At 38.7% G+C, this 124963-nt stretch overlaps 3 protein-coding genes and 1 non-coding gene across 6 annotated transcripts in view; 1 reads left to right on the forward strand and 3 right to left on the reverse strand.

The window, feature by feature from the left end:
- Window positions 1-638: 638 nt before the first annotated feature.
- On the reverse strand, window positions 639-42066 carry LOC134533117 (protein stoned-B). The gene is made up of 14 exons (XM_063370384.1): window positions 40575-42066; window positions 39851-40046; window positions 38769-38938; window positions 35881-36058; window positions 31177-31310; window positions 29084-29310; window positions 27623-27857; window positions 25224-25392; window positions 21789-21903; window positions 17333-17499; window positions 15791-15942; window positions 14746-14956; window positions 14122-14272; window positions 639-12812 (listed from the first exon to the last, which is right to left on the reverse strand). Exons 1-13 carry the CDS (start codon window positions 42064-42066, stop codon window positions 14122-14124), a joined length of 3597 nt encoding a protein of 1198 aa, XP_063226454.1. The 3' UTR covers window positions 639-12812.
- A 33-nt stretch (window positions 42067-42099) lies between these two features.
- On the reverse strand, window positions 42100-74929 carry LOC134533118 (protein stoned-A). Of its 2 annotated transcripts, none has more exons than XM_063370386.1 (2): window positions 74812-74929; window positions 42100-45159 (listed from the first exon to the last, which is right to left on the reverse strand). In XM_063370386.1, exon 2 carries the CDS (start codon window positions 45142-45144, stop codon window positions 42100-42102), a length of 3045 nt encoding a protein of 1014 aa, XP_063226456.1. In that variant the 5' UTR covers window positions 45145-45159; window positions 74812-74929. The 2 variants fall into 2 exon arrangements, with proteins under 2 accessions (XP_063226456.1, XP_063226455.1); XM_063370385.1 differs by lacking the exon at window positions 74812-74929 and adding an exon at window positions 55621-55735.
- A 33932-nt stretch (window positions 74930-108861) lies between these two features.
- The window catches only part of LOC134533543 (uncharacterized), a 20033-nt gene continuing 3931 nt past the window's right edge, over window positions 108862-124963 (forward strand). Inside the window, exons 1-6 of one of the 2 annotated variants that reach the window (XM_063371076.1) lie at window positions 108901-109002; window positions 112955-113053; window positions 113214-113486; window positions 116172-116261; window positions 119024-119319; window positions 124519-124596. In XM_063371076.1, coding sequence (XP_063227146.1) covers window positions 119090-119319; window positions 124519-124596 — 308 coding nt within the window. In that variant the 5' untranslated portion in view covers window positions 108901-109002; window positions 112955-113053; window positions 113214-113486; window positions 116172-116261; window positions 119024-119089. Of the gene's footprint in view, window positions 109003-112954; window positions 113054-113213; window positions 113487-116171; window positions 116262-119023; window positions 119320-124518; window positions 124597-124963 lie in introns of both variants that reach the window. The other variant, XM_063371077.1, reaches the window with a different exon arrangement.
- Window positions 109467-109538, reverse strand: Trnae-uuc (transfer RNA glutamic acid (anticodon UUC)). The gene has a single exon. It is a non-coding gene; the product is annotated as a tRNA-Glu (tRNA).

The following is a 124963-nucleotide window of genomic DNA, read 5'->3' on the forward strand; positions in this document are numbered from 1 at the left end:
CTAGCTGAATGCTAGGGGCCCGCGCTGGAGATTTGAAGACACGCGACTACCGCGTCATCGGCAAAGTGCTAGTTATAGGAAATTCTGATTCTTCTAGTATCAGAATAAGGGAGTATCGACACCCTAATAAGTTTACAGCGTCGGTTGCAATCGTTTAGGAGTGCAACAAGATGATTGTGTTGCTGAGCTTGGTTCCTACTAGATGAGCGATGGTGAGACTAAGTCTTAGACTTTTCAGAAGCCCCAGAAGATCACTGATTTCTGACGTTCCAGTTCCAGCATCCATAACAGTTGTTCTTTGCAGCTAGCCGTATGAGTTCTTATCATTGGAGAGACTACCCACAGGTCCGAAGGAAGGAGAGAAACTTCTCTACTGTCGCATAGCAGCTAGTAGTTGTTTGGGATTTGTGTGTGTTCCGTCTTGACTGACATCAATTATATCTAGAGGCTTATCACATCATAAATATCATCTCATAAAATTAATGATTAATTAAGGATTGGCTCACAAATTAAAGTAATAATTAACCTTAAAGTCATATCTAGCTTTGCAGGATTACCTTAAAATTTAATATTTTAACCATTGAATAACTATAACTTACCAGTTGTTCAAGTGTGTGTTTTCATGTTTTGTGGTCAAATATCATTTTGAAGGAATATATGAATTGTTTGGAGCCAAATGTGTTTATTATTACTGATTAAAAAAATCAATTTGAAACCACTCAGAAATATCAGAATTGTATTTGTCAGTAGTCAGCAGTTGCTTTCATTATGTCAGTTTAAAACTAGAAAGAATCTGACACACTTACACCAATGGCAATTTAAAACTTTGTTGTTAGTGTATTTTACTACTAGATACAACGGTGACGTCCTGGTTACACTGCTGGGCAAATTAAAAATTGATCACATTCATTGTACCTCCAGCAAGTATGTGAACTGTGTGTGCAAATCACTACAGGAAACAGTATCTGTCTGTCGTAGTGAGTCTTGCTATGACATCTCAGAACTCAAATTTTTATAATACCTAGTATAAGTTCAATGGTTTCACTGGTATTTTTAATGTTTCGAGGTTTTGACCATATGTATATCCCTATGTTTTCAAACAAATATTTGGTAACATTATTCTTTATTACAGTAGTGCAGGTCTATATTTATATATTAGAATTGGGATTTGTTTGTGTAGAAACAATTCCAATAAGATATTTAGTAACATCCTTCAACATTTTATATTTGAATAAATTATAATTACATTTATTGCACTTGAAAATATTATAGGTCTCTGATTTATATTCTACAGATACATTTCTAAACACATTTTTCATCCAGGAGAAAAAAAACAAAACCGTTTCAGCAATCAATTATTGCAAATTTCTGGGTAACTTATAGTTTACTACAGTGGTTTAGTCCCACTCAAAATAATCTAAAATTTCAACTTATTGATGTAACATCGGGTTCACAACAGTTTAATAATTAATGTTTTTTTAAAACTGTTACATCTACACCCACATATTGATATTTTGTTTCTCACCAACATAGCATATTTTATTGTACATTAATTTACATAAAATTCCTTTCTCATAGTTAATTTACTTCATACATTACAGAAAGTGAGCAACAGTTTCCTCACAAGTACATATGCATGATAGTAGCACATCAGTTCAGAATGACAATTTTAAATGATTAGTTGTAAGTGTTTGGTTCTTTAACAGTCACACAACAGGATCATCATTTTATTTTATAATTATATATAAAGTTTACATTTTAAAGTATAAATATATTTTTGGAGAGTCCTGTAACTACAAATTGAGTTTTCTTACTGTACATTACATAAACAATGTTTTGAATGAATAACAAAAATATAATTTACAGATACTGTACTTTGAAATTATTTTGTGCCATCAAATATACCTAACTTTTCCCTTCATGTTTGTATCTTATATGTAAGCCTGCTTAACCAAAAATGTTATCGCTTTAATGTGTTGACTACATTTTCTGGGCAAGCAAAAAAATTTGATTCCATAAATACTGGTCAGTTTCAGGAGTAAATAATATTTCATTTGTTTTTTCTGTTATCTCTACTGTACATATATAGTTTTCTCTACTCTAGGATATTGGCAAGTTACTTGGCTCCATTTGTGTTCTGTAGTAAGCCAGAATTGAAAACAGTTATTGGATGGTAAAAATTGTACACTTTTTACATTACTTATATTTAATGTTACAATTATGAAGAGAAAACATAAAACTGAGATCATCTGATGATGTTAAAAAGAGAGGTTGTATATACTTAATGTACAACTTACATAGTTATTGGTTTACAGACAAGTTCAGAAGCTAAAGGGAATTTAATTTTTCTAGTGTTTCATGTTTTAATTATATAAAAAAAATACATTTTTACGTATCTGCAATGTGCAGGCAGTACATGCAAAACCTAGAAATTTGGAAAAATTAAATTAAAGTTATAACTCTTGTTTAAGTGGATAGCAGAATGCAGGGAAAATGTAAATAAGGGCGTTTCTGCTATGATGGAAATTAGCTTCTCACAATTTTAAATTAACTCATACAAATAGTGAGAATTGTTAAACACTCGTATTTTCTGTGCATTAGTGCTATTCTGTAAAAAATAATAAAAATTCAGTACCTAATAATAAAATCAATTTTGTGGGTGTGTTAACTCAGATGTTATGAAAATGTAAACCACTGAACACAAATTTCTTTTTTATGGAGGAAATACACTGGTACTATGCAAGTGCCTGCCTGACTCAGCCATCCCGTGTTTTGTTTCATCACAGCTCTCGAGACTCACAAACTTAACCACACATTCTGTTCACATTTCTAGCAAATGCAGTATGTCGTGAATTTCATACTCGATTAGACAAGAAATACTCCACAACAAAAGTTCCGTAGAAAAGATAAAGTGCTGTTAGTAAAAACTACAAATTAGATCAACTCTTCAGAATTTTTTTTTGTTTTAGTAATCTAAACATTTGCTAGAGTATCTGTGCTCAAGCAATCAACAGGCTACGCATATCTTTTCCCCATAGGTACCTAATAAATATGATTACAAGCAGCAAAAGTAAAGTTTATTTTAATACACCTTAAGTTCATTGCTGAGAATTTTTTCTGTACTACTTGCTTTTAGGACACAGAAATGTTGTGGCTGGGTTAGAATTAATTTTTTTATCGAGTAAATTTGCACAAATTTAATATTTATAAATGCTGGGAAGCTTATTTACAAACATTTTTTAAGGAGCTGTGCAACATTTTAAATACAACACAAATTAAGAACTTGAGAAAGGCTTAGTATCATTAAATGGTATGAAAAATATTTATTCATGCTCTGTAGTCCTAACCATTAATTAATACATTAATTTAATGAACTATGACAACTTGCTACAGACAAAGGTCATTTTATGACCTGTTTTACTTTATAATATATTTTTTAAGTTATTGGATATTATAATATAACTATATTTAACCTTTAGAAGAAAATACACTCTTACCTCAGAGGAAAAAAAAAGAGGTACAAGAATGGCCACATTGCTTAACAAAAGTTAAAATATTTTTGGTATGTTTGAAATGTATGTTTATAATGCAAGGAATACCAATCAGTTTTTTTAAAATTAATTTTATATTTAATATCAGGTAGTAATGTGTATGTTTTATGAAAATTTAATACAGGAATATGTAATACAATGTAAAATAAATAAATAAATGTTAGTACAGTGAAACATTTTTAAAAAGTTTCCATTTTAACCCAGTAAGTATTTCTGCATAGTAAATTTACATAGTTTTGAATTTAACCTATAAATGTAATATAATTAAACAGATAAGTTTACCTGGGTTAAGTCAAAACATTTTGTTACTTTTTTTATGCACCAAATTATTACAAATATGTAATATGTGGTGCATAAAAAAAATCTAACACCAGCTTTTTGTAGAAATAAATAAAACTGCTTTGCTTTCCTCTAACCAAAGGAACAGTACGATATGCCCATCAAGTGGTGCTTCCTACATTTCAAGCACCAGGGTCATACACACCTATTTGTGTGATATTTTATAGCAATATCGTAACACAGTTGAAATAATTCACAGCTCCAGTAATTACAACCTGTTTATATGCATCTGCATGTAGGTATTACTGAAATTTTAGCTTTAATGATCAGATTTAATATGGATCAGAGGTTTTCAAAGTTACTTTTTTTTTTTCAGACACATTTTTTGTGTAAAACCTTTGCTCTTTCTAAGAAAATCTGCTAAGACCTCTCAAACATTTAAAAATTTTATAATGAAACTAATATAATACAGTCACTTAATTAGTAAAATGTTTCAATAATAATAAGTATTTACATACATACACATAACTACTCTCTGTACATCTACCTCTAACACAATATCACATGTGACTCGTCTGTGGCTTTAACGTATGTACACTTGCACTATACTTAAGCTTAAAAATACCTATAAATGTAATGACTAGATTCCACCTCTTTGATACCCAATAAATGGGCATTTTAAAAATGTTTCAATAAAATATAAATACAGACACTTATAAAAGTAAAATATCACATTCAAGAGATCACTTGTTATGTGTCACACTGTGGTGACTGATAATAAATACTTTATATACACAATTATATGTTTCTAATAACTACTGACTAGTACATTATGGAATGGTAAGTGCTGACTAGAATAAATTCAAACTAGAATATGTTCCTAATTTTCTACTACTAAGATTTTTACACTTTTCAGAGTTTCACCACCAGGACAAACCTTGTTAAACAACTATTTCAGTACACCCTACTTTAATTCCAGCATGACAAATATTTCATCAGTAACTCTGAACATGGTGGAATTTGACTGTAATAGTCCAATTCCCAGACTATTTTAATCAAATGTAAAATTAAAATAATTCTCTCCCAGCAAAACCTGTCAGATCATTTGTTTACTCCCTCCCTTCCTATCAAATTAAAGAATTCTTTCTACATATTTCATGAATCATTGGGTGTTCGTTAGATCTAGATAGAGTGATGTTTCTGGACTTTTACCAGAGAGACAGTTGGATTTTTCTATCTGGACAACTTGACATGATCATTGGTAATGTTGCTTGATTTAGAAAGTAATTTAACTTGTCATGTGACATACGGAAATTACTTGTTTGTGGATCTAAGTACTGTGTTATGCAGCAGGAATAACCAGCAATTAAAAATGAGAAGCTAATGCAGAATTAAGTAAAACATTTTTTATATTTTTTTTTATCTGCAGGGTAATATAATCTCTTGACTGTTCCATTGTTTATTCAGATTAAGTTTTTTTTAGTAAGAACATGTAACTCGTACTATCTAACAGTTAGATCTTTATATTTTATATAAAATTAAGTTGCAATTATTTTTCAGTATTAGCAAGAATATGTCTAGCTGTAAATAATGTCATCCTTAAATAAAACACAAGTTTTGGAATAGTTATATTGTTTTACTTTCCCAGGATTAATCTACTCTAATAATTTACTGTCTTTTATACTAATTAAACAAAAAGTTAAACATTTACAGAAAATTTTCTTCTATGAACATTGAAACCTTGAATTAGAACCATTCCAAGGCTTTTTGTACATTGAGTGGAATTAGGTAGGTATCCAAAATGTGTGAAGATAGATACAGCTCAAATGGATTTGTGACACATACTGTTCCCATCTACAAAAAAAGGCCACATGAATTAACACGTATGTACTTAACCTTACTATCTTGAGAGAGTGCTGTTCTGTCAAGACTAAACACACTGGATGATTAAATATTTATAAGCAATCATTTAAGAAGTCAATTTTTAGGCTAAAGCAAGGTGGAAAAACTCAAAAAAATGTTTTACATAATATGTAGTGCTCTGTTGTTGAGATTCTAGACCTTAACATTTTTTCTATGATAATTAGTTTCATATTTTATTTCATATATATTAAATATCAATATTGGTAAATAGAATCTGGTAGCCTACAAAAACTATGGTGAACTAGAACTTAATATCTTGTCAACATCAGGGTCATTAGAGACAATAATGAGAGATAATGAGATGAGAATGGAGCATTTACTAAAGGCATGGGAGAGCTCTCAGGGGAAACTCACCAATTAGGTAAAGAAAATAGAAGCTGGTACAACACAAACAATTGTTTTTTGTTTTTAAGTCAGTGTCTTGTCTATTGAGTTACTTCTAAAAAAAAAAGTTTGAAAGAACTATTGAACACATCCACAAATAATTTTTGTTATTGAGAAGTATTCGCAGCAAATGGAGATCACATTTTTTTTTTGCTGCTCATTTTCATACCACACTGTTCCAAACACACAATGCTACACCAATTTTTGATTCTTTACGCCTCTTCTTATCCAACACTGTCAAAGTACTGTACGTCTCTTACCACATCTTTGAATCTCATTCTTCACAATCCTCTTGGTCTTCAGTCTTAGAGCTTGTGTCGTCCTCCATTCTTCGCCAGTGACCACACAATGAGTCTACCAACACTAATTTTATCGTGCCGTCTGCCAACTCGACCCAGGTCTTTTACCTTCTCATCCTAAATTTTGTCCAATTTTTTTTCTCTTTCCAACCATGATTGTGGCAATTCTAATCTCAGATGCCGGAATCCTCTTCGCAGCTTTCGTTCTTATGGACATGGTTCATACCTTGTAATCATGGGTCTAAACTGGTGTGTAAGAAGTTGGATACATAGATGACTTGCTTGCATGTCAGTGTCATTAGTTCTCCGATTTTCTCTATTATATGCTCCGTCAGTTCGAATCTAGCCATCTTCCTATATCTTTTACGGTATTGCATTTTCATTTACCCATCACAAAACTTTCAGGACCAATCTCGACCGAGTTGGATATGGTGTGTGGCTAGCGATGACACACTCGGCAAGTGTCGCAGCGCAAGCCAGTAACACTGGAGACACAGACTTCGCTAGACAGTCAGAAGTCGAGGGGTGGTTCCCGTCACAGGATCACATGCCTGCTGAGCTCAAGAGCCACAAACAGCTAAAAAGCTACGTCAAAGCTGCCAGAAATAGAAACATTGCAGGTAGGAACTATTTCCAAAGCTAGACAAATTTTTTACTTTCCTGCAATGTTTTATAAACTGACCATGCACCCAGTTTGAATGTGATGGAAATATCTTCTCGAAATTTCTGCTTATATTATGATACTTATGTGCTTTTAGAGTTTATAACATAGATAAGAAACAATTCAGTATTTCTGGTGTAGTTAACTGCAACATACCTACTAGCTTATTTTGTTTCTGCGGTGTGAAAAATTTTAGGATTATAGAAAAGTTGTACACGAAAATATGTAGATGAGATTGTAGAGTAGTTAACAGTGAATACAGACTTAATTTTACATTAACTATACCTTTTCCTTGTTTATCATTATACTACAAATTTAAAATAAAGTAATGTACCTTTGTTACATATTCTCACTATACTATTATACACTCACAAATAAATACATTTAGTATATAATATAGTATTCTACACAAATTTTAAATACACAAATATATAAATGTTTTAACTGATTTGCTCACATACTTGCAAATCATCTGTCAACATAGATAAGTTTATCTTCTACAGTATGACTTTGTAGCATAAGTCACTAAGACCAGAGTCAAAATAAAAATGTCTAAATTACGAATTGCAGAAAGTTAGTACGGTACCCTATTTTGAATTTGGAAACAAGTACAGGTTTTATTTGGCAAACTACAGTACATCTGTGTTAAGAAGTTTTTCAAGCTGTTTGGAAATTTAGATGTATTTACAGGGAAAATTTACTAAATAGGTTAGATGTGAAATTTTTAAAAACTTATTATGCAGGTAATTTTCTTAAGTGGAATTTTATTAAGAGGGTTTTGCTGTATTTTGTTATAGAAGTCTCTTTTTTCCACTTTTGTTGAGCATCTGAAAATGTCTGTATTAATGAACGTGTATGGCAGTATCAGTACCAGTGATATAAAATATTTCTTTCAGATTTATACTCTACCACAAAATAACGCGACATGTGACTAGGCTAAGCAATTATGTGAGCAAATACGGCACACTGAACACACACACACAACTGAGGTTAGCAGGTGGATAAGGAGTTGTGCTTGTGACAACTGTCAGAAAACAATTGATTATGTGCTGAGGGAATTCACAAATTGCATGCAAAGCAGCCAAAGCTTCAGCTTATTAAAGTTTTAATGACATTGAAATTTTATATCTAGCGAAGGTTTATGAACATTAGTAATATAGTTTTATTTGCAAGCTATAGTACCACATCAACAGTTGTGAATGCTTTGGCAAAGTAGGTAGATGTGATTTTGATCTGAGGCCCCAGGTAACTACAGGGTTGTAATCTTAATCGCAGGTAGGAAACGCATCGAGAGCATAAGTATCGGAATGCATTATTCTGCACTGGTGGCATGGCATGCACCAGATATTTTTTCTGAGTGCTCATATTTGGACTGCCAATTGAATCTCCCATAGTTCTGTGTCAGCTCTTCATCTAGAGTTGTCAATAGTGCTTCAATTGCCTTCTGTAGTGCAAGGTTTACAGAATATGTGATTTTTAATTCAGTTAGCTTGGTTACAACAGATTTTGGGCTTCAAAAGATTGTGGGCCATATTAATTTTCTGGCTTATTAATTAAAAGAAAATATTCCATATTAAATGATATTCTTTTCCAGTTATAATCAATTAGAAACTACCAATGTATTTAATTCATTTTCATGTTACCTATTATAATTATTTTAAATTATTTCAAATATGCACTCTTTCAATACTTTAAAGAATTGAGAACTTTTATTAGTTTTTTATGTATCGAAGCATGTATTTTAAAACTTGTGTTATTTTTAAAACACATTTCTTGTAGGGTTTAGATGTTTTTATTCCTCGTGCATTGTTGTTTTGTTCTTTGTGGTTTGTATTGCTATTTTATATGTAAATGTTTTTTTTTTTTTGTCATGCACATCCTTGCTAGCTCCATAAACAAGTATGTAAATTTTTTTAATATAAATGCAAAAAAATTAATAATTTGCTTTGGCACAAAAATTATCGAAACCAATATGGTGTCTTTCAGTTCATATCCATCCCCTTTAAATAACAGTGAGGAAGAGCAGACAAATTCTGTGGGTGTGATCTTAAAATATTCATCATTGGTTTTAGTTAATATATGTATACATAAACTTTTAGTAAGCTGAGTGCTTTCATTCTCTCACCTCGTTAATAATTTCTGAGCATAATGCTAAATAAAACTTGGCCACACACCAGTTTCTTTATCCACCTGCCACCCTGGTGGACAGACACAGTACTAAACAACTACTGACATATACTATTTACAGTTACGCTTTGCATCCGAGAGAGCAAGACACTGCAAGGGTGAGCTAAGTGCTGCTTTTTCTCGCTAACGTAATTGGGAACATGCAGGCACTCTGGATTTTACATGCACACACACACATTGTCTTTGGCTTGTAGCTATTTGACCTCATTTCATGAGGTCTTGAAAAGAGTAGGCATATGAAGGTTTCAGTAGCATTTTATTTCTAAAGCTAATGTTCTTGAATTTGTTTTTTGTACACAGTTCACATTTCTTTGCCAACATCCCTGTAATACTATTAGTTAACTTAACTCTGAATATGAATTGTTTGAAACAAAAAAATAAAAAATTACTTTAGTGACAGATTGAAAATTTGCTTCCTGTTTTAATATTTTTTACTGCAATGGATTTAGCATCTAAGGTTAATGACCCATTGTTCTAGTCTTTTTTCTTTATATCATAAATTAATATTTTGTAAATTGAAATGTATTAATTGTATTTTTGGTATGAGAATCACTCAAAAAAGCAGTTAAGTTAACAGGAACAAAGCCATAGAGGAAAATATTGGTATATTTATCCCTCCTCCCCCTACAAAATTCCATGGAATCTACTTTGAATATTTAATTTTTTTAATTTTGTTTTCTGTCTTGATGTGATGTAGCACTTGTTTGACTGCAAGGTTAAATTGGCTTTAAAACATAAGGTTTGATTACAAAATTTTGACAGGCAATGCTAAAAAAAAATGCCCAAGAAATACTCACTGACACATTTCAGCCCAACTGCCCATTTACTTGTACATCCATCAATGATAATAAACAGTAAATCACAAAGTGAAATTGAAACATGCATACATTAATAAAATGCTTCTGCATTCATCTCATGTTTAATATTCTAATTTTTTTTTGTGTAACATGCTACTGCAACCTCATCACAACAGAATGTTAAAAACAGAACCACTTTTTTATTTTATTTATAACCACCAAGTTACAAGTGATCAAGCTATAAAGACAACAGGTTACATTGACATCCAAGTCACTTGCTTGCATAACTAATGCTACAGTTTACGGCCGCTTGACAGGTGTTGCACAGTTTGAAAATGTTTGATCGGCAGCACCGCGAGATCATTGCATCCATGGATGAAATATTTATACAACGTGAGATGTATGCAATAAACTACCATCAATAATTATAATGATTCTAAGACTAACTTCAAAGGTAAATATTTTACATACATATTACATTGGGTACATTGTAGGCCTGTGCAAATGCTAGGTTTTAGATGTGAAGTGAATATCAAATTGTTTAAAATATTCCCGAAGTCAAATGGAACTGTGAATATTGTTCTCAGCTAGGCTGTATCACACTTATTTTTATAAAATACTGGATTGAAGTAAAAAAAAATAGTATTAAACATTTTTTAGTGTTTGAACTGGTTAAGTAATTAACCAATTGGGCCCTATAAAAATTATAATCTAACCGTGCATATTATTGAGCATTCATTAAAGCAAACCCAAGTTTTACATTTGATTTTTTAAGTAACCAAACTTATTCGTGCAAAAATTTAAACACAAAAAAAAACTCATTATTTTCTTGAACAAATCTTAGGCTTCCATGTTTTAAAGCTTCGCAACAAAAGCCTAGCTTCACATAAGACGTGAAGCTTTGTATCACATTCGACGCTTTATATAAAACGAATAGCAAATTTCCTAGTGAAGTCAAATTGAATATTAAAAAGAGCTTTGATTGATTCGCTTAGTAGAAGCTTCGCACAGGCCTAGTTCATTGTTCAACAGTTGAGATAGGTAACTTCACCTTGCATATTAATAAAATATGTACACTATACAATAAGAATTACCTATAAAAGCTAACCTATAACTTATTAAAGTTATTTGAGAGATCTTAACAGATTGCTTAATAAATTAACAAAAAATTTTACACATGCAAAGTTTCTGTGTTATTTTGGATTTGATAGATGATATTTCAGATTTTTAATTAAAGTTATTTTTTGTGCAGAAACTTCACAGCAATGGTGATTCTGTACAAGACATGCATAGAACCTAATTTATGTTAACAGTAACTGAGTAACTGTGAAATGCTTGCCAACTTATGATTTTCTCTGCCAGTTATTTTAATACTGTATCAGTAGTAGCCATGTAAAGAAAATATCTGCTCTTTTTTTTATACTGAATCCACAAGCAATTTTTTATTTGAAGAATGTACATGTTTTTGACATTTGCTTAATTATATCTATAAGAGATCTAACAGTGAATATTATTGGTCCACTACAATAAATTCTAGTGAGGAGAAAAGTTGTTACTTTAGTTCTGTAAAAAAATAATTATATATATATTTTTTTTTTACATTAACAGAGTATCATCCCAAGTAGACATGCTAAACACATACTTAAAAACAGTAACTTACTATGTTGGCATACCTAAAGAATATCTGGACTGAAAATGTATCAACCCAGCCACAAACATTTTCATTTATATATTTGACTTGAATTGTAATTCATTTATTAATTTTTCATGATGTTGAAGCAAGGACTAATGTGGAGCTGAATAGAAGAGCAAAGAAAACTATTAATTGACTGCAATAATTCTGCTATGGGCGTTATGGCACGTGGGAGAATCAAAACATGACTTTCCCTGCAAACATTTATAATATTTTCGCACACTGAAACATTATAGTAATTAATTAGAGACTGTTTACTTTATTGTCTAACCTGATGAACAAACTCCACCTCGCAGGACACAGCATGCTCTGTGTCGGTATTTCGACAGTTCCTTTGTGTCTAATGCAACCCACCTGTGATTGTCTGCATCACAAGTGCGTTGTCGCTCTCCTGCGTTACAAACTACAGATTCCAGCAGCGTCGTACACGCAATGTTCTAGTCATGAGGGAACTCTTAAATTAGGTAACTGTCAATCTTCTGCCAAACATGGGATGCTAACAACTCTTAACACTTTGCTATTCTACACATACTGTGTTCACTTGTACCATTTCTCCAAAAAGCGAAAACAATAAAGGTTACATCTATTCAATTGTACATAAATACCGCTCTATGCTGTCTCACACATAAATAATGTTTTAATATACAAGGGAAGTATTTCTACTTTTGTTTTAGTGTAGTGTCATGTGAAAATAAATAGAGGTATGACAACATTTTAGGCAAACATTTAAGTGAGTTGGACTATCACTTAACTACAGGATGTCATTTGTTTAAATATGGGGGCTGCACTTCCACATAGGTACACAACATTTTTCACATATTCATGAATTTTGTAGAATATTTCACCCATTCATTATGATAGTACGGTAGGTCTGTGTGATCCTGGGTTTTTTATACACATACACACACACTTTTTTTAGTTTACACGTAGAAAATTGCAGGCGTCTGGTCAGTAGATAAAAGTATTGTCCAATCACACCCTGATTATTTACACTGGCTTTCCTCCTTTGCACTAAAAGTTTTCCATGTTGGATTTAACCTGGAAAAAATCAAGAGTAGTGAATTCACATATTTAAAATATTATTTATTTAAAAATATAAAAGACATGGGAATAAATTCAATATTTTGTACCTGTTTGCTGAAACTGTGGTTGTAATGTTTTTGCTATGAAATAATTACAAGAATTAAATTAAAATTTTGCAAGAATGTGTTACTGTGTTTGATTTAAGTTTTATGTAGCAACTGAGTACTGACTTCTTTGTTTCTACTGTCAGCACACCAATCTCAGCCGTCCGGTGAGGAGGTAAAAGCATCCTGAATGCTCGGGCCAAATAGGGCAATGGCTTCTTTTGCAGACAGCCGTAGTTGCAAGGGAACAAATCACTAGCACGTGCATACCATACCGCAGTCTAGTGAGTGATCAGATTATTCCACAAAAAAAATGCACATACCTAATTATTGCTTGAGTAGTGGGTGTGAAGTTCTGTGGGACTCGGAAAATCAGTTTGTCAGCTATTGTTGGCACGAGTTCTGGTTGCCTCTAGTTATGTATATGCACAAAAGTCGAGCTAGCTGGAATCTTTTCGGCCATAGCAGGCAGCTCATGTTCCCTCCCCTGACAGCTCTCTTACTCCACTTTAAACAAATTAGGCACAGGAGTTTTTGTGAGTGATTAGTGGTAGTATCATTAGATACAATATATTTGGGTTCTGGCACAAGTAAAGGTCCATGCACTTCAAGGTGCAACAGGTATGGAGAGCCATCATTCAAACATTTCATTTTAATCACTGGAAGGTTGGCAATAGGAATGCAAGCTCGTAAAACTAGTATCTGTTTATTTTTTTTTTTTCAGAGGCACCACAGACTGACTATCCTACTTTTATAAAACGAAATATTTCAAAAAATTCTTCCATGTCATAAAAGATTGCAGTTGAAAAAAACAAAACATTTTGGACATTCAAGTGGGTTATAAACGATGAGGTGAGGACATGGTCATGCAAAGAGGGTTAGAAATACCTGCTGCATTAGGATATTGTTGCGCGTGTTGACCAACTTTGAATTTGGTAGTAATGAGTGTCAGTCAGTGTAGTCATGTGAGCGAGAGGATGTTGATGTTGTTTGGAGATGATGGTGAAAATAAAAGGCAGTTCTTGCACAAAATCACGACAGATATTCAGGTTTCCCAACTTAAATAATCCTTCTATCAATCTTACCTGTCAATTGTGCAGAAATTCAGTAAAAGTTGAGAGAGTTCACAGCAAATACAAATAACCGCTGTGTTAAGAACGTGTCCCGGGGGACAGAAGTGTGATGAACTGTAGCACGGGTAGTGTGCGAGCGTGCCGTACCTAACTGGAGGAGTCGCTGTCGGAATCGGCTGCCTCCACCTCGTGTTTCTCCTCCTCGACGGTCTCGGGAACGGCAGCGGGGGCAGGCTTGGTGATGGTAGCCGTGATGTAAGCGGACGGCCCCTCCCCTTGCGTGTGCTCGATGCCGACCCTGCAGAGAAGTCACTCAGTTCAGCCTCTGCAGTCCCTCGCAATAACAACTGACAGTACCATGTTTTCCTTTTGGAGCACATTTAAGTACCTAGGGACAACAGTAACAATCTGTTCAGAAATTTATTCTAAGGCTTGAAAATATAAATAACTTACTAACCGAGAAATCTCTGCCTTTGTGTTTGTCCCTTTCATTGCTTTTCTTGCAAATAGTTTTTTAGTTTAAAATTTAATTTTGTAAATTTTTTTAATTGATCACCTGGCAGTTTTCACAGTTTAGAATTTAGCTAAAGCAGCACGAGGGGTTTCACCTTCGCATATCACCAGCAAGGGCGAGGCAGGTAGCGGACGCAGATACCAACTCCCTGAAGCCTCTGAGCACGTGTAGCTCATGGCTGATGTAAGCTTCTTACCAGCGTCAGGGACATCAGCGTGCGAGGCCACATATCCCCCTGAAGGGCGCGGCGAGCTCACCTGTACTCGTGGCGGGCCAGGTAGCGGACGTACTTCTCCGGGGGGTCGTCCTTGGCCCCGTCGACCAGCGACACGGAGCGTACCGTCGTGTGGGAGACCTGGGTCGCGGGCATCGTGAACTCCACATAGCAGTACTCGGCCAGCTGGTCGGGGATCTGGTCATACGAGGTCAGCGCCATGTTGCAGACGAGGGCGTGGGTCGTGTACGCTCCTGCCATGGGAGGGGAACATGGTGTGTTCTTAATTTCTAATTTGTTATACATTTTAATTCAGCTTATTTAAAATTACATTTTTTTTTAATAGAAAATAAAGATTTGTATGTATCTAGCTTCTTCCTCCTACCATAAATTATATTATGTTTGTCCAGATAAAATTACATTGCAGAGCTTCCGAGCACATAACAATAACCATCCAGGCCCAAAAGACGTAACTAATACTTGAAAGGGTAAATGAGTTATGACTTGATAAAGAGCCACATCCCATGCCCAGAACCAAAAGAACGAAATGAACAAATCTTTTGAACGAATCATGTAATTGGAACTGATTCAAATGAATTGGTTCTGCCAAAAGAATTGTTTCCTGCCCATCACTGATTGGGGAGCATGGTAGATATTGCAGTGAGCTGGTGAGTTTTCTCAACATGCTCCAGTTCCTATCACCTGTTCCAATCCATCAGGACTCCGTTCTCAATAGTGATGGATGGGGTATGCCCAAAAAAAAAAGTTTTGAATCATTCTTCCCCTTTGTAAGAATCATTCAAAGAATGAACAAATGCAAGAGAGCTAATAGAATAAGTTCTCAGGAAAGTCTGTTAATAATGGTAATGATAATAAAATAAAATAGATATCTGGGCTTGTGAGACCTAACCTTAATAGATATATGGTGTGCATTTCAAAATTCAATAAAGAGCAGATATATGTGTGTGGGTACTCAAAACCTCGGGATCTGTAACAGCTGACAGTAGTCGCAACTCGAACTAGGAGCAGCTGGGTAAACTCATGCTGGCAGGGAGGGGGGAGTGACAGCAGCAGAGAGAGTGTCGCACCTTGACCCTCCTTGGGCAGACGGCTCATCCTCCACACGATGGCTCGGTGCTGGTGCTCGTACTTGGCCTGCCCCGACGTCACCTCGATGAGCGACTGCTCCAGCGTCTCCACGGCCCCCAGCAGCCGCTCGATCCCCTTCACCTTCCCGGTCCTGGCGGGCACCACACATGTGCTGCCCACATCTTCCACAGCCAGCCGGTTACACAGTTACCTCACAGATCACAGTGAGTCAATGGCGGATCCAGAGGTTCACCTCGGAGGGGGCACTCTAGGATTTCAGAGTAGCCAGAGAAAAAATGTCTTAAAATTACTAAATTTGCATTTAATCTACTCACACTACACATAACATCCAACCACCATATTTTATGATTCTACAAGAAATTCATTATTATATTAAAATATTTTATTGGTCCCAGAAACAATCATTTTTGTCGGCAATATTAATGTAGCAGACAACTGGTTTTTCCGGGGGGGGGGGGGGGGGGGGGGACTTGCCCCTGGTGCCCTACCTTGGATCCGCCACTGCAGTGAGTTCATGATTGGTATTATCACACTGGATCTACTACTGTGTATATTTGCATGTGAGTTTTATTTGTTCAGTACGTATTTCCTATTACAAAACTGTAGTGTGCTTTGGGCGAACTTGTTTGTGCCGTGCTACCAGTAGGATCAGAGTCAACTACAAAATGTAGCAAGGGCGCTGTCCGTAAGTCAGGAATAATCAGAAAGACTTAAAAATTTTAGAAATTGTTGGTAAAAGTTTGAAATTATATCAAATGTATATCTGAAGACATGAATTGGACTTAAAACAAGGATTTAGTCAGGTAAAAAACCATCCCCAGTTTATCTAGGTTAAATTTGAGACAGTTACTGAATTTGAATTTAGTACATTATAATAACCCAAATTAACTGTGGTTTCATTAATTTTTCTACAACTGCCTTGATAAAGATAGAAATGAACCTTTTTATGTCAATATGTATAAGTGGGCAGTAAAATTGTTGAACCATTAAACGTCTTTCCATAAGTTTAAATTGAATATTTATTTTTAATGTTAAAGAACATCTTAAGTTGGCAAGGAGTGTTTTCTGTTCGGGTCAGGAAAGGTCAGGAAAATTAAGGAGTTTAGATAGTCAATATTTGCAATGGAACACCGGGTGAAGTACCAGACATCGCGGAAGCAGCAGAAATTTCACTCTGTGTGGCTAATCCTGCGGATAGGTACACGTGGCTGTGAGAACCTGCATTTTTTTGAATAATCAGATTTAAAAAAAAAAAAAATTTGTATTGAAAGTCAAAGTAATGACCTGAAATAGAGCCTTCTAAGGAACCAACTCCTGAAAGGTTATTGAATCCTCCTGGAATTTTTTTTATGATTTCCGAGGATATTTACTTGTGAAAATAGAAAAAATTATTCCCTCAGAAAAGGAAATTTGAAAGAGTAAAGGGAAAACTAGAGGCATTTCAAGAAATTATGAGTCATTTAGGTTGAAGGTGAAATCCATCCGAGAGGACATCGCAGTCCCGAGATGTCGGTGCGTACCGCCGGTGCGTGGACTTGACGGAGCCGTAGCGGAAGTGCTTCTCGACCCGGAACAGGTATATCCAGCACTCGGGGATGGGGAAGCGCACCATCACGTCCTCGCAGGGGATCTGCCCCAGCTTGCGGCTGGAGAAGCCCGGCACCAGGATGTCCGCCTTGAGCTGGACCTGCGGCAGAACAGCTCGTGAGGCAGTTTGTTGCTTGCTAGGGTTTTACCTCACACGTAGGGGCAGCTATTTTTCCATGAAATGATTTCGAAACTAGCGGAGAGTTAAAACACATTAGCATCATCTGTGTTTCTGATTGGGTGAGTTTACTTCAAGTACATTTCTACTGCTAGAACACCAATCACAGTACTTCAGTGCGGAAACTAACGTGTCCTAAGTAGCTTTCTGCAAAGAGGAAACTGCTGGTGCATGCATACCTTATTGCAGTCTAGTGTTCGTTCAAATTTTTTCATGAAAAATGCCCGCCCCTATCTATACGCTGCACAGATGTACAGAAGCTCAGCAGCCCCGCCCACCTAGAGTCCCAGTTGAGCGCTGGGGTATTCTTAATCACGTTTCAGCCATTTTTCGCAAAGTACCTTTCAAAAGAACAACATTGTGCACTGCAAAGAGAAAAGTTTATGCTGTACAGCCAAAACTTAAAAAAAACCTTTTTTGTAAAAATGTTTCTGAGTTTTTTTTAAAAGATTATAAATCTTTAAAACAAAACTTTAGTCCGCACCTCTACTTAGAAGTCGGTTTAGTTTTTTTTGTTGCAAAAATGTATCATTTTACTTTTTTAGTGCTACTGTATTGTGTTTAATTTTTTTAAACTTTAGTACTTTTAAAAAATCAGATGAAACCGTAGTTTTGGTAACGATTTATCAATGAGTCACAAAAGGTAAATTTATTTGAGAGTTGTAACATACCACACAAAACACTCTGGTCACCCGCCTTCCCCGTACGTTTATTTGCAAAGCGCAGTTCTCTTTTGAAAGTAACATTGTGATAAATGCCTGAATTGCTCCTAGTGATATTTAACACGTACAACCTGTCCCAGGCTATGGCTGTGTGTCCAGGCAGGCAGGCTCATAGGGCGACGGGAACTTCAATGATTTAAGTGAGCTCCAGCGCACCTGGACGCCAACTCAGTGCTCATGAAGCCGGGTGGGACTCCCACCACGGACCCTTGTCCGGCTACGAGCGTGCCACCTGCAGGCGTGGCCTGGCTGCTTGATACTAGGATAATTTTTAATTTTTGATGTGTAACATCTTGGCTCTCGGTACACTGCATTAGGTGGGAGTAATTTTGTGAGTGCGACGGAAGTCAGGGAACGGAAATGTGTAGCAACCACGGTGCTGCCATCTGTGGCGGATGGTGGGAACCAAAGTTCACAAAGCCAAAGCAATTTTTAATAATATTAGCTGTTTCATGAATTTCAACAATATGGGTAGTATTTTAATAAAATTCATTGTCGAAAATCAGGTCCAATGAGAGGCCTTCTTTGCTTTTATTGCGGCCTTTTCGTTATATAGTTTAAATTATTCAATAGCCTACGTAGCTGTTCCAGTAGCAAATTTTGGTGACTGGAGCGGAAAATACATGCGATTTTCGTAGAGGAATGTAGTTGAAAACATAATTTGTGCTCGGCATCATTTTAAAGAATTCTATGTGAAACTTAGTGTCCGCATTACATATTATAAGTGTATTTGCCACATGAAAATACATGAATTTGCTCAGTACCGAGTTTAGATGTTACACATCACTGTGACAGACCTGCCAACTCTCACGATTTTGGTGTGAGGCTCAAGATTTTAAGGTCCATCTCACGCCCTCATGCAAAAATAGTGTTTCCTCACGATTTTTCGGGGCCCCAAGATTTTGTTTGTTAAAGTTACAAAACAAGTTTTACGAAAGCTTACAGTAACGAGTTTCCATCAATACTCGAGTCCTGTAAAGGAAGCAATTTTGCATTTTGTAGCATGTGCCGTGCTGATTTTTCTATCTCGCATAGTGTAAGAGGAGACATTGTGAAACATGTCGCTACAAAAAACACAACTAACACGTGAAGTGTATTATTGCTTCCAATAAAAAAATTAATTTTGCTGTGAACAGTGATAATAGTGTTACACGAGCAGAATGTTATTTTACATATTTTTTAGTTGCGGCCCTGCATGATCACTACACGACAGCGCTAAATTATGTTCAACTAAATTAAATCTGCAACCTATAATTTGTTGAAATACATTTTGAAGCAGAGACCATGTAACATATGTACAGGTATGTCACTTAAATTTAAAGATTCTCATTTGTTGTTTTTTATATCTAACCTGTATTTATGGGCCTGAAAATTTTTATCGAGGACCTCATGATTTTTTAAATTTGAATGTTGGCAGGTCTGCTGTGAGTACTGAAAGACTCGCTCACATTTTTTTATGTCATTCTAAGAAGATAAGTTATTTCATCAAAAAAATTCTGCTCAATGTTAATGATTGCAATTTCTGAGGCCTCATTTTCCACAGATGAACGTATCCCTACCGATATTGGCCAACTATCAGTTGGTTCCTGGAACTCTTTCGCATCGTGTGCACGAAGACAAGGAAGAATTCTTCAGAAACATAACTTTAAACACTGATACGATCTGTCACTAGGTCATCCCGTTAGGGATCGTCCATTAATCACGTGAGGCTCGAAAAGGGGGGGGAGGGGGTTGGGAAAAATCACGAAATATCACAAGGGGGGAGGGGGGTGTAGAGAGATATCACGTGTATTTTTTTTTCCGCCCGATTTCTACTAAACCAAAAAGCGTTGCTTGACCTTGACTCGCCGTAGCCAGGCAACAATATCCCAGCCCGCCGCAACATGAACCACCCGGCTCGGCTTGCCAGTCGCCAGTAAGACTGTGATTTTGGCGCCGAATACATGCGTAAATCACATATAAGCCTTTCCTTTATTATTTTAATGCCAGTGAGAATAAACCTGCAACCTAAATGTGTGTCTGGACATTTTTATCACTGTGCTTAATTTTCCACAATTAAATTAGATTATACCTATATTTAAAGATAATATTCCAAAATTTTTAAAAATATTTTGCACCAAAAAATACACGGGGTTAATTTGGGGGGGGGGGGGGGGGGTTTCTGAAACCTCACCACAAATCACTAGGGGGGGAGGGGGGGGTTAAAAATTTGCTAAAAAAACATCACGTGATTAATGGACGACCCCTTATAAAGCTACCTACATGGGTGACACTGTAAACACATCACCCACAGGCCGGATGGTGGTTGACCTTATTAGTTATTAGAAAAAGTGTGTCTAGTGTGTTACAAACACAGTAGAGTGAAAGGTCTTTAACCCGGCTCATTCGAGACCCCGGCCATGCTGGATTATCAACCGTCAGTACAGTTTTAACGGGAATACCAAACGTGAAAAGTAACCTCTACAAAACAGGAAACACTGAACTGAAATGAGAACCGACAGTAATGAAGTACTCTTGAGTGAACTAAAAACACTGGCATTACAGTAACGAACCTGGCGTCCAAGATCAACAGCCAGAATCTAGCTGAAACAATGCAGAACGCTAGCGGCTCCATTAGTGCCTAATTACAGAATGCGCCAGACCTTAGAATACTGCATTAAAGACCTTTTGCTGTATCGTAGTTCACCTTGACTTGATGAACTTCAGTGTCAATGGTGTTGCACACCCCACAATTAACAGCATCTCACCAATTTTCTGCGAATGCATTTTTTTTTCTTTTCAATTGATTATCACAATATTCAAGAATATAAAATATTTTCTAATCAAATTTTAACATACAGTGAAATATATTTCCACACTTCACAGGAGTCAAAGAAAAATTGATCCAAAATACAGTAAAATAAAAAAAGAGAAATAAACATGGAACAATTACAAATAGGTATAAAATAAAGTAAAAAAAAAAAACAACGGACAATGCATTTTCTTAAACAGGACAATTTTAATTTTGAAATTTGTTTTGTTGATCTGGTTACATGCATAAAATATAATATCATCAATAGTTTTAAATCATTATCATTGATTATATTTCAAATATAAAACAATGTGTAAATAATGTTGCAGTGCAAATCTAAATTTCTATATAAATCATCATACATGTTACATTTTGATATCAATATATATTTTTTTTTTGTGAATGTGATTTCACGGTGTAGGCCCATCTGTTGGTAACAAATAATTAAAAAATATATATAATTTTAAATGTTAAATTGAATATAGAATATTCTTGGAGTACTCGCAGACCCCTACAATTTATCACATGATAAAATAATTGCACAGTACAACAGTTGACAAGTTGCGAGCCATTTCCACGCTGCAGACAAGGTGCTGGGATGGAACCTTCAGACCTCTCCACACGAGCATGCTGTGTTAGTGAGGACCCAGTGCACACAGTCGGGGCGAAGTGCCAGTCCCCGCGCCGGGGCTCCTCACCTTGTTCCCGGTGACGCACAGCACTGCCTTCACTTGCAGCGGCAGCTCCCGGTTCTTGGGCGGCCGCACGCGGAAGCGCATCAGCTCGATGTAGCACGCGTCAGGCGGCTTGAACCTTGCACGCGCCAGGCCACACACGGGTCAGTCAGGTTAGTAGCACACAAGCCAGGCTCGTCAGTACCAACACAACAGGCAGACAGGAGTAGCCACGTCACCTTCCGAGCTCCTACCGGTGGCCGGTCCTATGGGAGGGGCGATTGGGGCAATCCCATCTCGCCTTGTAACCACCCCCACCCCCTTCCCCCCCAAAAAAAACCCTTTAGAGTAGTAATAATAATAATCTATTCCAGTCCGTACCTGTACTTATAAGTCAGTCAGGGTTTTTTTTATTACAAAAATGTTTAATTTTTTTTTTTTTAGGTCTACTGTACTCTATTTAATTTCTTTAAAAAAAATCAGACTAAACCATAGTTTTAGTAATGACTTTCCAATTTCTCAGAAATGCCTCAACATGGTCTTTCAACATTTTATTAAGCATTTTTATAAATTTTTGACTCTCCTCTTTAATTGGGAGGTGTTCCATGCCGCCCAAAACACATCCTGTCAATGACCCTCCCAAAGTTCCTAGGTTGCGTCTGCCATTGGCTCGTACCATTGCTAGCTAGGGAATGAATGCATCACTCTGTTATCTTTATCTGAAACGTTGACGTCGTCCGGGCCTGCGGCCCCTTTGAGCCCGATATGACACCGCCCAACCACCATCTCTATTCAAACCTCCCGCTCGTGCGTGCGTGTGTGCGTGTGTGTCTAGCCCGGCAAGAGGGCGCTTAGAAGCAGTGCGGCGACCCCCTAATTTGCTAAGTTTAATGTTAATTGTAAACCTTTTGTTTTCATTCATTTTTGCCCCAGTGTTTGTGCAGTTACTCACATATTCTTTAATTTAAATATCATGTTACTTGAAAGAACCACAGACGTTGCCCGGGCGGACCCGAATAGGCACGGACTTGGACGAGAGTAGGAATGTTTTTATATAAATTATCATTAACTAAGTAAATATTAATGAACTTTAAATTGCCAGTAATTTTTATATATTTTTTAATGTTAACCTATAATTTACTTAACTTTCGCCGGGGCACGGAATCACAGGATGTAATAACGGTAATTGTGTTGGCGCGGAGGCGCCATGTTAGTCGAGACGAGCAGAGCTCTCACCCCAGTTCATCTTCATCACCGACCGAGAGCAGACGCGCCAGCACCCCGGGGACCTCAACCGTTGTGAACCACTGATCAAGTAATTCTGTATCTTAATTAATTCTTAAATCTCTTTCGTCCGTCATTCCTCGGGGCAGCTCTCGGTCGGCGGGCTGCATTAATAATTAATTGTCTCAGTCGAGTTTTTTAACCATTGTACTAAGCAGACTTTACAGCATGGCCACGTGTGTGGACCATGCATTCTCTTAAGTCGATTCGTGCCTCAGGCTTTTTAACCGTGTAACGTGCGTGGAGGGAAGCGTGTTCGTGGAATTAAATCTGGGTATAAGTAAAACCTGAGTACTTTATTTAACCACGTGGTGAGTGAGCCTACTTAGCCTAGGAGTGTGGCGTGCCCGACGCCTAGAGCGAGCCAGGTCTGGATAGATAGGGTAGAAAGGGCTGGTAACTCGTCCCCACTTGGGCTACGTCACGCCCTGAGAGCGAGACTCAGCCGGGTCCACGTGCCCTTACACGTGGTGGCGCCCATACATAACTTCTTAAAATCACCGGGAACGTGCGCGCAGCCCTCAACGTGTTTCTTCAAGTAACTTAAGATATGCAGGTTACTTGCACATCCCACACACACGAGTGATCGGGGACCAGCGAATGGTGGCATGGAAAGTAAATCTCTGCGATTACGCAAACTAACCAAGATGATTACGCTATTATGGATTTGATGCAGCAACATAGCAGCATGCTATAGCTTTTACTTTTTCAGTACACCCAATGGTTGTACCATTTTAATATTTACCATTAAATATAAAATAGTATTTTTGAAGTGAAAAATCTTTGCTGATGGGGCTACAATATTTGAGTGTTACGAAAATTCCAATTGCATGAGGGGAATAGTTAGGTACGTGGTAGGGGAACCAGTAGAGGAGAGTGCATAAGCAGTGACGCCACTCCAACGCATGCACTAGCGGTCGAATGGGAAGATGACAAAAGGAAGGAGGGGATAGGTACGTAGCGTAGCATGCTATATGTAGTTGTAACGGCCAGAAAGGGAGACAGCAGAAGGAGAGGTAAAAATGATGCAGCAGTGATGTTACGGAATTCTAGTAACGCTGCTTGTGTTTGTCTATTCCTCAGTTTTTCTAATGGCTAATGATTGATGCTACCATAATTATTTTATAATTTTATATTATTTAAATAATCTACAATTAATTTATTCGTGTGGAATAAAATTGATTTGTGCAATTAACTTTACAAGTATCAATTATTTTTATAAGAGTAGTGTGATTAAAATTCCTAAAAATAATAATAAAAAGGTAGAAGCAGATAAGAGGTACTATCAAAAGCAACGTGGGAATAAACCGCCAAAAGAGGCGCCAAAAACTGCCAGTGAACGGATGCGAGTGTACAGAGCGCAGAAAATACATTTTTTTCATTTGAGATAATACCTGCATCCTAACTAGAAATTTACCCTAGGAAACCTTTGCAGTGCAGCTCTCTAGTGAGAACAAGAATAACTATTTGGAGTACAACGGGAAGTAAGCTATTTCACCCCCCCCCCCCCCTTTTCCACCCCCTTTTCTCTGGACATTTTTCCTTTAACTGGCTTCTTTACTCTCCAACTGTCATGGTTGTTTGACGTAGGACAATAGTTCTTGGGTTGTTTTTGAAAAGGGGGGAGGTGAAGGAAGATAACAAGTATCCCAATTAATTATAATTCTTTTTTGTCTGCTAAATGGCAAACAAAACAAATATAATGGCTAAGTGGCCTTTCGCATCAGTAGCTCTGAGCAGTTATGCGACGGTGTAGCATCGACAAATTTTTTTTTTAGTACAAACGGAAAGAAAGTATTCAATGCCAGCAATAACATAAAGAGACCAAATTTTTTTTTATCCAGCACAAATGTTTTGTCTGCTAAAGCACTTCCAATATTGTTCTACACTAAGCCAAAAAAAAAGGTTTCAAGTAAGTAATTTTTTTTTTTTTTAATTTAAATATAATTGTATGTGAGGGATACAAACTAATAGGACGTGTTTGTTTCAAATAGCTACATGACTGTGTAATAGGTACTTAAGATGTGTTATGTACCATATAATTAGCACAATATTAGTAATCGAAACATAACGTCATAAATTCGGTTACTGGGGCGTTAACAACATTTTCCGCAGTAAAGATCTGCATCAGCTGACGAGAGGCGAGAGAGAGAGAGCCGTGCCGTGCTGGCGTACTTGATGGTGTGTGTCCTCTGGTACTCGTCCTGCTGCACGCAGCTGTGGAACTCGGTGTTCTCCAGGCGGATCCACTCCTCCGTGATGACGGGGATGATGTCGTGGCGGCCCACCACCTCCTTGCCCTGGCGCCACATGTCGTTCAGCCCCAGCTCCACGTCGGGCATGCCTGCCGACACGCGCCACGCACGCAGTGATACCTCGTTCGGTCGGACCAGTTCCCAACCAGACCAGACAACACACACAGTGATACCTCGTTCGGTCGGACCAGTTCCCAACCAGACCAGACAACACACACAGTGATACCTCATTCCGTCGGACCAGTTCCCAACCAGACCAGACAACACACACAGTGATACCTCATTCCGTCGGACCAGTTCCCAACCAGACCAGACAACACACACAGTGATACCTCATTCCGTCGGACCAGTTCCCAACCAGACCAGACAACACACACAGTGATACCTCGTTCCGTCGGACCAGTTCCCAACCAGACCAGACAACACACACAGTGATACCTCGTTCCGTCGGACCAGTTCCCAACCAGACCAGACAACACACACAGTGATACCTCGTTCGGTCGGACCAGTTCCCAACCAGACCAGACAACACACACAGTGATACCTCGTTCGGTCGGACCAGTTCCCAACCAGACCAGACAACACACACAGTGATACCTCGTTCGGTCGGACCAGTTCCCAACCAGACCAGACAACACACACAGTGATACCTCGTTCGGTCGGACCAGTTCCCAACCAGACCAGACAACACACACAGTGATACCTCATTCCGTCGGACCAGTTCCCAACCAGACCAGACAACACACACAGTGATACCTCATTCCGTCGGACCAGTTCCCAACCAGACCAGACAACACACACAGTGATACCTCATTCCGTCGGACCAGTTCCCAACCAGACCAGACAACACACACAGTGATACCTCATTCCGTCGGACCAGTTCCCAACCAGACCAGACAACACACACAGTGATACCTCATTCCGTCGGACCAGTTCCCAACCAGACCAGACAACACACACAGTGATACCTCATTCCGTCGGACCAGTTCCCAACCAGACCAGACAACACACACAGTGATACCTCATTCCGTCGGACCAGTTCCCAACCAGACCAGACAACACACACAGTGATACCTCATTCCGTCGGACCAGTTCCCAACCAGACCAGACAACACACACAGTGATACCTCATTCCGTCGGACCAGTTCCCAACCAGACCAGACAACACACACAGTGATACCTCATTCCGTCGGACCAGTTCCCAACCAGACCAGACAACACACACAGTGATACCTCATTCCGTCGGACCAGTTCCCAACCAGACCAGAAAACACACACAGTGATACCTCGTTCTGTCGGACCAGTTTCTAACCAGACCAGACAACAGTTGCCCGGGTTAGCTGCAGAGTTCAGCGAAAATTAATATAATATCACTATACTTACAGAAGATGTCCTTTATGATAAATTTAAAAAAAATGGTTTAATCATATCTACAGCTTACGATAATCTTATTTCACGTAAAACAACATGTTTAATGTTACAGGTAAGGAATATCGGTGTCTGTAAGCTAAGTTTATTTACGCACTAAATTTTATTTTATTTATTTCTTTGCTCTCATGCTTAGCTACACATTTCATCTTGAAATAAATAAATCTGTCCAAAGTCTGACAGAATAGGAACATTAACCTAACAATCTTACTATTAACGTCAATTGAATCCAGTTGCATACACAGAATTTCATTTTAAAATTCTTTCCTTTTCTGGTGGTGAATAAGGGTTTTTGAAGATGTTTTTAGGATTTGCAGAGGTAGGAATATCCCCCCCACTTTCCTAATCTTCCCCTTCCTTGCATAAGCCCCTGTAGTAACTCGGAGGTTGGTAGTCCTTGTCCGCACACCACTGTTACGGGACACTCCTTCACCATGGACAATTAACATGTGGAGTAATTATGCTAATAAATTTGCTCACGCCAAAACTCGGTGAGCATATTTTACCTGATCACCTGTGTGCGCATCGTAGAACTGAGGTGTCTGGGTCGTCTTAAGAGCTCATCAGCAAATAACTGCTACCGTTTGTAAGCGGGTGAGTTCCCATGGTCAGATGCGGGAGGGAGGAATCGGGCCTTAGTACCCACACGGGTGATGGTACTGAGTCTTAGCTGGGTTCATGTGCCCAACCAACCATGTGGTGACCCTCAAGTTTGAACAAATGCATATCTCCCCTGAAATCAACGTTCAGTACGAAGTACTTACTTTTATTATTAAATACTACCAACGGAGGTGGGTTTTCTCCTTGGTACTTTTGTAATGAGAATCCACAGTAGTGACAACTATGTAATGCAGCGTGGAGAAGACAGCGAGACAGCAGTTAGAGCCTCACCGGCGAGGAACGCCAGGAAGAACAGCCGCACCCGGGCGATCTGCTTGTCGATGTGCCCATGCCTGTCCTGCTCCACGTAGAGCTCGTCCACCGCCGTGATCTGCACCTCCTCCGTCTTGTAGTTGAGGGCGCGGTCCCGGTGCGCCGACATGCGGAACAAGGACTCCTCCACCGTCATGCAGAACTGCTTCAGGTCCTCGTACGACTGGCAGCCGATCTTGAACAGCTGCGAGATCTGTCCGCAGCCAACCACACTTTCCAGAGTCATCGTCCGAGCAGTATGTCTGAATGAACATTGGCACTTACTGTTTACCTACATATTTGTTGGTTTTACAAGCAGTGTGTCTAATTAAAATATATACTGATAAGTGATTTGGTAATACATAAGCAAAATATCCACATGTTTTTCTTCCCTGAGATACAGTATGAAAGGTAGAGTCAAAAACACAAAAAAAAAACTAAATATATAACAGGTGTGTGTTATTGTGGGACTGTCTGTGTGAGACTGTGTGAAAGAGAGAAAGAGAAAGAGAGAGCCAAGGGTATGGCAGAAACTAAAGGAATGCAAAGGCAGAAAACTGAAGTCAACACGAGCTCTGAGCCAGAGCCTCCTGTGAGGAAGCGCAGTTAAGTGAAACATCACAATGTTCGGGAGCTGGTTTTCTCAAGTAAGCAAGAGGTCAGGTGACCACACGATATAACAGCGTGAAAGCAATGTGCGTGATGATGTTGGATGCAGGCACAGTCCACCTGCTGAAATAAAAGAGTCTTTCATTTGTGGGAAAGATATGCTTACCCTTAGCTTTCCCACTCTCCAAGACCTTGAACACACCAAATAGCTGGTCAGATAACAAATGACAACCTTCTGTGTGTAGCAGTTTTGGAAGGTTTGTATTGTGTTGCAAGTGATGAAACCAAGAGCAGTAAAAATGTAAATAAAGAACAACAATTGTGTCAGATGGGACTCAGTCTTCTGAAATAAGAAAATATACTAAAGCCTAGGAATTGAAATGTTTTTGAAATGATTCTTGTGATGAGGGAGGATAGCTAATGAAAACATATTCGAAAATATGTACATACAATGCTTTTGTTTCATCGCGGGAAGTATAATTACTAGTGCATACGTTGTGCATAACTGAAGTTTTTTTAATTGAACAACTCAGGTGTAAAAGTTTCAAGTGTTTTAAAATTTAGATGTGTCCATTATTGATGGTTTCATACGAAAATTAGAAATAACAATAAATACAAAAAAAAATGCTACATCAAAAATTTATTCCTGTTGATTTCCTAAACATTCATTTCTTTGTCGCCACAGTTCAAAAGAATGTCGGTTATTACTATTTATACCCGAGGTATAATATTGTATTTCTCTGTGCTGTCTCTCTGTGTCTTCCAGAGTTGTTCTGTATTGTCCTGCGGACAGGCAACAGGCCGCGGGGGAGCAGGGCGGACGCGGCTTGCCTGCGGGGCGTGCTCCACCGGCAGTCCCAGCTTGCGCAGGTCGCTGCCGAACTCCTTGCAGCCCTGGTAGTCGCCCTGGATGGCGTAGGCGGCGAACTGGCTCAGCTTGTTGGTGAGCCGCTCGGCCTTGGTGACCTGGCCCGGCCGCACGCCGGGCCGCTCCTTGTAGAACACGTACTGCAGCTTCACCGTGAAGATCTTGCCGTACATGTCGAATTGCTGGGCGCCTGGGTGCACACGCGCGGCACGGGATTACACCAGGGGCGTAGGAATTGGGGGGGACAGGGGGGACGTGTCCCCCTGAACTTTTTGGGTGGAGGGGTTTTCCCCCCCCCCAACTTTCTAGACCGTGATGTTTTTATTTTATAATATTATTCTGCCCAACTTTATTTGTAATTTCTTCACTCTCAAATTTTATCTTAAGGAAACAATAATAATTTTAACATCAATGTATCCAATGGTTAGATACAAAAACTGCTTAAAAAGCGCTATTTTGCACTTTTAAAATGAAAATTTTCCGGTGGAGGACCCCCGGACCCCTCGTCTTAGTAAGAGGGGAATGGGTTTACATGACATCAAAATCATTATTTGTCCCCCCCCCCAACTTTGTGAACACAGCTACGCCAATGCATTACACTTCACCCCACAGCTCTGCCACGATGTTGGATCTGCTAATGGCAAACTATGAAGAAATATTTCAAAAATAAGATAAGATAAACAATTTGAATGTGTTGACCAAACATTAATGATTGCAACGAGCGCTCTGGCTACATTTTTGTAAGCGGTACACCGCGGCGACGCAGACGAACAGATGAAGATTATAACGTTTAAAAAGTCTTTAAAAGAAAATTTACACATCAGACAGCTTTGTATTTCCGTTATTTAAATAAGTACGCGGTAAATTCTGAATAAATATTATATTTATACTTTAAAATACATAGTTTTATACGGAAGAGATACCTACACAAAGCGCTCGGCATCTAATAGCGGGACTAAAAACATCATGCAACGTTTACGTGAGAGGTTTTTTTTAAATCAAAATTTTGACGCCCTAAAATATGGGTGTGATGATTACGCGCGTGCGACGATCATGTGATAAAAGAGGGAAATTATTTTAAGTGAAAAAATATTATTTTATTCAAATTCAATATTATTGGAACAAATTATCTATATAAAAAAATTATCGTCATGATTTTATCAATATTTTGAACCTTAAATATCGATATTTCCGATACATTGATATATCGTTGCGATCCCTACTCTTGCTGACAAGAGTCTAGCGGCAGCACCGCTACTTCCTGCAACTGGCTGCAAATGCCGAGCCTTTCCGAAGTTGGCCGATCGGGAGCGCCTACTCCCTGGATGTTTTTTTATTTTTACGCGATCGTTTTTTCTCTCCAGTATAAAAAAAGCCACACAGACTGTTTATTGGATGGTTGGTTATATTAAGTAAGTATAGCTACATTAAAAAAATGTAAAATCATTTTATGGTTGCTTAGCAAATAACTTTTTAATATGTAGCTATCCAGCGCTAGGAAACCGTTTACATTATTTCACAGTATCTTTAATGTAGCTATCCTAACCAAATCAATCACTCACAATGTATTAAAGTATTAATAATGTAGCTAACCTAACCTAATTGACCATTAGTTATCATGTCCTTACCTGAAAATTACAAGTTGCGTAAAATTGCAAGGGAATATGGGGCGTCCCGAGAATATTTGTGGAAGACAAAGACTTTCTAGATTTTATACGGTATGAAAAATATACAAATCCACGAAGTACGTTTCTTCAATTAGGTATTTTCCTCTAAAAACAATTACAAATAAATACCGTTGCCTTGTTTATGGTATTTCCTTTTAACAACACCTCCATATTTATTTACAATGAACAAAAAAAAAAAAAAACACCGAAGATGCACGATCGGACGTTTGGCTCTCTCGTCAGTGAAAAGAAGGCTTCCCGTTTCGGGATCGCGCCGCCGGCCCCGGAACGAGCGTGAGCGGTGCGGTATTTGCAGCCAGTTGCAGGAAGTAGCGGTGCTGCCGCTAGACTCTTGTCACGTGCTGCACCACGTCGAAACACGGCCATACCTATGTCGGACACAGAGTAGCATGCCTGCAGAGGCAGCTCCTGGAAGGGGTCCTTGTCGTCCTTGGTGTTGTACAGCTGCAGCACCGGGTTGTCTCCCTGGCTCACCAGGCGCACAAACACCTTCTTCCAGAACCTGCGGGGAAGTGCACTTCCATCAATCCTCTTTATTTTTTTTTATTCAAATGAAATTTTGAAAAGAATTTATAACTACTATTCATGGATGTTGATTATTTTGCTAAGTGATTTTTCAACACAAAGTGAAAGTTATTTTCTTTCAAATTCCAAAGGAATCCAAGAATAAAAAAAAATTAAAAGCACAATATCTAAAATACAGTAAAATTAAAAAGAGAGAAACAAATACAGAACCGATAAAATGTCACATAATATTCAAGAAAATTAAGAATGTGACAATGCAATTTTTTTTTAAAGTAGCAAAGTTTTTTTTTTAATGGTTTTGATGATCCAACTGATTATATCTATAAATAAATACAGAGAAGTTTGAATCATTATTAATCAAAATCATAGATTATTTCTTGCATATAAAATTATGTATGTACAATTTCCAGTAAACTAATCCAAATTGCACAATCTTCTTAGCTTTATTAATGTTACACTCTTTACAATAAACATTTTAATGAATGAGTCCCACTTGCTGTACATATCATAAAATAAAATATTTCATTTGAAATGTTGAAACGAATATCAAATTATTCACGAAAATTGAATATTTTAAAAATACCCGCAGGACCCTGGGGCAAAGCACTGTCCCGTTGCTGCCATGGAATGAAAACACATACGCTGCGTTCACACGTGTACTCTCTTTACTACCCTGCAGGCCTCGGCAGTCTAGTGGCTGGGTCACTTGCATCCCTCCTTCCCCCCGGGATTCACACATAAATTAGCAGAACACCACTTAGAACAGCCATAACTTTGAATCCTCAAAAAAAAAACCCACTTAACTTAGAACTTTCATCACTCTCCAAGGTCAGTCGAGCTCTGGTCAAAATGCTAGGCAGCGTGTTCTCTAGTTAGGCATGTCTTGAACGCAGCCCGGCATCCAGGGGAATAAAAAAAAGATCAGCCCCAGTGTTAAAACGTGTAAAAGCGAACAATTTCTATTGTTAAAGTTGTGCCTCTATATCACCCTCCTGGTTCTATGCTTTAACAGATGTCAATCCATCAATGATCGTCCGTAAAAATAATTTAGAACACCCATAACTTAGAAACATGTAACTTCAATACACAACACCAAAACACACGTCTTAGAAACATTGTAACTTAGAAAAATCATAACTTAGAATAAGTTAACTTAGAAACACAATGCCAAACCATGCAACATAGAAACATAACTTAGAAAATAATTACTTATAAGTAGAATAACTTAGAAACACACAATGCAGAACCACATAACTTAGAAATGTATTTACTTAGAAACATGTAAAGTAGAAAAGGCATAACTTAGAAAGTTCTATCTTGTGTGTTTCTAAGTTATGGATCTTCTGTGTAACCCTCTCATTCATTCCACCTTATCTCATCAACACTCACTGAATCAAAATATTCAGAATTTATAGGTAATCAAATAAGATTTCTTGAGAAACGTTTTTTTCACATGAGTCCAATAAAAATTGGTGCTAAGTACAGAATTATGAAACAATTCTAATACACGGAACCGTAATAGAGTGGTGTAAAATGGAAGACTATAAAATACCCGGCAATCAATTATTTTTTAAGTCAGTTTAATTCTAGGTTTGAAATTTGTATTGTTGATCCAGAATTGACTGTCACACTAAAAACTCAGGGAATATTTGACTTTTAGAACTCCAACATTTAAACACAGTAATTTAAGAAATGATTTTTATTGAGTAAAGAAAAATGAACATTTTATATTTTTGTTTTAATTTGATTGGTTTTTTAAGTCAATTGTTGGATGATTTCATTAGAATGAGTCATAAAGAAATATATATTTAATGTTACTTAATATGTACATGAATCACAGATGTCAAGTTTGTATGAAAGGCATGCTTACATTAAACCGTGTGCAAACATGAAGCCTACTTGGAAACACAATTATTTCTGCCGCTTCTGTGCATGCGTCATGTTGGGTATTATTCTACCTAAAATAATCCTTCTAAAATGAATTCTCTGTAACCTTATGTAGCTTAGTTGCTATCATTTAATACAAATTCCGTCTTTTCTTATTTCTTTCTTATTTTAAATCCTGGAAGGGAGGGGTCCGGACCCATTGGCTACGTCCCTGAACTGATTATAAAGACTTCAGAAAAATAGAGTTCCTATTTTGAATAATTTGAAATATTAACTACAGTTTATTTATCAAATATAAAATGTATGTTTGCGCTTATGTTATGGAAAGCAGATCCAAATTCATATAAATCTTCTCGACGTCATACAAATTACATTTTTCATTTGATTTTTTTTTATGTAAATGAATCCCACTTGTATCTATTGGTAACGAACTTGTTGAATTAAATCTCAAAGTATTCAAGAATATTATATATATGTATGTATATATATATATATATATATATATATATATATATATATATTGCCGTCGTCCGGGGTCTCGGGCTCGAGTCCCGGTGCGGCTCCTAGCGGGAATGGATGTTGTCGATGTAGTGTTTCCGGGTGGGCGCCAGACTAGCTCTGTTCCTAGTCGATAGGTGGGTCGTGGGGTCGGTTGCCCTGCGTGGCCCACTAGGACCGTCGGCGTTGTTGCGTGGGTTATGAGGAATTCCCTACTTGGTGGTGATTGGGAGTCGGGTGGTTAATTGATTAGGCGCTGAAGTAATGTAACAAATGACGTGCGTCGTTTATTCATGCGACTGTGGTTTTGGTGTAATACCGTTGATTACACACCACGTCGTACAGAGGTTGACGTCACACAATACAGAAGTTACACAATTACACAAAGTTAGTCTGAAAAGTTACGTAATAAGGCGTAGCACAAGTTTACAAAAATGTTACGTGATGGTGCGTGGCACAAGTTTACTGAATGTTACGTTGTGGCGCGTCGCACAAGTTTACTAAAAAAAACGTTCCAGGTTCAAGGCGTCGCACAAGTTTACTAAAAAAAACGTTCCAGGTTCAAGGCGTCGCACAAGATTACTAAATGTTACGTGTTAGCGTGGCACTCGGCGGTTCTGAACCTGGTTACCCTAAAGAGGGGTGAGGGTGATTGGAGGCTGCCAATCCCATATATCAATGTCTCGAGGCGGTGTTCGCGTCCACTGTGGTGGAGCGCGGACCGCAGCTAAATTCGTCCAAGTTCCCTTACGGGGTGGTATCAGCGCCGGGGCGACTGGTTTTAGTTAAAGTTCTGTGGTTCGGGAGGCGGCCCGTGCCGTATACTGAAACTACCCCGCAGACCAAGTGTGGTGCAGGAGGTTTTAAAAGTTATGCGGACGGATTAAGTACTGGACCGAAAATTGGACCGGGTACGCACGGGGAGATTAGTAAAAAGAGGTTTCGAGGAAGTGACTATAATTACCAGAAGTGAGTTCAATGCAGACAATGGATGATGTCTCTCCGTGGGACGTGCGTCCGCCCCGGTCCACGAGTCGCGCTGTACTGGCGTCATGTCATGGCGTCCGGCCGAGGCTCGGTGGCCCTCGCGCCAGGGTTGACCTCATTACGTTATTTTCTAATGTGACACGTTAATAAGAGATTTTAAGGGCGCTAAATTCCTACATTAATTATTAAGGCTAAATTACCATCACTCGTCCCTTCTACAATTTAGAGTTAGTATGTTTACGAATTATGTCCTTTAAATTATACGTCACACCAGCGACTGTTCGTCTCTTGCCGGACTGCTCGTCTCTTGCCGGACTGCTCTGGTGGGGGGTAATAACGAAACACAAAGGGTTAATAATTATGTCACATGGGTTAATTTACTAATCTAGGCAGAAGGCCGCCAGGGGGACACTCACACGCGTATGGACGCATTTACACACGTGAGTGCCCGGGCACTCCTACGTCGCACTTTCGTTAATAAACTTTTAATTTATACGTAATATTGTTTATATACTGTGTGTGTTTTTGCAACGTGGTCGGCTGTAATGTCGGTCTGTTTATTGGGGGGCCGGGTTTTACCTTGGTTGGTGGTGGCTCGCCTGACTCGGGTGGGCCATGGCTAGGGGCGCGTTCCGTTAGCGGGGTTGAATACTGGCGGTTGCAGGTCGGGATTTAGGGTGGCCTTCGGTCGGACGACGTCAATATATATTAATATTCGCAGTCCCCTGATCATGCCCAAAGACCTCAGCATCGAGGAGATGCGGAGCTCCAACCGGGTCGTTACCACAACGCCGAACGTACAATAACGCCGAATACCATTACGCCGAATGCCAAACTGACCGCAACGCTGACAGCTAGAAAACTGCTGTGTACCACAACGCCGAAATACAGTAACGCCGAAAAATGTTGCTGCGGGAGCAAAATGAAAAACAACTGAATGAATTTGTGTGCTAACCTTACCTAACCTAACCTTGTGGCAGTCCTGCAATGACATTTTTCGGGGTTAATGTATTTCGGCGTTGTGGTTAATTCGGCGTCGTGGTACACAGCAGTTTTCTAACTGTCGGCGTTGTGGTCAATTTGGCATTTCGGCGTTATGGTTTTCGGCGTTATTGTACGTTCGGCGTTGTGGTGCGTCCCCGCGGTAACCTCGTGGCCGGCCTTGCAGCCCTCACCTCTGGCCGGTGATCTTCTTCTTGTTGGGCTGGCGCAGGTGCATCTCCCAGCCGTCGCCGGTGTACACCGTGCGCGGGAAGTCCTCGAGGGGCTGCGACACGTCGTCGTCGAACAGCGGCGTGGGCGGCGTCTCCTGCGAGTCCGTCCTCTGGAGGCCGCCCTCCGCCGGCTCGCCCCCTGCGACAAGGCCGCGGCTCGCCACTTCCCCCCGCACTTCTTCCTTCGAGCACGCCGACTGATGTTCCGCAAAAACTGCTTTCCAAGTCCGCTGTATAAGACCCGTTCCTCAATGACACGGAAACCGGAGACGGCTCTCACGGAACAGAGTTTCTACAATAGTAGGTACGTAGACGCAGAGCTCTTCCGTTTACGTTGCTCCGGGCGACCAATAGTAGCCGAGAACTTGGCTGCGGTGGTAGCCATGTTTGTTTATGTTCTAAATATAAGTTAAAAATTGCTTCAAGTACAATAATATAATATTGTTCTATTATTACCTTGGTCTTTATAATTTATTTTTATTAAATATGTAACTTAATGATCGTGCTATGATCTCGAAGCATAACAGTTTTTTTTTAAAATTAAATATTCAGTATCCTTGAAATGCAATGCGCAAAAAGACGGAGAATAGGTTGTGGACGGTGCAGAGAACTTGTTGAGCCCCGTTCCATTGAGCGGGCTCCACGTGGCAGCGTGCGGCTCAGGTTGAACCCCACCATGCTGCAGGGATAGTGACCCCCCGCCTACGCCTGACGCCAGCCCGACTTGCTGGCATCTAGTAAGGGAGTGATTGTGCAGAGGGCAACACAGCGGGGTTGGAGCTTATTTCAAAGTGTGTATATTTTTTTTTAAATTCATGTTTATTTTTAAAATTGTCATACATATTTATCTCTTTATTTCTATCTGTCGTTTTACCCCTTAAGATTTACTGACGATTGGAGGTTTGAATTGCCAAAGAAGTTTCACTTCTATCACATGTACTGAGTTACACGCTCTCTTTTTTTTTTTTTTTTTTTTTTTTAAGCAGCAACAAACGTAATTTAAGAAAATACATTGTATCATCTATATTTAGACTTGTGTAATGAAAGCATAACAGTTATTGGTATAGAATTTTAACAGTAAATAATTAATAATTGATAAATACTTAATTCAAATCCTGCTGAAACCATTGTAGGCGTACTGGGAATTTTTTGATGACAGCTCTGAAAAAAAAGATGTGACGTAAATATCTAAATTAAAATTTTATTTGTCTCCAAGGTTATCAATTATGTTTTTAAGTCTTTCAACAAAATTTTTAATATATATTTTACTGTGTTAATTTTTCTTAGATATTCTCGTTAAATCTTATGGTCCAGAGGATATGTCCGTTTAAAGACTGTAACTTGAATAGAGGAATATCACTTTTTAACTTATGTGAGAAAGAAAAAAAAGGATGGGGGATCCAAAATAACATCGCTTCAATCCCTTCTTTGAAGACGAGTGTAGCAGATGGTTTGTGATGAGAGCTTAGTGGCTAGGATTTCCATCTGTGATCAACTGCGTCTATCAGGATCTCGCTGGCGTGTACACCAAACATTGACGTCAACAGGGCTATATATTAATTGTTTTGAAATATTATATTTGCTTTATAGCCTGTAAAGCCCTATCCTCTTGACGAAGATAGTTAAAACAATCAGATCTTGTCATTTTTTTGTGTGCTAACCGTATACATAATGTCCGTACATGCCGAAAAATATAATTACCTACCTTCCCTGAAAACGTTTAAACCAAATATTACGTAATTAATCCCTATTATTTCAATAATAACATGCATTTACAACCCCTGTTATTTCGTCAAATCAGTTTGTTTTTGCATAACTATAATATTATAGAAGTATGTATACACAAAAACACATCGTTGGAAATGAAAACTTTATAGTTAGAGGTGTACGAATGTATCGTCGAGCTCCTAACTCCAGAGCCCGCATCCCCTCTTCGCCGTCAAGCAAACCACAACTGGCTGTGTCACACGACGTCATCGTCTCGATTTAACCTACCGGCTGTGTGGAAGCTTCACTCGAAACGACATCGAGTGAGTCCCTCGGTGCTTGCCAGAGACGTGCAACATCTGACCTCGGTAATAAACAAATGCACGCGTTCTCGTGTTGCAAATACACTAAGGTATAACACGAAACTCGGACATGAAATTAAACGTAGAATTTCTTTAAAACAATGCCGTGCGTGATAAATATATAAGCAAATTATGTTTTCTTGACGCGGATCACACGTAGTATCCGCACCCAGCGCTAGGATTTGCTGCCAGAGCAGCTACGATACGTCGATTATTGAATCATTCGAATTGCAGAGCGGAATTTTAAACTTTTAATGAAACTGCTCCGATGAAAGCTCAAAAGACCAAAAATACTAAACCCATGCTTTGTACTGGATTTTCGACAAGGAATTCTGCTAAAATGATGCCAATGTTGTTGAAATTCATTAAATAGTTAAAACTATAATGTTTCCTTTCGTCTTTGTGAGATTTGGTTCGTGCCGTCTGCCACAGATGGCAACACCAAGGTTAAAAGATTTCCCTTTTCATCCAACTTCGTTCCATTCACGAAGCTATCTGCGCCTACCAAATGCCGGATACCGAGAGCTAAGATGTCACACATGAAAAGCAGTGGCGGATCCAGGATTTTGGTTTGGGAGGGGCTTGACCCATCTGAGGCTAGGCTTTATCAAGGCAAACACTAAAACAATAGTGGACCCAGATGCTTTTGAAGGGGGCTTGAGCCCCTTAGCCCCCCCCCCCCCCTCTCTGGATCCGCTACTGATGAAAAGCAACAGTGAACGATGTGTTGTACCACAACACCACGCCCTGTGGTTCCAACCACACGTCGTGACGCGGTACCTGGCAGAGCGACGGCGTCTGCGCCCGGCAGCGACGCCGAGGCGGCCTCGCTGCTCTTGTCGAAAGGGTTGAACCGCGGCGTGGAGTCCGTGAACGCGCTGTTGTTCACCGGACTCTTGGGCGGAGGCGCCAGAGCGGGCACCGTCGCGTCTTCCTCTGTGGTCTTCGGTCTGAAAACGTTTTCCAAGTGACGCACAACGATTGGGCTTGACTTGGACGTGTTCTTTGTTCACTTTTCCTTTAGCGAATGCGAGCAGGTATCAGAAACAAGTGTAATTTAGGCATTTCCTTTATCATTTGAATCAATAGTGAGGCTAGGTATTAGTACACAAATTTAAATGCAAACCATGTAAAAAATAATCATGATCATCTACTGCGGAAGTGATTATTAAAAAAAAGAAGACAATAATGGCTCATCACTTTTTAACTGCCTTGAGATATGTTTCAGTATAATGAACATAGAACGGATAAAATGTTTGTATTTTGGTACGTACATGACATGGGATTTCAATACAGAATCACTAGATCATAAATATAATATTTTTAACTTAATAAAAACTGAAGAAACTCTCTTGTAAAAGTTTTGGTTTGGAATAGAATCGAATAGGGTGACACACTGTCTCTTACCTATATTTAACTCAGTGTGATTCAGGTGGTAATATAACCGGTATTTAATGGATCCATGCGATGCATGGATATATTACACCATATATATACAAATTATTTGAAAACGTTTTTGTTAATGCTTACTTTGAATATAAATAGATTTGTGCCACCAGTGGTGGATCCAGGATTTTGATTTGGGAGGGGCTTGACCCAGCTGAGGCTAGGCTTTATCAAGGCAAACACTAAAACAATAGTGGACCCAGATGCTTTTTGGGGGGGGCTTGAGCCCCTTAGCCCCCCCTCTGGATCCGCTACTGTGTGCCACCATTCACTACAGCTAAAGGAAATACTTCTACTATGTTCTATTAGTTATTGTACGCAGGACAATACTTTAGTTCGGACATTCTGCATATAACATGTTTACTACTGACATGGGCTTAATTATGTGAGTAATTTATTGGAGTATAAAAACTTACTTGATAAACACAGAAAAGTCGGGGCCTTCATCAGAATCTGCACTTGCAATCCTGTTCATTGGTGCAACAGCTGCATCTGCAGCAGTTGCAACAGCTGCAACAGCTGTTGGCTCATTCATAGTCAGGAAGGAGTCAAAGTCACCTTCACCAAAACCTTCAGTCTTGGATGCTGCTTGGACTCCTGTACTTCCCCAAACTGCAGTGGAGATTAGTAACAAAACATATACCCTTTACCTACGCAGTTCTTTCATTAAACTACACACTTTTAGTTGTAAATAAGTAATTAGGCATATTGTAATTTAGTAATTGTGTTAATAATCTGCTATCATACCTGTCTAGATGGGTATTTAAATCAACTGAAAATATTACTAGAAAAATATTGAAAAGTCTTGTGCTAATTTTTGCTTGGTTATCACTTCATATACCAATTAAGCTATAAGACGAATGTTTTCTGGACAATTATAAAAAAAATCCTCTGATATATAATTTAAAATGATATTTCGTTTCATATTATTATTTTTTAAAGTATAATCCAGGAATCTGCTACATCACAAGAAAAAATGCATTCATCTATACAATCTGTTATGATATTGTACAGCATGCCTGGAAGATTTATCAATAGTGCAAATGATGGATGGAATTTGTGAATAATTTTCTAACCTACATGCAAAGACTTTCTTAAAAATTAAACTGCAAATGAGAGCATTATGCTATTAGTGCTTACCATCAGTTGTTACAGTGCCTGCAGTGTTACCAAAGAGATCATTTTCTTCAGTATCTGCAGAGCCAGAAAATGGATCAAATGGATCCGAAGCTACTAGTACTTCGTCCTTCGCAGCATTCTCAAACTTGGCTGCAAATGCATCAAAGTCATCTTCTCCTGATGCTATATGAGATTCTGTTAGTGTGATGGGGAGAGAATCTGACACTTTGGGGGAGACAGTTTCAGAGAGTTCGGTTGCTGTGTGAGCTTCAGAGGAAAAGTTTGCAAAATCTGTTGTTGATGACGCCATCACGTTCATCTCCTGCAGAGGTTTATTTCCCAAGCCTTCCTCAAAGACATCTCCTAGTAAGTCCGTAGTGGTAGGTGGCGCAACACTTGATTCGGGCTTGGTCGTTTCTGGTGCAGATGTATTAAACAGTCCCAGGATGTCAGTATTTGACTTCTTAGGAGCAACTTCTGGTTGTGCTTCACTACTGAAGATATCCATCATGTCTGCATTCACAGCCGCGGATATTTGTGCAGTTGGTTGCGTGGGTGGACGGGCAGGTCTCGGTGGTACCTGAGGCTGTTGAGTGACTGGCATCCCACTAGATGGTGCCATATCTGCGTCTCCTAAAAGACTAAAGTCTTCACTGCTGGGAAACTCTGCCAGTTTGCTTTGTGACAGATCTGTAGGCTCTCCGACCAGAAAGTCAGAGAAAGACACATCTGGAGTGGGACTAGGAGAATGGAGATCCCGTATTGGAGTGGGACTAGGTGTTCTTGTAGCCTGCAGCCTGTCCAGAAGGTGCGACGATGTTGCTTCCATTGCACCTGTTACACTGAGAATTAAGTCTTTTGTCTCCTTGGAAGGTGGTGGTCGAGGAGGCGGAGGCCTTCTTGGGGCACCACCTTTTGGCGTGCTGGTTCTTGATGAAGCATCATCATAAACTACTACATTAGTAAATAGGTCTGCTGTTTCTTTGCAAAAGCCTTCAGGGTGGTCTGTTGTGGTGGTGGAAAAAGTGTCATCAAGTAAATCTACCCTATCCTCATGAAAGTTAGCAGTAGTCTGCGGTGTAGATGTTGGTCCAACATCAAAGAAAATATCAGCAGACGATACAACCTGTTGTTGTACTTGCATGTTATCGAATATATTCGACAATGCATCAGAACTGACAATGTTTTGAGATTCCGAGACCGCAGGTTCATGCACTGCACTGAAAAACTCAATGTTTGCATTAGATTCATTATTATCTGATGAAGATAAAGCAAACGGATTCGTCGATGTAGTAGAAAATGGCGAAGGTGACACACTTTCTGTTACATCTACACCACCCAATGAACTTAGGAATGGATTATCTGATGTTCCAGAAATATTGAAGTCACTTCCAGAAAGGAAGGGGTTGGAGTTCATACCACCACCACCACCCAGTTGAGATGGGTTTGAATACTCGGTAAGATCGTCAATTAAGAAGGGGTTTGCCCCCTTTGTTACAGTCTTTACATCCATGTTTGTATCTATAATGTGGTGTCTGTAGATATTTTAGTTACCTATTAGTTCTGATTCAAGTATTTTCAACTCGACTATACCCGGTGCTAGATTACTCACCAAGGAAGTATCAAATGGATCAAAATCGTGATTACTATTATTCACAGTACCAAAATCTTCATTCTTATCAAGAAGAGGTGTCAATGGCTTAACACCAGAAGCTCCTTCACTAGTTATATTCAGAAGGTCAGGCTTTTCTGAAGACTCAGGGAATTCCTGAATTTTAGGTTCACGTGGATTAAAGTCAGGGTCTGTGTAACTTCTCCGTAGAGAAGATTCTGCAGTTTCTTTTATTACAAGTTCACTTTCCAGCACTTTAAGTTCTGCTTTTCCCGGCAATAAATTGCTTGCTATTGATGTATCGAAAGGATCTAAATAATCTGACAGTTCAATTTCTTTCTTGTCCACTGCTGGAGTTAAGAGTTTGGTTGAAACTGATGTATCCTCGACTGCAAGAAGATCTGGCTTGATAGGTGGAGTTTCTGCGGATGGGATTGGTGGCACGTTAGGAGTGACGATGGTTGTTCTGATTGGAAGACTATTTGGAGGGGTTACTTTCCGGTCACCGATAAAATCAGAAAATCTCCGACCGAGTTGATTTGTTGAAGACTGTGGTTTTGGGGAACACGACTGGCCTTCCTCACTTCGAGGGTTAAAATCAGAATCCGAGAGGCTATGTGTTAACCCATTCACATCACCCACAAATTCGTTTTCTATTAGCTTAAGTTCCGCCTTTCCCGGTGCTATTTTCTCAACAAATGAAGTATCAAAAGGATCAACTTTTTCTTCCAATACTTCTTCAGCTACTTTATACAACTGTTCTACATTTACATCGGCATAGTAAGGAGTTAATGGTTTCCCAAAACTATCACCCTCTTCTTTCCCGCAAGACAAAAGATCGGGTCTTGAAGATGGTGTTGGAAGATCGAATGCAACGACTTTATGAGGAACTGATGTACTATGTATATTTAATAAATCCGGTTTCTCTGGCAGTACATCAGCTGAAGCTTGACTTTCAAGTGTTTCAGTACTTTGTTCGTCGTCTCGAGGGTTAAAATTCGGATCACTTAAGCTCCTCCTTAATGATTCTTGAACATCACCTAAAATCTCTTCCTCCAAAAATTTCAGTTCAGCCTTTCCTGGGGCAGCCTTGACATCTACAGTTGATGTATCAAAAGGATCAGTATACTCTTCATAAGTGATTAGTTCTTCTGTTGTAGATGATGGCTCTATTGGGTTATGTCCAAGCGTAGACAGGTCTGTTGTACTTCCGCCTAGCAGATCTCTGTGAATAGGCCTGAGAGATGTTAAGCCAGGATCATCAAAAGGATCTTCAGTTGCGCCTTGTTCTTCTCCAGCAGGATCAGTGACATGAATACTCACAGTGGATTGAACTAGACCGCATAGTTTGTCATCCCTTGGATTGAATTCGAAATCACTGTCACTTTCTGACAATATTCTTGCCTCGTTTATTTCTAAGTCTTTCGAGTCTAATATTTCTTTCTCTATAAGTTTAAGCTCTATTTCGCCTGGTAAAATATTTTCTGCAAACGATGTGTCAAAAGGGTCCTGTGCATACACACTAAGGTCTGAGTCTAATTCGTTATCTAAATTGTATACCTTGTCATCTAAAGATCCTTGAGCACTGTAAGTGATAGGTGGTCGGTGAGGTTTTGGTTTAATAGGTACAGACTTTTCTGTTTTTATTCCTTCGGAAACATCATTGAAAGCATCCCAACTGGCTGTTACACCACCTGATTTTTGCCTGTTATTGATGTCTACAGCTCCCGCTACAGTAGAAGTATCGAATGGATCTTCTGCTACACTTATGTCACTGCTGGGCTCAAAACTTTCACGTCTCGATTTGGCAGCAGATTCTGCAGCTAATACGGCGAATTCGTCCTCTAAATCATCTTCTGCTGTGACACTGGAGACCGCTAGAACGGGCGAAACACGGCTTACTTCAGCGTCTACTAGACTCGGCACGTCGACTCCTGAGGTCAAAGTTAGTTCGAACTCTTCTGCTAAACTTCTCGCGATCACCTCACCTGAAACTTTTGTCGTCGAAGGTGTCGAAGTTTTGACTAGATCCACGCAAGGTGAACTTGTAAAACTAGTGTTGGTACACAAGTGATCGAAGTTATCGTCGTCAATTAGACTCTTTACAGGTGGAGAAGTCGGCTGCGCAGTCTCACTCACATCTCCTGCGTTGCCCTCGTCGAAGCTTCCCAGAAGGTTGATGTCCTGAGGCCGCCGAGAAACGGCTCGTCGCTTCTTAACTGCCTCTAGGGGCGGACAAGTGACGGTCCTGCTTCCCTTGCCGGTGAGGACCTCTACCGCGCACCCCAAGCTTACAAGCTTCTTCTTCTTGGCCTTCTCCTGCTCCTCTTCCTTGATTACACTCTCCGCTATGGACGTGTCGAATGGATCGAAGGCATCCGCGGCGTCGTCGGCCGGACTGTCCGGTATGTAGGCGAGTTTGATCTCCCCGCTGGTGACGACGTCCACGTACGAGGTGTCGAAGATGTCTTCGTCGACCTCCTCCTCGTCGTCCTCGTCTAGCGGCTGCTCGTCCGCGGGCTCCGCCCGGGCCCCGGGGAGCTCCGCGTGCTGCGGCGACCCAGCGTCCTCGTGCTGCTCCTCAGGCTCGTCGTCGATGCCCCCGGAGGCGTCCTCGAACCCCACCCACCTCTTGGCCTTGCGGTCGTCCGCCGGCTCGGCGGCCGGGGCGGCGGGCGGCTTGGCTCCGGGCGAGGGCTTCTGCTGGAAGTAGCTGGTGGACTTGATGCGGTCGAGGTCGCCCTGGGTCTTCTTGAGGATGCTGTCGACGCCGGCGGTGAGCGCCTTGTAGCGGCGCCACTCCTCGGTGTCCGGCTCCGCCTCGCCGTCCGCTGCGGCGCCGTCGCCCTGCTGGCCCGAGCCCGACTCCTGGTGCTCGCGCCGATATCGCTCGAGTTCTTCGGCGTCGAAGAGCTCCTGCTCCTTCTTGTGCTTCTTGGCTTTCTTCTTCTTCTTCAGGCCTTTAGTTATCTTGTGCATATTCCCCTAGCATGTCTGCAACACACAGACACACCCCTGTCCATGCCTGCACCACACTGTCCGGGAACTAGAGGGGGGCAGTCAGGGCTTGTGCCCCTGGGGGCGCCGAACTGGCAGAGGAATTTTACTACAAATATTTACTTGAATATCGTAGTGTTAGAAAACACAAAAAAAAAAAATTGTTAGCAGATTAACTGAATAATTTGTATTGAAAGATACATACAAGTATAGCATAAAATATTTAAATACTGGTATTTTTCGCGTACTATGCAACTTGCGATAAATTAATAATAAATTATTTATTTACCATCTAAATTGAATAAAAACATTTGGAATAGTGGAATTAATATGTGGTGGCGATATGAGGTGATGTAGGAAAAATCTTTGGTTTGTTTGGTTTGGTAAAAAATGGGGAAGGGGGAGGGGCGAGATGATTTCTTGCGGCGGGTGGAATCTAGTCTAGTTACGTCCCTGGAAGTAAATATACAAATATACAACACTGGGACGTAGCCAGGACTGCATTTCACAGGGGAACATAATTGGCATAGCCTGACAAAGATTCATAATAGCACTTAATATAAAGTTAAAACTGAAAGTGATATTTAAAATATAATCTAAAACAAACAACATAAATTAATATACATTAATTAGGCTATTTGAGGTGGTTTGACTACGACGCAGACGCAGACTTTCTAAAAAGGAGAGAAAAAAAGGCGGCGGTGATGTATACGCCCCCGAGACAACGGTAAGGTAATTTTTGAGTTCGTTGTATTCCTGGCTGTCGAGCGCTGAACCAGCGCTGAAACAATGCCTGCGCCGATCCACAATCCAGAGGAATGAATGGAAACGGTGTTCCGTCACTTACGTGTACGATTTCCCACTGCAGAAACGTTTCGGCTCCCACGACCGCCACTTATTCATTTACTGCAGGACAATGCTCCCACGACGACCACGGACTGACAATTAATCCCAGCGGGAACAGTACAGTTTTGTGGCTGCGCTGCAGAAGCTAGTACCCATGCGGGGGGGGGGGGGGGGGGGTGTAAGTTTGCAAATTATGTAGAAACAGGCAAATGTATCGGTAGAAAATATGTAGCGGACTTCTTGTCAAATGAAACGGTTTGTGATGGATAATCGCCGCTGTATATTTACTTTCCGGACAAGCCTCGTACCACGAATGCACAAAGTCTTTCCAGATTTGGGGCCCACTCGCCTCCAAGTACGGCGATCGGGATTCGATGCCCGGCGTGCGGTATTATTTCTATACACAACAATAATGTTAATTATTTTAGATGATGTATGAAAAATAATTTATAGGTAATTTAAAGTACTTAGTGTTTTAATTAATAATTTTTAAAAAAATATGTAAAACTATGATTAAAATAAAATAAATCATTTTATATGCCAGAGAAAAAAATTAATCATTAAAGAAATCTTATATAAATTAAATCATCCAGCCATTGCCATATTGAAAATATTTTTTAGTTACCTTGTAGAGTAAGATTTGTCGTCGGATAGTTGTCCGCCGAGGTTTAAGTTGACGACGTGTTACAACCCTGGCGTATGTGGCCGAGGGTCAGTGGGTTTCCTCTTTGCCATGCCAAATACATCTCGTCACTGCTCCGTGACATAATTTATCCCCCCGTCACCCCCCTCTAACGACATATAGGTCAGCGAGAGATTAAACATCCATTTCTTTTCTCAGTAACTATATACTCTGTAAATTCTAGAAATTATTACGTAGCCGGCTAGGGAGCACCTGCGAACTTCTCGTTGCTATTTCGTAATAAACTAAACAGAAAAATAGTTGTATATTTTAATGTACTTTATCATTGCACCAAATGTATTTTTTAACACTCCGTCAACAATTAGAAGACAATAAAAAATTGGTTGTCTGTAAAGTCGGTTTACGGACGATAGTTTAACGTGACAAGGTCATAACAAAACATTGATGAAATGATTGCATACTTTTATGAATAAAATTGAATCATTTTTATTTTAATAATAAAAGAATAAATACTTGAAATTATACTAGTAATCAGATTTTTAAAATGCATGAATAATTAACCTTTATTGCAGAAATTCTTGTAATAAGCAATGAAAACCACATTTTTACACTTCACTTTATAAACAGTTGACGAAACAGTTCACGTGTAGATGAATTGTAATTAATTTTTAAAACTGGCGTTTAGTTATAAAGTTTAAATATAATTATGAACAAGTTTTCATATAAATAAATTATAATCAAATATCTAACATAACCTATTATTACTGCACTTGCCGACAGATGCTACTTCTTTAATAATAAAAAAATAAATACTTGAAATTATACTAGTAATCAGATTTTTAAAATGCAAGAATAATTAACCTTTATTGCCGAAATTGTTGTTGTAATAAGCAATGAAAATCACATTAACTTTTCACTTCACTTTATAAACAGTCCACGAAACAGTTCACGTCTAGATGACTTGTAATTAATTTTAAAAACTGGTGTTTAGCTATAAAGTTTAAATATAATTATGAACAAGTTTTCATATAAATAACTGTAATCAAGTATCTATCATAAATTATATGAATCACCATAATTCTTTAGTCAGTTGTAACATAACCTATTATTATTGCACTCGCCGTGCCTGGTTACCGCGATAGCGGATAGATATCGCGTTTCATTCGGTTCGCGTCCGTCACCGTAGATAGCAGCACAGTAGGGGAATAATATTATTTAGTTTTTATAACACGATTTTATAACAAATACGCATCCCAAATACACCAAACTTATTTATAACGTGTTACAATATTTTTGAAAACATTGTACAAAAGATCTCGGGTGTAATTTGAATTATTATGTGTAACTGTAAAACACCATTGTTCGTTAAAAACGTATTTGAATATTCAACATTACTTTTAAATAACCGTACCGATTGTGCTGAAAATCGGTGGACGATCGTTAAATTACATAATATTAATAATTCAAACGACGAAAATTAGATTGAAAAGTCATATCGATTGTTGTTCCAATCGAGTGGAAGAGAGATGCCACGCATGCGTACAATGAGCATAACAGGACACATCCGTAGTGGGACAATGTGCGTTACAGGACACTTTTTCGTGCGTGCAGCCGGCGTTCATCGATTTATTAGACGTTGTCACGTCAAAAAAGTTGCAAAAAAAAGTGTTACTCGGTCAAGAGTAACTGTGGCACAGCGTACGGTACGACAGCGGACAATCAATAAATTACACTCATGTTCTTTTTTTTTTAATTTCGTGCAAAACTTTTACTTCCACCGCATTGGTGGAACTTCGCGTGAATTTCGCAGGCCCGTCGTGGAGTAGCCAATAGGGTCCCCCAGAGCGCGTCTCGCTAGTGCGACGGGAGTCGCGGGTTCGAGCCCAGCACCATAAGCATCGCTCGGTACAAGAGGTTCGGAGCCCATTACAATCACAGAGGCTCCGTCGCCTCACAACTCTGCGGATGACTTTGTGACGGAAAATCCTACAACGAGCGACCAAAAAAAAAAAAAAAAATGGTTGTCTGTAAAGACGGTTTACGGACGATAGTTTAACGTGACAACGTCATAACAAAACATTGATGAAATGATTGCATACTTTTATGAATAAAATTGGATCATTTTATTGAATTATCACTATTTTGTATGGATACAAAGAAGGAGTGAAATGAAATCTACAATTTAATTGATAAATTTAACTTTTATTTGCACTCATTAATTCAAATATGTTAATTACTTTAACGAGAAGATTATTTTAACTATAACTTTTATACATGTTTGCTATTTAACTTCTTCCAATCTGTGTTATTCTGTTAAGGATAGGACGATGTTAGGAAAAGTAGGAAACGAATGGGAGTGTTTCAAGTTTAATGTGCCTCGAAAAAAGTCAAATAGATGGTTGTTCCAATCGAGTGGATGAGACATAGATGCGGCGCAAGCGTACAATGAGCGTAACGGGACACAGTGTAACGGGACACTTTCTCGTGCGTGCAGCCGGCGTTCATCGATTTATTAGACGTTGTCACGTCAAAAAAAAAATCATGGCTGCCAAAATTTACTTTTGAAAAGTTAACGACTTTCAGTTGGTTATGTTGCCTCTAAACACCGCACAGTTGCCGGGTTTCCAAAGAAAGTAAGAGCGTTAGTTACGGCCCCTGCTGTCGACTTGGACGCGCGCACGTCGCGGCTCGGGGAAATTAGCGCGGCCTCGCGAACGCAATTACCACGTCGCGGGCGCGAGGCGGCGCAGCATCCGACGCAAGAGTTTCCGCGCCACCGACGGCGGCCGCCGGTAACGAGGTTTGCTTTGTCTGAGGCTGTTGCCTGGGGTAGGGGGCGGGAGGTGGTGCATGTGCTGGGATGGGTAGCCTCAGCCCCTGTGCATAGCTAACACTCTAACGCCCCTCCCGGTTGCGTATGCGGCGTATCCGCATCCATGCCCATGGGGGGCCCCAGCCTTAAAAATCCTGTTAGGCATGAAGGCTGGGTTATCAAATAGGAGGAGAGATCCTCAAAACTTGTTGCCTGGCGCGGTGAGTTCGAACCCCTGCTGCCGCGGAACTGCGCTTCTTTGGCTTTCCTCACGAACATACACCATGTGCCACCACTCAATGTGGTTAGGTGTAAGAAAACGGCTTCTCCACCAATATAATCGATATAAATAAATACATAAATAAAATTTAGAAAGAAATACTTAAAAGGTTATTTTAACATATTTATGACGTCTTAGCAACTTTGAAGTAGAACTTGTTTTTTTTTTTTGTTTTTTTTATCTCTCTAGTTTGTGTTGTGGAACGAGGGGCTGCGACCAACGCCTAATCTTATCGCCGGGCCACCCGTGACGTAGAACCGGGGGAAGGGGGGGGGGAGGTGGACGGCCTTTCCGTCGCCTGGGAGACAGCGTTCGGCAGTGTTGCCAGACGTGCCCGCATTCGGTTACACGTACCCAAAATTACTGTGTGTCTCTTCTACCCGGTGCCCGAGAAGATTCTCTCGGTAAGAAAATGTACCCGAATAATAATAATAATAATAATGGTCAAAAAAATATTGAGCAATATTCACTTGGACTGGAAAACCTATTAGGTTTAAAAAAAAAAAGTATTTATCCTGACCGTAACGAACTGACATCAAACATTCTGTCTTTTAGAAAACGACGCATTTTAAAATACTACGCACGGGCCTTATAAGTAGAGCCAATATTGAATTTTTCACAATACAATTTTATGTTGTCGAGATATTATGAGATTTAACAGAACAGCGTATATATTTGTATTAAAGAAGACAGCAATATTTTTTGTCATACTTTGCGTGTGGTTGTATGTGTGTGTCTGAATTACACCCAGACTGAGAACTACTCGTACCCGAAGTTACCCGAATGAAGAGGCGAGTGTGCCCGTGTCGTGTGTGCTACGGCTACACTTATAATACGAAAATTAACTTAGCATTCTTTAAAATAAAGCAGAAAGTGATAAATATATACGCAAATTGTGTTTTTAACTACATTTCTTGATACGAATCACGAGTAAATTCCGCACACACCGCTAGAATTCATTGCATGAGCAGCTACGTCAACTATTGAATCATTCGATTTTCAGAGAAAAATTTAAAACTATATGATGAACAGTTCCGATCAAAACGAAAAACACTCGAGAAGGTTTTTGGACCTAATTTTCAACAAGGAATTTTATTAAAATATATCCCATCTTATTAAAAATTCACTCAACAGTTAATATAATTAATTTTCCCTTTGGCTTTGTGAATTTGGTTTTCAACATCCGCCACAGATGGCAGCATCGTGTTGTTTCATATTTCTGTTCCTTCCATTCACGAAATTACTGCCACAAAATGCTGTATACCGAGATCTAAGATGTTACACCTCAAAAAGCAAAATTCCACGACCTTTTACAACTCGAAAATAGCGTTTAATAAATATTTGCTGAGAAAATTTGTGACCCAACAACAAATATAATAGAGCTATCGGAATAAATTTACAGGAAAGTCCCCAGAGTAGTGGTAATGGCAAGAACACGAACTAGCCAGCTCTGCTGCGTCTGAGACCGAACATTAAGAACTAAATTATTTGTGGAAACTATGGTTGGAAAAGTATTTTCTTGAAAACCTACAGATCAAACAGTGTAAAAGTGCAATGTACAAATATAAAGGTTTATTCCAACGAACAAGTACAGTAAGTAATCCCCTAAAAATACTTTCACACTTTCATACTTGCACACTTGAATACTTTCACACTTTCATGCTTGCACACTTGAATACTTTCACACTTTCATACTTGCACACTTGAATACTTTCACACTTTCATGCTTGCACACTTGAATACTTTCACACTTTCATGCTTGCACACTTGAATACTTTCACACTTTCATACTTTTACACTTGAATACTTGCACACTTGAATACTTGTATATATAAATTTTTATCTGCGACCTCAGCCAAAGATAATTATGTTTCCTATCCCTAACAATATAACAAGTAGTTTCACTTAGGTCGCGCGTAGACTCCGCGCACACATTATTTTTTATCTATGTGTGTGTGTGTGTGTTTGTGGAGGGGGGGGGGGAATCGGGAAGGCTGGTGGGAACAGAAGTTTGGGTGTGCTTCGATGTGTGTGTGCGTGTGTGAATCGTGGCACATGTCAGCTCCCGGCTCTCGGCCAGAAGACAAGTCCCAGACCACTTTCCTCGCGACCGCCTGCGTCGCAGCGAAGAGAATAATTGGCCCCAATCTTGGCCGCCTCCTCTGGCACCGAGGCGTGAAGAGCGAGTGCTTCGCGCATGCGCTCTTAGTTAGAGATGGGCTGCGAAAACAACAGACTGTTGGATTGCAACAGGTGTGTGAAAGTAGCCGTAGCAACACGCTCAAAGACAGACATCGAAAATAAAAGCATTTGTTAAACAGCACGATGAAACGGTTGCCGCTTTTCCCATGTAGTTAATATGTATAAATTGTGAGATAGCAAGTAGCAGTATGTCGTTAACGTCAATCATTATTGAATTCATAGAATCGTGTGTGTGAACATATGGCTATTTATAACTAAGTATCGGCGAAATAGGTACTGTAACTGGTAGCATGTCAATGGAATGCTTTTTTTTTATTTAAAAGTTTGACACAGAAACATGCGCAAAAAAGAAGCTTTGAATTCATAGTATGATAAAGTTCTCGTACTTAATTCTCTATCGAAAACAGCACAATGATTTTAATTAAAACTAAAGAATTACATATTTCGGGTTTGAATATACTTCATAACGAGTTCAATTTTTTGGCCAATTTTGAATTTAAATGTTAAAACACTCTAAAAACAGAAATAAAGTGTGTATGTAAACCTTTACCGTCAAATATACTGTACCATTCCTCATCCCAACCGGTTAATAACAAGTGACTTTCACGGTAGAGATAAAACTAACAGGTTGTGAGGTATTCGCGTACCCGGGAGTATTAGTGCTATTTGCCCCTGATGTGCGCGGCGATACCGCCCGCAACACGCAGAGCGGCGCGCGCTGTTCAGGTACGCGGGTTAACAGTTCGGCAGACGTTTTTCCACCACCAGTTTGGGATGGACTGGAGAATTCTCCGCGGTTTTTGGCCGTTGGAGAATGGACACCAATAACCGTGCCAAGCACAACTTTGTTTTGCATCCGTGTGCATCGTGTGCGAAATAAACAACGAGATTTCCCCCTTACTCATGCTCCCATCCTGCTCCTGATGGATTTGTTGACATTGCAGTGACGAAAATATCGGCGAGTCTTTCAATATTCGTCGACGAGTGTAAACAACTAACTTTGGTAACGAGAAAATCCATGTTTTCTCATGTTGCAAATAAACTTATATTAGGAAACTCGAGAACGAAATTTAACGTATAATTCTTTAAAAATAATTCCGAGTGTGATAAATAAATATATATATATATGTAAATTGTATTTTAAACTACGTTTATTGACGCAAAACACACGTAGTTATCGCACCCACCGCTAGAAATCGCTATCGGAGCAGCTACGTCGACGCAGAGCGAAATTTTAAACTATTTAATGAAACGGCTTCTATAAAAGTGAAAAAGACTTTGAAAAATACTAAACACGGGCTTCGGGTCTGATTTTCGACAATGGATTTTATTAAAATACTGCCCATCTTGTTAAAAATTCATTGAACAGTTAATATTACATGGTTTCCCTTTGGCTTTGCGAACTTTAGTTTACGCCATCCGCCACAGATAGCATCACCGTGGTTACACTTTTCCGTTCCATTCACGAAATTACTGCTACCAAATACCGTATACCAAGAGCTATGATGTTTCACATCAATAAAACCAAGTTAAAAAATCGGATTAAATTCTGAGTGGGAATTCCAGTAACGGTAACGCAGACGCGGCACACAGTTGTGTGGAGTTTGATGTCCGGACTCAGAATAACCTACGGTGGCTGTAGCAAAACCGTATGTATTCGGTACTGAGTAACGGGTGCGCCATCTAGTACCGAGTAACGAAAAGTTACACACGAATGCATTTCGTTACTCACATTTTTCGTATGTTTTACGCATGCGCGCGCTTATTCGATGAATTTAAAAACGTACGTTACAAAGAACGATGTTTGTTTATTAAGTAAAGTGTAATTTGGAAATTCGTCGTCCAAGTTTTTTTACTGTTTATTAAAGGTATTGTGTGTGTAGACAAAGATTGAGATTGGAAGAGAAACAACGTAAGAAAGTATTTTTTACAAATTAGAAATATGTATGTTTTTGTTTTTTTATTATCGCTTATTTTCACGTTTTTTTGTTCTTATCTTAAAAGAGATAATATAATAAAGCCACTCTAAAGATTTAATTGTTTCTTGGTTAGCAAAAACTGTTAATTGTTAATTGTTTGTATTCGATTTATTATTATTTACGCGACGTCATACTGTACGCGTACGCAATACGACTCGATTCGTTGCTGTAACATAACATAGCATGTTATGCGGTATCAGAAGTAACGAGTAACGTAACGATACGATAGTAACGAGTACTAATTGTTATAGTAACGAATACATACGGGTACGCTTTTTTTTCGTTACATTTACACCTCTATAACCTACCACTACTCCGTCTAGCCTGGGCTTACGTCTACCCCTCTCCCTCCCTTCTCTCTCACACCCTCGCCAGCGGTCTCCACGCAAGCATGCCACGCGCACTCGCTGCAAATTGGACCATGAAGATCTCCACTGAAGAAAATAAAACCTTGATCATTGATCATGAGCATTTAAAAACAAAATATTAGTAGATAAAATATATTTTTTTCTATTCGTCTTTTATTTCACACATTTGTAGTCAACAAAAAAAATTGTCTTCATCCTGCGCCCCTGCGACTCGGCGCCCGGGGCAGCCTGCCCCCCCCCCCCCTTTTTTTTTCCACCCTCAAGAACATTGCGTGAAGCGTAGTGTTTTCGCTGTGGAAATAATTTAAAGGACACTATTTTAAGGAAGTGGCCTTGTTTGACGAGGGACCTATATGAAACTGGTGTGCAGTTTTACGTTGGCAACACTGAGGTGTGACGTGAAAAGTGCCGTGGATAAGGGGGGTTGGGTGGGGGAAAAATATCCGGAGCCCGAATAATCGCCCCGGTTGAGTTCCGAAATATATATTTTTTAATGCTTATGTTCATCCTGATAGTAGGACAACAATCACAATTCTGTTGCTAATAAAATTTATTGGAAATCTTACAAGTTATGCAATTTTGTCCAGATCATGGCCTCGTTCACCCTTTCTCTTTAGATATTTATTTATTTTTTAATTGTGCGGTTTAAAAAGGTTTACGTTAAGTGGTGGTGAGTGGGTCGGACCTAAATTATTTACCCCGGGGCCCTGTGTAGACCTATGTCGTTTAAATAATTATTTTCACAGAATGAGAGCGAAACGAACGCGAGAACAATCGTGAGGATGTTCAAATTAAAGAATCCTGAACGGGGACGCACCACAACGCCGAAATGCCACAACGCCGAACGTACAATAACGCCGAAAACCATAACGCCGAATGCCAAATTGACTACAACGCCGACAGCTAGAAAACTTCTGTGTACCACAACGCCGAATTACCACATCGCCGAAATACATTAACGCCGAAAAATGTCATTGCAGGAGTGCCACAAAGGTTCGGTTAGGTAAGGTTATGTTAGGTTAGGCTAGCCTAGGTTAGGTTAGGTTGTGGTATTTCGGCGTTAAGATACATTTAAGAAACACACACAAATTCATTCAGTTGTTTTTCATATTGCTCATGTGTGCCCCCGCCCCCCCCCCCCCCACCCACCACGCAGCAACATTTTTCGGCGTTGTGGTACACTGCAGTTTTCTAGCTGTCGGCGTTGCGGTCAATTTGGCATTCGGCGTTATTGTACGTTCGGCGTTGTGGTAACGACCCATCCTGAACGTTGTTCGCCAGAGGGAAACGCGCACACGGTCCAGCGAGGCACTCACTCGCTCACTCACCACGCCTCAGGGTGCAGGGCCGCCGAGGTTCAGAGAGGTGGCACAGCTGCTGCGACCGTAGCCGGCTCCGCGCAAGGCTAGTACCGACAGCTGCCGCGCGACCCGCGACGCTAAACCCGGCGGCGCTGGCGTCGCTGCTGCCTCGCGGCCCGGCGCGGACTGCTGGCGCCCCTGGCGGCCGCGTGGCCAAGCTTCCCCCCCCCCCCCCCCGCGTGGGAGGAGGGAGAGCCTCGTGACGTCACCCGCCCGCGGCCGAGCGCCCGGGTTATTTCCCCTCGCTCAGTACACTCTCCTCGGCCATCGATGGGTCGATTTTTATCATCTTCTTCGTGTCACGCATCGCAGTGAAATAAATACATCAAGTCGCCTCCGTCCGTCCGTCCGTCATCCGTGACCGGCAGCCAATCGCAGGGCGTAAAATATTGCATCCTTTGGCCCGTAAACTACATTTGGCGAACTCATACTTTTTGACGGACAGACGGATGGTCTTAGCTAAGGCAGTCAAAATTGTTACAGATTATAGGCCTGTGATATTTGTATATGTAGATCGTTAAGATGTTTTCGTATACAATTCACTCAGGACTCTGAATATTTCCAAAGATATGCTAATACAATAAATACAAAAACACGACATAAATATTGAACAACATCGAAATAAGTCTGAGAGAAAAAAAAACACTGATTGTTGGTACCGTTGACGGACGAAATAGTGTCTTACGGACGGATGGCGGACGAATGACGGACGAAGGCGACGGGCTATTGTAATTCCGCCTTTAACGATTTCGCCCGAAAATCTAACGTCGATAGGGTGAAATATAGAATGTAACCCGCTAGAAAACAGGAGAATCTTTACCGCAGTGCAAAATGATAAACTCTCAGCGAACTAAATAAAAACTCTGGAAACGCAGTGGTTAGACCTGGCGCGCCGACAACCGCCGCAACACAGCCCATCTGATTGGTGCCGGATTACAGAATGTGCCGAACCATATAGTTCCTGTTTAAATACCTTACGATGTACCAAACAAACTGTTTTATAAATCGTGAGCTGTCAACAAAGATGGACAATTGTTTGTTTTAAGTAAGTTTCACAAATTCTTTCAAACTATTCGTGTCGTTTCGTACAATAATTTTTAGTAAATAATTAACGGAATTTTAATTTTTGAAACAGCTCTTTAGAAAAACTTATTATAAATTTATGAATACTTAAATATAATTATATGCATTGCACAAATTTATAAAATAAATTCTTATTTTTAATTGAGTAACCACTAACTGGTCCCAGATCACTCGCCTTTCACCAAAGCGACATAAGTCCAGATCTCAACCAGTGGAATACGTGGCGGACGTTGCCATAAGCTGCTGGCTTTTCCGACGCACTCCACCCGACTCACTGTTTCTCACCTCGACCGTCTCTAAAGACCTCGAAGTATGTAGTTCTTCAAACTTTTAGTTAATTTATGAATTATCATCTACTTTTTTTTTGGATTAGAGCCGAAGTGCTTAAATCATATTTCCGTAACGTAAAAAACGTGCATATAAGTACACCGTGACACGTGTTTTCGACAGTTATGAATGTAAACAAGCTGCTCAATGTAGGGAGAAGATACACATCCATGCGCTGCTAAAATTCGCTGACGACGTAATAAATTCCGACTCCTTGCATAACACACGTGGTTGCCAGTGAACGCCAGGCTTCAAAACTTCGAAATCATCTCAACTATTTTAGTTTGTTAACACTGATAGAAAAAACCAAGAGCCCACTTAGCATTTGAAACCACGCACGAACGTAAGGGGGCAAAAAAAAAAAGTACGTCGCAACGGTGCCTTGCTTCAGACACAATGAGCCATACGTGGTCACGCTTTCATGAAACTAAATAATTGTCTGATATTCTCCAAGCCGATTCTGTTAAAGTACTCACCCACGCTCACTTTATCTGTCGGTTCATATGACGCCTGGTGGGATAAATAAACTGAACGATCCACTGAACTCATCATTGTTAAGCCACAGCTCAGTTTTTCGTCAAGTTTCACCACTTTTTCCTTCAACTGTGTCAGTTATCCTTGTTGTTGGTGTTCTTAAAAGTGTGTGGCATGAATGACAAAAAAACTGCCTTTTAACTTTTGCACTAGAGCATCATACGCGGCGGCTTTTATTAATTTATTACTGTAGTTTGCCTTCCCCAGATCCCACAGCTCAGAAGGAGATCTGAACGTAAGAAAAAATGTGAGGCAAGACTTGCTTTGCTCGCTAGTGATCTAACCTCGGTAACGAGCAAGTTAACGAGTTCTCGTGTTGCAAACACACTTATAATGCGAACCTCGGACACGAAACTTAACGTAGAATTCTTTTAAATAACGCAGAAAATAACAAATCTATGCTAATTGTGTTGTCAAATACATTTCTGGACGCGAATCACGCGTAGTTTCCGCACCCGCCGCTGGAATCTGCTCCCGGAGCAGCTACGTCGACTACTGAATCATTCGATTTGCAGAGCGAAAGGTTAAACTATATATAACGAAAAGACTACGATAAAACCTGAAAAAATACTTTAAAAAAAAACTCAACCTCGACTTTGGACCAGACTTTCGACATAAAATTGTACCAAACTTCTGCCCATCTTGTCTGATTCCCTTTGGCTTTGTGGTATTTGGTTCGCGCTATCCGCCACAGATGGCAGCACCGCGGTAACACATTTCGACATCCGTCGCATTCACAAATTGCTCAAAAAAAAAAAAGGAAGGAGCTACTTTATTTACGATGCGATCATCGCGACATTTTGCACACAACTGACAGGACTGAACGCTTACCCGAACAAACCAACCGTCAGCTGATGGACCAACCGTCAGATGCTGGAGGTCTCACCGGACGGAACTGCGCAGTTGCTGCTAATACAGTTCATACACATGACGTCCTACGTGGGAAATGACAGATAAAATCGAAGTTTATGAGACCCTTTAAAAGGTAAATCACAGCGACACGGGCAACAATAGCCATACAGTAGGAAGTAGCTTGTTTAAATTTTCAATTAGCATCTCGTTTGCTTCATTGTGTACGTAGCTTAAATTTTAAAACCACGTTTGATCTGTAACTTTTAAATTAGCTTAATCTTGCAGAAATTAGTCAATGCGGTCGTTTTTTTCCTTCTCGGTTTTTAGATACAAATAATGAATCTCACGGAACCATGACTAAAAAAAAAAAAAAAAAAAAAACTTTGGTCATCTGTAATAATGTACATTAATAAAATTAAAATATTGCGTCTGTTCGAGGTCTTGTGGCGATCGTTGCATTTGTTATGCAACCTCGGAACTCTGAGAAGAGATTTCAACATTTGATTCCAGATGACTTTTATTGCTCCCGACGATACGAAACTGGGTTATCAGCGGAGACTAGGTTCCCCCCCCCCTCTTATTTCTCAAGCAGGAACTGTAGCTCAAAAGAGTTCATGGTGTTATTTTTTTTAATCGAAGGAATTTTTTAAGGTTCACTAGATAGAGTAAACAAATAAGATAATGGCACACATTCTTTGCTAATACATGAATTACGATAAGGATTAGTCGCTGCCTGCTCGCAAATATTTCCATCGATGACTAACTGGTTCGGTGATGCCGATGCCCGCGATGCGATGACGTTGAAATAACGAAGAAAAGAACGAGAAAAATATCCGATGCAAAGATTAATGTATGGATGCTCGATTATACGACAACTATGATCTGGGTCTCGATTATTCATGACGAGGGACAGATTGTTTACAAATGAGATGAAGCATGGAGCGTAACAAGTACGGAAGATTATATGATGAGGAATAAACATTAAGTCTAATTAAATATCCATTAGTTAAGTATTGATGTATACAGGATGATCGCAGGTGAAATAATTTGAAACATACGATTGCGAATAAAAATCAATTGCAGACGAATTAAAAAAAAAAAGGTTTTGTATGTTTAAAACCGATAGCGTGAGAAGAAATGTTTGACATGAAGCATGGTCTGACATATGTACCTTGAAACAAAACCACCGTGCTCATGTAAGTGCAGTAAATTTTACTAACAAAATGATGTTTATTACAGAGAACTACAAAAAATTAAAATACGTGGTGGCCGACTCAAAATATTTCGTTAATGTACGTACTACTTATTAATTATTATTTTTTATTGACCACAGAGTCATTTTTAGTGATCAAGAAGTATGTATTTATTTAGTACCAGAAAAGGTGGTTTGGTAGAATCAACACAGTTATTTTGTAAGAACTAAGTATTTAGAAGGGTGTGTATTGACAATATATATTGTGAGCTGAATACATTTTTTATATCACAGGAGGAATTTCAACGTGATTTTAAACAAATCACTTTCATTCTTCGATGGTAAAAATATTAATTTTATTAATTTTTAATAATTCATTTTAAGGAAGTAGCGAACTAATTTATTCTGCTTCTATAATGTCGTTTTATTGTAACTATTCAAGATAAATTAATGGTTTAGCTAACGTTGATTTTTTTTTACTTGATTAGCACATTCCACAAGTGTTCATTTATTGGTTATAATGACCCTTAAGGCTTTATATTTCAATCCTAGCACGAATCGAAAACATGAAATCTTGCGGTTTTGTCATAAACAACTTTATTTTTGTGATATCATGCATAAAATCAGTAAAAATTTAGTTTTCCCAAAACCTTGAAGGAAAAAAAAACTTCAAATAGTACAAAGCTCTTTCTTGCAGTTTTATAAGTGATATCGTTGGCAACTGAGTTTTCAAGGATTTTCCTTGGAAAAGTACAAAATATTTTACACGATTGCTACACTGCGAGCCAGATGCCTGTGAACGTGTCACAAGAGAATGGTGAGCTGCTGTCGATCTATGGACTACAAGTGGTTAAGTTGTCCGATCAAGCAATTCTACAGCACGTTAATAATAACATGAAAGCTGACAAACTGGACTATTGGAGCTCTCAGTCTCACATATGTATGGCGCAGTATGCATGCTCTTAGTGCATGCTTTGGCTGAAATATTAATGTTTTTTTTTTTTTAAGTCGTTTACGAATGTTACATTATGAGTGTATTTAAAATAATGATCAAAAACGCGAGATTAATAACGCCAAATAATGAGGATATTTCCCCTTAAGTTTGTGCCTACCGAGATACCCCACACCCATGGGCGTCGCAACGGGGGGACTGTGGGGACACGTCCCCCCCAATAATAAAAGTCTTCATTTTCGTACCCTCCAATAATATATTTAGTTTCGTAGTTATATTAAAAATATGATTTCTGTGATATAACCCATATGTTGCGCATGGTGCATTTAGTCCAATCGTGGTAATGTGAGCACCTTTTAATTCGATCTTCGTGTAAAAACAAAATGCAGATATGTTAACTGTGTTTTTACAAATTTGTTCTCTGAAAATATTTTTTAGAAAAAAATAAATTATATATTGCAACCAACTATAATTAGAACATTTAGGAAAGAAAAATACCTAAAAACCACCTTTTTGCACCTTCAAACCCCAAATTTTCCCGGGGGAGGACCCCCGGACCCACAGCTTTTTTTTTTTCTTTTTTTTTTTTTTTTTTTTTACAGGGGATGGATATTCCTCAACAACTAAATCAATTGAAGTCCCCCCCAAAAAATATATCCTTGCGACGCCCATGCTCACACCCACGCGCCATCCATGGCCATCCATTTAATAAATTACTAGTTAGTACAGAGTGGACACTCAGTGCGATTGAATACCCGCGTTTTGTTCTTAATCATTGTGTTACAACCTCGCAAACTTTACAATCATAAATGCTGTTTTGTTGCACTTATAATTTACAAAAACAAGGGTCACAAGTCTACAAATGATGTGTGTTACCCAAAAACTTATCCTTGTGTGTAGGTATAAAATAAATAGTCTAAATGTGTATAACATAGGTATAAGGAAACTAGGCGTTTTTTTTTCTCGTTAGCGTGTGAAGTAGCAGCTCTCCAAATATTCTTATAGCGTTTTGTAACATTTTATTTAGCTGATAGGAGATTGAAGAAAAACATAAGTATCAATGTATTCTTTGCTTGCAGAAAAACACACACAGTACATATCATGTTCACGCATATTCCACAAAAATCCCTATCACTTAATGAGATTCCTAGCAACCAGCACGCCGACCACTTTCACCACGCCATGTTGTCTTTGTTTTGCCAAGATTCCACACGTGCGAACCGCGATAAAAATTATGTTCCTCGTGTTTCAAATTAATTGCAACATGAGGGTTTAATAAAGTTAAAACTATATAGTATGAAATGACCGATGTCTTAAATATATGTTAAGAATAATAGCTAGAAATTTTTTTTATTTATTTTTCCAAGGTTTGAATTAGGGTTGAGGTATCACTAGAGACAGGAAAAATTCGCGGATTCATTTCGCGGTAGGCTAGACTCCAAACTCGTTAACCTTCATTCTGAGTCAGTGATTGGACCACCGTTTACCTGAAGGACTCTAAGCCAATCAAAAACCTTCAACAAAAGAAGTATCAAATCACAATCATCCCAAGTAACGCGTGTCACGAGTCATTATCCAATGAGATGGTGTAATCTTTCCCAGTACACAGAGGATCGTCGAGTCTATCCTAGAGGTCATTGGAACCGCGAATCTTTCCAGGCTCTAGGTATCGCTGCTCCCTGGAGAGTGTCTGCCTTCTGACCGTGAGAGTCACCTCCGGACGAGGTTCGCGGCCCGACGCGCGCCCACGCTTCCCCGCCGAGGGTCGGCGTGACGTCACGACCGGGTGCCCTGGTGACGTCAGCACGTCGACCGGTCGATACCCGCGCGGCGCCGGCGCTGACCCTGGACTCTGCACGCGCGACAATGACGTCACAGCGTGCCACACACTGCACTAACGAGCTTAAAACAAGAGCTCGATCTGTGTCAACTTGTGCTACGTAAATAAAAAAAAAAACAGTATCAAATTGGTCACCACTATAGACCGGAAAAATTCGCGGGTTCAACGACCTCCAGGATAGACTCCACTATCCTCTACACACTCGGGAAAATGCAAACTGTTCATTGGCTGTTGACTTGTGAGTCGTCTCGACTGGGTGGCCTGTGATTCGACACTTCTATGAGTGAGGGTCTCTAATTGGCCCTCAGTCCTCCAGATTAACAGTGAACCAATTGCAGAAGCAGCGCTAAGGTATAATTATTTTAATTGTAGCATATCACGAATTGAATCCGCGAATTTTTCAGGTCTCTAGTCACCACACATCAAAGGTACCTATAAATAGGGCCATGCATATTTCGCGAAAAGATTCCGAGACTATCTGAAAGTTAAAACACTGTAGCATGTAGCATCGTCTGTGTTTCGTGATTGGGCGAGTTTCTTTCAGGTGCATGACGATTGTTAACACCAATCACAGTAATTCATTGCGGAAGAAAAGGCATCCTTAGTGGCTCAGCCAAATAAGGCAACTACTTCTCTCGTAGACGGCCGCCAATCACAAGGAAGAAACCGCTGGTGCGCGTATACCTTGTTGCAGTCTAATAGGCGTTCAGATTTATTCGCGAAAAATGCCCACCCCTAGGTATAATTAATTGTTTGAATTTCATCAACACCGCGAGGCGACGACCGTGGTCTTCAGCTCTGATGCGTGCACAGAGAAAAAGGTTTGTTTGAATCAAACAAATATTTGTTTATATATGGCGAAACAAATATTTACTTGGTGGAACAAAATATTTCGTTAGTTTAATCAAACTCGGTTAGTAACAAAAATAATTTGTTACACCTAACCAAATATACATTTGAGTTGACAAAATCATTTTGTTGGGTCAACAGAATCTTTCCTACTACAAAATATTTGTTTGAATTAACAAAATATATTTATTTCGCCATATATAAACAAATATTTTGTTGAGGCAAACAAACCTTTCTCTCGGTGTGTGACAACCGTGGTGTGGGGTGACTGTGACTGCGAGGTCCTCCGGAGTAGTGATGGGTCGTTCGTTAACGATTCGTTCAAAAAGAACGAATCTTTGAGAGAACGAAATCTTGCGATTCGTTCGCGATGTAAAGAACCGGCTCTTTGAGAGCCGGTACCTTGAAAGATTCGGAAGAACGAAAACGCGGAGAGAACGAGAGAACGAGAGAACGAGATGAGAGAACCGGCCACGCGCCCGGTCTGATTCGTTCGTAAAATGATTCATGACGTCAGGAGTCTGAAGAATTAGTAATCACAGCGTGCGCATGTTCACAAGAGCAAACGATAACTGATCAAATAAAATAGGGTAACATGAAAAGTATCTATACCTGAAAATGTCAACTGTTAAGTAGTGGTTTAAAATTGCTTTTTCACATTCACATACACAAATTTGGAAATAAAAAACTAAAAAAACAAAAAAAACCGTATGAATTAAAAAATAACAGGGAAAGTAACTACAAATGTTCACACTTACCATTTTTGGGTTAATTAATGTACTTCATTTGTTTCTCTTTATACTGAATTGCAGTAGTATTAAATTTTTGTCTTTTTTCTCTAAATGTGTTGGTCTACATGTAAACACTTTACTGTCACTAGAGTGTAAATAGCCTATATATTAATATTTGTAACTTAAAACTAATAAAATATAAATAATCTTGTTTCATATACGCAACTGTGATTCACTGGCTACGGAAAGCAATGTTCAAATTCAAATACAAAAACACGTACGTAATACTCTAAAGGATGAACGAGTTACGACACCTGATAAAAGAGCCAGATCCCATACACAGAAAAGAACGAATTGACCGAGATGAACGAATCGTTCTGAACGAATCATCTCACGGAACTGATCCAAAAGAACCGATTCGGTCAAAAGATCCGTTCTGCCCATCACTACTCCGGAGACGCTGGCCGTCGGCCAAGCTGCGCCCGCCCGCGGCCAGGAATACCGCCGGGGAGACCCCCTCCCCCTTCTCCTTCCTCCCCCCAACACCCCCTCCTATCATCCCCCCCCCCCTCGTGAAGCCGTCAAGCAGCCGAGATCCCCGGCGACCGAAGCCACCGTAACCTCACGGTATAGAGACCGGAAAAATTCGCGGATTCATTTCGCGGTAGGCTAGACTCTAAACTCGTTCACCTTCATTCTGGGTCAGTGATTATTGGACCACCGTTTACCTGAAGGACTCTAAGCCAACGAAAAACCTTCAACAAAAGCAGTATCAATCATCCCAAGTAACGCGTGTCACGAGTCATTATCCAATGAGATGGTGTAATCTTTCCCAGTACACAGAGGATCGTGTAGTCTATCCTAGAGGTCATTGAAACCGCGGATTTTTCCAGGCTCTACCTCACGGACACCCCGGCGAAGAGTGGATTTGCACGGAGTGTCCCGTTACATCGACCCGGGCAGGGGGAATAAAACTCGTGGTTTCAGTGACCTCTAGCACAGACTCCACGATCCCCCTACATGCTCGGGCAAATGCCAACCTGCTCATTTGGCTACTGGCTTGCGAGACCTGTCGACTGGGATGCTTCCGATCCGATACTTCTTTGGTTGAACGGTTTTTTGACGTGACAACGTCTAATAAATCGATGAACGCCGGCTGCACGCACGAAAAAGTGTCCCGTTACGCACATTGTTCCGTTACGCTGTGTCCCGTTACGCTAATTGTCCCGTTACGCTGTGTCCCGTTACGCTCATTGTTCCGTTACGCTGTGTTCCGTTACGCTGTCGGCGAGTGCAGTAATAATAGGTTATGTTACAATTGACTAAAATATTATGGTGATTCAAATAATTGATTGTAGATATTTGATTACCATTTATATATATGAAAACTTGTCCATAATTATATTTAAACTTTATAGCTAAACGCCAGTTTTTAAAATTAATTACAAGTCATCTACACGTGAACTGTTTCGTCGACTGTTTATAAAGTGAAGTGAAAAGTTAATGTGGTTTTCATTGCTAAAGGTTAATTATTCTTGCATTTTAAAAATCTGATTACTAGTATAATTTCAAGTATTTATTCTTTTATTATTAAAATAAAAATGATTCAATTTTATTCATAAAATATGCAATCAATTCATCAATGTTTTGTTATGACGTTGTCACGTTAAACTATCGTCTGTAAACCGACTTTATAGAAAACCAATTTTTTAAAATTTATTTTCACTGGCTCTAAGACCTTCAGATAATCTGTGAGCAAATAGCAAAAGAAAATACGAAGGTATGTGTGTGTGTTTGGATTCTAGCATAACGCGAAATGAATCCGCGAATTTTTCCGGTCTTTATTCCCAACCCAAGGACAGTTGATAGACAGGTAAATTACGGTTATGAAATTTTTTTAAGTGTAGTTTTCGAGTTATAAGCATTTTTTTTTAAGTTTTTAAATCCCCACCTAGTACGTTATTATAAATAGGGACTTTTTTATTTGCTGCGCAGTCATAAACAATGATTAAAATAAAATCAAACATATTATACTTTTAGGAGTAAAATATAGTTGATTTATGTGAGAAAACATTTTTAATGGGGTAAATTTGACTAGTCATACTGTTTAATAAATAACTTTGCCGACATAGCAAGTAATTTGAAAATAATGTTAACTAAAGGAAATAACTTGTTGAGTTATCAAAGTTATTCTTTTTTACGGTGTGAATAGTCAAAGTTACCCGAATTAAAATTGTTGCTGCATAAGTCGTGCGAAGAATTTGTTTTCCCTAAATGTATATCAATTTTTTTACTTTATTTTGTATTATTTTGAATAGTAGGGTTATTTTTGATTACATAGTCACAAAGGAAAATTAATAAATATATATGTTATAATTACGGGCAGGTATTTTTCACAAAACAAAATCCAACGGCCATCAGACTGCAGTATGGCATGCCTGCGATAATGAGTGTACCCTTGTGATTGGCGGCCGTCTGAAAGAAAAGTCATCGCCCTGTTTGTCCGGGCCATTCAAAACGCGTTTGCTTCCGCACTGGATGGCTGTGATTGGTGTGCTGACAGTAGAAATGCACCTGAAATAAACCCAGCCAACCACGAAACACAGACAAAGCTACAAAAGTTTTAACACACAGCTGGTCTGAAAATATTTTCGCGAAAAATACGCGGCCCTGTGTATTTATGGGACAGTTAGGGAGGAACAAATGTCTATAAATTTTTTTGACGTGTTAACGTCTTATAAATCGATGAACGCCGGATTCACGTACGAAAAAGCATGACTCATTGTCACGTTCCGCCTGAGCCGAGCGTGCAAGAACCGGCCAACCACCGTGCGAAAAACTCTTCTATCGTATCAAACAGGTTAAGGCGGGCTTTTTAAAAGCAACAATTTTAAAAAAAATTCATTTATTTGTCGAATTTCGTCATTTCAAAAAAACAATTTATTGACATTGATTTGATTACAGTTTATTTCTATAACTAATTGTTCGTAATTATATTTAAACAAATATTTTCAATTAAATTTGCAAAAACTGTAAATAATATTTGAAAATTAAAAAAGTATGCAATTTTTCATCAATGTTTTCTTATGACGTTATCACGTAAAATTATCATCCGTAAACAGACTTTACAGACAAGCCCCTCTTTTTTTGTTTGTGCCTGGCTTTGATCTGATTCCTAAAAAGCGTAAGCGAATTTTTTTGCTTGGTAAACTGCAACGAAATAAATCGTCAACGTGAGCTTTCCTCGATTTTTATAATTTCGAGATGCGTGCTGATCGTTTGCTGTAGACATACATATTTAGTGAAGTGATGTTTTCTCCGTCTCCTGAAATGGAGCCAGTTCGAACCTCTGGCGTGCAGTAAAGTGCGCAGTGATGTTGCGGTGATGTCAGGCGGAGGGCAAGCTCGTGGCCGAGTGGCTCGGGGCAAACGAGGCAACGACTTCTCTCGCGGAAGGGTCGCCGATCACAAGGAAGAGACGACCGCTCGTGCGGGTACACACCTCGTTGCAGTCTTAAGGGCCCCGCCTCGTCAGGGGTGTATGTGTGTTAGTGAGGCGGGATGATAAGCGCGACGCTCGCTGGTGCTTCCAGCGCGGATATAGCCTCTAAGCGCAAGGCTCTGAACTGGCGCGCATTCGTCTCGTCGTCACAGGATAACTGTGAAATTTGAGCGGTGACCGTAACATTATATGGCGGAGAAATGAAGATAAAGGTGTTATGCAAGCCCCTTAAGTGCTTTCAAGAATTTGTACTGATTGTTTTATGCCTAAAAATTACTCTGAAAACACGCGTTTTAGGCATTTTAACGCTTCTAAAAATACAGTTTAAAAACTTAATCCGAACTTAAAAGTACTTTTCGGGCCTCAGCGAACTCTTAAATGCTATTCGTAAACAGGCCCCACTCGAATATCTTGAGTAGTTTTGAAATCGCGTTGTTTTTCCTGAAGCTCTGCACACCGTATGTGTGCCCAGGTAGGCGGGCCCCTTAACGGGCGGTTCAGATTTCTCGCGGGAAAAATGGCCCGCTCCTAAACATGCGGCTTTGTCGGATCCCTGGAGCTGCTGGTATAGTCGCGGTGATCCGGCGCTGACCTAGTTCGCGGACGGGTCGTGCACCAGGAGTGATCCGGAGAGGGAGCAGGGGGGGGGGGGCGGGATCTATAACTGTGCCGGGACTCACGCGCGGACAGGGCGTCCGTCAACCCCGCCGCTCCCCGAGTCCCACGCCGGACCGAGGTTCCAGAAATTCAACCTTATTACTAGAGACCTGCAGAATTCGCGGTTTCGATGGCCTTCAGGATAGACTGCACATACCCCTGTACACTCGGGCAAATAACGCAAGTTCATTGGCTGCCGACTTGTAAGTCGTCTCAGCTGGTTTGTCTGATTCGATCCTTCTTTGGTTGAGGGTTTATAACTGGTTGAGATTCGTCCAGATGAACAGTAAGCCAATAGCAAAATTATCTAAGAGGTATATGTGTTTGAATTCCAGCCTACCACCGAATGAATCCGCGAATTTTGCAGGTCCCTACATTACCACCTGCACGAAGCCACTCGCGATTCCCACTGTCATTCAAGGGGCAGGGAGATGGATAGAAAAAAATAAGCCATTATGCGTTCTTTGAACTACCCTCGCGCCATCTTGATTTCAACAGTTTTTTTTTTCAAAGGCCTAAAAGGCTGGTTGACATAGTCGAGGCGGAGGGTGAGTAGAAAGGTGAGCTAGACTGAGTTTATAAACTACGCAGGGAACGGCAAAGACGCAACAGCGCAACACGCAACCAACGCAATAAAGCAAGGCCGCCCACAAACTTTTAGTGGCCCGGGTCAGAGTTTGGATTTGTGGACCCTCCCAAAAAAAATTACTCTATTGACCCAAATTTGCCATTTACACACTATTCACCTGGAACTGAAGAAGAGAAACCTCTCTTGATAGGACTACACCACCAGACCTGTATGTAATTAGTTTAGAAAACTGTATTGGAATGATTATGGTTACTGTTTTAGGAAACGTTTAAAATTTTTTATACCACTAACTTTATTATTGAAATAAATTCTTTTTAAACTAAACAATTATATTCAAATTTTCGTTTCATAGCTCTTAAAATTAAATTATAGCATAACACAATACAGTGTTAGTTTCAGTTAATCAATAGTTTGTCGTCCCTTTTTTATTTCGCTTTATAAATGGACCCTTTTAGAGGTTGAGTATTTTGTGGCCCGGATCAATCTGTCCCTTCCGACCCCCCCCCCCCCCCCCGGGTGGCCCTACAAGTAAGTCCCAGTCGTTTATAAAGCACGCAAGACAAATTTTACTCCCGGGCTTCTTTTGATTATTCATATTATTTTCATCGTAAATGGTTAATGATTTAATTTCAAAAAGTTATTTTCAGTCAATGTGTGAAAGCTTAACAAGTGTAAACAAGCCCATAACGACTGCGTCTTCAAACTTTTTCGGAACACGTCTCTCAGCTATGGCCGTCGAAAACGCAAGCCAAGACGCAAGAAAGTTGGAAGTTGAACGATACTTGCGCCGCGTCATTGTGCCAGGCCGTAGTCCCATGTCGTCTGCTCGGCTAGTGCGGGCTGCCTAGCGAGTCAGCCCGCAACTGGAATGTCATAGCGTCGCGAAGACGCCAGGGGGTGGAATGCCAGGCGAGGTCATCGAACCCCGGAGCCCGCGACGGAAGGTCGCCCACAGCCTCCAGTCCGTCATGGCTTCAATTTAACACGAGGTTAATGAGCTGAGGAGTTTTATACTGGACGTCGCGAAGTTCGGCCCGTGCCTAGTTCGCGGTGTGCGGCAAATTGATTTATTTAGTTGGCAATTGTGGTGGAGAATCCCTCACACTTGTTTACGGACTTTTAAACGAAGAATACAACTGAAATAAACGAACAGTTCTTCGTAATTTAAAATAACTGAATCTTCGTAGAAACTACGTCGTATTTCGACTTCCGAGTTCTATGTTTCGTTCTAAACAAAGGTAAACAAACACACGCATGGACAAACGAAGAAAGTCTTAACTGTGGACTTAACCATTTTTTTTTAGTTTGGTTAATATAGCAGTAATATTAACTTATTTTGAATTCATGTACAAAAAAGTATACTCAGTTTCCTTAAGTTTACAAAGAAAGCCGTAAAGTTGCGAAGATGCCTGGATAATCTGTAACCACAGTTTTTCGTAAATCAAAGGTGACAGTTTTTTGACAGCGCACCGGTCGTGCCGAATAACTGGCGTGAAGCAGGTGTGAGGTGTGGTGGTCTGATGGCCTGTCGGTGAGCTGGAGTTGCAGCGGTGGACTAGACTGGCTGTTGCGTGCGACTGTGACGCCCCTGGCGGCACGCGACAGCCAAGCGCTCACTGCCCGGCCAGTCGCTCTCGGAGTCGAGTGACGGGCGAGAACAGTTCCGTCAGGGAGCATTTTTTTTACAGTGCATACCACACGACTGTTGTTACACTGCGCGCCAGATGCCTGCGAACGTGTCACAAGAGCTTTGGTCAGCAACTGTGTTGGCTGGTTTTCTGTTTAGCATTCTAGACGTATCGTGTGCGTGGAGTAACAAATTCTTTATTTTCCTTCTGCTAAACAAACTTCTATATCCGTGGGTACAACAGAAGTTGTAGCAGAAACCGGGGTGGGCTTAAATTTAAAAAAAACGCTATTTTGGAACACGTCCGCCGAGCCACGGCCGGCGCGCGACCTCGCGGGTTGATTGCTCTGATGCGGCTAGGGGATAAGTCTCTCCCGGCGAGGGCGTGCTGATTTATCGACCTGTTTGTTAACGCCGCAATCTTATCTGCAGCCGACGTGCGTGGCACACGATGCGTGCGGCGGGAGCTTCAGCCGCGATAGAGACGGCGAGAAACTCGGCTATATTCTGCGTCTTGTAACTGGTCCTAGTTGGCAGTCCTCCGAATTAGTACCAAAGATCCAAGTGAACTGTAAAAAATTTGAGATCCAAGTTGCGTGCCACATGTGACGTTCAGAACCTGTCAATAACTTGACGAAGATCCTTGGATCATTTTTAACTAACGTCCCTCTTGAATCCTCGTAGTTACAGCAAGAAACATGAGGCGCATTCGAAGAGCATCTGACTCAAGTCTCGCTCGGGTTTGTTAGGCAGGCGGACCCTTTTCAGTTTTTGACGATCGCACGAACACACAATTGTTACTGTTTAAAGTGGAGTCTTTTATTTATATATATATTTTTTAAGTTAAACATTCTTTACGGGATACTGGAGGTCCATGGAAAATTCATATATTTTCCATGCATCAATTATAATCACCGGATTATTTTAATGAAAGGAGGTATCAATTTGAAGACCTAAAAATTACGTACGTAACTGTGCGATAAACACCTATCGTTGTTTTAATGAAAAAAAAAAATTCTGTGCTTACGGCCCAACATATAACAACAACAAAAAAAAATCATACTCAACTAAATTCTTCTTTAACATTTTAAAGATAGTCCATGGTAATGCTATTTTTGTATTTCTGCAAACAGCCCACAATTTTTAATTAATAATAATTAGGTCTTGATTTTTCAGATGGTTACAAATGTCAGCCATTTATATTCATGAAATCTGTATCTATTTTTGTCGAAAGAATGTATTATTTGCTTTAACATCAAACACACATTCGTCCCTCTCCCAAAGACAGCTAAGTCTTAACAGTGGACGCTTGTGTCAGAAGGTATTTAGGGTTAGAGACACTGAAACAAAAGAGAGAGCGAGAGAGAGAGAGAGAGAGAGAGAGAGAGAGAGCTGAAGGTCTGACGATATGACAGGCGTTAACAATAAATATCTGGTCACATGGCATTCAGTCCTGCATTGGCGTACTGCACAATCATAAAACTTTAAAGTCGTAGCACCATAGGTATGGACAACATGCATAAAAGGCCAGCGTTGTCGCCGATACAGATATACCTTAGCAGCTTTTAAACGTGTTCTGTCAAACACTCATATCAATCTGAAAATAAGAGCTGTATTAGAATACATAGGAATGCGTCCATAGCACACACTTCCCTATCATCCCTTAGCAAATGCAGCGACATTGTAAAGGAAGCATTTATAATGGATGGATAGTATCTGAATACTATTACTGCTAGCACCACCTGTTGACTGTTGGTCGTACTAATTTTTCACGTATCCATTTAGAGTCATGATATCTACGAATATTCAGAAAAACGTAAATAACAACGACCAACTTAAAAATCTTATGTGACGTAGTGGCTATAAATTTTAGCGATCTAATTAAAACGATTGTTATGCATTTAAAAATATCAAAAACTTCAAATGGGCATTAAGGAACCCTATAAGATATTTTTATTAACTGTTTTATCTCTATTTGAGTTATTTCTTATACTTATAACGTTTTAAATAAATGTAATGCCAAGAAACTAAAGTAACATTATATGCAAACAAAATAAAACACCTAATCGATGTAGGGACGCATCAGTGTATGCGAGTGTAGTATCCCTAGAAATCTCGATTTTAGTGTACGCATGCATTTAGTGATGCATCGGCATCCCTTGTGAGAATTCACAGCGAAGCGTCCACTACGATGCACTTTTAGTTGTTGTTTTTTTTTTGGCAATAACGGAAGGTTACGGTTGATTATAAACTGAAAGACACGTCCTGCTGTTTCCTCGACACTGCACACACACAAGGAGCACGGTGTGCCATTGTAATGATTCATGTGCAAGAAGCAAAGTGATCGAACCGTGGCATGACGTCAGCCAGCTGCAGAGGAGTACCTCACGCGACAATCGTTCCAGCCGGGAAAATGAACCAGTTCCTACGGAAGTGAGCGTGTTCCAAAACAACTGGCAGCCAAGTAAGCTTGGACGTACTTCGACCAGCAATACATTCGGAATGATTGGTACCCAGTATCTTGACGCATTATTAGTAGAGACCGGAAAAATTCGCGGGTTCAATGACCTGTAGGATGAACTCCATAGTTCTACGTACACTCGGTTAAATTTCACCCACTCATTGGCTGCTGTTTTGTGAGACGTCCCAACGTAGCAGCCTGTGATTCGATAAAGCTTTGGTTGGGTGTTTCTCATTGGCCCAGAGTCATCCAGGTGAGTTGTGAACCAGTAGCAGAGGCAGCACTGAGGTATAACTATTTGTATTTTAGCCTATCGCGAAATGAATTCGCGAATTTTTCCGGTCTCTAATTATTAGTAGAGACCGGAAAAATTCGCGGATTATTTTCGCGGTAGGCTAGACTCCAAACTCGTTCACCTTCATTCTGAGTCAGTGATTGGACCACCGTTTACCTGAAGGACTCTAAGCCAATGAAAAACCTTCAACAAAAGAAGTATCAACTCGCAATCATCCCAAGTAACGCGTGTCACGAGTCATTATCCAATGAGATGGTGTAATCTTTCCCAGTACACAGAGGATCGTGGAGTCTATCCTAGAGGTCATTGGAACCGCGAATTTTTCCAGGCTCTAATTATTAGAGAGACTGATTATTTTAGGAAAAATTTGACTGTTTGATAGACTTCAATGCGATTTGTTCACGTCTGCAATATTTATAACCTTACTTGCTGGTGGGAGAAGCTGGTATTCCTCGTAAATGGGCCGATGAGAACGCAATTGTCTCATTACAGAACTTCCATTATTCTGTTCAAAATAGCTTAGTTCTGTCGAAAATATTTCGTTCAGCCAAAATAGCACAAAGAAGCTATAGTGTTTTGGAGACTATCTTGACCAAAAAATAATCCCCGAAGTATCATCTTTAGGTATTACGCTTGTTCGAGTTGTATGAGTCCAAGAGCGTTAAGGACGACAGTCACATGCAAATGAGATATCACATCAACCCTAAACTTAAATCATCTAAACTAAGTGCGTTTTTTTTGTAAGGAGATTTAAGCTGTTACCCTATAGTTGTATAAATCACGTTTTTATAAGATTGAAAGTTGGTCGTATTCCTCTACATAACGCAGTGTTAAATATACATTCAAGAAACGTATCATTGTCTTTCCGATACATTGTAATATTTCTACAACATTGCAAGGATATGTCTGGAACATTTTTATTTTTTCGCGAAAAGATTTATTGACTATTTGAGTGTTAAAGTACTGTAGCTTCGTCTGTGTATCGTGATTGGTTGTATTTCTTTACGGTGCATGCTTACTGTTGGTAAACGAATCAGTCATTCAGTGTAGAAATATACGCGCCCCGAATGACCTGTCCAATACGGTAAATGCTTCCCTTGAAGAGAGCCACCAATGACAAGAAAGAAACCACTGGCGCATAGCCTCATCGCAGTCTAATGAGCGTTTATATTTTTTGCGCAAAAAATGGATATCTTTATATGACACGTCCCTACAACAATTAAAAAAAAACTATATATTTTACCAAAACACACGAATCTCAACATTATACTCAAAACATCAGCTGCAATTTTATTTTGTGTCCAAAAATGATCCCCATGAAGATACTAGAAAGTCATACTTATGTACACATGTAACAAAATTTCTATAAGCTACTCATGAACACAATCCGTCAGTCAGCCTTGTAGTTATACACTGTTTGTATACAATTGAACAAAGATTGATTTGATGGAATATAATATTATGTATGCCCAACCAAATTTTATCTGGAACGAAATTGATTTTGTACACCTAAGAAGATTTGCGGGTGATTTATAAAAATCGATTTGCTATTCCAACGGAAAATCGTGATCAGTACAAAGTATTATTTTGAATGAACGTTATGTATTTCGCTCGACGAAGAACAACGGAAGGAAGCGGCTGTGTACGGTGGCGTCGCGGCGGCTTACCTCGCAGTCAGCTGAGCGGGACGTGGTCCATGGTCTGGTCTGGTCTGGTCTGGTCTGGGGACGCCCGCTAGCCCACGCAGCGCAGCGCCGTGCAGCCGGCCAGCAGCCTGCCCCCAGCGCCACGACGCCTTCTGCCCGATCAATACAACCTGCCTTTACCCCCACCTCCCCGCTCCTGACCCCCTTCCCGGCAACCCCTGCGCGCGCACCCTCCCTCTACCCCCCCCTCTCCACTCCACCGCTCCTAATCCACCCTTGGCCGCAAGCGCGAGCACGTTGCGCACGCCGGACCCAGGGCGAGTAGGAGTGTTGCGGAGGTTCTGGCACACTTTCGTATTCACGGCTGCTTCGCCATCACCACCTAGAAATACGTGACAGTTAAAATCATTTCATAACTGCATGTATGCCAAAACCATTCGGTATGTCGTTTTTTGAATGCCTGATACGATCGGTAGGTTACGATCGCAGGATATTGTAGGATATGATCCCATCAGTAGGATAAAGTCTATAGGATACGATAGTGGTATTATAATAGCCTGGGTCCTGGATATAAGGTGTGTGGATAGGGGTCAATGACCGACCACCATATGATGTCACCGCGGCCATCTTGAATTCTGCCATCTTGACATCGAGTACCTCATTTGGAAAAAATTTCAAAATTCATAAAACATTTACCCATTAATTTACTTATAGACTCAAAAAAATTAGTTTTTGGTTCGATCCCTGGACAATGCAAACAATATAAAATCAGGAAATAAAATATATTTATTTAATTATAACCTCAATTAACATAAAACGCCAGGTTCAAGAAATGAAACAAAAATGTTTTAGCAAATAAAAAATCATTATGTAAATTCTACAAGTACAAAAACAGACAAATTACTAGCGTTTTTTTGATTTCTACAGTTTCCCTTAGAGTGTGAAGCAAGTCATTTGCATTCCTTGGCATGTATTTTCAGGGCAGCTCCACATGACAGTCGATTACCACATTTTTCACACAGCCCAAAGTTCTCAGTTTCGTTAAAGGGGCAGTGATAGCCTATATTAAGTGATGACTTGCACTTCACATGTATACAAATGTTTTGCCACATAAGATACAGTTTGATCGTGATGAATTTGAAACCAGTCCGTTACAGTTCTCGATGTGCCTTTTCTATCTTCCGTAGTCAGACTTTCACATGAAATTGAAAATGAAGAGATATTTAAACCAATCACCATTCGCCTTGACGAACTTAAAAATAACTAAGAACCACCCATCTCTGTGAAGACAGAAGTTTGATCACAAGATGCCAACTACAAAAAAGAGGAAATATGAACTAGCTCGAGAATAAAACGAATTATCGAGTACCGAGTTTATGCACACGAAAAAAATTATAGAAACGTGGACTCCAAATTAATGCAGTGGTACGGCCATACCTGATATATTCCACAAGTTTGAATAATGACATGATCTACAGTGTACAGAAAACATAAAAAATGGTTCCTCAGTGCTAAATAAATAGCCTTTTTTACCAGGATATATAATAACTTATGTGTAGAGAAGTACAAAACACACGGGGTTACAGGTCTGTACGATTGGCTGTTTCTCAGGGAACCCAAAGGCTATTCTTACAAAAACTATCAAGAGTACAAAAACCGCTAGAGCTAACTCATGCGCCTTTTCGCAATAACGATCCAGAAAGAGGAATATATAAATATAAAGATCATGAAAAATTCAAAATTCTCACTAATCTTTTCAGTGAACTAGCAGTACTTGGTGAAGGTTAAAAAATGAAGCTAGTAAGTGGTTGGAACTTTGACTAGTTGTTTGGTACGACCCGAACGAATTAGCCGATCGTCTGAGACTGCTACTGTCTTCGCTTAGTGCAGGAAACTATTCGCACATCAACGAAATTGTCTCTGTACTTGAAGTACTGAGGGAAGCCAGCGACATACAATGAGTCGAATCGGAATCGCTCGTGAACTTTACGCTCCTGAAAGACGGAAATACCTTCGTCGCAAAGTCGTAGTGCATGGACATGATGATTTATTCCAGGTGGACCTTGTTGAGATGATACCATGCTGCCGAATGAATAAGGGCTTCAAATACATGTTGACAGTCATCGACATTTTGCACGATAGACCATCGCACCTAGAAACGGATCTCGGCAGAGAATTCAACAATGCGACTTTCAGGTTTTGAACAGGACAGCCCAGATGGCCGCCTTGAAGTCAATATCCAACATAGCGAACACCGACTTCTCTCTACTTAACCCGAGCCCAAGGCATGGACACAGAATAAATAAGGACATCAGAAGCGAACTAGCGAGTCGGCGCCTTTGATGTCAGCGAACTCGGGCGCTGATTGGCGAGTTATGTCCGCCATATTGTAACTGCGTTCCCGAGGTAAACAACCCATATACGACAATGTACTTTCGTGTGAAATGTTTATCGTCAAATATGTTTTTTCTTTGCGATTGAGATAATTAAAAACAATTTCATAAACACGCCGAAGCTTACGGTTCGTAATAGAAAAACGTTTTTTAAGGAAATGATAAAATTTTGATCTTAAACTTGTTATTTTATTAACCTGCGTAGCTGATGCTGACTGGTTATTTTACCCGAATAATCACCTGTTCTGATGGAAGACAAGTCCTTTTTATCTATTAAATGTGGTTTTGCACGAGTAATAGTGTTTTTTTTTTTGGGTGGTTGCAATAGTTGTGCAGTGCGCGACAGGTATTTTATTGTTATGTCAATTTACGAAGTGTAGGATTTCGAGAAAATAAGACATAAAATGCTACTAATTTATTAATACGTATTCAAAATTCATCGGAAATTTTAATGGTAAACGCATATATATAGAAATGCATGTTTTAGTTTGGCAACAGAACACATGTTCGTGATTCAAGGTTAGCACTGCTATAAATGGGTTATGCATTTAGTCGTTTGTTTATAGTAAATGTAGGCCTACTAATTAGTTTAGTGGTATTTATATAGTAGATATCACGCAGCTTCGTATTGAAAGTGTAAGTTATAATAAATGATTGGCTTGATGAAACCCTACTATAGGAAAACTGGCATCTGCTGTTTTCACAACATAAAAATGAGATAAACATAAGTAGGCCTACTTACATTGCAAATTAATAAAAAGGTATTTGTCCATTTCTTCGTGATCCAATCACATCAGTTTGATATAGGTAACCAATTTGTGTACCAAGTGTAGGCCTCTGTTACAAAAGTCTCACGAAAGACTTAAAACTAAAGAAAAGTCCTCACATTTTGGCAATTAAAAAAGCTTCCAACAGCAGAATTCTTTCCAATACCTACCTTATTTATTTTCATAGAATGTCTTGAATATAATTACATGCTTACAGGAACTGTACAGGTAAGATTCTTAGGGTGGATGTGGGGAGGATAGGGAGTTTTTTTTTTTAGTTCAGATAGTTACACAAATAATTTACTGATTAATTTTTATTTATTTATTAATCCTAAATTCATCTCTGGGCTGTTTTACATTTGGTACATGTTATAAATATAAGATACATGGTAATAAGTAATTTTACATTCACAATTTAAAGTGAAATAATTTTTTTTTATTTCATTTTCATTTTTCATTTCATTTATTAGCATCCTATATTTGACAGTACATATGTCCAGGTTTTGTCAGCAACATTATAAATAAAATACAACATCATAGTACACTAACAAAACAATATAAAAAAATACATTATAACACAATAATATATGATACAATAAAAAATGATAATATAAAACAATGCAGCAATTTATGTAGATGCACTGAGGAATTCATTGGCAGAGTATGGAGCTATTCGTAGTAGGTAATCTTTGAGATGTCGTTTAAATATGGTATGTGATTGGGATGCTGTATTTAACAGGGATATCGGTAGAACATTTATTAGTTTAAGGCCCATGTAAAAAGGGTTCAATTCGTATTTTTTGTTGAATGAAAAGGAATATGATTCTTATAAATGGATCTGGTAAAGTGATTATGTATTTCATTATTCTTTACATACTTAATATTTTGAATTACATAAATGACAACCGAATATATATAAATGGCTGGAAATGTTAAGTGTTTGTTATTCAGGAAAATAGGCCTACAAGAATCTGTCTTACTAAGATTATAAATAATTTTAATAACACGTTTTTGAAGCTTAAATATCTTTAGCCATTTTAAGGAATTTCCCCAAAAAATAACACCATATCTCATTATTGAATATATGTTTGCATAATACATAGCCATTACTGCTTTATGTGAAGTTACAGTATTATAGTTTTTATGGCAAAACAAAGAGAACTAAGTCTACGACATAGAAAAGATATATGATTATTCCAATTTAGATTCTCATCAAGATTCAGTCCCAGTAATTTTGCTGTTTTTACAGTATTAAGAATATTATTGTCAATAGTCACTTCAATATTATTTAATATATTTATTTGAGAGTTAAAATATATAATAGAAGATTTTTGAATATTTAGAATCAGTCTATTATCAGTAAACCAAGTTTGCATTTGGTTGAGGGTTATGGAAATTCTTTTTTGTAGTTCCTGTAAAGTCTGGCCTGTTACTATAATGGAGGTATCATCTGCAAACATGATAATCTGGCCATAATCTAGAAACAAAGGTAAATCATTAATAAAAAGCAAAAACAAAAGTGGACCGAGAATTGAACCTTGGGGAACACCAATACCAATTTTCAAAATTGTTGACCTAGAAGTAGTGGTAATATTATTATAAGTCACATTAATACTAGTAATTTGTGAACGATTTGATAAGTAAGATTTTATAATATTGTTTGCAACACCTCTTATACCATATTTACTTAATTTTTCTAATAAAATATCATGGCTTACACAATCAAATGCTTTGGTTAAATCTACAAGTATGCAAGCTGTCAAGACTTTATTATCTAAATGAGAATAAATACTATTGAGTAAAGTGAACAATGCTTGTTCCGTTGACTTGCCTTTAACAAAACCATACTGATTACTGGTAATTATATTATAATGTTTGAATTGTTTTTTATTAAAGAGGCTGCAATTTCCGTAAAATATGCATTAAACTTATTAGCAATTTGGAAACTCTCAGTGATTGTATTATTATCATCATCAATTAAAGAAATGTTATGTTTATTATTGAAACATTTCATATCATTATTAATTATTTGCCACATTGTTTTACTTTTATTGGTGGAAGATAACAGTTTATATTCAATATAAAATTTTTTAGCATCTATAACAGATTTATTAAATTGTTTTTTAAATCTTTTATAATCATCTCGAATGTATGAATTTTTTTTGCGGAGAAGCTTCTCCTTATAATGATTTAAAATTTCAAATCCAGAGGCAAGATCACTATTAATCCAAGGAGAGGACTTATTGTTAATGCTTATCCATAAATAGGGAAAGTATTGATTAAAATAAAGTAAAAATGTATTTATAAACAAGTTATATGCCTTATTGGGATTGCAAGTGTTATAGATTTCTTCCCACAAAACAAGTGCAATCTCATTACAAAAAATATCTATTGTATCAAGTTTAAACAATCTTTTCAGTAAATGAGTAGTGGAATTATGATTAGATCTAAGTTCAGTGTCACTTAATTTTAATATTATATGTTGAGCCAAATGATCAGAAATAGCAGTATCAATAGTTTCTGCAAACAAAGTACTAGGGCTACATCTAATATTAGTAAGAATATTATCGATACATGTATTAATTGTATTGCCAATTCTTGTAGGGGTAAGTATCGTTCTATGTATACCATGTTGCCTAAGTAGACAAAAACATTTATTGTTTGTGTTATTTTCCTCATTACAATTTATATTGAAATCACCACATATTATCACATATTTTTGTATCCTTAGAACTTTTTTTAAAATTAAGTCAAAATAATTTAAAAACAATTCAAAATGAAATTATGTATCCTAAAACCCTATGAGAGGGAATAAGAGACATACCTTTCACTGCCATCTGTATAATAATAAATACGTAGCAAATAAAATGGACATTTGTAAAAATCTTGCACAAGGACTTTTCCATAAAAAAAATTAAGTCAAAATTACTGCTAAGAAAATCACTGTAAACAAAAATACCAACACAAACTGAATTACCACTGTTGATGCAGTAACAAATAAAGTGCAACAATCACTTGGCATAAATGCAGAAACTACATAAATATAGGGTACCATGTTTACATATTTATATACTAAGAAGATGCTCAACTAACTGTGCTTTGCTACTAGTGTTCAAAATTTTAAAGACAAAACGTATCTCATGAGAATCTAACAATGATGCAATACAATAGAATACAGTAGAGTAACAGAAATTGGATTAACCAGAGAAAAATTAACTGTACTGTAATTTGCACTGTTTGCCATATACCTGTAATCCAAGAGTACACACACACACACACACACACACTTGTTGAAGCACAATTACCTGTGTAAAACTTTATTGGCTTTCCTGTTTCTTCTCTTCTGAAGTCGTTCGAAATATATTTCTCTGTTGTACAGTTTCACAGAATGGTATATCTTCATTCTTAAAAATAGCTTCATAGTAAATAATTATGGAAAACTGGGGCAAGGATGGCAGAAGTCAACAAGCTCAAATGCTTGTAAAATTGTTGTGTGCAATTACATGTGTCTTATGTTTCTCAAACAACAGCTGGAACAATTCATCAAGTTTAACAATGAAACTAACAAAATCTTCACAAGGCATCATGAAAGCTCCAAAATCTCCACGATTACTTTAATATGCTCTGAAGTAACCTAACAACTGTGAACTGTCAGTGAGAATGGCATTAGCACGTGCATAGTTTTCACATAGGTACTCCACAAAAATGTCGAATGAGAGCTTTAGACATAAGATAGCCACTAATGTAAACTAACGCATTCTGCTCTGGAACATTCAGATGGCGGTAATCTTGAGCATTAACACAACAAACACTTGGTGACACTTCTTTTCTTAGCTTGCCTCCGGTTGTTCGAACAATTAAATGCTTAACAGTACGTTGTCCCGCGAGGCTATTTACGTTTTTACATTCTTCCAAGAATCAAGTCATTAAAAAAATTTGAATGGAAATTCTTGCAGACATATTTACTTTCCTACGAATCTTAGTAGTAAATCCGATTGCACAAAATCACCACAATATTATTCCAAAACAATCTGTCGCTCTTATACACTAAGCACACGAATACGTTGGAAACGCAGTTAGAACATGGCGGCCGTCCACGCGGTCGAGTTCGTGATTGGCCAGTGGAGTTCGCTTCTGATATCCCTTATTTATTCTGTGGCATGGAGAAACATTCATTATCTAATTACGATGTTTGACATTACTTATCATTCTTTCAATTGTAACAATCACCTCCATTTATCTTACTATCTTACTATCATTTCAAAAAACTATAATTGTGGTGCATTCATAATACACTCTATAAAAAGTCTAGAATGAACTTAATAATTTTAACTAATGTTATATTTACTTGATCTCCATTTCGGTAAAATTTAAAAACTACAGAAAATTATTAGTGACCAAAATCCCAAAACTGTAATGAAAACTACATGCGGACCACTAGGCTTCTAGAAAACATGCCATAGCACCGACTATCTATACTTCAAAGAATTGTCCAAAGTGGCATACCCGTTTAAACATTTGTTTTACATTAGAGTAATTCAAGACAGTTTAACTAACAGCGCTACCTCTGGAGTGGCGGTAGTACTATTATGTGACTCATGAAGGAACAAAGAGCAGGTAAAATCGCTCGGCCTCCCAATCTCATACTCTACTGCTCACGACTTCACCAGGTTGTGCCGGCAATGCTAGCTTGTAGGAATACCAAGTCGGTAAAGTTATTTTACTGTCGATTTACATCCATAGAGTAACCACAAACTGTAATATCACCTTTAGATGTGTTTAGTGAAACATTAATTTCACGCATACAGTTAAATCCATGTATTAATATGTTTTATAATCGTCGCGACATCATTAATCTACACAGTTATGCATTTTCTTGCTAATATTTAAAAGTAGGGTTTTCTTTTCTCTGGTGATAGTTGTAAATGTATTTAAATTTTTATTGTTATGCTGTTACATGACTATCCCAGGCACAGAAAGTGAATTATTTTTATTTTAATAACATTTTAATATATTTATTGTTATTTGTTTATTTTCCCGTGTTAAATGCTCTATATTTGTAGTTGGACGTATCTACGTGTGCTACACTCTATGACGTAGTCCGAGCTGACATGTGAGCAACAATTGGCAAGACCCCTCTAGGGCACTATTGACTTTAACGGGAAAAGAAACTTTTTCCACGTATTTTATATAAAAGGATATTCATTGTTGAAAATTAACATTTTTAAATTTGTGACATTTTGATATTTTCGGATGTATTTTTGGAAGTCAGTATTTGTTTTGAAGCATAGGCGTACCCAGGAATTTTTTTCGGGGGGTGTTCTTCCAGATTTTTAAGAAAAACTGCATTAACACCAAACATTAATTATTTCTTGAGTAAATAAATAGAATAGTCTCAAATTTAATTTTTTAACCTGGGCTATTGTTGATATGTAATTTGTACATAATTTTTCTTTCAATTAACTTAAGTAAGTTGTTCACATTACAATATTAAATTACCTACATAACCCCCCAAAAAGATATATATAAAATATAAAAATAATATGTTAACTTAACGATTTTACGTACGCACTTTACTAACTTATTCGTATTACGTTGATGGCATGACAATAAAATAATTGCTGTATAATTTGATTGTAAGGGTGCTAGCAACTAAGGCCGGAATTACAATAGCCCGTCCATCCGTCATCCGTCTGTCAATTACGTGACCTGCACCCAATAAGATGGACTGAAAAATGTCATCCACTCGTCCGTCTAAATCTTGGTAACTTTATACTTTTGACGGGTGAACGGATGAAACTATAACCTCCTAATGTCTTCTAGGTGTTTGCATATAAAATATTATATTAAAATGTATTAAAGTTTGTTTAATTGTTTAGCTGATTCCAAAATCATTTCTCAGCTTACATTTAGACACATTTCGAAAGCTCTTTTTTGAAACAAAAATGGTCTAAGTCTTGGAAGTATTATAATTACGTATGGTAACTCTGGAATGTGAAAATACATACCGAAAAAAAAAACACTCTGAGTTTAATGAGTTTCAAGTACTTGCTTTACATTATTGTTTAAGTAATATAATTACATATGATAATTTCCCCCCCAAATTGTTAAGTTTTCTCAACAGTTGTCAGCATTGACATGGAGAAATATTATGACGGACGAGCGGAGTGTTGTAAATCGCCAGCCGACCTCCGTAGCGTAGTCGGCTGCACACCGACTTATGGTGGGAGAGGTTCTGGGTTCGGGTCCCGGGTAAGGTATGGGAGTAAAATTGAGACTTATTCAAAATATACACTTGCGATAAAAGATGATGAAAAAGAATAATGAAATTGATATTTCTGGCTAAACGGATACCACTCAAGGCCAAAATCCAAGCAGTGAAGTGAAGTGAAGTGAAGTTGTATATCGCTTGGCGGCTGACGGACGAACGGATGACGGACGGATGCGACGGGGCTGTTGTAATTCAGGGTTTACAATTCAAATGTAGCAAAACATAATTAAATCTTTATATATAAAAATCTCGTGTCACGATGTTTGTCCGGGCTAATTTCCGAAACTACTGCATTAATGTTAATGAAATTTCGCACAAATATTTGTAACTTTGTCAAACTTTACATATAGGCTACATTTTATTTCGATTAATGACAGCGTTTTCCGAAAATCAGCTCCCAAGGGTGGTTAAGCACTGGCAACAGTGGGTACTCCATCTCCATGACAACGGGATTTTGCATTGTTTATGCCTTCTGCGTCTTCATGGCAACAGGCATCGCTTGGATCGATTTTTTTTCAATTCGAGGCATATTTCTGTATAGATTTGATTATTATTTTATGTAAAATTATTTAAATTTAAAAATATATTTGTGCGAAATACCACCGACTGACTCATTACGATTGACTTGAAATCTTTCAACCAATTGAAACTTAGCATAGTTACTCATTTTGTGATTTATGTAGACGCTCAATATGATATGATTTTCCGAAGGGAGTTTTGGGAGTTTTGGGGGTTTAAAATATCAAAATTCCAGTTTTTGGTAGAAAATCACTATGGCAACGGCTGTTGCTTTGTTGATGCTTCATTCGTCTCTATGGCAACAACTAATTCACTGTTAGTGCAGTCCTCATCACCATTGAAATTTTACAGGGACTTTAAATATCAAAAATTGCCTTTTTTTTTCTTCAATTTTATATCCTACAGACTTGAACTTGACAGTAATGTTCCTAATGTTATACAGGATGACGTTTTTCCGAAAATCAACTCCCAAACTCCCAAGGGTGGTTAAGCCCGGGCAACAGTGGGACAGCATTGTTTATGCCTTCTGCGTCTCCATTGCAACGAGCATTGCTTTGATTTTTTTTTTTTCCATTCTAGGTGCGGCAAGGCGTACCCACAAGGAGGGGCATGTATAATGAGCGGCGCAAGTGTTCTGCCTGTAGACTGCCGTAGCGAAGTACGGGTACATCAGTTGTACGTTGCGTGCTCGAGAATCGGGAAACCATCGGTGCTACTCGTTTTCTCTCCGGTACATTACAAAGCATTGTAATAAATTTTTGTCGAAATTAATTGCATTTTATTTCATTTATTATTACTGTAAATGGAATATTTAGTCTCATTTTTTCCCCATCAGTATAGCCGTGCGAAGCTGGGTCGGGCAGCTAGTATATTATATATATAAAATTATATTGTCCTATTACAATATTCGCTAAAAAAAAAAACACCTACACATTGAGTTGAGGCCATTAAGCTACTGACTCAAACACAACTTCACACCACGTTACACTCAACGAGGTCCCTTTCATCTGGGGCGAGAAATTTACATTTCAGCTTTTCAATGTTTGTAACAATCGTTTAAAATTACGCACCTTGCGATAATCAAACTTTTTTCTTCGTGTTATACGTACAGATGTACAGTATTTAAATGAAAGTACCTTACTTGACTAACGACCAAAAAATGTCCCCCCCCCCCCACGACCCCCCGTTTTAATAGTTTTATAGAGTTTTGTATGAAATTAGGTCGCAATCACTACTGTTACTCAATGCCCAATTCTACTAACCAAATCTAAAACATAATCAAAGTAGAGTTGAACTGATTATTTCATCGACCAATCACCGCGATTTGAGAATTTAGACTCACCTATCATGAACCAACCACTGCAATTCAAATTTGTTTACGTTTACTTACCAATTGGGCTGCTTGGTGACGTTATTTCTCTCGTTGCTCTATGTTTTGAAATTGAGCTCGAATGAAATGAGTGTTCATAATTTTCTTGCCTTATTTCGGGAGGGGTTTGAACCCCCAAAACACCCCCCCTGGGTACGCCTATGTTTTGAAGTGTACATTTACGTTAACGGTTTTGGTACTCTGGCCAATGAGAGGCCGAGTTACTTAAGTTAAGAGTTTTAGAACTTAATTAAGAAAAAGTGATGTAATGGTGGCGGCGTTGATGAAATCACCCGGGGTTCAATCCCAAATATATCTGACAATCTGAGAAGCTAAGTTAGATCATCCAAGTGTAAGGATATTTAAATCGCCGTGTAATTAAATGTATGTAATTAATATAGGGCACATCCACACAGATGTGTAATTAGGTGTGAATCTTGACGTGAGTAAAAACTGACTCATATTCTCCGTCGTAAGAGACTGTTTCCTGCACCGAATGTAATTCTATCCTGTTAACTACGAATAAAAACATTGATTATCTTTCAAAAACTAAGTAAAGCCCTCCAAAGACCAACATTTTTAGTCCAATTAATATTCTACATACATATCACAGTTCCTACCCAGAGGTGAAATGAGACTGGAATCTCATGTTGTTCTACCCACTCAACATACTGAACTAAACCGAGGTATATTTTTCTTAAATTAAAGGTTAATGATAATTTGATAATAAACAACATTTTATATATTATTTCGATCTAATAGTGAGAGTAACGGACATAATAAACTGAACTGATGAACTTTTGTTGCAGATTCATTTGTGCAACATATTTCCTGTTTGTTATAAAGACATAATTATATACCACTTGCCAAGCCAAAAATTATATATTTATTTATTTTATTAAAGACTATCTGTTTAATCATATTATATTTTGTTATTATTTAATACTGTGTATATTCAGCAATCCTAATTTCTCCATGTTTTTCACTCTACCTAAACATTATATCTGAAATATTGTTATTCTCTTATGTATTTTATTTCACTTGTTTTCTTTGATAACAAAGTAAATGTATACGTAGGAGTGCCGCCCAGTATCAACTACCAATTCAATGATTTCAAACACAACAGAGGTTACATCACATAATTAAATTGTCGCCGCAAAGTGTGGTCCCTCTGGACAACACACATAGGAACATTACATTGTGATTTAAATGTTATATTTTTTGATCAAACAATTATATACTTTCTTGCCTAAAAAAATATTTGATTTTCCTTTAAAAAAATAAAAATAATTATGGGTTTGTTTTGTTTTATTTAATTTCTTATTTTTTAATATTTATTTATATTTTTCATTATATGGATAATACACTGAATTTACCGCACGTAGCATATAAACAGGATAGTAGCACTCATGCACAAGCTTGCATTCGTGAATGTTTATTTTTTTCCTTAAAAAAAATGTGATTGTTGTACATGTAAAAAATAGGGGACATAAATAATTTATTGGTATTATTATTATTAATTGTTCATAGCACCCAAAAAAAACAGAATAATATATAGACCAAAATGACACGGAAAGTGATGTCACAGACACGGGGGAAGGGAGAGTACCAGCGCAGGGTTTCACTACCACATCCTCCCACAATACGGTGATGGAGGGGGGGGGGGGGGACCCAAGGGTGCGGCTCTGCCAGTTTGTGGGCTACTACGCCTTTTTCCAATTTTTTTTCCTAACCTAAAAGTAAGTGTATTTATTGGGGAGGATCTGGGTTAGGGGAGACTCAAAATGCGTCTCAGGCCAAAACCTATACGTCTAATCATGCTGGGTTTCGGCCATACAGGAAGGGTAGCATGGATCGTGTGATGTTTTTGGAGATTGGCCAGCCATAGCAGCGATTGATGTCATGACTAAATCCTCTAGTTTAAGGGGAGCGAGTACCTTTTTTGATTGAAAAAATTAAAATTTCCAATTTATTAAAAAAAACTACATGTCCTGCTGTTTAAAATGATGTATAACACTTGCCATTTTGAAACATATTCCTAGACCATAAATTTAATTGAATCATTGTGATGTTTCGATTTTTTGAGATACTGAAGACCTGGAACCTTACAAATTTTTTTATGTTATTACCGTATTATGTCTGCATTTTTCTAATTCCTGTTACTAAGTTGGCAGCACACTTCTCAATATTTTCCTAAGTTGGCAACACTTCAAAATGTTTTCTTTTGTTTGGGTAAACAACTAATACATTCATTGTTGTGTTTATTTGTGTTGGTGGAACAGTCGTTAGTTTTATTTGATTTTATGAATATCTTGTGCTAACTGGTTAGTAGGACTACATTGTGTATTAATGTACCTGGTTACAATTATGGCAAGGATAAGGAAATTCAATCCAAAACGGACTTTCAGAGATAATCAACATACAAAGGAACATAAATCTAATAGTAGGTGTTCAGCATCAACATATACAGGTTATGTGCAAATAAGTCCAAAGAAGCCTTCTAGTTCGCAAAAACGGAAACATTCCAAACTTCCAAAAGATTTTGATGAAGAAGACTGGTTTGAATGTCATTGTTGATTTAGAACTTATTTATAGGTTAGCACAGTCAACAGCAAAGTGTAAATTTTGTGGTCGTGAAAATAGCCCTGTGGTGACTCTCGACGAACAGTTCAAATGAGGTTTGGCTCTAAGAATTGTAATAAAATGTAGTATTTGTGACGAAAGTTAAAACGGATACCTTCCGTTTTGAACGTCACGTGGGACCAGTGACGTCAGTAGAGGTGCGCGCAGGTGTGTGGCTACGGCGCATGCGCAGTCTGGCGGAGGCCGGGCCATATTGTAGCGGCAAGTAGTGGAGAAGGTGTGGCGGAGCGACGGCGGAAGGATGTAGTAGTGTTGGGACGACATCGGGAGGTCGCCGGCAGAATAGCGGTGTAGGGCTGACGAGTGATCGTCAAGGGTCGGCATGTACGGACTGTCATCAGGGAATGGCTGTGACATGGCTCGTGCAGACCAGGACTGACGTCGTGCAGCATACACACCGGGTGACCCGGGAACCATACAGTTCCACAGGATGGCGGGTCGTGTCGTCGGGGGGGGGGGGGGGGGACAAGCATACGGGTTTCCTGGTTGGTGACCCATCATATTCTTGTTGCATATCTACGTGAGGAGCTTCGTCCAGGGCAGCACTGGAAGGAGAGACCGGCCGAGAACACACCGCCACAGCCGTGCCGCCGAAGAGGGATTTTAATCGTAAACAGAAGCAACACGGCCGCAACGAACCCATCGTCGCGGGCGCCCGGAAAACAGCAATATTGAGGTGGGATCGACAAAATCGTCAGTAACAGTGGCGGACACTTAGGTCGGTTAGGATTTATTCTAGCACGAACTAAAAACTGTATAAGGCCCAGAACTATTTGTTTTTGTCACCGTTCTTTGTAACCTATGGAATGGTTTATAAAATCTGAGGGGCAAAATAAAATATTGTTATTTTGTAAAACGTGTTAGTTCTTTGCATAATAGGGCTTAAAGTGGTCAAGGAATGAGTTCAAAGTGCATTAGATGCATTTGAAATATGTATGAAATAAATAATGTAAGATATGCATATGCACTTCGTTCCATTGGTAGAGGTACCCAAAGCATCTGGGAAGATTTTTTCAGCTGTAATGAATTTGTCACCACCAAACAAAATTTGGAAAATACAACACAAAACTTCTTTTAACTGTTACTGAAGTTTTTGACGCATCTATGAGACATGCAACAAAAGAGGTTGTTATAGAAATTTTAAGAAAAAATCAGATGTGGCTGCTGCTTTTGATGGTATATGGCAAAAGCGCGGGCATATATCTATGAATGGAGTGATGACTGTAACCTGTTTTGACACAGGCAAAGTTTTATATTTTGAACGCTTCCCTAAATTTTGTACTGGCTGTGTTCATAAAACAAATGTACAAAATCCAGAGAAAATGAAGTAACACAAAAAGGCATATGCAGCAAATTACGAGGGCTCAAGTGGAGGTATGGAGGTTGCTGGAGCCACTACTTTATGTGCTTGATCTGAAAATAAACTAGGCCTGTGTTATGTTCAGTATTTAGGAGATGGAGATTCTAAATGATTTGCTGCTGTTATAGGAAACAAGCCTTATGGAAATAATATTGAGATTACCAAGCTTGAATGTGTTGGGCATGTACAGAAAAGTGTTGGCACCCGACTAAGACGGCTGAAACGTGATATGAAAGGACAAAAACTTAGTGACGGTAAAGGGCTTGGGGGAAAAGGAATACTCACTGATGCTGAAATAGACCAGTTGCAGCGTTATTATGGCCAGTCCATAAGGAAAAATCAAACTGATATAGAAGATATGGGGAAAACTGTTTGGGCAACCTATTTTCATTAGAAATCAACAGTTTAAAACCCTCAGCATTTCCTTCGTCCATCTGTTTCAATACTGCTAAAGCAAAATATCAAGAAAATGAATACAGACAACAGAATTCACTGCCAGAAGCAGTTATGGATGCTATAAAACCAGTTTTAAAAGACTTGTCCAAAATAGACCTCTTGAAGCGGTGTCTCCACTGTAAAACTCAAAATCCCAAAGAGAGTTTCAACAGCTCAGTATTAAAAGACTTCCAAAAACAGTCTACATTGGGCTCCAGACAGTGAAACTTGGGGTCGCTGATGCAGTGGTTTGTTTCCATGAGGGTTTTGTTGCCAAAGCCAATGTTCTGGAGAGATTGAACATCAAATCTGGGAAATTTATGATGAATGGTCTCAAGGAAATAAATGCAGAAAGAAGAAAAGAGGCTGACAAATAAGTTGTAGAAGAAAATAAAAAGAAGAGGGTGAAAATAAAACTGTGAAAAAGGAAGAGGGAAGACAGCGAAAGTTATTGTCCAGGAGGGTCTTAAAACTTGATTTTCCGAAAGTGTTGTTTTTTCATGTTAAGTTACATGTTTCTCAAAAACTATTTGAGCTACAGACCTGGAAATTGGCACAAAATTTATTTTTACTATATAAGGCTATATTACCAATCTTATGAAAATTATTTTTATTTTAATATTTAAAAAAATTGTTATTTCTCATTAAAAAATTAATAATAATTACTTAAAAATTTCAGATTTTTTTTATTGTGAACTAAAAGTGCTAATTTTACTATTCTGGTAGGGAAGGCATAATGATGTTAGCTAAATATTCTGGCAAAATCGCAGGTTGATAGGACCAGTATATTTATAAATAACTGTAACTAAATAAAAGCAGTTTTTCCATTTAAAATACATGTGAACCAAAAAAAGGTACTCGCTCCCCTTAAATCTAGAATATAACTAGTTAAGTTAAGCCCAGGTAAAATCTGCATAGACACAGGAAAAAAAACGTTGGGCTCATTCATGCGGGGTTGAATTATAAAGTGTAAATTTACACTCTTCGCGATGAAATGCCTCCAGGCCTTCTGGTGTGACTGGCCAGCAGTGATGGGCATTATTGATATTTAAAAATACATATGTATTCGCAAAATTTCTTTATTAATTTTTTATGTATACGAATATGAATACATTCGTATTTGCAGGCGTGAATATGAATACAGTTGTATTGGCATTCTGTGTAAATATTCGTATGCACATATTGGAGAATACGAATACACGAATAAAATATTGTTAGGTATTCACAAATATGAACAAATAATCGAATTCACGTAATCGTATTCTCTTATCAGTGAGTACTCAAATTAGCCACATTCATTGATATTTAAATGGTTTTCCCAAGCTCTAGACAACAATTTTGTGTATTTTCAAAAGTCATAGAAGAAAACTTGTTGTCCTCTTTCCATCAGATCCACCCCTCTCCCTAAAATATAATCTTAAAAAATTAAAAACAAATTTAAAACTTCAGTAAATTAAATTAATTATTGGCATTTGTTAAGAAAAATTAAATAACAACGTATACAATAATCATAAAATTTCTTACCATGGTTGAATTTGATCAGTTTCTTCTAAAATATATAAATAAATTATGCTAAATTAAAACTCTTCATTTAAAATCGAGAAACAAACAATTTTAAAGTTTAACTTCACCGTAGTCTGTACTTATGTTGCAAAAGATAGTAACAAAATCAAATATTTTAATATGATATGCTGGTGTGTTTGGAAAAAAAAATCATTTGCTTCCGTCAAGGAAATACAAATAATAGAGGCCATTAAGTGTTATTACATTGAATTTTTATAGTTTGCAATGAAAATTAGTTGCTTGTAAAAAAAGGGGGATTATGCATAAAGGTTATTATACTTTTTTTGTATGAAAGTTTAGGATCCACACATGTAACTACTGGATCCAGTGTTTTTTTTCTTTAGGATAGACATGTAACACGGGTTTTCTCGTGGGCGTCTCTGGCACACAAAATTTGGCGGGAACATCAATGAAACTGATTCGGCGAATTTCATTTTGAACAACATTATTTGTTGATGCGACACTCCGTGGTAAATTAGCGAATTTTAAAAATAAAAAAAAGTAGTAAAACAGTTGATCTTAGCTGCATATTCCCCGTCAGCTTCTGTGCGGATCAATCACCGTTTGCTTTGCACCGACCTCTCCCTCGGACTTAAATCACTTAACCACAGACTTACACTGTAAGTCTTACAACAGCTAATCACGGTTCCAGAAAGTTCGAGCTGTCGCAAGTCATGATTTTAAAAAGGCCAATTCATGTCGCAGCTATTCATAAATTGAATTATGTACTCAGATGATAAGGAGAACTATTCAACTCTGAAAAAAGTCACACAAGTTCTGACAGGCACTACTGAATTGTCCGAACCTTCACTTAACTATATTGAAATGCTGACTGGACCGAAGATTGTCCTGCGAAAGTCACTGACTCCAATAAATGTGGCTGCTAACTCGTCCAGGTTGAGAAGATCCAGCAAATCTTGGTATGTGTGGCAGATGATAACATTATTAAATCGTTTTTGAATCACGTTTTTTTTTTCTTAAATATGTTTTAGTCTTCGTTCCGCTTCCCACGAAGAAGCAGGTACCGCAACCAAAAGGCGTACTAAGTTTTTACCTTTCTTAAACATAGCCCTCACTTCTGGCGACCTTTTTCGTAATATATTATGAACATAACTGACACATGAAACACCATTCTTGTGTAGAAACATTTTCACCTCAACTGAAAAAGGTGCGACATCTATTTCTGTATAATTTTGAAGTATATTGATAACGTTTTATTCGTCCATACTTGGTAACCATGTATCTTTCTAATTGCCGAAGGCGCAAGAGATCGAACTGAGCAAATGTTGATTCTATACCTTCCAGGGCTGCATCAATTAAGGCAAAATATTATTTCCTGTAATAGGCATTGATGTCTTCAGTAACCTAATCTTCTCCCGAACCTGTGTACTTTCTTGGTATTCTATTCATTCTTGGCAATGAAATGGGATTCAAATTACATTGTTCATTTTCTCAAAACTTTCTTTGTTGCGAATATTTTGAATATTTTTTTATCGAATTTGGATATCTCTTTTAGGGCAGAGCGGTTTTAATTTTCTGATATTACCTATTGAACCTTCAGATTTAGATTCGACTACAAAAATAAACCTTCCTTTTGCTTTAAATGACTGAGAAAACGAGATACCTAACTCATGCATTGCATTTTTAGAACAGGCAGAGACTTCGCAACTTTCCCTTATCACCAGATTCACACAATAAGCACCACAATGTACATATAGTGCTGATGGCTGCCTCGTTTTGATTACCGATTGCACTCCATTATAATACTGCTCGTATTGGCAGCGCCTTCGTACGTCTGTCCCCGAAGCATAGTCTAGTTAATATGTCCAATATAGATGTGCTATAGCCCTACATGTTGTGTCTGTTGTGCTGTAACGTCCTAGAAAACTTTATGTGTTTCAAGATCCGCGTCTACCCAGCGAATGCAAATACTTAACACCACTTATATCGAAGATACCGTTGGAGATAACGGAAAATACTGGAAGATCTTGTGAACGAACACAGTTACAAATAAACCTAACAATTTAATTTTCCATCATACTAAGCACCTCATTCTGAATTTCTCCTGAAGTAAACTTCTCTCTCTGTTTGTTCGTCCACCCATTCAGAGCAAGAACATCCTCTGATCGCAGATTCAATAAGCATTTTAGGTTTTCACTGTCTGACTCATGGCCCCTTATTGTCAGGCCTTGCCTCCCTAAAAATCTAATAAAGCTAAATATTTTTTGAAGGCGTTCTTTAGCTATTTTCTGTTCTTACTGTTTAAAAGAACTTAGTTGCATTTAGATAGGCTGACTTAACTGGCGATAACTTAAAACAACTTGTTTATGAGAATCAGATTTTTCGTGAGCCCGAAATATTTCCAGAACTTTATTCCGATTCTTGAAACCATCCGTTGTGAAGGAATCCTCAATTTTCTCCAAAAGTATTTTAATAAAAAAGTGCGGGGTGCTTGATATCAGTTGTCTTAAATTTTCTATCACTAATGTCTATTAGTTAGGATAGTCATAATGAAAATAAATAATAAAAAAATAAAAGTTAATTGTTTTGTTATTACTTGATTCTTATTTTAAGCTTATTAACAATTACGTTTTACAGAGTTGTAGTTAATTCTGTCGCTTTTGTAGAAATAACTTAAATTTAAAAATTATTTTACCCTTTTTGGTTCATACAACATATAATTTAATTGTTTTAGTTTTTAGTTCATATTGAATTAGATTTTTTTATGAATTCCTCGAAATGTACCACAAGATACATTTTCGAAGTACGAAAAATTTTGGGGGCAATTGACCATTACCCCAGAAGGGGTCCGATGGTGCCCGAAGACCTCGGAAGACGTCAAAATCAACGTAGGCCTACTTAAATTTTCCTGGCTTTAAAAAAATCAAGGGAAAATTACCTCCCCCCTGGGAGGATTTTAAGGTCCCCGAATAGCTCGGAAACACTACAAATCGAAAGAGAATCAATTTTTGGAGTTTTCGAGATTTAGTAGCATTGTCGCCCCCCCCCCCCTCCCTAAGGGGGCGGGGGGCAATTAATTTCGGGAAAATTTCCCACCATGCCCCGGCCTCAAGGATACACCAATAACAGTTAAGTAAAATACATATTATAAGCGATGAAGATTTTTGTATGTACAAAAGTACTTAACTTGTGTGAAACCATGAAGCCAGTAGTCGAAGCAATCGATAAATTACAGGGATAAAGTAAGGCGTACCACGGTTTATTGGTGCCTACTATTTTGGCTGAAAGGGGGAAAAAACAGAATTTGGCCTACTCTGATCGCAGAAGACTACTTGAATACTGTTGAGCAATGATTTACCCAATTTTTAGATTTCAACAGTTCTCAAGGCGTAAAAGCTGCAATTGCGGCCCTTTAATTTCCTAAATTTAAGAAGAAGAAATGGTTCCCATGTGTTGTCATTTTAGCTCAAGAGGAAATAATATTTATCTTTGTGAACCTTAGGTATACCAATATGAAAATCTAGTGGATGTATCGAACGAAGATAGTGACAGCGTTCCTATGGAGACAGAACCTCTCGAAGGTAAATATTTCGACTTTGGATAGGATACTGAAAGTCATAATTCTCAAAACAATCTCAAAAACCAAGCTGCGTCGATTATGGACCAGAACTTCAACGACGCTCACACACACTGTGAAATGCTCCAACGTTACAAGATAATACTTAAGATTTTCAAGATGTTCAACATACCTCTGCCATCAAGTGCTTAGGTAGAAAGGCTTTTCTCCTGTGCAAAAATGACTACCATGCCAAAATCCAATCGACTTTGTGTTGAAAAATTCGATAAATGCGTATATCGCGAGCTAATTCATCATTCGACTGCTAAGTGAGTGAAGTGTACTTAAGGGAAGTGGAAAAAAATTATGTTGTTTTGAAATTGGTAAAGAAGATATTTTTTAGTGAAGAATTTTTAAGACACGTATAGTTTGGTACTTTATTTAATAGTTTAAGAATCGAAGAACATTTTTTTCTTTATTAAAATGTTAATTACATCAACCTTATTATAACCATAAAAGGCATGGTTTCATAGCAAATATTTATGGTACTATTTTTATCTCACTATAACTTTTAAGTATTTTACAGTGTTTCTTAAAATGTTAAAGTTATGTTGTATGTATTTCTTTGTATGATTGAAGATATGGATACCATTTCTTTCTAGCCAAAGCGGCATAACGCATTGACGTAATTTTATTTTGGTAGTTCATCATGTGGCACTAGGTACAGGCTATTTCCATATTTGTTTTCGTAATTTTTTTAAATTTTTTTTTGACGTGACAACGTCTAATAAATCGATGAACGCCGGTTGCAAACACGAAAAAGTGTTCCGTTACGCACATTGTCCCACTACGATGTGTCCCGTTACGCTCATTGTCTTCCGCGGAAACCAGGCACTCGTTAATACATATTTTCCTTTGTTTATCGCGAGGGGCGGGGCCACAATTGCATATCATTTTGAGCACTGGAAGACATAAAACCGTAAAATATTCTCGACGAATTTTAATCTCGGCCCCAGCGCACCACGAGCGTCTGGGTTGGAGATTAAAGCCGAAATTCTTTCTTAAACTTACTAATAAGTACTTTTTTATTAACTGCAAGGCCATTTTTTATTAAATTCTACGTTTAATTTAACGACGAACAAACTTCGTCGTTAAATGTGTAATTGCGAAAAAGCGTAAAACATTCTCGACGATCTTGAAGTTAGTATAAACATGGCGGCCGACTAGCATCCGACAATATATTTTAAATTTCCCGCCTACCACTATAAGAAATAAACATGGCGGACTACATACGTTTTTAAAACTTCCACAACACAAAACAAAATTTTTATAAATATATATACAACATCTGAAACTATTATTTTCAATATAGCCTCGTGGTCGTGAGGTTAGCATCGCTGACTACCAAATGACGGATCGAATTCCCGCCGCCGCTATATCTTCATTTTGGTACTTGTAAAAATAAATGCGGTGCGCGTGACACTACAAAAGTAATAAACATATTTGAATTAATGAGTGCAAATAAAAGTAAATTTATCAATTAAATTGTAGATTTCATTTCACACTTTTTTTTGTATTCATACAAAATAGTGATAATTCAATAAAAATGATTCAATTTTATTCATAAAAGTATGCAGAGGTAGATTTTATCATATAAAAGATAGCAAAATTAAAAAAAAAATACTTCCTCAAAGAATAACATATTTTTAATGCCTAAATGGTTTGGTTTCAAAAACCTATTACGCCTCAGTCTCAGGCCGAATTGGATATTTCATTTTCTTCTGGATCAATTTATCAATGTTTTGTTATGACGTTGTCACGTTAAACTATCGTCCGTAAACCGACTTTACAGACAACCAATTTTTTTAAAAAATTACAAGTTTGTACTTTACTATCATGTATTTATATATTTTCGAAGGGAACTGATTCAATAAAAATTTTAGAGTCAATTATTTTTGTTTATGCTACACATTGTTATGTCACATTTGTGTGTAATTTAGGTTTGATTGAGAGGTAACAATTTACTATGATTCAGTTGATTAAAGTTTTTACTTTCGTTTTTATTTCTTAAAGGATATATTTTAGGGGGAAGGCGGGGACCGGTGGAGTGTGAACCACAATTTTTCTCTCTGGGATATTGGAAACTACTTAAGATTTTGGTCTAGATCTCGAGTGAACAGTTTAAATTTGAATGAAGGGTGTCAATTCGCGTATTCACTGACAAGCGAATACGAATACGGGAATTGGAATATTTGTACAGATTTGCGAATACGAATACGCGAATACGAATATTTTATCCATGTATTCTAATTCTCCAATATGCGAATGCGAATATTTACACGAGAATGCGAATACAACTCTATTCATGTCCACACCTGCAAATACGAATTTATTCGTACTCACGCCTGTAAACACGAATATACTTGTGTTCGTTAAAATAAATATTCGTGTTTGTTTACACCTGCAAATACGAATTTATTCGTACTCACGCCTGTAAACACGAATATACTTGTGTTCGTTAAAATAAATATTCGTGTTTGTTTACGAGTACACATATGCCCATCACTGCTGGTCGAACCCAGGCTTCGGTGAACTTATATCTAGGACTGTCTAATAGTCGACACCGGGGTGTGTGTGTGGGGGGGGGGGGGGGAGTTTACCAAGGGGGAGGGCCCAGCTCCCAGTTCGCTAATAGAATTAATCTGAAACCGTACTAGTTACCCGGTATGCGCATATTGCGTTTATACTTATTTATAGCCATTGTAAAGGTTACGCTTTATAATTTTTATTTTAAATCGCGGATTTGGAAAAATTTGTGCTTCAAGCATGATCAAACCAATTTAAAGCCCAAACTATGAATATTTAATTTTTTTAATGGTTTAAAAAATATATATATACCTATATATAGGCTATATATAGGTATGCTTGGATGAAACATCAATAAAGTAAATTATGTATTTCACATATTATGAAACAATAACCTTAGCCATGTGCTATGCAAAAAAAAATACAATATCTCTCTTGTAGGTATTACAAACTATTTCTTGGCAACTGGTTTCCAAAGGAATCTTTTATAATAGCGTGCTGCGACTGAAAGACATGCCGAGGTCACGTGGTAGCGACCAACTGCGAGCTGGGCAGTGTTTCTGCTAGTCCGACCTCGGTGATTGGTCAGCAGTTAGCAGAGTCGCCTGGGATCCTGCTGCAGGTTGGCTGGTTCTTGGCTACGAGCGCCGCCGACTGTAGTATTCCCGTGGTGTGCTAGTCTCGGGAGAGTTTCTGCCGGTAACCACCGCCGAGTTTCTGTCGGTAACCATCGCCGAGTTGGTCGACTTCCAAGCGGAAGAGCAGCGTTACGCGGCGAGACTTTGAGTAACAGGCGATTTGCCTAAAGTGAATTCGCCTAAAGGCGTTTTGCTTAACGTCAAATTGCCTAACGGCTATTTGCCTAAAGGTTATTTGCCTAACGGCGTTTTCCCTAACGGAGTTCTGCCTGACGGTGATTTGCCTAACGGCGTTTTGCCTAAAATGTTACTACGATGACAAAAACTCGTTTTGCCTAACGGCGATTTGCCTAACGGCGTTTTGCCTAACGGCGAATTGCCTAACGGCGTTTTGCATATCGGCGTTTCGCCTATCGGCGTTTTGCCTAACGGCGTTTTTGCCTATCAGCGGTTTGCCTAACGGCGATTTGCCTAACCGCGATATGCCTAATGGCGTTTTGCCTAAAAGAGCAAAAAGAGTTTTGCCTAACGGCGAATTGCCTAATGGCGATTGGCCTAACGGCGTTTTCCCTAACGGCGTTATGCCTAACGGCGTTTTGCCTAACGGCGTTTTGCCTAACGGCGTTTTGCCTAACGGCGTTTTGCCTAACTCCTATTTGGCCAACGGCGTTTTGCCTAACGGCGATTTTCCTAACGGCGTTTTGCCTAACGGCGTTTTGCTAAACGGTGTTTTGCCTAAAATTAGGCAAAACGCCTTTAGGCAAAACGACACATGCCCGAGATTTTTACCTCGCGGTTACAGTGGATAAATTTCGCTCCTTCGAAAAGCCGAGAGAAAAGGAAAATAGAACTTGGCATGAATTGTGCGCGCTGTCTCTGGTCTCGGGTAGTGCGGGAAGGAAAAACTTGAAACAGATAATTGGATCCTGCCACGCAAAGACATGCACGAATAAAAAGACATTTAATTAAATTTTTTGAGATGTTCGTATTATTTAAGAACACCTTGAGACTAGTCATCTAATTATTTTTTTTTTGTTCAAACAAGTGGGACAGGGAAAGTTTTGGTGAGAGCGTTGGCAACACGGAATGTAACCTTAAACTTTTCGCTTTTAGGTGGATTTCAGAGAAATACTACCTATTGTAGCCGTTACCATGGTGCGACTTCCGGAAAATTGTTATATAGTTTATCGTTTCATGGTCCATAGACCCCAAAACCATTGTCAACTAAAAAGATTATATATATAGCACAATTTTATGGATATGATAACTGTCACAATTTTTCACAATCACTTCCAAACTGATAGGGGTCTACATAAAATCTAGTAGTCAAAGATCTCGATCAAGTTCGTTAATGGGCAATATCCGACGAAAGGGTTAGAAATGAGGAAGGTTTAAAAAAAAAAAATAAATCACTGTAATCCCATAATATGAAAAATATTACATCCTTTCGAAAGTATTATAACTATAAGGAGTAATACCAAAATCTTATATCTGAATAGGTTTTTGATACGACTAACCATAACTGCAAGGGGTTAAGAAAACGATTGGAGGACAAAAAAAAATCATAGCTCCCTTCAAAGGCACAATATTTTATTCGTGCAGATTCTGTATTAATTTTATATTTTTTATCAACAACTTTTGTCTAAAACAATTTTTGATTAAACGAACCATTACTGCAAGGGGTGGGATAAACAGGGGTTTAATTACAAAAAAAATCCATAACTCCTTCGTAGGCACATCATCAAATTCATTCAAATTGTTGGTAAATATTATAATTTAAATCTGTGTACAATTTTTGACTATACGAACCATTGCTGCAGGGGGTTGAAAAATGAGGGGTATAATTTAAAAAAAATCATAATTTCCTTTAGTAGATACAATATTAAATCCGTTAAAATTGTTCGTAAATCTTATATTTTTTACCTAAAACTTTTGTCTGAAACAATTTTTAATAATACAAACCATTAATGCAAGGGGTTGATAAAACCTGGTGTTGAAACAAGAAAATAAATAAAACTTCCCTACCATGTTCTCTATCGAATCAATAATTATTATTTTTTAATTTTTTTAAATATTGCTGAAAACATTTGTGGAAATAACAAGGGTACAAGGACAAAATTTCCTTGTTTTTTTTAAATAGATGTACTATCAAATCCACTATAAATGATTGTAAAACACCTAAACTTTATCTAAAACCTTTGACTGAAATAATTTTTGAAAAGTGGACCATTAGCATAAAAAATAGGGGTTGAAATTAAAACTTTCTTAGAATCAAATTAGTTGGAATTTATTAATAACCATCTTAATATTACCTTAAAACTTTGTCCCAAAAAGGTTTTATATGACCACGTATTAGTGCAAGGGATGAAAAATAGTGTTTGGAAGTAAAAAATAATTGCATAACTACCTTAGTAGGCATAATGTTAAATTCGTTAAGACATGCAATGCTGAATGCATTAAGTTAAAAACATTAAATATATTTTCATTGCATGTAATATGAAAAAAAATTTAATCGATGTTTTTTTGTTTTAATATTGGCGAACATATAGGATGTTATGTAGGTTACATTAAGTTATTAAAATGTTTTAGGAGTTTATAGAAGTTTCAAAAATATTTCTAGAAGAAATAGTTTCTTCGAAATATACCTATGCCTGTAGGCCGTGCCAAGAGGGATTTTCCCCCCTCAGAATTCGGCAAAATATAATAATTAAAAATATATATTTGTTGCTGAGTGGTGCTTTAAACATAGTCGAATACCTGACAATTTAATTAAATTTTAAAAACATACAAAACATAATAGTCTGTATTTGCTTTATTTCTCAGCGGTGTGTTTTAAGCATCGCGACGTTTCATGTTTGCAACCCAGTTTGTAACACTTTTATTATTTCCTGTCACCATTTATTTTTCAAGCGATGACGCTGACCACATTATATGCATATTATGTGCGATGTTTCCTACCAAGCACAACTATCCGGGTGGTTTAATTACATGCTCGTGTAGACAGGGAATCGCGACAGTAACTATCGCTCACTCGCGTAATTAATAAGTTACGCCGTGCCAGAACTCTCGTCTTGTCAAGCAGGCTGCATGAAGCAGTAGTCGCCATCACTGACATAATCTGCGCCCGTGTACAAGCCACACTAACGTAACCTACGGTCATAGTAAAAAATCAAAATTTTTTATATAATTCTCATTATACAATATACATAGATAGGTCTATCAAAGCCATGCATGTTCGAATACGACCAGATAAATTATAAGTAGACATAAAAACATCATTTCAAAATTGTGATACATATAGCAGCCACCATTTTCCACCGCCTTGTCCCAAATCACAAGTAGCCTCAATCCCCGTTATATAACTATTATCGTTGTCCTCTGTCCCAGCTCTATTTTCTCAGCAAACAACCATACTGGAAAACACAAAATGGTTCCCTTTATCGCACTGTTATGATTACAGTGTAAAGGGCAGTTCACCGACTGTATAAGTTTTTTCTCTGTTATGTTTATGCTCCAGAACACTCGGGGAACATAACTTGTAACTGCAATATTGAATGGAAATTTTGATTCAAACGTACCTCTCCAGCTGATTTTTAATCCATCATGGCGGTTAAGATTCTAACGCATCAGAGATGATTTTTTCTATTCGTAGCTTATACCGGAATAAATGAGGTAGTGTTTATTGTTCATAATTTAGATTTCGCTGAACCTGAAGGCTAAATAGGCTTTATTTAGACATTTTAATTGATGCTTTTAAGAAGTAAAACTTTTTTTTTCACATCGGTCCAGAAATTGTACGCAACTTGTATGCAATTCTAATGGATTATTTTCCAATAAATATACACTTTAAATTAGTTAGATTAAAGTAAGAGTTTGGTAAGTAAATAAAAGCAACATCCACATCATCTTGGTTATTTTCACGTAAAACGACTGTCAGATATTTTCAAAAAAATTCGTTATTAGCCATGAAAGTGTTCCGAGTAAAATGTTTCCGAGGTGTTTATTTCTGTAGAGCGCGAAACCTCAGCCACCTATTTTTAGGCGAGTTCAAGACCCGAACGTCGATAATCGAATGCGCCGACGGTATTCCGTTTCGAATTGATTTTTCGCTCGTGGAACACGGCCAGGCGCTCGCACATCAAGTCACCGACGATGAACACATGTTATGTTGGTGAGTGGGGCACATGCATTCTGATGCGCTCGTCTCAAAAGACAGCTAGCTATTCGGGCAGGAAGCGCGCCCCGTGTACGTCCCGCTCACCCCGTAAGGCGGACATCTTTGAAGGCGGGGCTCTGGTACTTCTAGCGTTCTTGAAACGCCAACCAAGCAGATAGAGGAATTTTTCTACGATAGACTAGAAAAGAGTCAAAGAAAATTTTAAATAAGTTTCTCAAGAAGATTTAACGCGACGCAACCACAAAAACTAATTTTGACTCCAAAACACTTAGGACTCATAAATAATGAGCCACGCAGGAAGTTTGCTGCTAACCATCCATAGAGACTATAATTTTGAGACATATTTGACCAACATTATAGTTTCCATAGCTTTAAAACCTTACTGAAGAAATTGTCAAGTGTTAGTTGGCTTCCGCCCACTCTAGGAGCCGTCTCACTCTACGAATCTAATCACAAGGAATCGCGAACCTGAAATTCTGTTTGCTAACGGTTCGTGGTTTTATAGGGCACGTCAAACTAACGATGACCTGATCACGTTATAAGAATGTACACACAGATATATTTTGAAGCGAAGCCTGGTGTGAAATATGGAGCGTATACAGGCGCGAGAACTTGGCGTATTCACCCGGTCGAATATCAGACGTCAGTTTTACTTTGAGGATGCGTGGCACAGCCTGGAAGGTTCTGGGCCAGTAATGAATGGGGAGAAACAGCGTCGCCCATATTGTGCGAGCCGGGCTTAAGGAACGGAGCGCCATATGTCAGCGACTGCACGCTGCAGTGGCTCGAGTGTGGACGTGCGGTGTATCGGCTCCGAGGACGGGAAGGGTTGCGTTCCAATAACGATCTGCGCCAAACTAGGGAGGAGGGGGGAGGGGAGTGATGTCGAGGGAAGTGGAGGGTTTGGGAAATGACGGTAGCGGAACTCGCGTTCAGAAACTAACGTTTTGCCCCATCAGTTATTACGATAAAACGTCAAGTTATCTCGTCGGGAAGGCGATGCCAGCTGCTTCAGCCCCTTAATGATCACTCTCGCACGCAATATTGTTTGGACTTTACCTGTAAATTTACCACGATTACTCTTTTTTTTTTCATTTATATTTCATCTCGAATTTCCTTAACGTGTAATTTACTAAATGTCACCTCGTAGTTGTTAAGTAAAAGAGGTTCGGGTGATACCTGAGCTGAAATCAGAGACCCGACAACGGGCGCAAGGAAGGAGTTCACAGGAAGATCCCCCTAGACGACGAAGCGACCGGCTCCGCTCGGCGGTAGGTACTCACGAGCATGGCCGCGTCAGACCGGCCGCGGCGGACAGCATCCTGGTGCGGTCATCGGCGGTCCTCGGCGAAGGGGACGGACGGCCCGCTCGCGGGGGCCCGAGCCACGGAACTGCGCGCGCGTGTGCGTGCGTTGGGGGGCCGCCACCGGAGCGCTGGGACGTCGCCGTCGTGCCGGAACTACGGCACGCCGGCCCGAAACAACGGCGCGTTCGTCCCGGCAATCAGCTCGCCGTCTGCTCTACATCAGTTTTCACACAGTGGCGTAGCCAGGATTTGTGTATGGGGGGTGTGTTAAGAAGCATGACCCCCCCCCCCCCCCCGAATTAAAGCGGGGTGTCCGGGTGTCCTCCCCCGGGAAAATTTGGATTTCAATGTGAAAACTAGTGCTTTTAGCAGTTTTCGGTACTTAAATTTATATATTGTAATGGTAAAAAATTTATTAATTTTAATAAGAAATTTGTTTGAGTGATGCATAAGAAATTAATTAAAGATTTGGTGCTAAAGGGGGGGGGGGTTTGAACCCCTAACCATCCCCCCCACCCCTGGCTACGCCCCTGGTTTCACAGCCAGTCTTTCAGAGTTACACTGCGGGATCACGTGCACCTACTGATCAAAGTACACGAAACAAGAGATATAACAATAATTTTTATCACCAAAAATTTGAATTCCACGTTCGTTGAAGAATCCTTCACTGTGCCAGAACAATTCGTGTTAAAAAGAAAAAAAGAGAGATTCGAATTTCATACCATTAATTGTTTCCAAGTATTGAGATTTTAAGACATATTTTCACTGAGTTCGCCGTGTCACGAAGTATGGTACGCGAAGCTCGATATCGGCACGGGTACCGTGATAGTGGTTCGTGTAACAATTGAGAGCCGGGGGCGGGCGCGGATCGAAGCCGGTGGCTCCCGTCCGGCGGCGCCCCTGGCGGCGAACGTTGGAACCACACTCAGAGAGTTGGGCCGGCCTATCGATCCCTCCTCGGCCCGTCTCACCCCCTTTTCCGACCCAACCCCCTCCCCCCCATCACATGGACAAGGCTCACAGGTCAACACAGTCGATGCACATTGTTATCGCAGTCCGCACTCTGGTTACCAGCTGACGTGAGGAGGTCTCGCGAACAACGTGATTCCTGATTTTGTATTTGGCGTTTCGGAACAAGAGAAAAATGAGGACCTTTTGGGAAAAAATCTAAACATGTTATTTTTCTGAAGCAAATATTGTTCCTACTTTACTCTAAAAACAAATATGTGTTAGTGGAAAAAAATTAAAATAATATTTATTTTGATTGATGCTTAGAGACCTGGAAAATTCACGTTATTTTCAGGTACCATGATTAGCTCCACACACTTTTACACAAATATCTCAGTGACTATTTTTCACTGGCAAAAAGGCTTCAAGACAAGCTGAGAATAATTAAAACACTAGTAGTATATATTGGTTCCTCCGGGCCCAGGTTCCAGGCTGTGGATTGTGGATAGGGTCAATGACCGACTGCCCTGATGTCACGGTGGCCATCTTGGTTGACCTTTGACCTTGAACTTGACCCCAGCGATCATTTTCGATATGACATTTTTAAATCTAGCACCCACTCCCCGAATGTTACACATTTAGTTACCCACGCCATATTGGATGTGTATGACGTCAGCATCGCACTTTTCATTACAATTTGCCATCTTGGATTTTATAACTTTGCAATTTTCGTTACGGCCGCCATATTGAATTCTATTAACATGTCCGCCATCTTGGATCTGATGTCACAGCCACTTTGTTCGATTCTGACATCACGTCTGCCAACCTTTTGTCGTCTGCAGGAGGCGGTTAATCTGAGATCATGCAACGGCCGCCATCTTGGTCTAAGTTCACCTCTGTCAGTGGTGCAGTGCGGATCGACTAGCTTGACTCGTTCAGTAACTGGCTATTATTTAGAACTCAGTGGCATCTTTACCATCTTTAATGACGAGCTCGATGGATTGTGTACCATCGACATCGGGGACCCTGATGGCATCGATGACGACCCTTTGAAATCGTCGATGAAGACGACAACGACGACGACGCAGATCCTGTTGGCAATGGCGTCAGCAGTTGCACCTTGTACCTACTGTTCCAGAGGAGCAGGAGATTTTAATTCCTGCAGTGTCTTCAGCAGCAGTGAAATCAATAACCAAGGAGGCTGCAACTGGAGATGTTCCGTCACCGGACTGTACATACTGTGATAGCATCAAAAACATGAAAATACATGATTACATAATACATACACAATTTAATAATAACTATGAACACATTAAATATCAGTGAAACAGGCGTTGTACCCAGTTTATACGCTATGGAAGATTAAAAAGGACACAGGAATTGTGATGGACTGGTTGCGCATCGGGACAAAAACGTATCTTCTGTGGCAAGGCGTTTATGCACATGTTCAGTGCGAGGCATCATGAAATATATCACTGTCATCTCAATGCAACTGAGAACTCTATGCTGTGTCAAAAATGTAGTACTCAACTGTAATGTGCAGATGCTCTGAAATTACATTCCAAGGTAGGCAAAGAACTTGCTTAGTACTCTAAGAAGACCGTAGAAATCTATAAATGTTAGTAATTTAAATTTCCTTGTTTTTGTACTTGCAGAAATTATGTAATATTTTTTTTATTTGTAATTTTGTGGTGTGTTTATTTCTCGAGCAAGTCACTTTGTCGTAATTTTAATTAAATAATAATTTTTTAACCTAAAATTAACTTTTTGAATAAGTCAAGGATAAACTAGGGATGGATATCGATCGAATTAATTAATATTTTAACAAGTGATTTTTTTATAATTATTGGAATTTTTCCGAATTTAGAGCTTAATAATTAGAGAATTTAAAGATGGATCCTGAATGACAAGATGGCAGATATCACAGTAATAAATGATTTCTGCACTCTAGCGAGTAAAATTTAAACTAACATCTGGCAGATGTTGTGTATACTACATTACAATAGCGCTCCTGGTATCGATTACTTAAAACAAGATGGCGGGAGCGCTCTCTAGCAGGTGATGTGTGTTAACTGGCACTCCTGGTAGCATGTGCTGAAAAAAAAAAAAAAATCATGGGGGCTCTGTCTCGAACAGGTGATGATATTTATTAATCTTTTAAATTAGAAAAAAAATTAAAAGTCCAAATATGTGTTATTTTTTATAGACCTTATTTAATTCTCAGTCTGTCTCGATGGCCGTGAGGTTACAGGCGTATGTTTTCCAACCCAGAGGTCTGAGTTGTGTATTTTGTATAAATACAGTGTATTTTGTATAATAAATAAATTTAATTTGACGATAAGGACCACAAAAACATTAGCAGATAATGGAACATCGAACTCATGTGCATGATACAGAGCGATACTAGAGTTCTTTAGGAAAAAACGGCAGAAACAAAGATTTCGTAATCCAAAATGGCGGCCTCCAGCAGAACGAAAAAAAAAAAAAAAAAAAAACAAGATGACGGCCTCCAGCAGGCGATATCAAGACATGAAACACCCGGTACAGATTCTTGAAAGCACTCTAGGGACTGGCATTACACCTTTATCTTCATTTCTCCGCCAACTAATGTCATGGTGTACCACTTAGATCACATAGCTGTCCTATGCACGACGAAAAGACTGCGAGCCAGTTCAGAGCCTTGCGCTTAGAGGTGACACCGCGCTCGAAGCACAAACGAGCGTCGCACTTATCATCCCACCTCACTGACACACATGCAGCCCTGACTAGGCGGGTATTGCTCAGACCCTCTCCTTAACTCCTCACCTCCGTGAGACGTGCAGTTAAAGTAACGGAGCGCAAATCAAGCGATATAAAGCCCGCCAGTTTTTTTACCGCAGCAAGAACTCGACCAATGATAGAAATGAAACTAGACAGTTTCACATGAACTGAATGTGAATTAAAGTGTGACCATAAAAAAAAACGCCCTGGCACTATTCCGTCGCATAACTATGGCACCTCCCAGGGCCGGCGCGTCCATATAGGCGAACTAGGCAACCGCCTAGGGCGCCAAGTAGCTGGGGGCGGCGCAGCACGACACATAACAGCTCATATAATATGTTTAACGATTATTGAAACTAGATGAAAATGGATTTTTGTAACAGTTTGGAATGTTTATATATTGATATAAGTAATTATTTAAAGTCCACGGTGACCTGTTTATGATTTGTAATAAGTAAAAAAGTAAAAAAAAAAAAAACACAAGCCTGCTTACATTTGATTGTTGACAAAATATTAGGCTTACGTGATGTCTTTCAAAGCAAGGAAAAAATTTTTGCGGTGTCCGGCCGGGGGGGGGGGGTAATTAAGGTTTTTCGCCTAGGGCGCCAATTTACCTTGCACCGGCCCTCCACCTCCTTGTTTTTAAAAAGAAATGTTATTTACGGCAACCACAAAAATGTAGGAAATAATTCCACCAAAGCGCAGTTTAAAAACATGCCGCATTATGATGTCGTTCAGATATTATTGCGTATTTACAACGAGATTGTGCCACAGAACTGCATGCACCCATACACCTCGTACAATATCTTTGCTGGCATAATATTTAAAAGTTTTTTTTCCTCTCGTACATAGCTCTTAACCTCTTTATTTTTGTTTACATGATTTTTTTACGCCGTCAAGTAGATGATTTTGTGCTGAAAAGCGAAATTCAATAACCTCAGTAGCAGTTTTTAACCCAGGTTTGTAGTCTAATGTTTGCTCACTTACAAATAATTTGATTGATTCTCTCCTATAAAAATGTTTGTCACAAGTAAAAATTAGTATGGCTTTCTGTCCCACTCGGCAGTTGGTTGATACCGGGGGAGTTCACTTATATAAAAAAAGTGATTTTATGTTAAACTTAATGATCATTTAGTTTAAATGCCACCAAGGCTAAATTGAAGTGTAATATGTAAGCTGAGACGTTAAAACGAACATTGAAACTTCGACCAAAAAACTAAACTTTTTAGGTAGAGCCATTGATGTATATAAATTATAAAGTTTTTTTATAGCAATAATAAAGAATTTCCAATGGCAATTAAGATGCACTGCTATGAATAGTTAACATCAGCGTTTGAAATGATTGTTTGAATTTCAAATTTTCATAATTAACATAACGTAAAGAAGGAATTCAAACTTTTAAGATACTATAAAATGATAAATTTTCCGGTACCGGGAATCGAACCCGAGCCTCCTGGGTGAAAGCCAGGTATCCTAGCCACTAGACCATACCGGATTATGATTTCATTTATGCTTAAATATCCTGAAAAAATGAAGTTATATGTTTGTATTTTAGGACCGTTCTATCACATCACACACTGTAAATGATATTCACTAGCCCATGTACCATTTATTAAAAAGTTTGATTTTAATGAAGCAGATATCTTATTCTCATAAGCAAATTAAATACTGTAAATTATATTATATAGCCCTTGTACCATTTATTGAAGACATTTGTTTTTAATGAAGCAGATATCTTATTTTCATAAGCAAATTAAATACTGTAAAGGATATTCTCTAACCCTTGTACCATTTATTGAAGAAGTTGGGTTCAAGGTAGATGGGAGATCTTTCTCGTCCAGTCTGGGCAGTGGTGGACAGTTGTGGACGCTGAAGGGGGGGGGGGGGGAAGTGTTTAGGGGGGGATATTTATCTAACCCCCCCTCCCCAAATAAAAAGTTATGAAATTTTTTCATAACATCAGGGAAGACAGTGTGTTGTTTCTGTGCGAGAAGCCATGACGCCTACTGCTACTACTGTAGGCTCGTATGTCAGTGTGTTGATGTGAATAGCAATGTAAGTTTTTTTTTATACGCGTGTTCAAAATTTTTAATTTTTATATTTTTCTTTCCGAAATGTACCCCCACCCACACCCCTCGAGGAAAAAAAATTCCCTTATCCGTCCCTGAGTCTGGGCACCGCATCGACCGTTCCTACGAGAGATTGATACATGTTCTTATTGTTAAGGTGGGTTTACGATTGAAAAACTTCAGAATTATAAACTTATCTTGTACACCTGGGCACATAGTTAAGTAATATCCTGTTTATAATTGAATTAGTGGTAGTTAATTCCAGCCAATAAAAACAGGCGAAAAGCAGCCATTTTATTAAGATGAATTTTTGTATTCGTAGGCATTGTCTGCATTTTGGAATGGATTTCTGTTTATAATCATTTCTGATTAATAATTTGTTAAAATTAACATTTTTATTCATGGTGAAATTGGTTATGCACCTATGTACTTGAACGTAAAAATGGCAACATTTCAGCTCGTAACCTAGAATCATACACAATTCAAAATCTAGGATATTTAACTTTAATGTATAAATACCATGTCATGTAAAGGTAATATAATCCATTCCAAGCCATCATAAAATAGCTTTAAAATAATAAAATATATTCCTGATTTGTAAATACATATTACTATACTAGTATAATAGAAAAAAAAATCAAAATAAATAATTTACGAAATCATAATAAATATTACAATATGAGCGTTTTTAATTTTTTTTTCAATGTTCTTTTTGGTATTTTATCATTTCTAAACATGATGCTAGCGTAATTCTGTATTTACTATTCATTTTGTACTACATTATAACCTGCTCTCCCAACGAAACATTATTTCGCGCCAACAACACATTCTACTGTGCTCTGATTGGTGCTCCCCTTATTTCTTAAGGGGAAAAAAAATAAAACATAACCACATCTTGTTAAGTCTTAACGTCTTAAGTCAACATATGGTTCGCACACGACCCGTCAAAATTCCCTACACGACAATCATGAATCATTCCACGAGTTTACACAGTCACATGTTAAGCACACGACTAATTCTCAATTCATAAATCTTAAATTTTCAACCGTAAACCCAGCTTTACGGGCGTCCGACCTTTCGCCCCTTCCCACCCCCACCAAACTTAGACCGTCGCGCGACCCCCGCAGACAGGGTTGCCAACCCGGTGAATACTCAGTCCTGCCGGAGGCGCGCGAGGCTGCAAGCTGGCTGTCGAGGACTGGGCAAGAAGAGTATAGGTATATATGTACAGATAGCCACCATTACTATGATAACTTCACTAAGAGTGAGCATGAAATTTAAACAGCATCCGAAACAAAAAAGAAAATAATCCGAAAGTGCAATTTTTTTTTTTTACGTCGTTACAAATTTTCTCGTCATTCTGTAGGAGGAAATTTCCAATTTTAAAGTAGTTTACGGTAGTTTCCCCTTTTTAACGGTCGGTAAGGTTAGGTTATCTACATTCATTACGTCTTAAATATTATTATTATTATAACTAACCTAACTTGTGGGGAAAAAAAATAATCTTGGAAACATATATGAATGAAACCAAGCGGTCACCATTACTTCTAAATATGACGTCACATTAATTAACTCTCCTTCGAAACACACAGTAAAGCGCAATGTTTAACGCCATATTCAACATGGCGAATAGCATGTTCTTCCATGAAAAGTAATTTTGCTTCAGGTAACTAAATAATACGTAAAATTATCACTATGTCCTTTTACAAAAATATATTAGAAGAACATATGTAAGGAAGTAAACAAATGCATTTCTTAAAAGAAAAATTTCCTCGTCAATAACATTATTGAATCAAGACCCCTGAGCCCTTATCCGCTGCTCAAACGACTGAGGTTGCTAATATGCATACCTCTTCCGAGGGGCTTATATATTTTTTTCTTCATATTTTATATTTTACAATTCGTTTTTATGTTTGAAATTTGTTTTATGTTATATTTCGAACTCTTTTGCTAGAACCATGATTGATTCAATAATTCTGTTCGCTAACACTTTAGACTCAGCGGTCGTTTACGTTCCAAAATGACAGAAATTCCCCATCTCCCCTCCCAATATTTTATTTTTCGTCTTGGTTTATTTTCTGAGTACATTTCTCTGAATTTTATTGTAAATAAACCAAAAAATATCATTTTTTACTACAAAAGTTAATAGTAGGTGCACAGTTATTCAATGAACGGGATTTTAAAGGTAGCATCAACTAACAAGATAGTTATTTCTATTTCTCACATAGGTAACTTAGATTGAAAGGAGACCTAATACAATTTTTGGATAACATTATACAAGTCTTTTTTGACTGCACGTGTGACTTCTCGAAAGTAGTGGGAGAATGTTCTGTTTCAACACAACCAAATATGCCTGGGGTCAGTTTTCAAGAGACGCTCGCTTTCATAACGAATAAAACTGATAATCATGGCTGTCAGACATGCATTTGTTATTGCTGTGGTTTGTGGATAGTTCGCATTTTAGAGGGATTAGGCCTCGCCAACTTGCAATTGCATATATTTTGATACAGTTTGCAATAAACCTTCCGTGCTAAATTTTTTTCCGGTTTACGTGACACAGGACTTAGATTTGGCTACTTGATGAAGTCAACACTTGTGAACTGGTGTAGTCGCCGGCGTGAAATAATAAGTTTTTGTCTCACGACGCTTTCAGACTAGAGCTCATTAGTATAATCGTGGTCGCAACAAGGTTTAAAAGGTCTGGGATATATTATTTATGCCATGACATGCCAAAAAGTTGGGATAAATGGTTCAGAATTCGAAATATAAAAAAAATATGTGAAAAATCCCAAATAGCGGGGCCTTATGACCCTCAATGTGCGTGGTTTCTGCTTTCTCGCAGGCTAGGCTCTCGTGCCGAAGAGGAACACTTTCGACAACGACAAGGACGAAGCATCTGTGTGCCTTAACGTGACTCAGTAGAGGCGGTGGCCAGGTCAATGTGAGTAATCTTTAATCTGTTGGGGGAAAAAAATTACGCTAAATTCACGAAGAGTGCTGGTTACATATTAACCACGAATCCTATTTAATTTACTTGTATCTTCGAAAATTTGCGGGTAGTTAGTTTACTTTATTTGAACACGAATCATCTTTTGTTATAGGTATTAAACAAACCGTCAAAAACTTGTTAAATCTTCAACAAACACACTCTTCTTCCTTCGACGTGCACATTTGCCCTATTTGCAACGGAACACCAAACCTGGATGACGGAATCCGTGTGGTTTCTACAAAGATCCGCAGATATTTGGAACTCTGAAGATCTCATCTTTTAATTGACACTCAATCGTCGACGGAAACTTAGTTACGCACTATAATTATTTATAACAGTCTAGACGTAGCCGCGACGAACTTAAAATGCTTTTGGCGTCTTTCAGGTAATTATCTTAGTTTATATATATTTTTCATTATATTGTACACATTTTAGGGTTTATCGTTCTCATAATTTGGTTGGTCCGAGCGCAGGAATAAGACTAGGGGGTCGGGGTTTCAGTTCAGCCATCGTTAAGGTGAATTAAAATTTTTTAAAAAATAATAAAAGTAACATAGAACATGGGTCGTGAGCACAAGATTTGACCACCATGTTTTCGAAACTACTGACTCACGACGCATGGTACATGCCGTGTGCATGGGAGGTAGTTCAAATAGGAGGGAAATTAATGTATTTTTCATTTCTGTTACGGACACATGGCGAAACGGCAATAAGAGCAGAGTAGGGTGACATTTTGGCGGTAGTTGGAAACAGTTTGAATTGCCTATCATAAATTGTGGCAGAAACTACGGAGAAATTACGTTTCTCAGGTAATTACTGTTTTAAAAATAAATTATGCCGCTTACATTCATTATTAGGCAATAAATGTAACTGAAAAAAATTATGTTGTGAGGTAACAGGTGTTCATTAAAAATTTCAAATAATATATCATAAACTATATATATGTAACTAAATATATAACTAATTAATTTTTTGCACTATCCTTAACCATTTTTGAATGCTCTATTTGAGTGGATTTAGTATCCGTGAATAGACAAAGGTAACGTCAAATTTACGACATGTCCTCTACGAGTTGTAACCAACGTTCTTTGTAAATTGAACGCGAAAAAGTTTTAAAAGTGTAGCGCCGTCCAAACGGTCAACGCTGGTAGGGTTCTCAATTAGCCAGTAATTCCCTTTACCAGGGACGTAGCCATGCTCCTGTGGATACGGTCCAGTGCATCCATTATATAATGTTTATGAGTAAGTTTTCTTTATAGTTGATTTTTAAAATAAGTTGTCACACTAAAATCTCAGGGAGCAGTAGACTGTTAGCAGTCCCAACGTTTTTCACATTGGAATTTAAGTAATGATTTCGCATGAGAAAAGGAAACTGAACCTTTTACATTATGATTTTTATTTAATGGTTTTTAATATTTTTTTCCTGAGTCAATTGTTTGATGATTTCGTTAAAAAAAGCAAGTCATTTATTCTCATTTTTTTAATGTTGTTTATTAAATGAGGCACACAATTCAAGTTTGTATGGCATACGTGCTTAAAAGTAACATGTGTGGGAACCGCATTCCTGCCGCTTCTATGTATTAGGCATGTTGGAGGAACACGCATTATTACAGCCCACAAAAGGATTACAATAATTCCTCTAAACTGATCTCTTTGTAACCTTACGCAGCTATATTGAAATAAATTTATTATAGTCATTGCTAATTTTTATTTGTTGACGTGACAACGTCTAATAAATCGATGAACGTCGGCTGCACGCATGAAAAAGTGTCCCGTTACGCTCATTGTACGCTTGCGCCGCATCTATCGCTCTTCCACTCCATTGGAACAACCATCGATTTGACTTTTCAATCATGTTTTCGTCGTTTGAATTATTAATATTATGTAATTTAACGAAAATCCACCGATTTTCAGCACAATCGGTACGGTTATTTAAAAGTAATGTTGAATTTTCAAATACGTTCTTGTACGAACAATGGTGTTTTACAGTTACACATAATAATTCAAATTACACCCGGGATCATTTGCACAATGTTTTAAAAAATATTGTAACACATTATAAATAAGTTTGGTGTATTTGGGATGCGTATTTGTTATAAAATCATATTATAAAAACGAAATAATATTATTCCTCTACGGTTCTGTCATCTACGGTGACGGACGCGAACCGAACGAATCGCGCCATCTATCAGCTTCCGCGGCAACCAGGTACTCGTTAATACATATTTTCCTTTGTTTATCACGAGGGGCGTTATTATAAATGAATTATAAATAAAATTTCGTGCCTGGGGCCACAATTGCATATCATTTTGAGCATTGCAAGATATAAAAACGTGTAATATTCTCGACGAATTTTAATCTCGGCCCCAGCGCACCACGAGCGTCTGGGTTGGAGATTAAATCCGAAATTCTTTCTTAAACTTACTAATACTTATTTTATCAACTGCAAGGGCATTTTTATTAAATTCTACGTTTAATTTCACGACGAACAAACTTCGTCGTTAAACATGTAATTGCGAAAAAGCGTAAAACATTCTCGACGATCTTGAAGTTAAATATGAAACATATATAAAAGTTATAGTTAAAATAATCTCTTCGTTAAAGTAATAAACATATTTGAATTAATGAGTCCAAATAAAAGTAAATTTATCAATTAAATTGTAGATTTAATTTCACTCCTTCTTTGTATCCATACAAAATAGTGATAATTCAATAAAAAATGATTCAATTTTATTCATAAAAGTATGCAATCATTTCATCGATGTTTTGTTATGACGTTGTCACGTTAAACTATCGTCCGTAAACCGACTTTACAGACAACCAATTTTTCTTTGTTTTGTTTTCTAATCCTGGAAGGGAGGAGTCCGGACACAGACTACGTCTACACCCTGGCTACGTCCTCGCCCCTACGCGAGCGATAAAAGAAACTAGTGAACCGCGTTAAAAGCAGCACCGCGTAGATCACCCTAAACGTTCATTCGTATATTTTGCTGATGTATTTCTATCTTACCTGGTAAGTCAAGGCAGCAAAAATTCCACTCCCCAGCTTCGACGAGCTTTCTGTCCCCAGGGAAGAAGTGCGTGTCACGCCGGCCCCTTCAGGGGTCAACGCCGAGGAACTGAAGAAGCCAGCGAGCCTCTTCACTGTCACCGAAACAAGGTACCGATTATAACTGATCCAGAACCTCTGTGCTTTCCCTACTTACACCTATGAAGCAGCATAAGTCACTGAACCATACTTTTCCAGGAAGTACAACAAATATCAATACATTGGTTATTGTTACATGAACATTTTTATAAAATTTGTATGTATTCTTGATAATAATTGAAATTTAACTATTTTTGTGCCAGAAAAAAATTTCTAGGTTGCCCTTTTCAATCAATAAATGTTATTGTTTATTTCTGAACTTCTTAAATAAAAACTTTTCCCGTAACGAAAATTCAAACTATATTTATTTACAATGAAATTTAATAAAAAGAATACTTAAATGAGTACGTAATACGTCTAAATTATCTCCAGCCAAGTTCATACTGAATTCCCCCCCCCCCCCCCAATATCATTACATCTCTGGCTTGATACACTATGTCAGCGCTGCGCGTCTATCTCGATGGAAGCTTCCTTGGAGGGAAGCTTGCAAGCTTGGATGGTCGCTAGCATGAAGTGTTCTGTGGAAGGTTTTCTTACTACAAGGCTGAGATCTAAGACAATTACAGGGCAGCTAGTTGATGATTTTAATGATGAAAGTTTCGTTAAGAGTTATAAGATTTTTTATTAAATTCTGAAAAAAAGTTATATGCTTAGCATGTAACGTCTTTATACAAACATTATTGTAAATATGCATGTGTTCTATAAATAAAAGTACGATAAATTTACTCGTCAAAGCACAATAAAGAATATTGCATAAAAGGTGGGAGAATTATATAATGTAACTAGCTGCCCGACCCGGCTTCGCACGGTTGTATTTATGGGGGGGGGGGAAATGAGACCAAATCTCCTATTTACAGTTATAATAAATGAAATAAAATGAAAATTAATTAATTTTGACCAAAACTTAATACAATTCTTTGTAATGTACCGAAGAAAAAACGAATAGCACCGATGGTTTCCCGACTCTCAAGCACGCAACGTTGTCATGGAAACGAAGTACCCACTGTTTCCCGGGCTTAAACACCAATCAACATTGATAATCAGTTTATTATTAATTATAAATTATTAAGACTATTAATCGAAATAAAAACTACCCTATCTCTCAAGTTGGAAACAATTACACATAAATGCCAATTTTAATTATAAATTATTAAGACTATTAATCGAAATAAAAACTACCCTATCTCTCAAGTTGGAAACAATTACACATAAATGCCAATTTTCATCGAAATCGGTTGACTTGGTAAAGAGTTCACTGGACCTTTTTAGAAATCAGATGTAGTTAGTAATTGTCTTCTTAATTTGAATAATTTATATCACTTTCAAATACCGACCGACTTTGTTCTACCAGTGTATAGTTATTTACCTGTATATATCTAAAAATTGGTGGTCTGTATTTAATGAGTGATGAGGACTACACTAACAATGAAATAGTCGTTGCCATGGAGACGAATGAAGCATCAACAATGCTACAGCCGTTGCCGTGGTGATTTTCTGCCAACTCATACATACATCACATTAGAAAACTCTAAAATTATCAGATTAAGACCATTAATCGAAATAAAAACTATCCTATCTCTCAAGTTAATTACACATAAATGCCAATTTTCATCGAAATCGGTTAAGTGGTTTAGGAGTCCATTGAGGACAAACATTGTGACACGAGATTTATATATATTAAGATAGCCTATGTCATTTCATTGGAACAGTAACAACTGAGTGGCAGTCTTGTAGCAAACTTTTATAAGACAGTTTTGGTCGTTACAGGGGCGGTTCCAGGAAGGCTTTTCGGGAGACCTTACTTCTTACAAAAAAAAAGATCCAGTTGAAAAACATGAACTGAAACAAGAGATATACTTGGAATATTTGCAAATCGATTGTCTCAACTACTGAACTTTTAATAGTTTCATGCCAATTTCGATGAGAGAAAAGTTTAACACGCGATTTTAAGTATTTAAGTTAGCATTATAACAATACCCCAAAAATGAAATAGGCTCGAAGGAGCTATCACTAAGCCGCGCTCGGGTCGTTATAAATAAACTCTACCTCGGAGGCATAAAACACTGTGTCACGAAACCCATATATTTCATGAGAGCAGTTTAAAGAATTTTAATAGTGCATCACTTATGGCCCGTCTACAATAGCTAAACTGTGTCCGAAGGACACTCGTCGCTGATTGGTCCACGTGACCCTCTGACGTCATGCGTCAAGTGGGCGAAGGTCCGAACCTACCTGGTCCGAAGACATTCGTCAATTTGAACGACACAGAAAAAGAACAGAACACTGACGATATTTGAATTTCCGGTTCCCGTTTGAAAACGTGGTGTTTGTTTTTGTTAAATATCTGAATAAACATATAATATTTAACTCCCACAACTTTCATAAGTTCAATCTCAAACTACAGAGCATCAAAACAATAAACAAAAACATTTAGTTTGGCACATTTACTGCGCTCTGGTGACAACTTTAGAAATCAATACATTCGGACATCGGACATCGCAATTGTGGACAGGGCAGTTTTCGTGTGAGACAATGTGACGTCACTCACATTCGGATAAGGACACGGACCACGCACAGGTTCGTACTATTGTATGACGGGGCTCTTATTCACTCAACAATTTTTCTAACCAAAACATATGATTTTTTTTTTACATAACGTAGACCATAGCGTTGTATGCCACTAGGAAGAATGTCAAACGGTGGTAAAGTTTATGGTTAAAGGTGTGAACTTACGAGGCACAGAAGGTGCACTGAAAGTGTGACGTCGCCCGCAGGACCCGCGTGACCGTGGTGGAGGACGAGGAGAGGGAAGGAGAGGCGGTGGTTCTTCAAGGGACTGGATGCGCAACTTCGGGCAGAACGCGTTTCTTCGTGGTGGTCGTGGTTCCGCTCGCCGCCGCGCTGGTTGCTGGAGGCGCTGCTGTCGCTGCTCACGTGCTGCCTGCTGTGCCGCGCGCTGCCTCCGGGCGCGCCGCCCGCCTACCGCCTGCCCTACAACCTGGCCTTCCTCGCCGTCGGTCTGCGGCAAGTTCGCGAGCGGCGACTCCGCGACCCTGCCGCGCGCCTGTGAGTGAGTGCTCACGTCATTCCCGAGCAGCCGTCATCGCCAGTAGCGGACCCAGGGGGCCGAGCACGCTGAATGCGGCCCCCTAACCTCCTGTTTTGTGCCTATAAATAGAGACCCGTGAATTTCGCGGATTCAATGACCTCCAGGATAGATTCCAATATCCTCTACACACTCGGGCAAATGCCAACTGTTCATTAGCTGTTGACTTGTGAGTCGTCTCGACTGGGTGGCCTGTGATTCGACACTTCTATGAGTGAGGGTCTCTAATTGGCCCTCAGTCCTCCAGGTTAACAGAGAACCAATGAAAGAAGCAGCACTAAGGTATAATTATTTGAATTTATAATAACACAAATGAATCCGCGAAATTCACGGGTCTCTACCTATAAATAATAAGTTTTGACGGGGGGATTGTGAAATAACTGACTCTGAAAATTCGCTGCGAAGCTTGGTGACTACATATGGCCTGAGTTAAATTTAATTTGATTTCGAGGGAAATGAATTTATTTTTTACGTTAAACTCATGTGTTGTCCAGCCTTCCTTGGATTGGGGGGGGAGGGGGTATTTAATATTTAGCTCAAACCACTGCTCAGTCTGTCAGAGCGCTCTCTGTCCACCAGGGATGTACAGAGCTCCAGAAACAACCACAAGATTTGAAAACTGCGCAGTTATCCGAGTGGGGGTCTGTTTACGAAAAGCATTTATGGGTTCGCCGAGGGGCCGATAAATTGCCTGGTTTCCGGATTACGTTTTCAAGCGGTTATTTCTAGAAGAGTTAAAATGGCTAAAAGGCGCGTTTTCAAAATAATTTTCAGCCATAAAACAACCGGTACAGAGTCTTTGAAAGCACTTAAAGGACTCGCGTTACACCTTTATCTTTATTTCTCCGCCATATAATGTTACAATCACCGTTCAAATTTCATAGTTGCCGTATTCACGACGAAAAGACCGCGCTAGAAGCACCAGCGTGCGTTGTTTTTATAATTGTTGGCATTACACCTTTAACTTCATTTCTCCGCCATATTACTTAATGACCAAATTTCCATCCCCCCTTCCAATTAAAAACATCAAAAGACTGTACTCGTTACCATGGCCATTACTTGACGGAGTTAAACAAAAATGAGTTAACAGACAAAAAAAAATATTTAATAAACATTGTATGTTACTGCGCCATCTAGCAGTAAAACATCCAACCCACTGCCAAAATCCCCGACCATTGTGTGTACAACTTCAAATTTGAGTTCAATTCACTCAGTTCTAAATATTTGTGGGTTGACCCATGTTTACATAAGTTCCTGTAAACACATAATCCGCACGTCTCACATAACTTGTGACGTTTCGACAGGGCCGCCGAGAGGGGGGGGCAAAAGGGGCAAATGCCCAGGGGCCCGGTAGCTTTAGGGGCCCGGGCGCCCGACTGGGAAGTGGAAAATAAATGGCTGGAAAAACATTTTCCCCCTGCTATTAAAACATCTTGTACACACACACACACACACACACACACACACACATATATATAATTTTTTGTGTGTTCCTAAAACTACAGTCGATAACCAATAACCTAACCGAGCAGAAGGTACTTGTAACATTCAGTTCACACCGAAATACTTGCCTAGTAGCAGAAATGGGAAGTTACAGGGACGTCGGAATTGGGGGGGGGGGGGAGCAGGGGCGAGTCGCCCCCGTGCTGTTATGCATGGGGGGGGGGGGGGGGGAGGGCGAGAGTAGCATTTCGCCCCTCTCCTTTTCCCAGAATAAATGTTTGGCCCTAGTAGTATTTTTCTCAACCAGTAGTTACAAACGTTGCATTGGTGATCACATTGATTAGAAAATAAAATTTATGATTTTCAATATGCTGTAAAATGATTGCAAATTCCTATATGGTATTTTATTTAAATTGTACTACACCTACTGTCAGAGTAGTATTTAATACATACTACGTCATTAAATTCTTGGAATGGTATATTTAATATTTTGGTTCGGAAACTCATTAAATAGCACAATTTTGCATCTAAAATTCTAAATTTTTCCGGGGGAGGGCCCCCCGGGGCCCCCCGCTCTATGTATGAGGTAAGTGTGATACATCTTTTCGCCCGACACCCCTACTAATGAAAACGTTCCGACGGCCCTGGAACGTTATAAATAATTAATATGTATTACAAATTTTTCATTGTAATGAACGTGGTTCAGTGTGTTTGATGTTTTCGAAGTAATAAAATTGATTATTACTTTACATTATTTTAATAATATTTACATTCCGAATAAATTATTATACTTATGTATTTTAAAAATTCATATAATAATGCAAATTCTGATTACCAGTTAAGAATTTTTTTTTTAGCAATATATACATCAAAATTAATTATTATTTGTATTTTGATGGATTAACAATGTAAAAGTGCACTGAGATAATACATGCAAATGCTCTCTTTTTTTTTTTTTTTTTTTCGTAACTAGGAAATCGTTATGTATGTTCAAATGAAGGATGCAATTTTACGATACCATATATATTTATGGTATAGGCCTACGTAGTAGTGGTATGCAAAAAAAAAATGAAGGGGGCCTACTACCCCAGCTGCCCAGGGGCCCACAAATTCTCTCAGCGGCCCTGCGTTTCCAATCAATCTACCTTGCAACAGACTTGTAATTTTCGCACCTTTCGTAATTTTCAGGACAAACTGACGCACAAAAAAATATCTCAAAACTCAGTCTGACCCCTCCTGGTGTCTGGACTTCGATGATATTGCACCCCCCCCTTTTTTTTCTTCTTATTTTTCAGCTCTAGATAGCCTGACCACTTCTGTATGATTACACGGTAACCGGGTGAAGCCGTTATTTTTTTCTTTTCAACTCGTGGACTACGCCAATTTGGTTAGACGCCCATATCATCGGCTGAAGTGTAGTGTTTGCATTGTGGGAATAGTTTTAAAATTACTGTATTTTATGGCAGTGACCGTTTATCTACGACGGAGATTCTAAACAAATTTTTTACCATCATCAGACGTGGTCAACTACAGTTACTACAATGTTTTGGGCGTTACAACACGGCGAAAGTGAGGTAAATAAGTGACTTCAAATACGTCACAGAATGCCGTCTTTTGATAATTCCTAAGTCCATTGCTTAACCATCTTCACTTCAAGGTTCTCTCCCATATGTTGATATGGTGATTTAATCTCTTCTTTCTCAGTATTAACGAAGGAATTCTCCTGCAAATTCATTCCGATAGCTCTCTTGCATTTGTTGTTGGCTCACAAAGTTCTTCACCATATTTTCTTACTAAGCGTTATTTTCGAGCTTTAAAGGTAACGCAAGTAATCATAATTATGAAAACTTCCGTGGCTTTTCACCGGTATTGCACAAAACGTAATCGGTGAATAGCTGTTGAGAAAATTCAAGACTAAACAATAAATTCAAGAGAATTATCGTGTTAAAATTACAAGAAGAACCCTCGAATAACAGTAGCGACAAAAAAGAAAAGAAAGAAAGAATCAACATGGTATTTTGAGTCCCAGACATCATTGTACGATTTTTGGGATTTTTGCAAATGCACGGGTATCTACATATATCGGTTTTCATTCAATCGAACATGAAACTCACAATAATCATTTTGTAGTCTATAAACAAAATCTTTTTTAATATTCGATTATAATTTTTTTAGTAATTGTCAATGCTTTAAAGTTCAGATACAATAAAATACAATGAACAAAGTAGCCTAAAAAGCCTTGGAGTGAAATAACTAAAAATCACCTCCATATGAAAGCTGTCAGGAAAATATATACTACTGCAGAAACTATTACGATATGGAAACGAACCAAATTTACATATACTTATAGCAGTAGTTTAAACATGCTTAAAAAATAAAAAAAAACGTGAGCGAGTCTTCCAGTACTTGTCAGTAATGTGTAACTTCTAACCTCGGTAACGAACACATTTGTGTGTTCTCACGTTGCAAATACACTTATAATACGAAACTATCACACGAAATACACGTGATTAATATGTACAAATTGTGTTTTCAACTACATTTCTGGACGCGAATCACACGTACTTTCCGCACCCACCGCTAGAATTCGCCGCCGGAGCAGCTACGTCGACTATCGAATTATTCGATTTGCAGAGTTAATTTTAACCTATACAAAGAAACGGCTCTGATAAAAGCGAGAGAGAGAAAAAAAAGACTTGAAAAATACTAAACCCGGACTTTGAACCTGATTTTCGACAAGGAATATTTTATTAAATTATGTAAAGGTATTGTTAACATTCATCGAACCGTTTAATTCTATAAAATTTCCCTTTGTCTTTGATGTGAAGTTCGGTTCACGACATCCACCATAGATGGCAGTACCGTGGTTATGCAGATGCAAATGTTAACCTTTGTGCACGGTGATCACTGTGAGGCGTGAGAAATTAGGCGAGAAAAATTGGCAATGAGTCTTAAAATGTGTTCTAATGTGTTCCCTCTGAGAGCTATCCCCCCCCCCCCTTTTCACCATTTTCTTTTCGTTTTATTTTTTAGTTGCGCTGTTATGACATTGCCTAGACACTACCGGTTGCAAACTAGCTTTCAATCCAGAAACATTTGTTAACCAAACAAAGAAATTATCTGGAAGCTGGTTACTAAAAAAAAAAAAAAAAAAAAAAAAAAAAAAAACCTGTAAATCATCACGAGCCTAAATCACCATTGACTAACATTATAACAGCGTTAACAAGAACGGTTCTTCCAAGGACACTTGTTTTCCATCAACCACCGTGAGCACGTGGCCAGCAAGAAGGAACCTGTGGTTATTTCCTTCTAAAGGCAGGGGCACAACAACAGGGGGAGGCTCCTCCCCCCCCCCTCTGAAACCTTGAAGTGGGGGAAAACCGGTGGCAAAGAAAGTGCTGTGTAATCAATTTTTAGATAATAAAACTGCTTAAAATAGCACTATTTTCCACCTTGAAATACAAATTTTCCCGGGGGGAGGACCCCCGGACCCCCCCCCCCCCCCCGCTTCAATAGGGGGATCGATGATTCTTTATAAAAAGGTATATTGCCCCCCCCCCCCTTTTGGACATTTAGTTGTTGCGCCCCTGTTCTGAAGGGTGACTTTTTTTTTCCAACAGCCACAGGTACGTAACATAATGCCCTCTACAGAACAGAATGAGGTGTATAAGAAGCAATAGGCGAGGCTCAGACGTGCGCATGTGGGCCGTGTGTTCCCAGGGGAGCCGGCTCCAGCGGCTCTGCGTGCGCGGACGAAGAGCTGGAGCAGCAGATAGTGATGTTCACCGTTGAAGCCAGGTGGGTGCATAGCTACATACGTCCACAAGCCACGTCACGTCAGGGCGGGGTTCGTAAACTTCTAGAGACACGCGAGGACTCCAGGGCGACTCCAGGGGCCTTCGAGTTCCTCGTTTGTCTATAGTTTCCTGTGAAATACAACGGGAATTTACGGTAAAAGGAACAATTAAAATTGTTAATACCATGTCATTTAACGAGCTGGTCGACACTTTGCGATTTCAATTACTGGTTTCCATGATTTGGTGTTAGAAAAAAAATTCTAGAGACGTTATTGCATCTTGTAATGACACAATTTCAACGGTGTTTGATCGTTAGCATTTTTTTTTTAAAACTGCCTCAAACATAATTTATCAGGAAAGAATATTTA

This window comes from Bacillus rossius, chromosome 6 (genome assembly GCF_032445375.1).
Source record: "Bacillus rossius redtenbacheri isolate Brsri chromosome 6, Brsri_v3, whole genome shotgun sequence".
Classification (NCBI taxonomy): domain Eukaryota; kingdom Metazoa; phylum Arthropoda; class Insecta; order Phasmatodea; family Bacillidae; genus Bacillus; species Bacillus rossius.

What these genes read in the sequence shown, in the direction of transcription:
- LOC134533118 (XM_063370386.1), bottom strand. Translation starts at nt 45,144, where the DNA reads ATGCACAAGATAACTAAAGGCCTGAAGAAGAAGAAGAAAGCCAAGAAG.
- LOC134533117 (XM_063370384.1), bottom strand. Translation starts at nt 42,066, where the DNA reads ATGGATGTAAAGACTGTAACAAAGGGGGCAAACCCCTTCTTAATTGAC. An exon ending in CGGTGGAGCACGCCCCGCAG is followed by an intron (nt 27,858 to 29,083) that starts GCAAGCCGCGTC and finishes GGCTGCGGACAG; the next exon opens with ATCTCGCAGCTGTTCAAGAT. An exon ending in TGTGCGTCACCGGGAACAAG is followed by an intron (nt 17,500 to 21,788) that starts GTGAGGAGCCCC and finishes GTTCTGCCGCAG; the next exon opens with GTCCAGCTCAAGGCGGACAT.